The sequence below is a fragment of the Podarcis muralis genome, chromosome 2 (genome assembly GCF_964188315.1).
Source record: "Podarcis muralis chromosome 2, rPodMur119.hap1.1, whole genome shotgun sequence".
NCBI classification, from domain to species: domain Eukaryota; kingdom Metazoa; phylum Chordata; class Lepidosauria; order Squamata; family Lacertidae; genus Podarcis; species Podarcis muralis.
The window spans coordinates 122,655,531-122,777,426 of NC_135656.1; the positions used below are offsets into that span (position 1 = coordinate 122,655,531).

The 121,896-nt window shown below is 45.5% G+C and overlaps 7 protein-coding genes across 15 annotated transcripts; all 7 read left to right on the forward strand.

The window, feature by feature from the left end:
- Positions 1 to 4,534: 4,534 nt before the first annotated feature.
- LOC114592523 (uncharacterized) lies at positions 4,535 to 14,519 on the forward strand. Of its 3 annotated transcripts, none has more exons than XR_013391640.1 (3): positions 4,536 to 4,604; positions 8,903 to 9,113; positions 9,282 to 9,360. XR_013391640.1 is itself a non-coding variant. In XM_077923293.1 (3 exons), exons 2-3 carry the CDS (start codon positions 8,981 to 8,983, stop codon positions 12,343 to 12,345), a joined length of 1,662 nt encoding a protein of 553 aa, XP_077779419.1. In that variant the 5' UTR covers positions 4,536 to 4,604; positions 8,903 to 8,980; the 3' UTR covers positions 12,346 to 14,519. The 3 variants fall into 3 exon arrangements, 1 of the variants encoding a protein (XP_077779419.1); XM_077923293.1 differs by lacking the exon at positions 9,282 to 9,360 and adding an exon at positions 10,817 to 14,519; XR_013391639.1 differs by lacking the exons at positions 8,903 to 9,113; positions 9,282 to 9,360 and adding an exon at positions 6,414 to 6,767 and having other exon boundaries at positions 4,535 to 4,604.
- Positions 14,520 to 26,229: 11,710 nt separating this feature from the next.
- On the forward strand, positions 26,230 to 33,083 carry LOC114592556 (vomeronasal type-2 receptor 26-like). Its single transcript, XM_077923438.1, has 5 exons — positions 26,230 to 26,708; positions 26,964 to 27,770; positions 29,375 to 29,602; positions 30,042 to 30,168; positions 30,923 to 33,083. The coding sequence occupies exons 1-5, from the start codon at positions 26,394 to 26,396 to the stop codon at positions 31,831 to 31,833; spliced, it is 2,388 nt and encodes a 795-aa protein (XP_077779564.1). The 5' UTR covers positions 26,230 to 26,393; the 3' UTR covers positions 31,834 to 33,083.
- Positions 33,084 to 43,410: 10,327 nt separating this feature from the next.
- Positions 43,411 to 93,671, forward strand: LOC144326647 (uncharacterized). Of its 7 annotated transcripts, none has more exons than XM_077923284.1 (3): positions 43,411 to 43,498; positions 47,037 to 47,248; positions 52,552 to 62,068. In XM_077923284.1, exons 2-3 carry the CDS (start codon positions 47,116 to 47,118, stop codon positions 53,952 to 53,954), a joined length of 1,536 nt encoding a protein of 511 aa, XP_077779410.1. In that variant the 5' UTR covers positions 43,411 to 43,498; positions 47,037 to 47,115; the 3' UTR covers positions 53,955 to 62,068. The 7 variants fall into 7 exon arrangements, with proteins under 7 accessions (XP_077779410.1, XP_077779414.1, XP_077779411.1 ...); XM_077923285.1 differs by lacking the exons at positions 43,411 to 43,498; positions 52,552 to 62,068 and adding exons at positions 43,709 to 44,620; positions 90,050 to 93,671; XM_077923283.1 differs by lacking the exon at positions 43,411 to 43,498 and adding an exon at positions 44,263 to 44,620.
- LOC114592606 (vomeronasal type-2 receptor 26-like) lies at positions 69,383 to 75,599 on the forward strand. The gene is made up of 4 exons (XM_077923455.1): positions 69,383 to 70,411; positions 73,390 to 73,617; positions 74,056 to 74,182; positions 74,585 to 75,599. Exons 1-4 carry the CDS (start codon positions 69,668 to 69,670, stop codon positions 75,493 to 75,495), a joined length of 2,010 nt encoding a protein of 669 aa, XP_077779581.1. The 5' UTR covers positions 69,383 to 69,667; the 3' UTR covers positions 75,496 to 75,599.
- A 7,532-nt stretch (positions 93,672 to 101,203) lies between the features above and the next one.
- LOC144324917 (vomeronasal type-2 receptor 26-like) lies at positions 101,204 to 102,872 on the forward strand (the record flags this gene model as incomplete). The annotated part of the gene is made up of 2 exons (XM_077923668.1): positions 101,204 to 102,043; positions 102,786 to 102,872. Coding segments are annotated over 2 exons (927 nt in total), but the record flags the coding sequence as incomplete, so codon positions are not given.
- A 718-nt stretch (positions 102,873 to 103,590) lies between these two features.
- On the forward strand, positions 103,591 to 107,489 carry LOC114592557 (vomeronasal type-2 receptor 26-like). The gene is made up of 3 exons (XM_077923344.1): positions 103,591 to 103,815; positions 104,261 to 104,387; positions 105,244 to 107,489. The coding sequence occupies exons 1-3, from the start codon at positions 103,630 to 103,632 to the stop codon at positions 106,152 to 106,154; spliced, it is 1,224 nt and encodes a 407-aa protein (XP_077779470.1). The 5' UTR covers positions 103,591 to 103,629; the 3' UTR covers positions 106,155 to 107,489.
- Positions 107,490 to 118,144: 10,655 nt separating this feature from the next.
- Positions 118,145 to 121,645, forward strand: LOC144326669 (vomeronasal type-2 receptor 26-like). The gene is made up of 2 exons (XM_077923371.1): positions 118,145 to 118,344; positions 120,725 to 121,645. Exons 1-2 carry the CDS (start codon positions 118,185 to 118,187, stop codon positions 121,633 to 121,635), a joined length of 1,071 nt encoding a protein of 356 aa, XP_077779497.1. The 5' UTR covers positions 118,145 to 118,184; the 3' UTR covers positions 121,636 to 121,645.
- The last annotated feature ends 251 nt before the right edge of the window (positions 121,646 to 121,896 follow it).

A 121,896-nucleotide genomic window follows, 5' to 3' on the forward strand; every position in this document is an offset into this window, starting at 1 on the left:
TTGCCTTCTAATAAGTCTTTGTATTTTGACCAGACCGCGAAAATTGCTCTTCTGACAATATGGTTTTTGAAAAGCTTATGAATTTTTACCTTGTCGTACCATAGATATGCATGCCAACCAAAAGCATTGTCAAACCCTTCCAGATCCAGGACATCAGTGTTCTCAAGAAGTAGCCAGTCTTTCATCCAGCAGAAGGCTGCAGCTTCATAATACAACCTTAAATCTGGCAGGGCAAACCCCCCTCTTTCCTTTGAATCAGTTAATATTTTAAACTTTATTCGGGGCTTTTTGCCCTGCCACACAAACTTAGAAATATCCTTCTGCCACTTCCCAAAACACTCCACTCTGTCCACGATCTGTAGGGTCTGGAACAAAAATAACATTTTAGGCAATACATTCATTTTTATAGCTGCTATTCGACCCAACAAGGAAAGTTTCAATCTTGACCAAATTTCTAGATCTTTTTTGATTTCTGTCCAACATTTTTCATAGTTATCTTTAAATAAATTCAAATTTCTAGCAGACAAATGAACCCCTAGGTATTTCACTTTTTTAACCACACTTAATTCTGTCTCCTTCTGAAACCCATTTGTTTCTGATGCTGACAAATTTTTTGCCAGGACCTTGGTTTTTTGCTTGTTCATCTTAAATCCCGCCACCCGACCAAACTCATGAATCAATTCTAAAACTCTTTTTGTACTAGATTCTGGCTCCTGTAGTGTTAAGACCAGATCATCTGCAAAAGCTTTCAATTTATATTGTTTCACTCCGACCTGTATTCCCTGCACCAACCGGTCCTCCCTAATCATGTTCAGGAGCACCTCCAGAACTGAGATGAATAAAAGAGGGGATAGGGGGCACCCCTGACGTGTCCCTTTTTCAATTTTGAACTCATCTGTCACCACATTGTTCACTATCAGTTTTGCCTTTTGCTCTGAATAGATTGCTTCTATTCCATTTTCAAACCCCCGTCCCACTCCCATCCCTTCCAGGTTTTTCTTCATAAACATCCAAGAAATGTTGTCAAAGGCCTTCTCCGCGTCGATAAAAATTAACACTGCTCTAGTGTTGATATTTGCTTGTAAAAGTTCCAAAATATCAACAATGTTCCTAGTGTTATCAAACAAATGTCTACCTGGGAGAAAGCCTGCCTGGTCCTTGTGAATTACTTCATTAAGTACTTTTTTAAGTCTACTTGCCAAAATGTCTGCGAAGATTTTGTAATCCACATTTAGGAGTGAGATGGGACGGTAGTTCTTAAGTTGAGTCTTTTCAGTTTCCAATTTAGGAATCAATGTGATGAAAGCTTCTTTCCACGTTTCCGGTGCCTTCTTCCCCTCCATAATCTGATTACAAACCTCCATTAGTGGATGTATCAAGTAGTCTTTTAATGTCTTATAATATTTGGAGGTAAGTCCATCAGGGCCTGGGGATTTGCCCAGTTGCATATTCTGGATGGCACCCTCAATTTCCTGTTGTGTTATTTTACAATTCAGGATTGTTCTCTTCTCTTGAGTTAATTTTGATAGTCCATTAGTTTTTAAAAATTGGTCTATCTCAGTCTCTTCCTGTGGCCCCTGTGTATAAAGTTCTTTAAAATATCTCTGGAAACACTTTCTAATTTCATCCGGTTTCTGAACAATTCTCCCTTCAATCTCGAAATTTGTTACTGTATTTAATTTATGTCTCTTTTTCAACTGCCATGCTAGCAGTTTCCCACATTTATTCGCTGATTCAAATGATCTTTGCTTCATTTGTTTAATTTTCCATTCAATCTCTTGATTTATCAATTTCGAGTATTGTGCTTGATGGAATTTAATTTCTCTCAGCACCTCCTTCGACTTTGGTTTACTTCTCAATTTTTTCTCGCCGTCTCTTATTTTCTCTAAAATTTTATCCTTTTTTTCATTCCACTGTCTTTTCTTAATCGTGTTCTGTTGTATCAGAAACCCTCTCATAACTGCTTTACTTGCGTCCCAGATTGTTCTCTCACACATGCATATTGTATAAAGGTGCAAAGCCCTCCTTTCGCACCCTGCGAAACATAAATGCGCAGAGTTTTTTTTAAAAAAAACCTGGGCAACAGTGCACCACCCACCCGTGACTCCTGAGCCTTCCCTGCCCCATTCTCCCTTTATTTTGACAGATTAGGGGAGGCTCGCCCGTTGCCCAGGAGGGGACAGCCTGGTAGTGCAGTTGGCTCTGGCTGGCTTCAGGAGCTGCTCGCTGCTGTGGTGCAGGAAAAATGGTGGGCGCCATGGCAGTGAGCAACTCCTGAAGCCAGCCAGAGCCAACTGTGTTAACAGGCTGGCTCTGGGCTGCTGAGGCTGCCGCTGCCACGATTCCCAGGGACAGATTTGGAAATCTGGGGACATTCCGTGGACAGAATTTGTCCGGGGACAGATTTGGAAATCCGGGGGTGCCTGGCAACCCTGGAGTAGCAGGAATGTGACCTCTGTACAGAGTGAGGTACAGTGAATTGGAATGCAATTTACAGGCTCCAATGAAGACACAAGAGAAGGGGAGATATGAGGGGTGGAATTGCCCAGAAACAGGAGACTTTCGAAGCTAGCTGAGAAGAGGGGGGCTGGAAGGAGGAAAAGGTGTGGGATTTCTTGTTGGGGCAGGAAAGGGAGAAATTGCCATGTTTCGGCAACTGGATCATCTTTGGAGGATTGATAAAGCTTAGCTCTTACCAGAGCTCCGTGTAATGTAGTAATAAATCTGCATTAATTAATGTTGCGTTCTGAAGGCGAAGGAAAGGATTGGGCCCTGATTAATAAAATACACACGAGGCTTGGCCAGCAAGACTCTGGGAGGAAGTGCCAATAATATAATCTGCCACACCCTGGCCCAGGTCCCTTTTATTAAGAAAAGAACTCTTAACACAGCTATTGTAAGAACCAATCAGATTTCCTCTGAGCATTTCCAAAAATCCCCCACGTGGGACAAAGTCAGATCAGAGAAATCCTTTTAACTACAAAGAAACTATTTCCTACTTGAGCATGCATACGTGGTTAAGCTAAATAAACAGGAACCAAGGAGGAATGCATTTAGGAAACCCAGAGGTCATAGGAAAGAAAGATAGTATTCACCATCTCCTGACTGGGAGTGGCCGCCGGGACCATATAACACCGGTTCTGAGAGACCTGCATTGGCTCCCAGTACGTTTCCGAGCACGATTCAAAGTGTTGGTGCTGACCTTTAAAGCCCTAAACGGCCTCGGTCCTGTATACCTGAAGGAGCGTCTCCACCCCCATCATTCAGCCCGGACACTGAGATCCAGCGCCGAGGGCCTTCTGGCGGTTCCCTCATTGCGAGAAGTGAGGCTACAGGGAACCAGACAGAGGGCCTTCTCGGTAGTGGCGCCCGCCTTGTGGAACGCCCTCCCATTAGATGTCAAAGAGATAAATAATTACCTGATATTCAGAAGACATCTTAAGGCAGCCCTGTTCAGGGAAGTTTTTAATATGTAATGCTGTACTGTTTTTAACACTGATTGGGAGCCGCCCAGAGTGGCTGGGGAAACTCAGCCAGATGGGCGGGGTATAAATAATAAATTATTATTATTATTATTATTGTGAACTCTCTTCCTGGCCTTTAAGATCGACCTAAAGATTAACAAAATCTACATCAAAGCTACTTTCTGTCTTTATGTACTGAGGACGCCCGGTGAAGCAACTGGTCTGTGTTTTAGAATGCTATACATGACTGTCAGGCAGTGAGAAAATGGCAGAGGTGCAGAGGCTTGTGGGATTCGATCAGAATCATGTCAAATGGCTCAAGCCCAGTCAAAGCAATGCGTTCATTGCTGACACAATGGCTTGCTACATTTCCCATAATTCCTCATAGCAATCCCACCTGACCACCACAATTAACTGCTGGAGTCATGTTGTGTGGGGGAGAGACACCGCATCCTGACACTTTCATCAAGGTGCCTCCTGAGTAAGCTTAGTAGCCATGGAATAAGAGAAGAGGTCCTCTTGTGGATCAGGAATGGAAGTTGCAGGAAGCAGAAAATAGTATTAAGTGGATAGTTCCTCCAAATGGGGGGCTGTGGTGCCAGATGTTCTTGACCAAAAGCTCGCAAGAACAATCTGGCCACATCGTTTTGCACCAACGAGATTCTGGACCAGACCCAAGGGCAGCCCCAGAAAGAGTGCATTGCAGCAGTCCAGCTCCACGTTTTCCAGTGCTCCAGTGGTCAGGCTATTCCTGTTCACAAACAGCCCTAGAGGACACGTGGGTCTCTAGTGACAAAGGCGTATCCAAGAGTACCCCCAAACTATGCATTTGCTACATAGGCTTAGGATCCAAGGCCATTTCTGTTCTCATCCTGAAGCAAAATTCTTAACACGAGGTAATATTTCTGGGTTAGCGGCTCCTCCTGGGCGCCTGCCTTGGAGGAGGAGAGAGCGGGGCTCCGCTTGTGCTCGGCTTGCCAAGGGTTAAAAGGCACAGAGCTGGGTTTCTAGAGAGGAGAGGAAGTGGAAGCGTGAGGGGGGGCAAGGTCCTCCCGAGCAAAGCCCCTCCCTCGCCATTCCCGCCTGCAAGCGGAGGGGCTGCTTCCGCCTCCCTCTCTCTCTTGCAAGAGCTGCCTGGGGGTGAGTCTGGTGCAATGGGGAGAAGGGGCTGCGGGGGAGGATGCCTGGGGGGCTGGTCAGATCATGCCTGGGGGGCGCCAAATGGGGGGGGGTCGAGGGGGCCAGGGCCCCGTGGGGGAGGGGGTCTTGGAGGGGGGAGCCTGCAGAGAGAGCCCTGGAGTCTCGATCAAGGGCTGAGGAGGAGGAGGAGGAGGAGGAGGAGGAGGAGGAAGGGGGGTCTTCCTCTTGGCCAGCATCGCTACTGTGTCTTTTCTCCAAGCAGAAACTGCTACATTTTTAGCAGGGCGATTAGAGCGAGATCTCTTATTATTGGATCGCTTTTCTAACGTAGCTCAGCTTTTTTCTTTCTTTAATCAGTTTGCTCGTTTATACGGATGTCAGCTTCCAGGACGTACTTTGCATACCAAACTATATAGCAAACTATATCTGGTCTAGGGCAGTGTTTCCCAACCTTTTTTGGGCAAAGGCACACTTGTTTCATGAAAAAAATCTTGAGGCACACCACCATGCCAGATGGGGAAAGGTCACTTTTTACTTATGTAAAAAAAAATAAAAAAATAGTAACAGCATAGAAGGTAATGGTTAGGCTAGCATCCCTCTTCCAAATATGCTGGGTTTTTATTTGCAGGGACTGTTCTACATGGGAAAGCATTCAGCACTGTCATTCTCCCATCTGCCATCTGAATTGGTACTATTCTGGGTCAACTTACTCTGCTGCATGTGTAGATGAAAATGGCACCAAGTGTGGGGGAGGGGGCAGAACAGGTTTCAGATACAGGGTATTAAGCATACACGTACTTCAGATTGAACTGGTTGCTGGCTTTGCAAGTTTTCATTTCCCAAATGACTGCCTTGGCAAGCGCAATACCTACCAGGCTCAATGCCGGTCTCGCGCTGCCGCTTCCCGCGCTCTCAAGGACCCGGGAGGAGGAAGGCGTGAAGGGAATCCCGAAGGCACGAAAACCTTGCGCATGCGCAGGCCTTCCACCTGCGACAGCCCAGTAGGCCGGCCGAAGCGAGCGGCGATGGGATGTGGGAGGGAGGGAGCTCGCCGCCCCGCGTGTGCCTATGTGGGGCACGTTACAGCCCCGTGACGTCAGCGCCACGCAAGCAGCCAGGCAGGCAGACGGCGAGAGCCCCGCGCTGGGCGGCCTCTCCTCGCCGCCGCCGCCCCGCCTCTTGCCGCCTGACTCGCCCGCCTCCCTCCAGGCAACATCTCGCGGCACACCAGGCAACGTCTCGCGGCACACTAGTTGGGAAACACTGGTCTAGGGAACTATGCCCCACAAATAACCCAGAGATGCATTTTCAATAAAAGCACACATTCTGCTCATGTAAAAACACCAGGCAGGTTTCGAGTACATTGTCAGGAGCAGGGCTAGGCAAACTGAGGCCCGGGGGCTGGATGCGGCCCAATCACCTTCTAAATCCAGCTCGCGGACGGTCCAGGAATCAGCCTGGTTTTTCCATGAGTAGAATACAGTGGTACCTTGAGTTAAGTACTTAATTCGTTCCGGAGGTCCATTCTTAACCTGAAACTGTTCTTAATCTGAAGCACCACATTAGCTAAATAATAATAATGGGGCCTCCCGCTGCTGCCACATTGCCGGAGGACAATTTCTGTTCTCATCCTGAAGCAAAGTTCTTAACCTGAGGTACTATTTCTGGGTTAGCGGAGTCTGTAACCTGAAGCATTTGTAACCTGAAGCGTATGTAACCTGAGGTACCACTGTATGTCCTTTTATTTAAAATGCATCTCTGGGTTATTTGTGGGGCATAGGAATTTTTATTTCTTTCTTCAAAATATAGCCCGGCCCACCACATGGCCTGAGGAATGGTGGACCTGCCCATGGCTGGAAAAGGTTGCTGACCCCTGGTCTATAGCTCTCCTTCTGGAGCCAGAGAGGATAGCCACTTCCAAGAGCACCATTTAAGATGTAGAGGTTTAGCCTGAATGCTGTTTGAGCCAAGCAGATGCCTGCAAAGTTTGATTTCTGATCTTTGGAACAACGGGTGAGGAGGAATCCACTGGCTTCACGGTTGGGAGGAGACCATTTGTGCTGTGCATAAAGGGCATGATGATTAGGGCCCAATCTGGCATTGAGGTCCCCTCCGAAAACTACAGATGCCTTTGGGTTAAGCAAAATAAGGTCAGTGGTATAAATTTCCCTTACCAACACGGCCTGGTGGCTGAATTGTATCAACACTGCCCTAGCTTATGACATGAATGAGGGGAGAGGGCTTGAAATGGCACGTAGGGTAGTGGCGACTAAGACCCCCAGGCCCCCTTTCGCTCTTCCACGCTTTACCCCTAGATCTGCCCCAGTTGAGAATGAATGAAATCCATTGAGTAACAGCTCATCCGCTGTCCATGTTTTCAGGATCATTATGATGCAATGGTGGGAATGAAAATCTTTAAAACAAGGATTTCTGCTGGATGCAGACCACCCGGCCGCATTCCAGGATAAAAGCTAGGTCACTTGATTGTCATGCAGTTGCATTGTGGGTAATTTTTGCAGGAGCAAGAGCTTTGCATTGGTTTGAGATGGTTGTAACTGCGTCTCCTTCTGTGACGAGGGAGAAGGTGCTGTGCCATCATGTTCCTGCTCTTCTGTTCTAGCGAGGAGACTGGGAGAATCAGTGCAGCGTGGTCAGTAAAATGTGAATTCCAGGCAAGCAGGGCTGTCATCTCTTCAGCAGGGGAGACTTCCTTTCACTTGTCCGAGGAGAGGAGAGGGGAACTGTTTCTCCTGCGAATCCGGTTCCCTCAGGGCCAGGTGGGACTTCTGAGATGGGGAAGCACATGGGGCCCTATTTCCAGGTTGGGCTTCTTCAAGTGCTTGTCAGAGGTTTCTTTTGCTTGCAGGGCAGATTCTCTAGGGAATCGGCTACTTGGGGTTATAAAGATTCCTTGTATACTACTGGTATACACGGAATATTCAGAAGAGTCACACTCTGCATCACTTCCAATATTATTAGTAAAGTACCAGGGTGATCCTGCTGGGAGTACAAGATTCCCGATGGCTTCGCTCACAAGGGTCATAGGAACGTGCAAGCCCACTCACCACAACAAGGTGTTGATCCAGCGAGTGAGAAGTACATTTTTGCTAATTTAACCAGGGACAAATAGCACCTATACATTGTTTTCATGTAGTTCTCCTTCAGTAAAGTACATGCAGAAAATTTCAACTCTATGATAATAATAATAATTTATTATTTCTACCCTACCCATCTATCTGGGTTTCAAGACCAGTTTTATGTGGTCTTGGCGGCCTAACTTCCAAAGCCTTTCCCAGTCCGTCCTTAATTTATTATTTCCCACATCCTTTGTCCATTTTATCATAACGCATTTAACCTGGTCCTCTTTAGTGTCCCATTCCAAAAGCAGATGGTTCATTTTTGACAGCAGTTTTGTACTACCTTCTACTATTTCTCTCTGAAATCTTGACACTTGGTAACTAAATCCTTTCTTTTCATGATTTTTAAAAGTTTCATTTAGTTGTAAATATTGTAACCAGTCTATTACATTTTCTCTTACTTCTTCAAAGTCCTTTAATTTTAATTGGTTGTCAGTTTCTGTTCACAGCGCTTTATATGTTGGCCAATTTATCCTCAAATGTACTTTTTTCAAAAATATTGCTTCTAATGGGGAAAGTCACCATGCTGTTTTCTTTTCAAATAAATCTTTATATTTCCCCCCAAACTTTGAGAATTGAGTTTCTTATTATGACTATGAAAACTTTTATGAACTTTTGCCTTATGATACCATAGATAAGCATGCCTGGGGTTGCAGTCTTCAGGCTTGGGGACAAGATGGTGCCTGGTTTTTGCACCAAGTTCTATCCATAAGCCCCACTGAGTTCAATGGGATCTATTCTCAGGTCACTAGTGAGCAGATCATGCCGGCCTTACGAAGTGGGGAGAGGAGTAAACAGAGGAAATTGGAACCACTGGAAAGGTTTATAAATGGGGTTTGTGTTGGGAAGGGGCTGCCCAATTTGTGCTTTTCCAGGGGCAGGAGAATCCAGTGAGAGCCAGTGTGGAGTAGTGGTTAAGAGCGGTAGACTCGTAATCTGGTGAACCGGGTTCGCGTCTCCGCTCCTCCACATGCAGCTGCTGGGTGACCTTGGGCTAGTCACACTTCTCTGAAGTATCTCAGCCCCACTCACCTCACAGTGTGTTTGTTGTGGGGGAGGAAGGCAAGGAGAATGTTAGCCACTTTGAGACTCCTTCGGGTAGTGATAAAGCGGGATATCAAATCCAAACTCTTCTTTTTCTCTCATTCTTCTTCCCTGCAGGACCTTTGAGGCTCCCTTTCTTCTTCCTCTCTCCCAGGACCCTGCAGCTTGTTTTGGCTCCTTGACTCTTCAGGAAGGATGAAAGAGATGGATCCTGCAAAGCTAGCGAGGATGGAAGGGGGAAGATGGACAGTTGACCTGGTCAGGTTGTCTCCTGCATCCCTCCTCACAACCTCTGAGCGTTCCTCTCTAGGGCTCTCAGAGAGATCTGGTGAGTTCCAGGGGAGTGGAGATGGGGACATGGAGGGATGGAGCCAGAGAGGTATTGGGGCTTGCTCACCCTGGGGGTGGGGGGAGGCAGGCAGGCGGGTGGAGATTGAGAAGGTGGGCACCTTTTTGGGCTCCACCACCTGCCTGCCTGCGCCTTTGCCATCTGCAGGGAATTTGAGCTAGGAATACATCACAGCTCCCCGGCCACCACGATGTATTGGCAGCTCAAAGGTTCTAATACCGGTGCCGTGATCTGAATGCCCTGCCAATGTCAAAAAACTTACTGCTCCATCACACAGCAGTAGAAGCAACGACTCTTTAAAGTAATGTGATGCTGCTTTGCAGTTTTAATGCAGATGGGGCCTATGCTGTGTGTCGCCCTTTTCTTTTCTTTTTGGAATAACTTTTTATTTTTTTAAAAAAACAAGGAACATATGAATAATAAATGACACAAACATGTAGACCAGGTCGTCTCATGTCATTTGTATATCTCAAAACTAGCAGAATAAATTTGCAGGAATGGCTATAACATATGGTTCATCATTAATGGTCAGTGTATGAGTTCTGGGTTCATGAATTGGTTTAAACTGGAACACAAAAACGGGAAGCAGGAGAGAACAGAGAGCATTCAACACCAAATAGCTGGTTGACTATTCAGGAGCTCTTTGTGGTTGTTGTACTTAGATTAAGATTAAGGAGAGCCAGTGTGGCGCAGTGGTTAAGTGCGGTGGACTCGTAATCTGGTGAACCGGGTTCGCATGTCCGCTCCTCCACATGCAGCTGCTATTAATGTTAGTTTCTGAGGTAAAACGTGTCATTTTACAACTCTGCACCTGTCTTTCTGGATTATCCGTGGTTTTCTGGATTTTATGGGACCCAAACCCATTTTCTGTAGTATTTATATGTGTGGAGGTTGCCTTGGGTTGTTTGACCCTTGAGAAACATAGCTATTTTCTCATAGAAAAGACTCCACAAGATTCTCTGTTTAGAGTTTAAACAGAACACATTTAATTACTTGATATACTAAAAGATGTTTACATTTGCTTGTATCGAATATATCTATATTTATATCTATTCTTTATTGATTTAGATTATTTCTGCATTTATCCCATTTGTTATTCTAAATAATAAGCTACACTCAAAAAACCAAAATAATTCAACATCAAATAATACTGCTACATTAGGTATGAAGAGTGAATTACAAGTGCTTCTATATATATGGGACTTTACAAACTTTTTCTGAGGCCCATAGCAGCATAAAACAGGCAACAGGTGCTCTCACAAAAAAATCTCTCACTCGACAGTTGAGAACAGACCTAACTGAAAAAACGGCCTTCTGGAGTGACTGTCACCCTTTCCATAGCACCTTGGAGGCAACATTCACACACCGAGTTCCTAGGGAAGTTGAGGTAATTTCTGTCCGGTTTGGGTTTCTGTTTTAGCCTCTGTACGTTTTTTAAAGAGAAGACCAATGTTAGAGTTGGAGTGGATTTCATGATTGTGGCAACAAAAATCCATCCTAGAAAAGAGCCAGACTTTCTGAACCTCTGCTTCTCAAAAATACGTCTGTGAATGCTGGTCGACAAAGGCCATGACCTCTGTAGAAAGACCTCACATCTTCTGTTCTTCCTCTTTGACAAATGTTCCATGATTGGGGGCTCAGTTTCTTCCTGAGGATCTAATAAGTTTCTGTCTTTGTTGTAGGTGGTGATGAACTGGAAATGCAGAATGGGTTAGACCATGAGAAAATCCACACAGTGGAGAAGCCATATCAAAATTGGGAGTATGGAGTGAGCTCCAGTCAGAGTTCCTGTTCCCATCAAAGAACTCAAAGTGGGAAGAAATGCTATCAGTGCTTTGAATGTGGAAAGAGCTTCAGTAAGAGCAGCAATCTCACTTCGCATCAAAGGATTCATACTGGAGAGAAACCCTATCAGTGCTTGGAATGTGGAAAGAGATTTTCTCAGAGTGGGGATCTCACTTCCCACAAAAGAATTCATATTAGAGAGAAACCCTATCAGTGCATGGAATGTGGAAAGAACTTCAGTCACAGCACCCATCTCACTTCCCACAAAAGAATTCATACAGGGGAGAAACCCTATCAGTGCTTGGAATGTGGAAAGAGCTTCAGTCACAGCACCCATCTCACTTCCCACAAAAGAATTCATACAGGGGAGAAACCCTATCAGTGCTTGGAATGTGGAAAGAGCTTCAGTCACAGCCAGAATCTCACTTCCCATCAAAGAATTCATACAGGGGAGAAACCCTATCAGTGCTTGGAATGTGGAAAGAGCTTCAGTCACAGCCAGAATCTCACTTCCCATCAAAGAATTCATACAGGGGAGAAACCCTATCAGTGCTTGGAATGTGGAAAGAGCTTCAGTAAGAGCAGCAATCTCACTTCTCATCAAAGAATTCATACTGGAGAGAAACGCTATCAGTGCTTGGAATGTGGAAAGAGGTTTAGTCAGAGTGGGGATCTCACATCCCATCAAAGAATTCATACAGGGGAGAAACCCTATCAGTGCTTTGAATGTGGAAAAAGCTTCAGTCACAGCACCCAACTCACTTCCCACAAAAGAATCCATGCAGGGGAGAAACCCTATCAGTGCTTTGAATGTGGAAAGAGCTTCAGTAAGAGCAGCAATCTCACTTCTCATCAAAGAATTCATACTGGAGAGAAACGCTATCAGTGCTTGGAATGTGGAAAGAGCTTTTCTCAGAGTGGGGATCTCACTTCCCACAAAAGAATTCATACAGGGGAGAAACCCTATCAGTGCTTGGAATGTGGAAAGAGCTTCAGTCGGAGAACACATCTCAATTCCCATCACAGAATTCATACAGGGGAGAAACCCTATCAGTGCTTTGAATGTGGAAAGAGCTTCAGTAAGAGCGCCCATCTCACTTCCCATCACAGAATTCATACAGGGGAGAAACCCTATCAGTGCTCGGAATGTGAGAAGAACTTCAATCGGAAGGACAAACTCACTTTGCATCAAAGAATTCATACAGGGGAGAAACCCTATCAGTGCTTGGAATGTGGAAAGAGTTTCAGTCAGAGCACTCATCTCACATCCAATCAAAGAACCCATTCAGGGAAGAAACCCTATAACTGCTTGGAATGTGGGAAGAACTTCAGAAAGAGGGGTGGTCTCATCCACCATCAAAGAACTCATACAGTTGCAACTCAGGTTAAGAACTTAATTCGTTCTGGAGGTCCATTCTTAACCTGAAACTGTTCTTAACCTGAAGCACCACTTTAGCTAATGGGGCCTCCCGCTGCTGCCACGTTGTTGCCTCACGATTTCTTTTCTCACCCTGAAGCAAAGTTCTTAACCCGAGGTACTATTTCTGGGTTAGTGGAGTCTGTAACCTGAAGCGTCTGTAACCTGAGGTACCACTGTACAGGGCATGAAGCATATTAGAAATGTGGAAACAGCTTCTCTTCCAAGATGCTTCTAGCTTCCCTTGAAGAATTTCATGTGATTGAGCAGGTAGTTGCTGAAGAGCTCCAGGCATGCCTGGAGGATGGGGACCATTTGGATCCCTTCCAATCGGGAATCAGGCCTCATATTGGGACTGAAACTGCCTTGGTTGTGCTGGTCGATGATCTCCGGCACACTAGGGACAAAGGTGAAAGCTGTTTCCTGCTTCTGCTGGAGCTCTCAGTGGCCTTTGACACCATCGACCACAACATCCTTCTGAACCGTCTAGAGGAGCTGAGAGCTGAGGGTGATACAGTGGTTCCCCTTCTTCCTCCTGGGCCGTGTTCAGAAAGTGGTGGGGGGGGGATGAGTGTTCAGACCCCTGGGCTCTCACTTGTGGGGTGCCTCAGGGTTCCATCCTCTCCCTCATGGTTTTTAACATCTACATGAAGCTCCTGGGAGAGATCATCAGGGGGTTTGGGCTGGGTGTTCATCAGTATGTGGATGATACCCTGCTCTAACTCTCTTTTAAAACGTAACCAGTGAAAGCGGTGAAGGTCCTGTGTGAGTGTCTTGAGGCAGTTGGAGGATGGATGGCAGGTAATTGATTGTGATTGAATCCTGACAAGACAGAAGTGCTGTTCTTGGGTGACAGGGGGTGGGCTGGTGTTGAGGACTCGCTTGGTCTACTGCAACACTTTCTATGTGGGGCTACCTTTGAAGGGGACCTGGAAACTACATCTAATGTGGGACTGGACACATTCCAATTTGCTTATAAAATGAAAAGATCGACAGAGGACGCTGTGGCGATTGCCCTCCATGCCGTTCTTGCACATTTGGAGCAGCGGGGGGGGGGTTATGCCAGACTGCTTTTTTTAGATTTCAGCTCGGCATTTAATACCATTCTACCACAACGTCTGATGTCTAAACTGGAAGATCTGGGGCTTCCGTTATCACTTTGTGGGTGGATATTGGACTTTCTGTCAGACCGCCCCCAGAGGGTTCGGTTGGGCCCTTATACCTCTAATACGCTTAAGACTAACACAGGAACACCACAGGGATGCGTACTTAGTCCGCTCCTTTATATTCTCTACACGTATGGTTGTGTCGCTGCTCACCCTAGTAATAGGGTTGTCAAATTTGCAGATGACACAACCGTGATTGGGCTCATCTCTGAAAGGGAGGGTGAAACGGACTATAGAGATGAGGTGGAGCGGCTGACAGAGTGGTGCAGAGCTAACAACTTGCTCATAGATACAAGGAAGACAAAGGAGCTTTTGGTGGACTTCAGGAGACAGAAGAGCAATGTCCAGCCACTTTTGATTGATGGGGTCTGTGTGGAGAGGGTAACAACGTTCAGATTTTTGGGTATTGAATTACAAGAGGATCTGTCCTGGAGTGTCAACACAAGGGGGCTTGTGAAGAAGGCGCAGCAGAGACTGTACTTTTTGAGAATCCTAAGGAAAAACCATCTTCCACAGAAACTGCTGCTTGCCTTCTATCACTGTGCCATTGAGAGCGTGCTCACTTATGGCTTATGTGTGTGGTACGGAAGCTGTACTACCCAGGACGGGATGGGGTTGTGCAGAGTTGTTAAGGCAGCAGAGAGCATTGTTGGCTGCCCACTCTCCACCTTAGAGCAGATTTATGCCACAAGGTGCCATAGGAAGGCACTGGACATAGTAAAAGATCCATCGCATCCTGGTCACTGTCTCTTCGAGCTCCTGCCGTCGGGACGGAGATACAGGACGATGAAGACAAGAATGAGCCGTCTCAAGAACAGCTTCTTCTCCAGAGCGATCTCGGCCCTGAATGGGAAACCTGGACTTTGAAAGTCATCTAATCTTCCTTGCTGTATTGTTTTAGTGTTTTTATAGTTGTTCTGATTTTGAGTGGAGTGCCCTACCTGGGTGGATGGAGCAGCCAAGTAATTTCGTTGTCCCCGAGAGGGGGCAATGACAATAAAGATATTATTATTATTATTATTATTATTATTATTATTATTATTATTAATCCAGAATGCGGCAGCTAGACTGGTGACTGGGAGTAGCTGCCGAGTCCACATAACACCGGTCCTGAAAGACCTACATTGGCTCCCAGTACGTTTCTGGACACAATTCAAAGTGTTGGTGCTCACCTTTAAAGCCCTTAACAGCCTCGGCCCAGTATACCTGAATGAAGTGTCTCCACCCCCTTCCTTCTGTCTGGACACTGAGGTCCAACTCCCAGGGTCTTCTGCTGGTTCCCTCACTGCGGGAAGTGAAGTTACAGGGCCTTCTCAGTAGTGGCACCCGCCCTGTGGAATGCCCTCCTACCAGATGTCAAAGAAATAAACAACTGTCTGACTTTGAGAAGGCATCTCAAGGGAGCCCTGTTTAGGGAAGCTTTTAATATGTGATGAATTATTGTATTTTAATATTTTGCTGGAAACCACCCAGAGTGGCTGGAGAAACCCAGAAAAATTGTTTTAAGGACTTTCCTACGCAATATGGGAATCCACATCCATCTGAAGTTCAGGAACAGTTGGATAATCCCCAGATTCTGGGGATATACTTTTTTTTTTTTAATGATATTTATTCATTTTTACAAACAATTTTATACAGCCAATCTCATTTTATTACACATTCATTTTTTTTTACTTTCCTCAGTTTCTCTGCCGATCTTCCGTTTACATATGTAGTTTTAATACACTTCTACACTTAATATTGCCTTTAAATAACTCCTCCCCATCTTATTCTCTTAAGTCTCTTGAAAACCAACAAGCGTTATCTGTTCATTACTTATACTTTTCAGATAGTCTGTAAATCCTCTCCAGTCCTCGATGAACTTTTGGTCACGCTGGTATCGAATCTTCCCTGTTAGTTTATCCAGTTCTGCGTACTCAGTCAATTTCAGTCTCCATTCTTCCACCGTTGGAATTTCTTCCTGCTTCCATTTTTGGGCCAAGAGTGTCTCACTTTGTTCACCACTTCTATACCTGTTTGTTGTTGCATTACCTCTATTAATTCTTGACTCATATTTTTTGCAATAATTTTAGTTTTCTTTTTATTTATATAGAATCCTGCAACATGACCAAATCTTTCTATTTCTTCTAATATTCTTTTAACACCTTCCGATGGTTCCTCTACCGTTATTACCACATCGTCTGCAAACGCTTTAACTTTATATTCATTTTTACCTACAGATACCCCTTTTATTTCTTCATTTTTCCTTATTGATTTTAACAAGACTTCCAGACCAAGATGAATAATAATGGCGATAAAGGACAACCCTGCCTTGTACCTTTTGTTATTTTTATATCTTCCATCATTATATTGTTTACTATCAACTTAGCCTTCTGCTCCGTATATATTGCTTTTATTCCGTTAAAAAATTCCTTACCCACATCCATATATTCTAAATTTTTTAGCATAAAATCCCATGATATATTGTCAAAGGCCTTTTCAGCATCCACAAAAATTAACATAGCTTGTTTCTCGTTCCTAGCATTCAAATATTCTAAAATAAACAACTACCTGACATTGAGAAGACATCTTAAGGCAGCCCTGTTCAGGGAAGTTTTTAACGTGTGATTTTACTGTATTTTTGGTTTCTATGGAAGCCGCCCAGAGTGGCTGGGGAGGCCCAGCCAGATGGGCAGGGTATAAATAATAAATTATTATTATTATTATTATTATTATTATTATTATTATTATTATTATTATTATTATTATTATTATTAAAATATTAATTATATTTCTTATATTATCTTTCATTTGTCTGCCAGGAAGGAAGCCCGCCTGATCTTTATGTATGATTCCTTGCAATACCTTTTTCATTCTCTTGGCCAATATACTCGCAAAAATTTTATAATCAGTATTTAACAAAGAAATAGGCCTATAATTTTTCACTTGCATTAAATCTGAACCTTGTATTGGAATAAATGTAATAAAAGCCTCTTTCCATGTTTCCGGAATTTCTCTACTTCTCATGATATTGTTCATAACTTCTTTCATTGGTACAAGTAGGATATGTCTCATTTCCTTGTAATAACCAGCTGTAAATCCATCTGGTCCTGGAGCTTTTCCTTTCTTCAACTCTTTTATTGATTCTTTTATCTCTTCCAACTCAATTGGGGCACTCAAATTCTCTTTTTTTCCCATCGGGATCTTCTGCACCTCTTTTTCCTTTAGAAATCTTTCTATTTTCCTCATATTATTCTTTTCTTTACTTTTATACAAATGTCTATAAAAGTCCAAGAATCCTTTTCTAATCTCTTTCGGATTGTCTATTTCTGCACCTTCGATGATGATTTTATTCACTGTGTTCTGTTCCTTTCTTTTCTTTATCTGCCACGCCAGCCATTTTCCTGATTTATTGGCAAATTCAAAGTTCCTTTGTAGAAGGAAATATACAATTCCCTTCTACTTCCCTATTTATTATCATTCCAAATTGTGTTTGTAAAGTCTTTATATTCTGTCTTATTTTTGCATTGTTAGGTTTTTTTTAATCAATTTTTGTTCATTCTCCATTATTTGTCTCAGAATTTCCTTCTTTCCTTTCTCTCTATTTTTATTTCTCAAAGCATTTTGCTGAATAAAAAACCCTCTCATCACAGCTTTGCTGGTGTCCCATGCTGTATTCATTTTGGTCCCCTTGTTACAATTGTTTACAAAGTAATCTGACAGATGCTTTTCATAGAATAATAGAGTTGGAATAGACCACAAGGGCCAACAAGTCCAACCCCCTGCCAAGCAGGAAACACCATCAGAGCACTCCTGACATATGGTTGTCAAGCCTCTGCTTAAAGACCTCCAAAGACGGAGACTCCACCACACTCCTTGGCAGCAAATTCCACTGTCGAACAGCTCTTGCTGTCAGGAAGTTCTTCCTCATGTTTAGGTGGAATCTTCTTTCTTGTAGTTTGGAACCATTGCTCCGTGTCCGCTTCTCTGGAGCAGCAGAAAACAACCTTTCTCCCTCCTCTATGTGACATCCTTTTATATATTTGAACATGGCTATCATATCACCCCTTAAGCTCCTCTTCTCCAGGCTAAACATGCCCAGCTCCCTTAGCTGTTCCTCATAAGGCATTGTTTCCAGGCCTTTGACCATTCTGGTTGCCCTCCTCTGGACACGTTCCAGTTTGTCAGTGTCCTTCTTGAACTGTGGTGCCCAGAACTGGACACAGTACTCCAGGTGAGGTCTGACCAGAGCAGAATACAGTGGCACTATTACTTCCCTTGATCTAGATGCTATACTCCTATTGATGCAGCCCAGAATTGCATTGGCTTTTTTAGCTGCCGCGTCACACTGTTGGCTCATGTCAAGTTTGTGGTCAACCAAGACTCCTAGATCCTTTTCACATGTACTGCTCTCAAGCCAGGTGTCACCCATCATGTATTTGTGCCTCTCATTTTTTTTGCAATACTTTACATTTCTCCCTGTTAAAATTCATCTTGTTTGTTTGGGCCCAGTTCTCTAATCTGTCAAGGTCGTTTTGAAGTGTGATCCTGTCCTCTGGGGTGTTAGCCACCCCTCCCAGTTTGGTGTCATCTGCAAATTTGATCAGGATGCCCTTGAGTCCATCATCCAAGTCGTTGATAAAGATGTTGAATAAGACCAGGCCCAAGACAGAACCCTGTGGCACCCCACTAGTCACTCTTCTCCAGGATGAAGAGGAACCATTGATGAGCACCCTTTGGGTTCAGTCAGTCAGCCAGTTACAAATCCACTGAGTGGTAGCATAGTCAAGTCCGCATTTTACCAGCTTCTTTACAAGAATATCATGGGGCACCTTGTCAAATGCCTTGCTGAAATCAAGGTAGGCTACATCCACTGCGTTCCCTTCATCTACCGGGCTTGTAATTCTGTCAAAAAACGAGATCAGGTTAGTCTGACATGACTTATTTTTCAGAAATCCATGCTGACTATTGGTGATCACAGCATTCCTTTCTAGGTGCTCACAGACTGCTTAATGATCTGCTCCAGAATCTTCCCTGGTATTGATGTCAGACTGACTGGGCGGTAATTATTTGGGTCCTCTCTTTTCCCCTTTTTGAAAATAGAGACAACATTTGCCCTCCTCCAGTCTGCCGGGACTTCGCCTGTTCTCCAGGAATTCTCAAAGATGAATGCTAGTGGTTCTGAGATCACATCTGCCAGTTCTTTTAATACTCTTGGATGCAGTTCATCTGGCCCTGGAGACTTGAATACATCTAAACTAGCCAAGTATTCTTGTACTATCTCCTTAGTTATTCTGCACTGTGTTTCCTCTGCTGAATCATTTGCTCCAAATTCTTCAGGTCGGGCATTGTTTTCTTTATCGGAGAAGACTGAGGCAAAGAAGGCATTGAGGAGTTCAGCCCTTTCTGTGTCCCCTGTTTGCATTTCACCATCTTCTCCTCTGAGTGACCCCACTGTTTCTTTGTTCTTCCTTTTGCTACAAACATACCCATAAAAGCCTTTTTTGTTGCTTTTAACCTCTCTAGCAAGCCTAAGTTCATTCTGTGCTTTAGCTTTTCTGACTTTGTGTCTACACATGCTGGCTATTTGTTTGAATTCCTCTTGGGTGGTTTCCCCCCTTTTCCATTTTTTGTACACATCCTTTTTAAATCTTAACTCAGTTAAAAGTTCTTTAGATAGCCACCCTGGCTTCTTTAGGCATCTTCCATGTTTCCGTCTCATTGGTATTGCCTGAAGTTGTGCTTTTACTATCTCCCTCTTAACAAACATCCAGCCATCATGAACTCCCTTTCCTTTTAGTATTACTGTCCATGGGATCTCACCCAGTACTTCCCTAAGTTTTATGAAGTCGGCTTTCTTAAAGTCAAGAAATTGAGTCCTAGTATGCTTGGCTGCTCCTTTCCGCTGTATAGTAAACTTCAGAAGAGCATGATCACTCGCGCCTAATGATCCTTCCACTTCTACCCCACTAATCAGGTCATCAACATTGGTTAGGACCAGATCTAAAATGGCTGTTCCTCTTGTTGCTTCTCCCACTTTCTGGACAACAAAGTTGTCTGCAAGGCCAGTGAGGAATCTGTTTGACCTTATGCTCTTGGCTGAGTTTGACATCCAGCAAATATCCGGGTAATTGAAGTCCCCCATTACTACTATCTCCCTTCCTTTTGCATGCTTGGCCATCTGTTCCAGGAAGGCATCATCTATGTCCTCCGTTTGGCTTGGGGATCTATAGTAAACTCCCACAATGAGGTCCCTGTTATTCTTCTCTCCCTTAATTTTGACCCAAATGCTCTCACTTTGGCTTTGAGGTTCTAAATCTTGGATCTCTTCACAGGTATACACATCCCTGACATATAACCCCACTCCTCCTCCTTTCTTGTCTGGTCTGTTTCTCTGAAATAGATTGTATCCCTCCATTATTACATTCCAGTCGTGGGACTTATCCCACCAGGTTTCAGTGATGCCTATTATGTCATATTTAGTTTGCTGTACCAAGAGCTCAAGCTCATCTTGTTTATTTCCCATGCTTTGCGCATTAGTGTACAGACATTGAAGTCCATTAATCATCCCCCCATGTCTCTTATTTAAGGATTTTTTCCTCCCACCACTAGGTCTGGGTGCTGTTTGCTCCATTTGGTCTATGACATTTGGATGATCATCTTCATCAATTGATAGACTCCTACCTTCAGGAGCACTGTCTCCCTCCCCCACATTAGTCAGTTTAAAGCCCTCCTGATGAGGTTTCTGAGATTTTTGGCAAAAACATTCCTCCCAACCGTTGTGAGGTGCAGCTCATCGCTTGCCAGAAGTCCATCTTCAAGAAACTGCAGTCCGTGATCTAAGAATCCAAACCGTTCCTGTTTACACCATTTGCGAAGCCAGCTGTTCACTTCCACTATTTTTCCCTCTCTCCCTGGGCCACGTCGTTCAACTGGGAGGACAGATGAGATGACAATTTGTGCATTTAATTGCTTCAATTTCCTGCCCAGAGACTTCAATTTCCTGCCCAAAGACTTCAATATCCTGCCCAGAGCTTTTGTGCACTATCTAACACTTTTTGATCATCTAGAAGGTAGTCATTGATCCTCCATCTGAAAGTTTTTTCTTCGTAACCTTTTAATTCAAATTTTATTGCACTATGGTCCGAAATTATTCTTGGTTGAATTTCAATGTCCGAGATTCTTGGAGTTAATTCATTTGAGACCCATACTTGAACTATTCTTGACATGGATTGATTTGGCTCAGAATATAATGTAAATTGTTTTTCCAGCGGGTGTCTAAGTCTCCAAATATCAATCAAATTACAGTTCTTTATCATTGAAAAAATAGTCTTAGGTAGTTTTCCATCTTTACTCATCCCTGTTGTTCTCAATCTATCCATTTCCATTGACACCACTCCGTTCAGGTCTCCCATTATTATGATCTTCTGGTCCATATATTCAAATAATTTTTCTTCTAGATTTTTATAAATGTCTATCTTGTTGCCATTCGGTGCATAGATCCCGACGACTATTATTTTTTCTCCTTGCCACTTGATCTGGACTGTGATGACTCTGCCTTCTTCATCTTTAAAAATTTGCTGAGTTTCAATTTTTTTCCTGATGTACAAAACAACTCCTCTCATTTTAGTCTTGTCCGAGGATATAAATTCATTTCCTAATCTTTTGTTGATCAGAACTTTTTAATGTCTTCTTGCCACATGAGTTTCTTGTAAACAATGTCCAAATTTTTCTTTTTAAAATGTTGTTCAATTTTATTCCTTTTTTTGTCGTTAATCCCATTAATATTCCAAATCCATATTTTCAATGCCATTTTAGCCATATTGAAATTTTTATTACAAATTTTATAATCTTCTTCTTCCTCCTCCTCCTCCTCTTCTTCTCTTCTTCTTCTTCTGGGGATCTACTTTTGGGGCCATCTGGTAGAAAAAAGGGGATGAAGAGTCAGAACAGTGTATCCATAACTTGTCCAGGACGTAAAGGGAGAAGTGAGTGCTTTGCTGTGGTTCCAGGACAAATCTCAGACAGTTGACCAACTACAGTCCCACACACATGCACACAAAGAACAAGACAAAATGCTGTCCGTGTAGAATGGGAGGAGGTCTTCCAGGAATGCCTCCAGACTCTCAATATTTTGTGGGACTGAATCACATCCCAGAATATTAGACTAGGGACTCAGCTACATTACTCAAAAAACTGTGTTTTGAATGCATTATAAACAAGCAACGTGGTTTTTAAAAGCAGTGGTGGGGTGGCATAGGGCATCTGACACCAGTGTTGAGTGCTCCTGCTTTCCAGGTTCCATCCCACCCTCACCTTTGGGAGAGTCCAAAAAGGAAAGAATGAGAAGCCCATGGCAGAGGCACAATTCCGTCTTAACACCAAAGCAGCCATACCTGTGGGATTTTGTAGATGCTTGACACAGGTGACATATGTCTAGAAATATCAGCTTCAGCATCTTCAAGAACAGCAAACAGGTTATTTGTCTTCCCACAGTAATAGTTTGGAATGTCTGCGTGCCCAGTAGAGAGCAGGTCTAGCAGGGCATCAGAAGTCATCCTTGCATTAGAATAATGGTCATAGATGACATAGCCGAGGGTGAGGTTGGGTAAGAGCCTGGGGTCCTGATTGATTTCACAAATGGCAGCCAGGAAGGACAGGATATTCCAGAATTTCCCACGATAGCCACTGGGATGAAAAAGTACCCTACATTGAATGAAAACAACGTTTCTAATTCTTGCTGTATCTAAACTCTCAGCTGTTTCCAGCACAGAAAATAAAACGAGTCCAGCCTGAGATGCTTAAATACCTTCCATTAGCTACCTGTAGGAGAGAGGAAATGCCCATCAGCCTCACTGAAAGTGGACTGACACCATAGTGAAACTGACCACAACTTTCACCATCATGAACATTTCATGAGATTGCGTTTCAGCTGTATTTACAGCCAGCTGCATTATTTACCCCCTTGTAGGTTTGGATTTTTGGACTGACACCATTGTGAAACTGACCACAACAGATAAGAATTAACAAGCAGTTGATCTATTTATATTCCTTTTATTACAGCATCATGTTGCAAGCAGAAATACACAGCTCTCCGCAAGGAGGGCACTTGGCTGCTCTAAATCCTCCTTCCGACTTCCGTAGCATTTTAGGTGCCAATGGGAAGTTCCTCCCTCCCTCTGACTTCTTTGCTCTCTGAAATGTTCAGACCTCCAAGTCTGTGGTGAGGGGGGTTCCCTACACTCTCAAGTGACATCTCAACTAGCTGCCCCCTCCCTTCGGGTTCCCTTGTCATTATCTCGTACCTGGGCAACTCCTCCCTCAGCTGTTCAGTTTCTGTCTCTCTCTCTCTCTGCTTCTGAACATGCTATGGACAAGGTGAGGGTGACTTTTCCCCTCCATCTCTCCATCGGAGAGGAAACTGGTCTGCCATAGAATGCATTCCCCAGTCCTCGTCTTTAGATTATTCCCTGACATGTGATCATTTGGGTTGCCATTTTTGATGCCGTCAATCATGGTATCCTCCTGAACTGACTTAGTGAGATGGGTGTCAGAGGCACCATATTACAGTGGTTCTGTTCATATCTTCAATGTCACGTCCAGAAAATAGCACTCAATGACTGCTCCTCACCCCCACCCCGGCATTTGTGCTATGGTGTGCTGCAAGGTACTATTCTCTCCCCAGCGCTATTTAAGATCTATACGCTAAATAAAATCTATATGAAGTCATGGGGTGCGTTCCTGAGGAGTTTTGGAGCAAGGGGCCACCAGTATGCCGATAACACACAGCTCTAGGGACATGGGTGGCACTGTGACCTACTGAGCTTCTTGGGCTTGCTGGTTGGAAGGTTGGCGGTTTGAATCCATGTGACGGTGGCAATCTCCCATTGCTCTGTCCCAGCTCCTGCCAACCTAGCAGTTTGATGTTGTTTTTTTTTAATATATATACATATTATTTTAAAACATAAAGAAACATACAACAAAAAGCAATACAAGATTCAAATGCTGAAATTACGCTGAATCTCCTGACTCCCCCCCCCCCCATCCCTTCTATGGGTCCTAGTGGTAATATTTACACCTGCATATCAAAACTGTCCAAATTTTGTCTTTCCAAATTCTCCATACTTTCCATTAATTTACAAGTGTTGTTAAAATCCTGCTAATGTTTTAACCTGCTTACAATGTTCTTGCTTTCTGAGGTTCCCAGTTATTTTTGCCATTTCAGCATAGTCCATCAACTTGGTTTCCCATGTCCGCCCCTTCTTGGTTAAGGGTATCCTGTCAAAGGGATCTGTGAGGAGTTGCTTCTGTCTGGATGCCCAGGTGGGGGCTAGGGCCGTAGCACTCCTCTAACAGGGACCCCTTGGTGGTAACCCCTACTTGATGTAGGTCATGGGGGGCCGGTGTGGATTACCCTTAGATGCACCCCCAGCAGGTGGACTGGGGTGGAATAAATGGTTATACGCAATGCCGATGCCAAACCATTCACATCTGTAATCAATAGAGTTGTGGCTCATTTGGACCCAATGTTATGCTGTTGTCCTGTCTGGTTTTTCATCACTTAGGGAGTGACAGGAACACAGGAGCTTGGCACACAATTTGTAGGCTCTTTGGATGATTCCCACTTCTAAAGGAGCAAGTGCATCGTTTAGGGGTACTCTTGGATACACCTTTGTCACTAGAGACCCATGTGTCCTCTATGGCTGTTTGTGAACAGGAATAGCCTGACCACTGGAGTAATGGAAAACGTGGAGCTGGACTACCCCCCATTTGAAGGACTATCCACTTAAACCTATTTTCTGCTTCCTGCAACTTCCATTCCTGATCCACCAGAGGACCTCCTCTCTTATTCCATGACTACTAAGCTTACCCAGGAGGCACCTTGTTGAAAGCTTTTTTGCAATTCCAAGTGTTGGTTTGTCTGTTTCTTTATTAAATTTTTACACTGCCCTTCACCCAATGATCTCAGGGTGGTTCACAGCATAAAAATACAGGATAAGACCAAAAAGTATAAATAAAAACAAGAACAAAAACAAAACAAGAAACCTACAAAAAAATCTGAATCGCCTCTGTCTTTACGTGAAATTTCAGTTTCTTGTTCACCTCTCAAATTCATCAGAATAGCCCTATCCTGTGTTAGCATCACGGGGGGCGGGGCGGGCGGGCGGGGGATTCTGCCAGAGCTCACGTAGAATAGTTCAGGTAACTTCTAACTCTTAATCTTGGTATTTTTCACCAATCTTTGGCATTTGCATCTCACAGTTTGGAGGCAGATCTTGGAGTTTTCGCAAACATGTTTTTCTTCAGCCCCGCAGTTGCAGGTGGAGCTGAATAAAGTGTTTAGGAACTTGCAGAGGTGGTCCTATTTCTCCATATAATTATCAAAATGATAGTGTGTGTGGTTTTCTTGCTTTCAAAGATCACATTTGAGTCCACTAAGCGTGATGTTATGGATCTGAGGCAGAAAGGTCTGGCAGATATATGCCTCCTGAGCCACTCAAAACTTGGGGGGGGGGGGGCTGAGATTTAGGACAGATGATAACTGTACCAGAATGAGGTTGGCTTGACTTCTCTCCACTTCAGATGTGACCCCTCTGCAGGGCTCCGTTAGTGAGAAGAAAGTTACTGCATCTTGCAAGGACCACAACAAAAGACTTTTAATTCTTTGTAAGGGAGGTGCTCGTTCCTGGGAGGAAAAAGATGGTCCTCATTCTACTGCTTCTACTGCCTTATGGGGACTGTGGAAAACTGAAGACAATATGCCTCTTGTCTTTGGAAAGGGATGAGATAGATTCACCTAATTATTTCAGGCCAGGAGACCACCTCATCAGTGGGGTCCTCTCTGCCACAAACACTATGTTTCATCCTCATATCTTTAGCCAATGTCCTTCCACCAGCTTTTATTGGTAAGACGTTTTGTGGGGATGGATATTAAATATTAAAATATTTTTAAAATAAAATATTAAACTGCAGTGGTCTGTTAAACATTAAAAGCTTCCCTAAACAGGGCTGCCTTCAGCTGTCTTCTAAAAGTGTCGAAGTTGTTCTTCTCTTTGGCATCTGGTGGGAGGGTGTTCCACAGGGCGGGTGCCACTACCGAGAAAGCCCTCTGCCTTGTTCCCTGTAACTTGGCTTCTTAGAGTGAGGAAACCTCTAGAAGGCCCTCAGCGCTGCACCTCAGTGTCTGGGCTGAACGATGTGAGTGGAGACGCTTCTTCAGGCCGTTTAGGGCTTAAACGTCAGCACCAACACTTTGAATATATTATGTCCCACATTCTTCGCCCATTTTATAATAACGCAATTTACCTGGTCCTCTTTAGTGTCCCATTCCAAAAGCTTGTAAACAGACTGAGAACCAATGTAGATCTTTCAAGATTGGTGTTATGTGGTCTCGGCGGCCGCTCCCAGTCACCAGTCTAGCTGCCGCATTCTAGATTAGTTGTAGTTTCTGGGTCACCTTTAAAGGTAGTCCCACATAGAGCGCACTGCAGTAATCCAAGCAAGAGATAACTAGAGCGTGCACCACTCTGGCGAGACAGTCTGTGGGCAGGTAGGGTTTTAGCCTGTGTACCAGGTGGAGCTGGTAGACAGCTGCCCTGGACACAGTTAACCTGCACCTCCATGGACAGCTGTGAGTCCAAAATGACTCCCAGGCTGCGTACCTGGTCCTCCAGGGACACAGTTACCCCATTCAGGACCAGGGAGTCCTCCACGCCTGCCTGCCTCCTGTCCCCCCAAAACAGTACTTCTGTCTTGTCAGGATTCAGCCTCAATCTGTTAGCTGCCATCCATCCTCCAACCGCCTCCAGACACTCACACAGGACCTTCACTGCCTTCACTGGTTCTGATTTGAAAGAGAGGTGGAGCTGAATATTAGAGGTAGAACAGAAATATTACTTGGTCAGTACTGGCATGTATATAATTTCTCCCCCCAGGAAAGGACCCACAAAGTACTGGCAGCTCCTCTCCTTCTTGTATGCCATTCAAGCGATCAACCAGAATCAAAAGCTGTTACCCAACATCACCCTGGGCTACAGCATCCATGAGAACTTTTTTGATGGAAGGGTGACCTATGATGCTTTGCTAGACATGCTGTCCATTGGGCAGCTGAGCTTTCCAAACTACAGCTGTGGTAAACAGACTAACTTACTGGCTGCTCTCGAAGGGTCCGACTCTCAAAACTCCATCCAGATTTCAAACGTGTTGGGCATCTATAAAATCCCACAGGTAGGAATGGAGAGGGGTATAATAGCATTATGATATTGGCAGTCTTATTTTCAACTACCCTCCTGTTGATCCCTAGCATCAAATTTGCCTTCTTTACGGCTGCCACAACCTTCAAGGAAATCACTGTTCCCACCAAAGGGTCCTTGCACTAGACCTTCCTCCTTCCTAAGACCTTCCCAATCTCATGTTGGGCTTAGAAATATTTAGGCTTTGATCTGAAATCAAACAAGATCCAAATCTTCCTTCTCTTCCCAGGTCACTTATGCTTTTGTCTCTCATGTTCTGAATGATAAGAGGCATTTCCCCTTTTTCTACCGGATGGTCCCCAAAGAAGAAGCCCTGTACCCAGGGATTGTCAAGCTGCTCCAGCACTTCCGATGGACCTTGATTGGCCTCCTTGCACCAGACACTGACAATGGAGAGAGGTTCCTGAAGAGCTTGACACCCGTGCTCATCAAGAGCGGTGTCTGTGTTGTCATCTCACAAAGCATCCAAGGACTGAATACAAATGCAGTAGACATGCCTCGTCTTCCATTCCTCAAGTGGAGGCAAGTGCATGTATTTGTTTACTATGGGGAAATGACTTATTTCTTAGATGGACTACTCATTATACAACTGTTTTTTGACACAGTAATGAAATCCATTGTTGGGAAAATCTTCATCACAACAGTTTTGTGGGATGTCGGCCTGGAGCTGATGTATAATGACATATCTTTCCAACACATCCATGGTATATTTTCCTTCTTCACTGAGACAAGTAAAGGGGCAAAATACGGTGATTTTCTACCCTTTTTCTTTGATATTAAGAAGTTTTGGGAGGATGCTTTTAATTGTTTCTATTTAAAGCATGCATTCTCAGTGAAAGGCCGGACAAGATGCAGAGAGAGAGAGAAGCTGGAGAGGCTTCCCCAAGATGATCTGGAAAGAATCCTCTCTCTAGACAGCTACAGGATCTACAACACTCTGCAAGCTGTGGCTCGTGCCTTAAATGCTGCATATTCATCTAGATCTAAGCAGAGGGGAACTGAGAGAATGGGACTTCAAAGGCTACAGCCATGGCAGGTATTTTCTTTCCCTTCATAGACATCTCAACTGAGCATGACGATTGTAGTGTTGCAGATATTGAATATTGTGCAGTTTGAAATGATTTGAAGCATAAGAACTGGAAGCATTCGTTTCCTTTTGGAAATGAATTATTGTCCAGGTGCATAGAAATATTATTCACTCTTTACTCGCAGAACTCTTTATAACAGAATGAGAACATCATTCTGTGTCCAACACAGGCTCGGGATCTCTCTCTCTCTCCCACCCCTCATCTCTCTCTTTCTCCTGCCTTTCAGCCTCCAGGCTGTTTGCTTTACCTTCAGGAGAGCTTCCTTTACATATTGACTCTTTTGAGTTTTGGAGCCAAAGACAAAAAGACAACTCCCTTCAAAAAGGAGATATTGCAATCCAATACCTTCATCACATGATCTAAGGTTACAGCACTCATATGTTAGCTAGCAGAGAACAGCAACCAGTTAGTTAATCTTAATCTCAGCAAGAGCCCAGAGCCCTTTAGAAAAAAACTACTATGGAAAAAACCCAAAGTTTGCAAAACACATTACCCATTTTCCATTTTAAACCTTCCTTAATACATATACATTTCTCATTTCTGTTTGCTATTCTTATTCTTGCCTCATTGCACAGCCCCCCGAGCAACTGCTCCCATCATGTGCCCAATTCTCCTTTCCCCGCAAGTTGGAATTAATTTTGGCAGGGGAGATGACATTGACCAGGCTGTCTCTAGTCTCTATTCCTTTGACACCCGCTTGACTCTGCTCTGGCTCTCTGCTCCCTCCACCAAGCTCCTGCCTTTCCCTGCTGAAGCCCATATTGGAGATTTCATTCAGTTTGCCATGAAAGGAAAAACGAACCTAATTCACTCTTTCTGAAAGAATCCAAGGGGGGAGCATCCTTCAAAAAACATGCTTACTAGGAGAAAATGACACAGAAATGCTGAAGAATTCTGATGAGTTTCTATTATTATTATTTAAAAAATGCTTCAGAGATGTGGAGAACTGAATTTAAGATTGGGGTTTGTGTGTGAGAGAGAAAACAGTATGAACCAAAAGTGGCAAGATCCCTCCATTACTATTTGAGTTTGCAACCAGCCCTAAGCAAAGGGGAAGTGGATTGTCATTATGCTTCCATTATTATTATTATTATTATTATATAATTTTTATTAAATTTTAAATTAAACAATTCCAAATAAACATTTTACAAACTCTAAAATATCCGATGACTTCCCTTCTTCTCTTTCCTTGGTCCATTTTACATCTTATACATCCCTGTATATTTTACTATAACCATTCAAATCAGTTTTCTACTTTTACATCCATCAAACATTATTTACGTGGTTGAATTTATCTTAATGCTGCCACCGTTTTCAGCTGTATAGTGTTATTTTCCATATATTCAATAAATGCTTTCCACTCTTCTTTCAATGTATGTTCTTCTTGCTCTCTTATTCTGTATGTTAAATCTGCACGTTCTCCATATTCTGTCCACTTAAGCTGCCAATCCTCTTTAGCTGGGACCTCGCTCACTTTCCATTTCTGGGCCAGCAAAACAGGGGCCTATGCTTCCCTTTATTCTAAATGCTCTCATCTTTGCTTCTGTTCCAGCTCCACCCTTTCCTAGGAAACACCCAGTTCTACAATTCTTCCATGGACAGAGTGTATTTGGATGAGAACGGGGAGCTGGCAGCCGACTTGGACATTGTGAACTGGGTGGTGTTCCCCAATAAATCCGTCCTCAGAGTGAAGTTTGGGAGTATCGACAGACAGGGATCCCCAGACCTGAAGTGCACCATCGACCAGGAGGCCATTGTGTGGCCCAAGTGGCTCAATCAGGTGACGGGGACTGGGAATCATGCCTGTCATTTTGCTGTCTTTTCTATGAGCTCTAATGAGTGCTCCCTGTTCTGTGGGCTGCTGCCCTCACTTGCCTGTCAACTCCAGCACTGGGCTGTTGTTCAAGATAGTTCCTACAGCTCCTCTGCTCAGCTGGGTGCCAAAGGAGGCTTCCTGCTAAACTGTGTGAATGGGGAAAGGGGGGTTCCTTGCTTTTCTCTTGTTGCATGTATTTCTATCAGTAGTGAATGGCCCATATACAGAACTTTATTTAATGGAGGTCCTTTGTTTTTTTCTGAATTTAATCATGAATCATTCATGTAATGGACAGTGATGGGAAATGCTGAGTTTCAAGCTATAGTCTAGATGCTACAGCAGATGACAACATACTATGCCTCAAAGAACAATTCTCATGGACGCTCTTCGTCTTTGTGCCTAGACCCTTCCTACTTCCAGGTGTGTGGAAAGCTGTCGCCCTGGATCCGTCAAGGGGATTCAGGAAGGGAAGCCTCTTTGCTGTTATGAATGTCTTCCCTGTGCAGAAGGGACCATCTCCACTCAGGAAGGTGGGTGACTCCAAGGGAAAGGCTGGCCTTGGGGAAGAGAGAAGGGTTCCGTCAGGAATCTCTCAAAACCATTTCTGGGCAGGATCAGGCTGGTATGCTTCATGTGTGGGAGAGAACTGGGTGGTTCAAATCATCATCATCATCAATCTCTTTTTATGATTATAGTTTACGATATTGTTCTAAAATGTATCATCATCAATATATACCAGTGCAAGTAGATGGATAGGTGTCACTGCAGCGGGAAGGTAAAGGGTGTTTCCGTGCGCTCTGGCATTCGTCATGGTGCCCCTTTGCACCAGAAGCTGTTTAGTCATGCTGGCCACATGACCCAGAAAGCTGTCTGTGGACAAACACCAGCTCCCTTGGCCTGAAGCAAGATGAATGCTGCACCCCATAGTTCTCTTTGACTGGACTTAACTGTCCCGGGGTCCTTGAGGAGGGAGATTGTTTTGGACCTAGGGTAGATATTAGACTTCTGCACAGACCCCTGATCCTCCTTTTGGCCCTGGTATAGGGGCTCCGAGCAGCCCAACCTGCCAGAGGCCAAGCTGGGGATCTCTAGCCCTGGAATCTGTCCCAAATTTCTTCGGGGTAGAGCTAATGTTTAAAAAAACCTGATTAAATACCTGTAGTGATCTGTGGCTGTCTAAGACTGACTTCTTCTACAACTGAATCTCTCCCAAGAGGCTGGATATTGCTCAGGGCTTGGCCAAATCCAGCGTATTAGACATTACTTACTCTCTCTCTCTCGCAGATGCAGACCATTGCCAAAAATGCCCAGAAAATCAGCATCCAAACATGAACCGAGATCAATGTTTGTTCAAGCATATCACCTTCCTAGCCTACGAAGAATCTCTGGGGGTTGTCCTACTTTCCCTTGCCCTACTGGGGTCCTTAACCACAAGCTTTGTTTTAGGAATCTTTATGAAATACAACGAAACTCCCATAGTCAAAGCCAACAACCGGAACCTCTCCTACATCCTCCTGGTCTCCCTCCTGCTTTCCTTTTTGTCCTCCTTCCTGTTCATTGGGAGGCCAAGGAAAGGGACCTGCCTTCTCCAACAAACAGCCTTCAGCATCATCTTCTCTGTTGCTGTTTCTTCTGTCTTGGCAAAAACCATCACTGTGGTTCTGGCCTTCCTGGCCACCAAGCCAGGGAACTCAGTGAGGAGATGGCTGGGGAAGGGTCTGGCCAACTCCATTGTCATTTCCTGTTCCTGTGTCCAAGTTGTCATCTGCATGATCTGGCTGGGGATCTCGCCACCATTCCCAGACTCTGACATGCACTCCCAGCCTGGGGAGATCATCCTGCAATGCAACGAAGGGTCTGTGGCCATGTTTTATGGTGCTCTTGGCTACATGGGCTTCCTGGCTGCCATCTGCTTCACGGTGGCTTTCCTAGCCAGGAAGCTGCCTGGGGCCTTCAATGAAGCCAAGCTGATCACCTTCAGCATGCTGGTCTTCTGCAGTGTTTGGGTGTCCTTTGTGCCCACCTACCTGAGCACCAAGGGGAAATACATGGTAGCCGTTCAGGTTTTCTCCATCTTGGCCTCCAGTGCTGGGCTCCTGGGCTGCATCTTCCTTCCCAAATGCTACATTATTTTATTGAGACCTGATCTGAACACAAAGGAGCACCTGACAACAAAAACAAAAGATAGCATCTGATTCTTAAAATATTATTTTTCAGGAAGGTAGAGAAGTGATGTTCTTGAAAAGTAATGTTTCAATTTAAAAAATCATTACCCTCATTTGATCATGTAGAACAAACCAACTTAATGGAAATAGTTATGAAATTTGGCTGAAAATTTGTTAATACTTTGGAAGATATAGATCACATAGATCACAGGGAATTCACATTACCAAAATATTGTAATTATTCTTGGAACGGAACAAGGATGTCCACTGTCACTCCTGTTATTTCTCCAAGTGAATCTCCAGCCCCCGGCTCTCTCACTTCCTCATTCATCGTCACCTTCTCTGCGGGTGCTGCTAAGTACCCTCTGTCTTTGAGCTCTTTGCTCTCCTACTTTCAAGGCTCGCTGGGTTCTGGAAGATGGTGGGTCTAGAATGCTTTCTAATGACATGTCAGCCAGGTGTTGCTTTGGCTCTCCCATCATTTCCCAACTTTCCCCCTCATCTGCCTCTGAGCTGTGACTTCCCTCAAACCCCTGTTGTAAATCTATACTGTCTTCTTCCTCTTCCTCCTCCCTGGGAGGGTCAGGATGGAGAGGTGGTCTCCCCCATTCCTCCATGGCCCTTGGTAATCTTGGTCACCCTCCACCCCATGCCTGTCAACTCATCAATATCTTCCTTAATTTATGGTGCCCAGAACTGGACACAGTATTCCAGGTGTGGTCTGACAAAGGCAGAATAGAGTGGGACTATTACTTCCCTTGATCTGGAAGTATACTTCTGTTGAAGCAGACTAAGATTTCACTTTTATAAACTTTATAGAACTGTTTAGAACTTTTACAGCTGCCTGGAACTTCCGAAAACTGTATTGGGGAATCACGGGAGGCGGGAGCCATCCGTACTCCAGACACCAAGAAGCAATCAGGGTGCGTCGCGCAATCAAAGTGGTACGTGAACTTTATGGTCCTTGTGTTCAGGACTCTTGTGTGTCTGGGACCCATAGATGGCTGTGGGGACATGCAACAGACCACACTTATAGAGAGTTTGCATGAAACCCACAAAAATGTTTAGCTCCATTGGGCCCTTAACTTTAGAAAAGGGGGGAGTTTCATGGAGCATCGGGGGAAATCAAAACCCATTCCTCCTGATCAGAACTGATGAGTTGATGACCACTGTAAGCAGATGAAAACATTAGCAGGATTGCAATAACACTTGTAATGTAGCAATTGCTATGGAGAAGACAGAGTGATGTAAAATATGGACTATTGAACAGTATGCAGTTGAAAACCCATGGAGGGGAAGGTGAGAAGTCCAAAGATCTTGAGAGATCTTTAAATATAGATATGTATGGTTGTATTGTTATAATCTTGTAAAATCAAATAAAAACTATTTTTTAAGAAAAAGAATTGATGAGTTGGTTGTGTTGAGTGCTCACAGCCCATCCCAAGCAAAACGTTCAGGTTCATTGGGCCCTTAAACCAAAATGGGGGCTGAAGGGGCCACATAGGGCAGGGGGACTTGAAACCCATTCCTTGTGACCAAGAACAAGAGGAAATTCACATAGTGGGTTCAAGCAACCCACCCTGAAAACAATATTTAGCTTTATCCCTCTCTTATACCAAAATAGGATTTCAGGGGCCACCTGGAAGGTTGGGGCGCTCTAACACAACCCTTGGGATTGCAGGGGGATGAGATGGTTGTGCACAACCTGCCACCCTCAAAAATATGTTTGTGGTGACATTTAGAACTAGCCCGTTTGGGGTGTCCTAAAAGCACGAGGGAAAGAAGGAAGAACACAGCCACTTTTCATTTGTGATGTAGGCTTTTTGCTCTATCCCTCTCACCGTCTGCAGCTGTTTAGGGAATTGACAAGACAGGGGATATTTTATGCACCAGACTTTTCAGACTCCAGGCGAGAAATTATGAATCTCTGGAGAAATCCCTGGAGAAATCCCTGGGAAAAATAAGAATATTTATGAGGCGGGGAAGCATCGCCCTGGCAACCTTCTGGAGTCTCTCTGTGGCTTGAGGAGCAGATGCAGAGCTGAAGAAAACATGTTTGCAAGAACACAGAGAAGCAGCCGCCCTGTTTTGACATGGGCCAGCATAGGGTGGAAAGGTCAGCTTGGACTTTAAATAGCAATGCACCTTCGTTAGGGTCAGGACCAATATATTCTTTTAGGATGTATGCAAATATATACACGCTCTACATAGAGTACCAACATCTGAACACTGTGAACTCATGAAACCCACTCCCTTTGCAAGGATATGATGATAATGGTGATGATTTATTTATTTATTGAATTTATTTATTTAGAGGTCTCAGCGGAGTTCACAGAAAAGAGCACAACATATATAACCAGAATAAAAACAACAACCCAATAACACCCACCCCCCGAAAGGAGCCACATTTTAAAAGGGTATAGGATGCCAATCAGGTCAACCAAAGGCCTGGTTAAAGAGGAAGGTTTTTGCCCGGTGCCTAAAGGGGTATAACGAAGGCGCCAGGCAAACTTCCCTGGCAAGAGCATTCCACAGACAGGGAGCCACTGCTGGAAGCAGACAGAGGGCCTTCTCGGTAGTGGTGCCCGCCCTGTGGAACGCCCTCCCTTCAGATGTGAAGGAAATAAGTAGCTATCTTATCTTTAAAAGACATCTGAAGGCAGCCCTGTTTAGGGAAGTTTTTGATATTTAACGCTGTATTGTTTTTAACACTCGATTGGAAGCCGCCCAGAGTGGCTGGGTTAACTCAGCCAGATGGGCGGGGTATAAATAAATTATTATTATTATTGGTATTTTATTATTATTATTATTATTATTATTATTATTATTATTATTATTATTATTATTATTAATGATGTATAAGTAAGGCATATTTTCTATCTACACTGATGTCCCTATGATGAGTTTTCTATCTGAACAATCATTTTCTACGCTAACATCCTTCTGAAGATTTCTTCCTCTCTAGTAGGATTTCTGTTTATCACTGAAACTTTTTTCCATGGTTCGTGGACTACGTTCGTTCAGGCAATCGGGGAATCGTAGAGTTGGAAGGGCCAGGAGAGTAATCTAGTCCAAACCCTTGCAATGGGAGAATCTTAACTAAAGCATTCATGACAGGTGGCTGTCCCAACACTCCAAGGAAGGAGAGTCCACAATCTTCCAAGGTGAGGGAGTCCGTTCCACTGTCAAACATCTCTTACTGTTGGAAAGTTCTTTCTGACATTTAGTCAGAATCTCCTTCCTTGGAACTTGAATCCATTGGATCTGATCCTACCTTCCAGAGCAAGAGAAAACAAGCTTGCTCCATCTTCCATGGGACAGACTTTTAGATATTTGAAGGTGCTCTATCACATCTCCTCTCACTTTCCTCTTTTCCAGGCTACACATACCCAACTCCTTCAACCGTTCCTGAGACTTGTTTCCAGACCCTTCATCATCTTGGTCACCCTTCTCTGCACATACAATCTTCTTCAATTGTGGTGCCCAGAACTGGACACAGTATTCCATGTGTCTGCTGACCGAGGCTAAATAGAGCAGTACTATTCAGCCTTGGTCAGACCACACCTAGAATATTGTGTCCAGTTCTGGACACCACAATTTAAGAAAGCCTCTCCCCCTTACAGAGGGGAGGAGTTGTGAGCGGGAGCAGCAGCACTTCCCTTTCATTGCGCTGCTGGTTTTCACCCACCCACCCTCCCTTTAGTTCACTGCTTGGTTCTTGACCTTGCTATGGACCTGTGGTTGGTCGCCTTGGTTGCCCAAGGGGCCTGGTAGGAATTTTCATCCAACTGGCAAATTGGCACCAGCCACTTGGTTTTTCGCCTACCTCGTAGCAAATTGTCACAACTTTTTGGATATTGGCGGTTAGGCATTGGAATATGTTTGTGTATTGGAGGGCAGGGTGTGGCCATTGCCTACCTCTGCACTTTATGGGTATTCCGGTAAAGGTATCTGGCGGTTGTGGATCCTGTCTGACGCCCTTGTGGTGGCTAGGGCCATGGAATGATCCCCGGTGACATCAGGGGGAGCTTACAGTTGTATTTGCATCCACAGGCTCCTCCTACTGGTGGTTAACCCTTGTTAGACTCACCCCTTCCTGTTGTTTTATCCAATGCCTAAGCCAATACCTCTCACATGCTGTAATCAATAAAGTTGTGGCCCTTTTTTAGTCCATTAACCTAATAAGGTGAAGGAAAGGATTGGACCCTGATTAATTAAATACACACGAGGTTTGGCCAGCAAGACTCCGGGAGGAAATGCCAATAATATAATCTGCCACACCCTGGCCCAGGTCCCTTTTATTAACAAAAGAACTCTTAACACAGCGTTTGTAAGAACCAATCAGATTTCCTCTGAGCATTTCAAAAAATCTCCCACGTGGGACAAAGTCAGATCAGAGTAATCCTTTTAACTACAAAGAGACTATTTCCAGGGGCGCCGACTTATAAAAAATATTGGGGGGGGCCCATACCGGGGTCCTGGGCGAGGGAGAACGCGAGAAGCAGCGCGAGCCTCTGAGAGAACGCGAGACCCCGCGCAGCTGCTGCTCCTGCCTCAAGGCAGCGGGTTGGCCGGGTAGGCGTCGGTTCCTTGCTTGAGCAGGACCCCCGTGCCTGCCCGCCTCCCTCCAGGTAGACCGGGTAGGAACCTGTACCTTCGTTTAGAAGCGCCAGGCGGCCGCAGGCAGGCAGAAAGGCAGCAGGCCAGGGTGCGTGGACGTCCCATGCCTGCCTGCCTGCCTGCCTGCCTTCTTCCAGGTAGACCGGGTAAGAACCTGGACCTTGGTATAGAAGGCAGGCTTGCAGGCAGGCAGGCGGCTGCTGCTGCTGTTCGGTCGGCGGCTCCTTTGCTTTGCTTGCTGCCGCCCAGGCCCCGGGAGCCACAGAGCCAGCGCCGCCTGAGGAGGAATATCCAGCCCATTCAGAGACGCTGCTGCTTCTCTCTCTCTCTCTCGTTGTTGTTCCGTTCGGATTCCCCCTCCCACCCGGCGGCTCCTCTGGCGCGTCCTGGCAGCAGCGGCGGCGGCGGCAGCAGCTCCTCCTGCAAAACACTTTTCCCTCTCCCTCGGTGTGTTTGTATTTGCGTGTGCGTGCGCGCGGCGAGCGAGTGCACCTTCTGCCTCTCTCTCCCTCTCTCTCTCCCCCGCCGTGCAATCTCCTCGGGACTCTCCAGTCCTTTTGATGTCGCTGCGGCCGCAGCGCTGGCCCGCCAGACTTTACACGAAGGTTCGCGCACTAATAATTTTCTTAAATTATTGGGGGGGGCTCTGCCCCCCCAATCGAATTTTTGAGGGGGCTCGAGCCCCCTCAGGCCCCATGGAGTCGGCGCCTATGACTATTTTCATGGAACTTTGAAGTGTCAGGCATAGCCCTATTGGCTTTAGCCCAAACGTAGCAGAGTTTTCCTGCACAGCGAAGAAGCTAGTTGCGGCAGTAATGACTAGTCAGCTAGACTCAGAAGAACTATTTACAGGATTTATTAAAAGGAGAAAATAAAACCAGCAGAGTTTCTGCATACAAAATCAAAGCAAAATAAATCCTCTCTTTCTCTCTCTCTCAAAACCGTACACAGCACTTCTACTCCTAACAACACCTCAACTCAAACTGAGCTAGCAATCCCTTGATAACAGAGCAGAGTGCTGGTCGTTAACCAATCAGAGTAAGTAGTTTCTAGGTCAAGCAGACCTGGGCTTTCTGCCAAGAGTAAATTGACACCAGCCTGAGTTAATTGTGCGAAGCTAGAATCTGCAAGTTTCCCACGAGAACCAATTAACAGAAACTGAACACCCCCTCACAGATTCTGCTGAACAATTAACATCAAATACACCTATGTAGGAGATCATTTTTCCAGCAAACCTAAACCCTTGCACATTCGCTTGTTCTTTATCTTTGCCAATGGTTTAGTTAACACATCTGCTACATTTTCTTCACTTGATACATAAGTACAGGTGATTACATTGTCTTGTACACAGCAACGTACATTTTGGTATTTTACAGAGATATGTTTGGAACGCGATTTGAAACCCTCTGTTTTACTTAAGGTTATACAAGCTTGATTATCAATGTAAACTTGTACTGGTTCTCCACAATTTACATTTAAATCTGCTAACAAATGCTTGAAATAAATCACCTCGTTGCACAATTCACTCAATGCGGCGTACTCTGATTCCGTTGATGACACACTTACAACGTCTTGCTTGCGTGACCGCCAGCTGATTAAAGCTCCACCGACCATTATGACTAGTCCTGTGACAGATTTTCTATCCGGCAAATTTCCCCAGTCACTATCACAGTAGCAACTCAACATTTCATCCTCTGAAGAATTTAATTGTAACATATAGCCAATTGTCTGTTTGAGATATCTCAGAACTTGTTTTACCCCTTTCCAGGCATTTAGTGTGGGTTTTGAGACCAATCTACTTAATATGCCTACTGCATAACTAATATCAGATCTGGACCACTGTGCTAGATACAATAAACTTCCAATTACAGAATGATATACATCAGGATGTTCAAATTCAGGACTCTCATCTATATGAAGTGTTTTTATGAAACCTGGATCCATAGGCACCACTGCCCCTTTGCAATCCTGCATCCTGTATGTAGTCAGTAGTTGTTTAACTTTGTTCTGCTGACTAATTAGACAGATGCCATCTTGGGCCCAGCACACTTCCAACCCTAGATATGTCCTAACCGGGCCTAAGTCTCGTCATAATCTTTTCCAGGCCTCTGAGAGTATCCTTGAGCCACTAAACGAGCTTTGTATTTGTACTCTCCTGTCACCAGAGGTTTAAGTTTGTACACCCACCTGCAGCCTTCAATCTTTGCCCCCTCAGGCGCTGCTACTGGTGTAAAAACCTTGTGCTCATTCAGAGAGGACATCTCTTCCTCCATTGCCTGTTTCCAGCGCTCTGCCTCCTCTTTTGGTAACTTTAACACCTCCTGAAAACTCTTGGGTTCTGCAATTACACTAAACACATTTGCAGTATCTGGGGAAAAACGCACCGGAGGCACTCCTTTGTTTTGTCTTTTAGATCTTCTGGGAGAAAATTTTTCTTCTGACCCACTTTCCTCCTCAGAACTATGACCTCTCTTTTGTTGCTTAGCAACTGGTCTTTGGCTAACTTCACTTTCCTGAGAGCTCTTATCTGAACTTTCCTCCCCCTCAGACTCTGACTCTCTGTGTCTACTTTCAGAGTCATGAAGCTCCTGGGAAGGTTCAAACCAAACCTCAGTATTGGCATGTAGTCTCTCCCAGCCACTATGTTCACAAAAACTGGCATTCCTGGAGATCACAATGCCATTTGTCCCTTCAGCAAAACGGAAACCTTTTCCCAGCTCCTGGTAACCCACAAACACTAACTGTTTGGTCTTAGGATCTCCCTTCTTCCTCATTTGTTTTGGAATTAATACCCAGGCTTTTGATCCAAACACATGCAAATGGTCAATTTTGGGTTTTTTCTGAAACAATTTAAAGTACGGGGTTGTACCTATTGTTTGATGAAAGAGCCTGTTTTGGAGATAACACGCGGTGAGCATGCTCTCCCCCCAATAAGACATGGGTAAATCAGCATCATCAAGCATGGCAAACATCATATCTTGTAAAGATCTGTTTTTTCGTTCTGCCACGCCATTCTCCTCTGGGGAAAAAACGTTCGTTTTTCTATGCCCAATGCCACGCTTTTGTAACCAATCTTTAAAGGCATTTGACATAAATTCACCACCTCTGTCCGTCTGAATCCTTTTGAGTTTAATGGACAGAAATCTTTCCACAGATGCCACCCAGCCTTTAAACTTAGTGAACACGTCACCCTTATTCTTCATGGGAAAAACCCAGGAGTAACGTGTGGCGTCATCCACAATTGTTAATGAAAAGCGCGATCCACCCCTGCTTACAGTAAATGGACCAATTACGTCCATGTGAACCAGCTGTAGCGGTGACTCACTAACTCTGTCACTTCTGGGGTAAGAGACTCTGTGGGTTTTAACCTTTTTACAAACATTACAATCAAGGTACTTGTTACAACTCTTTAAATTACCCCCATCAGCCAATTCAGACATTTTTAGTACACTTTTCCAGCAAGCATGCCCCATTTTCCTATGCAATAAGTGCACACAGTTGTCATGTATAGCTTTGTTATTCACTGCAGGCTGAGATTTACTGACTACTGCTGCAACTTGAGATCCTGCTTTAAGCCAAAACAAGCCTCCCTCTGACTTAGCAGTGCCTAAAATCTCACCAGCCTTCTTAATAATGCAACTGTCTCCTTCAAAATACACTTTAAAACCAGCTTTTAGCAAACAATCTACAGACATCAGATTGCTCCTTAATGACGGCACACAAAGTACATTTTGCAGGCATTCACGAAGACAAGGAACAAAAACTGCACCCCCCGAAATCACTTCGGAAGTACTTCCGTCTGCTAGAGCCACCTGGCTGCGCTGTGCTGAGTTCTTGGAAACAAACAATTCATCTGAATTTACGATGTGGCGAGATGCTCCTGAATCGACCACCCAGACCGCTTGTTTCTCATCAGCAATCTTGACCTCGCCGGTCACCAGCTGAGCCGACTGTTTTCGTTTGAAGAATTTCTTTTTACGCTGCTGCTGCTGCTGATCTCGTCTCTGCTCCTGCACCGGCAACTGAGACTTGACCAACTCCGGACATTGTCGTTTTAGATGCGCTGAAGACCCACATCGGAAACAACGCCTAACAGCAAACGCTGACTTCTCACCGGAACGCTGCTCTTGCTTCACCTCTGGTACGGCATGAGAACTCCTTCCAAACCGCCCGCCTGTAGAAGCCTCTGCAGCCAACGACCTTTCTTGCCGCTTCTGCCATTCTTCAATCAAACGCCCAGTAACGTAACTGACTGATAAATCATGCTCCTGTATGCCTTCTAGAGACAAAACTAAATTATCCCAGCTTTCCGGGAGAGAACTCAAAATAATAGCCACCTTCTCCTGCTGGTCTAACGCACAGTCTCTTTCCTGTAGCGCTGCAAACTTTAACTGTAAACTGTGTAGGTGTTCCTGCATTGTAACCCCAGGCTGTAACATTGCCTTGTACAATGCCTTGCGAATGAACAGCTTGGAAACCGCTGTCTCACGCACATGGAGTTCTTTAAGTGCTTGCCACACACCTCTAGCTGTCTTGATTCCCCTCACATACGGCAACTGGGAATCTTCCAGCCCCAAGACAATTGTGGCCCTTGCTCTTTGGTCTTTATCGAGGTCTTCATCATCAGGCTTCACAGGAAACTTACTCACCACTTGCCAGAGACGATCCCTCTGCAGCACTGCCTGCATGCGTTCTGACCACAGCAAGTAATTGGAGTCATTCAGACGCTCAAAAGCCATCTGAACTGGTTGTGAGGTCATCTTGAGAGCGATGTCCCTGGAACCCGGAACCAGCTACTCACGACCACCGAGAGAGAAAACAGGAACCACAGCACCCAGCACTCACACGCTGCAGCTGTTGTCCTTGTGTCCGCTGCGTCACCAGCTCACCACAGTCAGGAACCAGCCAGAGTCCATCTGCTGCACCAGCAGGAACAACAACTTCTGGAACTACTGGAACCAACGCCGTTGATGCTGACACCACCGCAACTCAGGCTGGCAGCACAATGCCCATAACCTCATGGAACTTTGAAGTGTCAGGCATAGCCCTATTGGCTTTAGCCCAAACGTAGCAGAGTTTTCCTGCACAGCGAAGAAGCTAGTTGCGGCAGTAATGACTAGTCAGCTAGACTCAGAAGAACTATTTACAGGATTTATTAAAAGGAGAAAATAAAACCAGCAGAGTTTCTGCATACAAAATCAAAGCAAAATAAATCCTCTCTTTCTCTCTCTCTCAAAACCGTACACAGCACTTCTACTCCTAACAACACCTCAACTCAAACTGAGCTAGCAATCCCTTGATAACAGAGCAGAGTGCTGGTCGTTAACCAATCAGAGTAAGTAGTTTCTAGGTCAAGCAGACCTGGGCTTTCTGCCAAGAGTAAATTGACACCAGCCTGAGTTAATTGTGCGAAGCTAGAATCTGCAAGTTTCCCACGAGAACCAATTAACAGAAACTGAACATATTTCCTACTTGAGCATGCATAATGTGGTTAAGCTAAATAAACAGGAACCAAGGAGGAATGCATTTAGGAAACCCAGAGGTCATAAACCCATAGGAAAGAAAGACAGTATTTACCATCTCCTTGTGAACTCTCTTCCTGGCCTATAAGATCAACCTAAAGATTAACAAAATCTACATCAAAGCTACTTTCTGTCTTTATGTAGTGAGGACGCCCGGTGAAGCAACTGGTCTGTGTTTTAGAATGCTATACATGACTGTCAGGCAGTGAGAAAATGGCAGAGGTGCAGAGGCTTGTGGGATTCGATCAGAAATCATGTCAAATGGCTCAAACCCAGTCAAAGCAATGCGTTCATTGCTGACACAATGGCTTGCTACATTTCCCATAATTCCTCATAGCAATCCCACCTGACCACCATAATTAACTGCTGGAGTCATGTTGTGTGGGGGAAAGACACCGCATCCTGACACTTTCATCAAGGTGCCTCCTGGGAAAACTTAGTAGCCATGGAATAAGAGAAGAGGTCCTCTTGTGGATCAGGAATGGAAGTTGCAGGAAGCAGAAAATAGTATTAAGTGGATAGTTCCTCCAAATGGGGGGCTGTGGTGCCAGGTGTTCTTGGCCAAAAGCTCGCAAGAACAATCTGGCCACATCGTTTTGCACCAACAAGATTCTGGACCAGACCCAAGGGCAGCCCCAGAAAGAGTGCATTGCAGTAGTCCAGCTCCAAGTTTTCCAGTGCTCCAGTGGTCAGGCTATTCCTGTTCACAAAGAGCCCTAGAGGACAAGTGGATCTCCACTGACAAAGGCGTATCCAAGAGTACCCCCAAACTATGCATTTGCTACATAGGCTTAGAATCCAAGGCCATTATTGTTAAAATGAATTAATTGTAAGTAAAGAACCCTTTTTCTGTACCAGTCGGACTCCTGAGTATTTGATTTTACCTTTTTAGTCATGCTAATGTGTGAATGAGACCGATTTTGAGTGGTGCCATGGCTGGCACAACCAAAGAAGTTGTCCTGTGCCGTAGAACATATGAGTGGGCCTCCCTGCCTCCACCTAGCCACCAGGTAGGAGAAAAGCCAGAGTTGTCTGAGTGAGTGGAGCTGGAAGCAGGATGGAAGTTGGACGCACAAAGACATACATGCTCTGTGCTGGATTCAAAGCAGTGACTAATGCAGTGCTGATGCTCCATGGAGTATTAATGCGGTGAAGCCCTACTATCTATGCTCAGGTTGCATACGCAGTGGTACCTCGGGTTAAGAGCTTAATTCGTTCCGTTCTTCACCTGAAACTGTTCTTAACCTGAGACACCACTAATGGGGCCTCCCGCTGCTGCCGCCACGCGACTTCTGTTCTCATCCTGAAGCAAAGTTCTTAATACGAGGTAATATTTCTGGGCTCCTGCCTTGGAGGAGGAGAGAGCGGGGCTCCGCTTGTGCTCGGCTTGCCAAGGGTTAAAAGGCACAGAGCTGGGTTTCTAGAGAGGACAGGAAGTGGAGGCGTGGGGGGGGGCAAGGTCCTCCCGAGCAAAGCCCCTCCCTCGCCATTCCCGCCTGCAAGCGGAGGGGCTGCTTCCGCCTCCCTCTCTCTCTTGCAAGAGCTGCCTGGGGGTGAGTCTGGTGCAATGGGGAGAAGGGGCTGCGGGGGAGGATGCCTGGGGGGCTGGTCAGATCATGCATGGGGGGCGCCAAATGGGGGAGAGGGGGTCTGGGAGGGGGGAGCCTGCAGAGAGAGCCCTGGAGTCTCCAGAAAGAGCTGAGGAGGAGGGGGGGGGGTCTTCCTCTTGGCCAGCATCGCTACTGTGTCTTTTCTCCAAGCAGAAACCGCTACATTTGTAGCAGGGCGATGAGAGCCAGATCTCTTATGATTGGATCGCTTTTCTCACGTAGCTCAGCTTTTTTCTTTCTTTAATCAGTTTGGTCGTTTATACGGATGTCAGCCTCCAGGACGTACTTTGCATACCAAACTATATAGCAAACTAATATCTGGTATAGGGAATATGCCCCACAAATAACCCAGAGATGCATTTTCAATAAAAGCACACATTCTGCTCATGTAAAAACACCAGGCAGGTTTGGAGTACATTGTCAGGAGCAGGGCTAGGCAAACTGACGCCCGGGGGCTGGATGCGACCCAATCGCCTTCTAAATCCGGCCCGCGGACGGTCCAGGAATCAGCCTGGTTTTTCCATGAGTAGAATACAGTGGTACCTTGGGTTAAGTACTTAATCCGTTCCGGAGGTCCGTTCTTAACCTGAAACTGTTCTTAATCTGAAGGACCACATTAGCTAATAATAATAATGGGGCCTCCCGCTGCTGCCACATCGCCGGAGCATAATTTCTGTTCTCATCCTGAAGCAAAGTTCTTAACCTGAGGTACTATTTCTTGGTTAGCGGAGTCTGTAACCTGAAGCATATGTAGCCTGAAGCGTATGTAGCCTGAAGCGTATGTAACCCGAGGTACCACTGTGTGTCCTTTTATTTAAAATGCACCTCTGGGTTATTTGTGGGGCATAGGAATTTTTATTTCTTTCTTCAAAATAGAGTCCGGCCCACCACAAGGTCTGAGGGACGGTGGACCGGCCCACGGCTGAAAAAGGTTGCTGACCCCTGGTCTATAGCTCTCTATAGTCACTTTCCAGGGCACCTTTTAAGATGTAGAGGTTTAGCCTGAATGCTGTTTGAGCCAAGCAGATGCCTGCAAAGTTTGATTTCTGATCTTTGGAACAACGGGTGAGGAGGAATCCACTGGCTTCACGGTTGGGAGGAGAGCATTTGTGCTGTGCATAAAGGGCATGATCATTAGGGCCCAATCTGGCATTGAGGTCCCCTCCTAAAATTACAGATCCCTTTGGGTTAAGCAAAATAAGGTCAGTGGTATAAATTTCCCTTTCAATCCACAAGTTTCTGATCTGAGATTTCTGCCTCATTGGGGTCACATCAGTGTAAATTACCAACAGGGCCTGGTGGCTGAATTGGATTAACACTGCCCTGGCTTATGACTTAGAATCATAGAATCATAGAGTTGGAAGAGACCACAAGGGCCATCGAGTCCAACCCCCTGCCAAGCAGGAAACACCATCAGAGCACTCCTGACATATGGTTGTCAAGCCTCTGCTTAAAGACCTCCAAAGAAGGAGACTCCACCACACTCCTTGGCAGCAAATTCCACTGTCAAACAGCTCTTACTGTCAGGAAGTTCTTCCTAATGTTTAGGTGGAATCTTCTTTCTTGTAGTTTGGATCCATTGCTCCGTGTCCGCTTCTCTGGAGCAGCAGAAAACAACCTTTCTCCCTCCTCTATATGATATCCTTTTATATATTTGAACATGGCTATCATATCACCCCTTAACCTCCTCTTCTCCAGGCTAAACATGCCCAGCTCCCTTAGCCGTTCCTCATAAGGCATCGTTTCCAGGCCTTTGACCATTTTGGTTGCCCTCCTCTGGACACGTTCCAGTTTGTCAGTGTCCTTCTTGAACTGTGGTGCCCAGAACTGGACACAGTACTCCAGGTGAGGTCTGACCAGAGCAGAATACAGTGGCACTATTACTTCCCTTGATCTAGATGCTATACTCCTATTGATGCAGCCCAGAATTGCATTGGCTTTTTTAGCTGCCGCGTCACACTGTTGGCTCATGTCAAGTTTGTGATCAACCAAGACTCCTAGATCCTTTTCACATGTACTGCTCTCAAGCCAGGTGTCCCCCATCTTGTATTTGTGCCTCTCATTTTTTTTGCCCAAGTGCAATACTTTACATTTCTCCCTGTTAAAATTCATCTTTTTTGTTTCTGCTGCTCCTTCAGTAAAGTACATGCAGAAAATGTCAAATCAATAATAATAATAATAATAATTTATTATTTATACCCCGCTCATCTGGCTGGGTTTCCCCATCCACTCTGGGTGGCTTCTAACAGAATATTAAAATACAATGATCTATTCTGTAAACAGGGCTGCCTTCAAATGTCTTCTAAAAGTCTGGTAGTTGTTTTTCTCTTTGACATCTGGGCGGGTGCCACTACCGAGAAGGCCCTATGCCTGGTTCCCTGTAACTTGGCTTCTCGCAGGGAGGGAACCACCAGAAAGCCCTCGGCGCTGGACCTCAGTGTCTGGGCTGATCGATGGGGGTGGAGATGCTCCTTCAGGTATACTGGGCCGAGGCTGTTTAGGGCTTTAAAGGTCAGCACCAACACTTTGAATTGTTCTCGGAAACGTACTGGGAGCCAGTGTAGGTCTTTCAAGACCGGTGTTAGGTGGTCTCGGCGGCCAAACTTCCAAATCTAACTTCCAAAACCAGTCCGTCATTAATTTATTATGTCCCACTCATAACGCAATTTACCTGGTCCTCTTTAGTGTCCCATTCCAAAAGCAGATCGTTCATTTTTGACAGCAGTTTTCTACTACTTTCTACTATTTCTCTCTGAAATCTTGACACTTGATAACTAAATCCTTTCTTTTTATGATTTTTAAAAGTTTCATTTAGTTGTAAATATCGTAAGCAGTCTATTACATTTTCTCTTACTTCTTCAAAGTCCTTTAATTTTAATTGGTTGTCAGTTTCAGTTAACAGCTCTTTATGACTATGAAAACTTTTATGAACTTTTGCCTTATGATACCATAGATAAGCATGCCTGGTGTTGCAGTCTTCAGGCTTGGGGACAAGATGGTGACTGGTTTTTGCCCCAAGTTCTTTCCATAAGCCCCACTGAGTTCAATGGGATCTATTCTCAGGTCTCTACTGTGCAGACCATGCCGGTCTTACGAAGAGGGGAGAGGAGTAAACAGAGGAAATTGGAACCACTGGAAAGGTTTATAAATGGGGTTTCTGTTGGGAAGGGGCTGCCCCATTTGTGCTTTTCCAGGGGCAGGAGAATCCAGTGAGAGCCAGTGTGGCGCAGTGGTTAAAAGCGGTAGACTCGTAATCTGGTGAACCGGGTTCGCATCTCCGCTCCTCCACATGCAGCTGCTAGGTGACCTTGGGCTGCTCACACATCTCTGAAGTATCTCAGCCCCACTCACCTCACAGAGTGTTTGTTGTGGGGGAGGAAGGGAAAGGAGAATGTTGGCCACTTTGAGACTCCTTCGGGTAGTGATAAAGCGCGATATCAAATCCAAACTCTTCTTTTTCTCTCCTTCTTCTTCCCTGCAGGGTCTTTGAGGCTCCCTTTGCTTCTTCCTGTCTCCCAGGACCCTGCAGCTTGTTTTGGCTCCTTGACTCCTCAGGAAGGATGAAAGAGATGGATCCTGCAAAGCTAGTGAGGATGGAAGGGGGAAGATGGACGGTTGACCTGGTCAGGTTGTCTCCTGCATCCCTCCTCACAACCTCTGAGCGTTCCTCTCTAGGGCTCTCAGAGAGATCTGGTGAGTTCTAGGGGAGGGGAGATGGGGACATGGAGGGATGGAGCCAGAGAGGTATTGGGGCTTGCTCACCCTGGGGGTGGGTGGAGGCAGGCAGGCGGGTGGAGATTGAGAAGGTGAGCACCTCTTTGGGCTCCACCACCTGCCTGCCTTAGTCATCTGCAGGGAATTTGAGCTAGGAATACATCACAGCTCCCTGGCCACCACAATGTATTGGCAGCTCAAAATGTCTAATACCAGTGCCGTGACCTGAATGCCCTACCAGTGTCAAAAAACTTACTGCTCCATCACACAGCAGTAGAAGCAACGAACTCTGCATAAGGAAGTCAAGGAGGAGAATCGTGGGATCATGGACCCTCTTGGTAAAGCTCCCCGTTGGATCATAAGATCAGTTTTGAAATTCCGTACACACCTCTCTGTGATGAACCTCCACTATTTGGATGGAGACCAACAGCATCTGGGATTCTAACATCCCCACCATGAACCCTGAATAGAAGGAGATCAACTGTGAATGTTCTTTGTCTAGTCATGCCTTTTTAAACAATGACCAGGTTTCTCTGAACTGCCCAGTAACTTCAATGTGTTCCTCTGTTAATTCAGAGTGTTAAATGTGGATATGAAAACGTCAAATCCCCCCCCCCAAGAGATCCTACAATATAGCTCCCCTTCTGTTCTTCAGACATAGAATATTCTGCCAGCTTTAACTTTTCAATGATTGTTAAAATTCTGTCACATGACTCTGGCAATCTTTCTTTTCTTCATTTTTTAGACCAAAAAAGTTTCTTATTAAATTGCGATGACATCTTCTAAATTTATAAACTTTCTCTAAATTCTGAAGAATTTCTCTGGCAGTAAGACATCTGCCTTAATACATTGTCTCACTTCAAATCTGTAGAACACTGTTCTCATTCTCCTATTCCACTGTGTAAAATTTCCTCTATGCATCCTAAAAATTTCTTTCTACTTTTCAATCTGCCTTTAAAAATTGTTTCTGAGAGAATAATTAAGAGTACACTGGCAAAGTGGTCAAAATGTTAATGTCAGTTTCTGAGGTAAAACGTGTCACTTTACAACACTGCACCTGTCTTTCTGGAATATTCGTGGTTTTCTGGATTTTATGGGCCCTAAACCCATTTTCTGTGGTATTTATATGAGTGGAGGTTGCCCTGGGTTGTTTGACCCTTGAAAAACGTAGCTTTTTTTGCCCAAAAAACTTTGAAGGATTATTTTGAAATAAATCTGAACACTACGGTGGAAAGGAGAATAATCTGGGATGCAAGTAAAGCAGTTATGAGGGGGTTTCTGATACAACAGAACACGATAAAGAAAAGACTCTGGAATGGGAAAAAAGATAAGATCTTAGAGAAGATAAGAGATGGAGAGAAAAAATTGAGATCAAAACCAAAATCGAAGGAGATCTTGAGAGAAATTAAATTCTACCAAGCACAATATGCGAAATTGATAAATCAAGAAGTTGAGTGGAAAATTAAACAAATGAAACAAAGATCATTTGAATCAGCAAATAAGTGTGGGAAACTGCTAGCATGGCAGTTGAAAAAGAGACAAAAAATGAATACAGTTACTAACTTAGATATCGAAGGGAGAGATATCCAGAAACCCGAAGAAATTAGAAAGTGCTTCCAGAGATATTTCAAAAAGCTTTACACTCAAGGGCCGCAAGAAGAGACTGAGATAGACCAATTTTTGAAAGTCAATGGATTACCAAAACTTGTCCAGGAAAAGAGAACAATCCTGAACCATAAAATAACACAACAAGAAATTGAGGGTGCTATTCAGAACATGCAACTAGGCAAATCTCCAGGCCCAGATGGGCTTACCTCCAAGTATTATAAGATATTGAAAGACTCTTTGACACAACCATTAATGGAGGTATGCAATCAGATTTTGGAGGGGAAGAAGGCACCGGAATCGTGGAAAGAAGCTTTCATCACATTGATCCCTAAAGTGGAAACTGAAAAGACTCAACTTAAGAACTACCGTCCCATCTCGCTCCTAAATGTGGATTATAAATTTTTTGCAGATATTTTGGCAAGTAGACTTAAAAAAGTACTAAATGAAGTAATTCACAAGGATCAGGCAGGCTTTCTCCCAGGAAGACATTTGTTTGATAACACTAGGAATATTATTGACATTTTGGAGCTTTTGCAAACTAATATCAATACAAAAGCAGTGTTAATTTTTATAGATGCGGAGAAGGCCTTTGACAACATTTCTTGGATGTTTATGAAGAAAAACTTGGAAGGGATGGGAGTGGGACGGGGGTTTGAAAATGGAATAGAGGCAATTTATTCAGAGCAAAAAGCTAAACTGATAGTTAACAATGTGGTGACAGAAGAGTTCAAAATTGAAAAAGGAACACGACAAGGTTGCCCTCTATCCCCTCTGTTATTTATTTCTGTCCTGGAGGTGCTTTTGAACATGATTAGGGAAGACCGGTTGGTACAAGGAATACAGGTCAGAGTGAAACAATTTAAACTGAAAGCTTTTGCAGATGATTTGGTTTTAACATTACAGGAGCCAGAATCTAGTACGAAGAGAGTGTTAGAATTAATCTATGAATTTGGTCGTGTGGCGGGATTTAAATTGAATAAGCAAAAAACTAAGGTTCTGGAGAAAAATCTGACACCCTTGGAAATAGAGGGTTTTCAGAAAGAGACAGAACTAAATGTGGTTAAAAAGGTGAAATACCTAGGGGTAAATTTGTCTGCTAAAAATTTGAATTTATTTAAAGATAATTATGAAAAATGTTGGTCAGAAATTAAAAAAGATTTAGAGATTTGGTCAAGATTGAAACTTTCCTTGTTGGGTCGAATTGCAGCTATAAAAATGAATGTATTGCCGAAGATGTTATTTTTGTTTCAGACCCTACAGATCGCGGACAGAGTGGAATGTTTTGGAAAGTGGCAGAAGGATATTTCTAGGTTTGTCTGGCAGGGCAAAACCCCCCGAATAAAATTTAAAATACTAACTGATGCAAAAGAAAGAGGGGGGTTTGCCCTGCCAGATTTAAGGTTATATTATGAAGCTGCGGCTTTCTGCTGGATGAAAGATTGGTTACTCCTTGAGAACACTGATGTCCTAGATCTGGAAGGGTTTAATAATGCATTTGGATGGCATGCATACTTGTGGTACGACAAGGTAAAGGTTCATAAAATGTTCAAAAACCATATTGTCAGGAAAGCAATATTCATGGTCTGGACAAAATATAAAGACTTACTAGAAGGTAAGACCCCGAGGTGGTTATCACCAGCGGAGGCCAAGGTTCGAAAAAGACCCAATATGGAGGCCGGCTGGCCGAAATATTGGGAAATAATAGAAAAAATTGGAGACAACTGGAGGCTGCAGAGCTTTGAAAAATTAAAGAATAAGGTGCAAGATTGGTTTCATTATGCTCAAATCCAAGAGGTTTTTAAATTGGATAAAAAAATAGGATTCCAGGTGGAAAAATCGAAACTAGAGACAGAACTGTTAGAACCTAAGACTAAGGTACTTTCGAGAATGTATAACTTGCTACTTAAATGGAACACTCAGGATGAGACAGTTAAATCAGCCATGATAAAATGGGCTCAGGATATTGGGCACAACATTATGTTTGAAGACTGGGAAAGGTTATGGACCACTGGAATGAAATTCACGGCATGTAATGCCCTGAAGGAAAATATTATGAAAATGCTATATAGGTGGTACATGACCCCAGTCAAGCTTGCAAAAATATATCACTTGTCTGATAATAAATGTTGGAAATGTAATGGGGCTGAAGGGACATTCTTTCACCTTTGGTGGACTTGTCCAAAAGTGAAGGCCTTCTGGGAAATGATTTATAATGAGTTAAAAAAGGTGTTTAAGTACACCTTTCCTAAGAAACCAGAGGCCTTCCTCTTGGGCATTGTTGACCAAAAGGTGTTAAAGAAGGACAGAACCTTTTTCATGTATGCAACTACAGCAGCAAGAATACTCATTGCAAAATACTGGAAGATACAAGATCTTCCCACACTGGAAGAGTGGCAGACGCAACTGATGGACTATATGGAACTGTCTGAAATGACGGGCAGAATCCGGGATTTGGGAGAAGAAACAATGGAAGAGGACTGGAAAAAGTTTAAGGACTATTTACAAAAACATTATAAGTTGTATGAATGTTAAGAATCTGCATGATTTGGAAATTCTAGCTTCGGCAACTAGATTTGGTGAACAGGAAATTAAGTTACAAAAACTATATTATGTTTATTTTAAGGTATAAGTAATAGATAAAAAGTATTTTAAATCTAGAAGTATAATATTTGAAAGATACAAGTAAGGTATGAAACAAGGTAATAATTTGCTGATATGTTTATTGTTAAGAACGCAGGGTGTGGGAGATGTGGGGAAGTCCAGTTGATAATGTAAAAACGTTTTTGAAAGTTGGATTGTTTCTTTTTTCTTTCTTTGTTTCTTTTTTCTCTTTTATGTTTCTTATATTTCTGACTTTGTAACTGAAATTGCAATAAAATTTTTTATAAAAAAAGAAAGAAAAACGTAGCTTTTTTTTCTCCTAGAAAAGACTCCACAAGATTCTCTGTTTAGAGTTTATACAGAACACATTACATTACTTGATATACTAAAACACGTTTACATGTGCTTATATCTAATAGATCTATATATATTCTTTATTGATTTAGATTATTTCTACATTTATCCCATTCGTTATTCAAGACAATAAGCTACACTCAAAAAACCAAAATAATTCAACATCAAATAATACTGCTACATTAGGTATGAAGAGGGAATTACAAGTGCTTCTATCTATATGAGACTTTACAGACTTTTTCTGAGGCACATAGCAGCATAAAACAGGCAGCAGGTGCTCTCACAGAAAACCTCTCTCTCACTCGACAGTTGAGAACAGACCTAACTGAAAAAACGGCCTTCTGGAGTGACAGTCACCCTTTCCATAGCAACTTGGAGGCAACATTCACACACACAGTTGCTAGGGAAGTTGAGGTAATTTCTGTCAGGTTTGGGTTTCTGTTTTAGCCTCTGCCCATTTTTTAAAGAGAAGACCAATGTTAGAGTTGCAGTGGATTTCATGATTGTGGCAACAAAAATCCGTCCTAGAAAAGAGCCAGACTTTCTGAACCTCTGGTTCTCAAAAATACTGTGAATGCTGGTCGACAAAGGCCATGACCTCTGTAGAAAGACCTCAGACCTTCTGTTCTTCCTCTTTCACAAATATTCATTAGCATTGTTCCATGATTGGGGGCTCCGTTTCTTCCTGAGGATCTAATTAGTTTCTGTCTTTGTTGTAGGTGGTGATGAATTGGAAATGAAGAATGGGGGAGACCATGAGAAAATCCACACAGTGGAGAAGCCATATCAAAATTGGGAGTATGGAGAGAGCTCCAGTCAGAGTTCCCGTTCCCACCAAAGAACTCACAGTGAGAAGAAAGGCTATCAGTGCTCAGAATGTGGGAAGAGCTTCAGTCAGAGCAGCAATCTCACTTCTCATCACAGAATTCATACAGGAGAGAAACCCTATCAGTGCTTGGAATGTGGAAAGAGGTTTCGTCAGAGTGGGGCTCTCACTTCCCACAAAAGAATTCATACTGGAGAGAAACCCTATCAGTGCTTGGAATGTGGAAAGAGCTTCAGTCACAGCCAAAATCTCACTTCCCATCAAAGAATTCATACAGGAGAGAAACCCTATCAGTGCTTTGAATGTGGGAAGAGCTTCAGTCAGAGCATCCATCTCATATCCCATCAAATAATTCATACAGGGGAGAAACCCTATCAGTGCTTGGAATGTGGAAAGAGCTTTTGTCAGAGTGGGCTTCTCACTTCCCACAAAAGAATTCATACTGGAGAGAAACCCTATCAGTGCGTGGAATGTGGGAAGAGCTTCAGTCGGAAGGACAGTCTCGCTTCCCATCAAAGAATTCATACAGGGGTGAAACCCTATCACTGCTTGGACTGTGGAAAGCACTTCAGTCACAGACATCATCTCGCTTCCCATCAAAGAATTCATACAGGGGTGAAACCCTACCAGTGCTTGGAATGTGGAAATAGCTTCAGTCAGAGAACCCATCTCATTTCCCATCAAATAATTTGTACAGGTGTGAAACCCTATCAGTGCTTAGAATGTGGAAAGAACTTCAGTCGGAGCAGCAGTCTCGCTTCCCATCAAATAATTCATACAGGGGTGAAACCCTATCAGTGCTTGGAATGTGGAAAGAGCTTCAGTCACAGGCAGAGTCTCACTTCCCATCAAATAATTCATACAGGGGTGAAACCCCATCAGTGCTTAGAATGTGGAAAGAACTTCAGTTGGAAGGACAATCTCGCTTCCCATCAAAGAATCCATACAGGGGAGAAACCCTATCAATGCTTGGAATGTGGAAAGAGTTTTCGTGTGAGTGGAGATCTCACTTCCCATCAAAGAATTCATACAGGGGAGAAACCCTATCACTGCTTGGAATGTGGAAAGAGTTTTCGTGTGAGTGGGGATCTCACTTCCCATCAAAGAATTCATACAGGGGAGAAACCCTATCACTGCTTGGAATGTGGGAAGAGCTTCAGTCAGAGGAGCAGTCTCGTTTCCCATCAAAGAATTCATACAGGGGTGAAACCCTACCAGTGCTTGGAATGTGGGAAGAGCTTCAGAAAGAGGGCAGGTCTCACCCGCCGTCATAGAACTCATACAGTGGTACCTTAGGTTAAGAACTTAATTAGTTCTGGAGGTCGATTCTTAACCTGAAACTTTTTTTTTCTTTCAAAAATTTTATTAGTTTTTACAATATCAACGACAAACAAAAACATAAAACAAACAAAACATAACAAACATAAATCATAACCTTATTGAAAATAACAGTTATTTACTTTGTAAAACGACTTCCTTGTTTCCCCTTAGTTGAATTTCATTGCATATCCTTATAACGGTTTTCCAAATCCCAATTTTAATACCCTTTAAATTAAACATTAACATCTTTAAATCTTCTCCTTCTTGTATTAAACATATTATTTTATCAGTTAACATAAATACAATCCTAAGCCCATTAAGTATCTGGACGCTATTTCCAGTTATTTTAGCTTAACAAATTTAGCTAAATAATCATTAAATTTCTTCCATTCTTCGTGGTGTTCTTCCTCCTTCTGGTTGCGGACGGCTAGCTCGATAAAATCCATCATCTTCATCTGCCATTCTTCTACTATTGGTAATTCTTGAGTTTTCCACTTTTTAGCTAACAAAATACAAGCCGCAGTTGTGACATACAAAAATAGATTAACATCTTTCTTGGTCAATTCCAACCTGAAACTCTTCTTAACCTGAAGCACCACTTTAGCTAATGGTGCCTCCCGCTGCTGCCACGCTGCTCCCTCACAATTTCTGTTCTCACCCTGAAGCAAAGTTCTTAACTCGAGGTACTATTTCTGGGTTAGCGGAGTCTGTAACCTGAAGCGTCTTCAACCTGAGGTACCACTGTACAGGGCATGAAGCATATTAGAAATGTGGAAACAGCTTCTCTTCCAAGATGCTTCTAGCTTCCCATGAAGAATTTCATGTGATTGAGCAGGTGGTTGCTGAAGAACTCCAGGGATGCCTGGAGGATGGGGACCATTTGGATCCCTTCCTTTTTTTTTTATTATTGCCTCGTTTTTTGTTTGTTTTTTCCATGTAACATTTTTACAAATCCATTTCATTTGTTGAGGCATTAGGGGGAGAAGAAAGAAGAAAGAGAGAAGAAAAGGGGGGTGGAGAGAGGGAAGATGGATGGGGGTGGGGTCGGGTGGCAGTGTTTCTATTATGTTTAATGTGTGTAGAGTTTGGTGTCAGCGTTGTTTGTGTTGTTCACTTGTGTTCCTTTGGTGGTGAGAGAGGTTGGGGTTGGCCTAGGGTGTGATTGTTTGCTTGTGATTGGCTGTGGTGATCTTTGTTTTCGTGTGTGAGTGAGGTGGGTGGGTGTTTTGGATCAGGTTAGCCATATTGATTTGTATGCTGTTGGTGGATTATTGTCATTGTCCTGTTGGGCTGTGTGTGTGATAAAGGGGAGCCATACCGGGGTGAAGGTGTCTTCTTCTGTTTGTCCCCGTGTCAGTTTCAGTTTATTAGTTAATTTTTCTAGTAGGGCTGTTTCCCATACTATTTGGTACCATTGGTCCATGCTTACTCCTGACAGGTCTCTCCAGTGTCTGGTTATGGTATTTCTGGCTGCTGAAAGCAGGTGGGTTATGAGTTCTTTGTGGTGTAAATGGGCATTGTTGTCTTGGAAGATGTTTAGTAGGGCCAATTCTGGGGTTATGTCTATTACTTGCTTTAGTTATTGTACATATTTCTTGTATGGCTGTCGTCCAGAATAGTTGGATTTTGGGACACTCCCACCACATGTGGAAGTATGTGCCTGTGGAGGTGCACCCTCTCCAGCATTTTGGTGAGGTTCCTGGGTGTATTAGCGCTAGTTTCCTTGGTGTTAGGTACCACCTGTAGGTGAGTTTCAGTGTGAGTTCTTTTCTTTTTGTTGATATGGATTTAAAGGGGGGTTTAGACCACATTCTGGTCCATTGAGTGGGGTTAATCTCATAGCCTATGTCATTCTCCCATTGTTTTTTGATTGCGTCTAGGGGATTTGCGGGATTTTGGAGTAGTATTTTGTATATTGCAGATACTGTCCCTTTACCGTTTCCCTTTGTTGTTAGGAGGAGGTTTTCGAAAGTTGTCAGGGGCCTAGTTGCTGCTGATTTTACTGTTGGGTTGTTTAAGAGGGCGTGTAGTTGGTGTTGTGTTAACCAGGGCATTTGGGTGTCTTCTAGTTTGTCTTGTATTTCTTGTGTTGACAGGGGTTTGTTATTTTTATAAAAGTCTATTAGGCGATATAAGCCTTTGGCTCGCCAGGTTTTTATCTGGAGGTTTTGTGCTGCATGGTGGAATAATGGGTGGTACGCCAGGGGGGTTAGTGGGGATGGGGTTGGGGATAGTTTGCCTATTTGTGTTTTCCATGCTTTGAGCATGGTCTGTGTGTACCTGTTAAGTGTTGTGGGAATTTTCTTTAGTTTGTTTGGGAGGAGTGGGTATGTTGTGGTGCAGGTGTTTTCAATTGTGTCCCTCTCTAGGTGTACCCATTGTTTTGTCTCATCTTCTAGTATGTATGGGATTATATGGCGTATTTGGTTGGCAGTGTAATATGCTTCTATGTTGGGGATTCCCCATCCTCCTTCTGAGGTGGGGAGGTGCAGGTATTTGGAGCTTATTCTTGGTTTTTTATGTGAGAAGATGAAAGAGTGTAGTTTTCTCTGCCAACTGCGAAGTTGGGTTGAGGGGATCCAGATTGGGAGGGTTTGGAATAGGTAGGTTAGTTTTGGGAGTGTGATCATTTTGATCATGGCTATTTTGTCTGAGAGAGTGAAATTCATGTTATTCCATCTCTTTAGGTCTTTGTTAATTTGTCGCCACAGGGGCTTGTAGTTGTGGAGGTACAATTTATTGAGGTTTCTGGTTATTTGTACCCCTAGGTATCTGAACTTGGTGTGGCAAAGTTTTATTTTGGTGACCTTCGTGAGTTCTTTTTGGGTGTGAGGAGGGGAGGTTGCTGTGCTTATGGGGTCTGGTGTTGTGACCATTAGGTCATCTGCAAAGAGCCCTAATTTATAGGTTCTGCCTTTTATTTCCACTCCCTTGATGTCTGTGGCTGCTCGGATGCGGATTGCTAGGGGTTCCAGAGCCAGGATAAATAAGAAGGGAGACAGTGGGCATCCTTGTTTCGTGCCTCTTTGGATAGCTATAGTGTTAGAATCCATATTGTTAGTTCTGCATTTTGCTGAGGCTTGGGAATATATTTGTTTGAGGATTTGTAGGAAGTTGGGGCCAAATTTCATGTTAGTTAGTACTGCTAATATGTATTTCCACTCTAAGCAATCAAAGGCTATGAGGATGTCTAGGGACATAATTGTCAATGGGAGTTTGGTTGCCTTGCTGTGTTCGATCAGGTTCAGTAGTTTCCTGATGGGGTCTGTTATATTGCGGCCAGGGACAAAGCCAGTCTGGTCTGGGGCTATTAACTTGTGTAGAAAGATTTTTAGGCGGTTGGCCAAGATTGATGTGAATATCTTGTAGTCTTGGTTTATTAATGAGATTGGGCGGTATGATTCTACTTTGAGGCTGTCTTTTAGTGGTTTTGGGATGGAGACTATTTTGGAGTGGGTCCAGGTTTTGGGGATGGGGCCCCCTTTTATGATGTTGTTGAATAGGCGGGTCATGTAGGGCATCAAGGGTTCTTTAAATTTCTTATAGAATTCTGCTGTGAAGCCGTCTGGGCCTGGGGCTTTATGTGGTTTCAGTTTTTTGAGGACTGCATCTATTTCCTCTGGGGTGATAGGGCTGTCCATGAATTCATTTGGATCCCTTCCAATCGGGAATCAGGCCTCATATTGGGACTGAAACTGCTTTGGTTGTGCTAGTCGATGATCTCCGGCATGCTAGGGACAAAGGTGAAAGCCGTTTCCTGGTTCTGCTGGAGCTCTCAGTGGCCTTTGACACCATCGACCACGACATCCTTCTGGACCGTCTAGAGGAGCTGGGAGCTGAGGGTTATACAGTGGTTCCACTCCTTCCTCCTGGGCCGTGTTCAGAAAGTGGTGGTGGGGGAATGAGTGTTCAGACCCCTGGGCTCTCACTTGTGGGGTGCCTCAGGGTTCCATCCTCTCCCTCATGGTTTTTAACATCTACATGAAGCTCCTGGGAGAGATCATCAGGGGGTTTGGGCTGGGTGTTCATCAGTATGTGGATGATACCCTGCTCCAACTCTCTTTTAAATCGGAACCAGTGAAAGCGGTGAAGGTCATGTGTGAGTGTCTGGAGGCATTTGGAGGATAGATGGCAGTAATTGATTGTGGTTGAATCCTGACAAGACAGAAGTGCTATTCTGGGGTGACAGGGGGCGGACAGGTGTTGAGGACTCGCTTGGGCTACTGCAACACATTCTATGTGGGGCTACCTTTGAAGGTGACCTGGAAACTACAACTAATCCAGAATGCGGCAGCTAGACTGGTGACAGGGGGTAGCTGCCGAGACCACATAACACCCGTCCTGAAAGACCTACATTGGCTCCCTGTACGTTTCTGGACACAATTCAAAGTGTTGGTGCTCATCTTTAAAGCCCTTAACCGCCTTGGCCCAGTATACCTGAAGGAGTGTCTCCACCCCCATCCTCCTGTCTGCACACTGAGGTCCAACTCCCAGGGTCTTCTGCTGGCTCCCTCACTGCGAGAAGTGAAGTTACAGGGCCTTCTCAGTAGTGGCACCCGCCCTGTGGAATGCCCTCCTACCAGATGTCAAAGAAATAAACAACTGTCTGACTTTGAAAAGACATCTCAAGGGAGCCCTGTTTAGGGAAGCTTTTAATATGTGATGAATTATTGTATTTTAATATTTTGCTGGAAGCCACCAAGAGTGGTTGGAGAAAACCAGCCAGATGGACGGGGTATAAATAAATCATTGTTATTGTTTTAAGGTCTTTCCCACGCAATATGGGAATCCACATCCATCTGAAGTTCAGGAGCAGTTGGACAATCCCCAGATTCTGGGGGTCTACTTTTGGGGCCATCTGGTAGAAAAAAGGGGAACTGGGTTTTATCTTGAAGAGTAGGAACAGTGTATCCATAACTTGCCCAGGACGCAAAGGAAGAGGTGAGTGCTTTGCTGTGGTTCCAGGACAAATCTCAGACAGTTGACCAACTACAGTCCCACAGACAAAGAACAAGACAAAATGCTGACCGTGTAGAACGGGAGGAGGTCTTCCAGGAATGCCTCAAGACTCTCAATATTTTGTGGGACTGATTCACATCCCAGAATATTAGACTAGGGACTCGGCTACGTTACTCAAAAAACTGTGTTTTGAATGCATTGTAAACAAGCAACATGGTTTTTAAAAGCAGTGGTGGGGTGGCATAGGGCATCTGACACCAGTGTTGAGTGCTCCTGCTTCCAGGTTCCATCCCACCCCCACCTTTGGGAGAGTCCAAAAAGGAAAGAATGAAAAGCCCATGACAGAGACACAACTCCGTCTTAACACCAAACCAGCCATACCTGTGGGATTTTGTAGATGCTTGACACAGGTGACATATGACTAGAAATATCAGGTTCAGCATCTTCAAGAACAGCCAACAGGTTATTCCTCTTCCCACATAGTTTGGAATGTCTGCGTGCCCAGTAGAGAGCAGGTCTAGCAGGGCGTCAGAAGTCATCCTTGCATTAGCATAATGGTCATAGATGACATAGCCGAGGGTGACGTTGGGTAAGAGCCTGGGGTCCTGATTGATTTCAGGCAGCCAGGAAGGACAGGACATTCCAGAATTTTCCACGATAGCCACTGGAATGAAAAAGTGCCCTACATTGAATGAAAACGTTTCTAATTCTTTCTGCATCTAAACTCTCAGCTGTTTCCAGCACAGAAAATAAAACGAGTCCACCCTGAGATGCTTAGATACCTTCCATTAGCGGCCTGTGGGAGAGAGGAAAGGCCCATCAGCCTCACTGAAGGTGGACTGACACCGTAGTGAAACTGTGACCACAACTTTCACCATCATGAACATTTCATAGAATCATAGAATTATAGAATCATAGGGTTGGAAGAGACCACAAGGGCCATCGAGTCCAACCCCCTGCCAAGCAGGAAACACCATCAGAGCACTCCTGACATATGGTTGTCAAGCCTCTGCTCAAAGACCTCCAAAGAAGGAGACTCCACCACACTCCTTGGCAGCAAATTCCACTGTCGAACAGCTCTTACTGTCAGGAAGTTCTTCCTAATGTTTAGGTGGAACCTTCTTTCTTGTAGTTTGAATCCATTGCTCCGTGTCCGCTTCTCTGGAGCAGCAGAAAACAACCTTTCTCCCTCCTCTATGTGACATCCTTTTATATATTTGAACATGGCTATCATATCACCCCTTAACCTCCTCTTCTCCAGGCTAAACATGCCCAGCTGAAACGCAATCTCAGTGTAGTGGTGATAGGGGATTCCCTACTGAGGGGAACAGAAGCAGTGATCTGTGGGCCTGACAAGATGTCTCGGGAAGTGTGCTGTCTCCCTGGGGCTAAGCTGTGTTTACAGTCAGCTGCATTATTTACCCCCTTGTAGGTTTGGATTTTTAAATGCCACTTTCCACAATAATAACTGTCAGGGGCTCAGGAGCAGAGGCGCAGGGGAGAGAGGAAATGGAGAGCGAAGGGGAAGAATCTGAGGGCAGCGGAGGGCAGAATGACAGTGACCCGAGAGATTCCATAAGCCTCTCCAGTGAATCAGAAGATTCCCAGAAGGGGGCGCCGATGGCCAGGGCAAGGGGGGTCCCAGGGGGGACACACCAGAAGCAGGGGGCCAGCGGAGACTCCCAAAGCAGTAGCTGGAAATCAGGACCAGTTTCCCCACCAGAGCGTAGTGGGGGGGAAGAGCCCCATAGGTCAGAGTCAGCGTCTCCTCCGGCAAGCAGGGAGGAGGAGTCAAACCCAGCTAGCGTCCCCGAAGAGGGAAGCAGCGACAGGAGCAGTATAACGGTCAGAAGGAAGGTGGCAGGCTGGGCGCGCGCGCCAAGTTCAAATGTACAGGCGCGCGGGACAGCAGAAAACCCGGATTGGGAACCAGGTCCTAAAGCTCGCCGGAGGGAGGGGGAAGACTCAGGGGACTCAGCGTCAGAAGAGTCTAGGAAGGGCAAGACCTCGGCGGACAAGCGGACCCAGAGGAGGAGGGAGCAGAGGAAGAGGTGGAGCAAGGCTAGGGTCTTAAACTGGTGTCTGGGGGGAGGAGACTCAGACGGAGCTCCGGCGGTCTAGGGTTTAAGACGTAGAGCTGCGCGCCGTGGCTGTAAAAGAGAAACTGAACTTCAATAAAGACTATTTTATATAACAACGGACTGGCGTTGGTCCTCTGTGAGCTGGGACCTGAGGCAGCTCTGACAATAACATTCTCAATTGCAGCATACTCATTTTCAGTCAGGACTTCAGCATCAGCTGCTGCTGCACCTTCAACTGAGAAGCACCTAAGTTCATGGTCCTGGCATATGGGGGCAACTGGAACCTATGAAATCAGAGTGTGCCTCCAGACAGTCAATATTTTGCAGGAAGGATTCAAGAAGTTGGTCCCTTACCATTCCCGCCCCGCCCTGGCCACAGTGATCCATGCGACGGCCAACTCCAGGCTTGACTACAGTAATTTGTTCTACTCGGGGCTGCCCTTGAAGCTGTTCCAGAAACTCCAGCGGCTGCAGAATGCTTCAGTGAGGCTCCTCACGGGGTCTCTGCCATGGGAGCATATTCACCCAGTGCTTTTCCAGCTGCAGTGGTGCCTAGTGGAGTACAGGGTCAGATTTAAGGTGCTGGTTTTGACCTTTAAAGCCCTTCACAGCCTAGGACCCTCGTACCTACAGGACCGCCTCTGTATGGCCCACGGAGGACCTTAAGGTCCATAAATAGCAACACCCTAGAGGTCCTTGGCCCTAAGGAAGTTAGATTAGCTTCAACCAGAGCCAGGGCCTTTTCAACTCTATTTTCAGCTCCTGGTGGAACGCTCTGCCTCATGAGACCAGGGCCCTGCAGGATCTGATTTCTTTCCACAGGGCGTGTAAGACAGAGTTGTTCTGCCTGGCCTTTGGCTTGGAGTCAATTTGATTCCCTCCCCCTCTTTCTTTTTCCTTTCTCCTCCTGTGATGAGGCTGCATTTTAAGGTTTTAAGGTTTAAATGTAGTATTTTAATCTTGTTTTTAAGTTGTATTCATTCAACTTGTTTTTATTATTGCATTGGCTGGGGAGGGCGTGGTATAAATAAATTATTATTATTATTATTATTATTATTATTATTATTATTATTATTATTATTATTATTGAGCACCACATAATCAAGTAAATCAGGATGAATGCTGAATCAGCAGGGTTTCTGGAGAAGCCTTGAATCAGGTGGAGAGCTTTTTTTTATTTGGCTGACTGATTCATTGACTGAATCAGAAGCAGGATGTCACCTCACGTTCCTCTCAAAAATGGGGTCCATTTTAGTGGACTCAAAGGAGAACTTTGGACAAATCCCTTGAGTTTTCATGAGAAGTAAAAGGAAGGGGAAGTGGGAAGAGTGATGTTGTGTCAGGCGTGGAGAGTTCTCTCCCTTTGGTAACATCACAGACAATAAGTCCTTTTATTACAGCATCATGTTGCAAGCAGAAATACACAGCTCTCCGCAAGGGGGGCAGTTGGCTGCTCTAAATCCTCCTTCCGACTTCCGTAGCATTTTAGGTGCCAATGGGAAGTTCCTCCCTCCCACTGACTTCTTTGCTCTCTGATATATTCAGACCTCCGAGTCTGTGGTGAGGGGGGTTCCCCACTCTCAAGTGACATCTCAACTAGCTGCCTCCTCCCTTCGGGTTCCCTTGTCATTGTCTCGTACCTGGGCAACTCCTCCCTCAGCTGTTCATCTCCTGTCTCTCTCTCTCTGCTTCTGAACACGCTGTGGACTGTCGGACTTGCATTCGACCAAGCAACTCTTCCGGTCGAGCCTGTGATTAACGACCTGAGCCTTTGATGAGGCTCCAAGCACGTTCCCCCATTACGCAGAGTATCCAGCTCGCAGGGAAGGAGCTGAGATTGTATGAGCTACATTGCAAAGAGCGTTTTATTTCAAACTACGCAGACAGAAAAGAAATATACATGCTCTCTCTGTGAAAGCAGAGAGCAACTGAACAGCAAAGGAACAGGAAACCAGTAAACATGACATCCGTCTCCCATCTTCCGTGAGACTTCCAACAGTATGGAATCTCTGGGATGCAAAACAGAGTCTTGTGACTCCAAGCACTGCACAGTGGCAACAAGCAGAAACTAACATGGACCAGGTTGGGGGGGGTGACTTTTCCCCTCCATCTCTCCATCGGAGAGGAAACTAGTCTGCCATAGAATGCATTCCCCAGTCCTCGTCTTTAGACTATTCCCTGACATGTTGCGATCATTTGGGTTTCACTTTTTTAAATTTTGATGCCGTCAATCATGGTATCCTCCTTAGTGAGATGGGTGTCAGAGGCACCATATTACAGTGGTTCTGTTCATATCTTCAATGTCACGTCCAGAAAATAGCACTCAATGACTGCTCCTCACCCCCACCCCGGCATTTGTGCTATGGGGTGCTGGAAGGTACTGTTCTCTCCCCAGCGCTATATAAGATCTATATGCTATTTAAAATCTATATGAAGTCATGGGGTGCGGTCCTGAGGAGTTTTGGAGCAAGGGGCCACCAGTATGCCGATAACACACAGCTCTAGGGACATGGGTGGCTCTGTGACCCACTGAGCTTCTTGGGCTTGCTGGTTGGAAGGTTGGCGGTTTGAATCCATGTGACAGTAGCCAGCTCCCATTGCTCTGTCCCAGCTCCTGCCAACCTAGCAGTTTGATTTTGTTTTTTAAATTTTTTTATTTGATTAAAATAAATAAAGAAACATACAACAAAAAGCAATACAAGATTCAAATGCCGAAATTACGCTGAATCTCCTGACTTCCCCCCATCCCTTCTATGGGTCCTAGTGCTAATATTTACACCTGCATATCAAAACTGTCCAAATTTTGTCCTTCCAAATTGTCCATATTTTCCATTAATTTACAAGTGTGGTTAAAATCCTGCTAATGTTTTAACCTGCTTACAATGGTCTTGCTTTCTGAGCTTCCCAGTTATTTTTGCCATTTCAGCATAGTCCATCAACTTGGTCTGCCATTCTTCTCTGCTCAGAGTTGTTCCTTCCTTCCATCTCTGGGCTAGTAGCATCCGTGCAGCTGTTGTTGCATACATAAACAATCTTTTCTGCTCCTTTGGTATGTCGGTACTTGTAATTCCTAATAAGAAGGCTTCTGGTTTTTTAAACAAAAGTTATTTTAAACATTTTTTCCAATTCATTATATATCATCTCCCATAAATTTTTAGTTACTTTATAGCCAAGTGGGGGGAGAATGTGGGAATTTTCCAATGTTATCCTGATGACAGTGAAGAGACTGAGGATAAACAACAGCAAAGGCCCACACCCACTGTAATGGTTCTAGGGGGTTGCTCGTGCGTAAGTTGCCGCCACTCCTGGCTAGGTTGCCTGGTTGAACCCTTTCTCTCTGGACAGCCTTTCACCCGTGGCTGTCTCAGTCGCTGGCAGAATCCGTCAGTGGGCGTTTCTTGAACTTCTTCCAGCAAAGAAGTTCTTTGACGCCAAGTCTCCTCCTACTCTCCCTGTGCGGAAGTCTTCTGCGCAGGGAGGGTGTGGGCAGCGGAGTACCCGTGCTCTCCCCACTGGTCTCCGGTGAAGAGTCCTGGAGCCTCCTCTCCGATTCCCCCATCTGCCCCCCTTCACCACTGGTGTTACGCTGATTTCCTTCCCCAGCAGATGGACGGCCTCTCTCCCTGCTGGGACCCTCTCCGGCATCGCTCTGGAGCCTTCCCTCCGCCTCTGGCTCCGATGGCAGTTCCCTGACACCCACTAATGAAGATTCTGAATCTGAATCTGAAACTGAATCGGATGATTCAGAGGATTTCAAGAGTGCTACGGCCTCTATGCGACCCTCTGAAGGCTCTGATCGAGAATTGGAGGAACCACTGTTCACTATAGGCCACTTTTCTCCTAAGAAAGAAGAGGAGAGTGTTGAAGACTTATGACTAATTCGCAGGTCTGAAAGAGCCACGAAATCTCCAAAGAGATTTGCTGATGGATTTACACATCCACCACATATGAGAAAAGGTACCTTCTTTTTCTTTACATTTCCAGCAGGTATTTGAACTCGTTCTATTTGGAGCCAAATACAACCAGTACATCATTTTCATATAATTTTATGTCAGTGAACAAGGTGCCATAAATTTCAAATCTGTTTTCCATAACCTCTCCCAATCTGCTATTTGTATATTGTGTCCCAAGTCCCAAGCTCTGGCTTCCATCACGGTGTCCCATTGTGCCAGAAGCGGTTTAGTCATGCTGGCCACATGACCCGGAAAGTTGTCTGTGGATAAACACCCGATCCCTCAGCCTGATAGCGAGATGAGCGCCACTCCCCATAGTCGCATTTGGCGAGACTGAACCATCCAGGGGTCTTTACACCTTTACATTCACACACAGCTCTCCTTCTCCATAACAGGAGAGTCTGTGAAGGCTTGTGACCAGTGTCTGGATGCAGCAGTGGACTCCATAAGGTCCAATAAACTGTGTTCAAATCCTGGAAAGTCCACTTACCTTTAATGGTCAGGCGGTGTTGCGCCCAACCAAGTCCACGCCCGCAATTTGGTGCCCTGCTGGGGAGGGTTGCTGCCTGCCTGCGGATTGACCAATTGTGCCAGGCTTAGGTGCAGGCATTCCGCAGGGGGAGGGCCCAAACAGCCAATAGGCATTGCTTGGCCCCGCTCCCTGGGGGGATAACTTGGGGCCTGCCCAGGCCTCCTCCCCACTTTGTTGTTGGATCTCCCACCCTCCGCCCCCTTTTTCATATGTCTTATTTTCATACTAAGACTTTCCTATGAACACTGTCAGCAGCCATATTTGGGGCCTGGTGTCAGAACTCGGCACAACCGAGCTACTCCTCCTCGGACATTCTCCGTCATCTCCTCTGTCCACCACTCCTTGGTTAAGGGTATCCTGTTAAAGGGATCTGTGAGGAGTTGCTTCTGTCCGGATGCCCAGGCAGGGACTAGGGCCATAGCACTCCTCCAACAGGGGCCCCTTGGTGGTTACCCCTACTTGATGTAGGTCATGGGGGGCAGGTGTGGATTACCCTTAGATGCACCCCTAGCAGATGGACTGGGGTGGAATAAATGGCTATACGCAATGCCGATGCCAAACCATTCACATCTGTAAACAATAGAGTTGTGGCTTATTTGGACCCAATGTTATGCTCTTGTCTTGTCTGGTTTTTCATCACCTGGGAGTGACAGGAACACAGGAGCTTGACACACAATTTGTAGGCTCTTTGGATGATTCCCACTTCTAGGTGGAGTTGCACTTCCTCTAAAGGAGCAAGTGCATAGTTTGGGGGTACTATTGGATACACCTTTGTCACTAGAGACCCACATGTCCTCTATGGCTGTTTGTGACCACTGGAGTAATGGAAAACTTGGAGATGGACTACTGCAATGCACTCTTTCTGGGGCTGCCCTTGGGTCTGGTGCAGAATCTCTAGTTGGTGCAACATGATGTGGCCAGATTGTCCTTGCGAGATTTTGGTCAAGAACATCTGGCACCACACCCCCCCCATTTGGAGGAACTATCCACTTTAACCTATTTTCTACTTCCTGCAATTTCCATTCCTGATCCACCAGAGGACCTCTTCTCTTATTCCATGACTACTAAGCTTACCCAGGAGGTACCTTGTTGAAAGCTTTTTTTGGAAGTCCAAGTGTTGGTTTGTCTGTTTCTTTATTAAATTTGTACACCACCCTTCACCCAATGATCTCAGGGTGGTTCACAGCATAAAAATACAGGATAAGACCAAAAAGTATATAATAAAAACAAGAACAAAAACAAAACAAAAAACCTACAAAAAAATCTGCTGAATCGCCTCTGTCTTTACGTGAAATTTCAGTTCCCCTTTTCACCTCTCAAATTCATCAGAATAGCCCTATCCTGTGTTAGCATCAGTGGGGGGGGGGGGGGGGAATCTGCCAGGGCTCACGTAGAATAGTTCACAGTTTGGGGGGCAGATCTTGGAGTTTTCGCAAACATGTTTTTCTTCAGCCCTGCAGTTGCAGGTGGAGCTGCATAAAGTCTTTAGGAACTTGCAGAGGTGGTACTTCTTCTCCATATAATTATCAAAATGATAGTGTGCATGGTTTTTTTGCTTCCAAAGATCACATTTGAGTCCACTAAACGAGATGTTATGGATCTGAGGCAGAAAGGTCTGGCAGATATATGCTTCCTGAGCCACCCAAAACTTGGGTGGGCTGAGATTTAGGACAGATGATAACTGCACCAGAATGAGGTTGGCTTGACTTCTCTCCACTTCAGATGTGACCCGTCTGCAGAGCTCCGTTAGTAAGAAGAAAGTTACTGCATCTTGCAAGCACCACAACAAAAGACTTCTAATTCTTTGTTAGGGAGCAGTCATAAAGGAGGTGCTCGTTCCTGGGAGGAAAAAGATGGTCCTCGTTCTGCTGCTTCTACTGCCTTATGGGGACTGTGGGAAACTGAAGACAAAATGCCTCTTGTCTTTGGAAAGGGATAAGATAGATTCACCTAATTATTTCAGGCCAGGAGACCACCTCATCAGTGGGGTCATCTCTGCCACAAACACTATGTTTCATCCTCAAATCTTTAGCCAATGTCCTTCCACCAGCTTTTATTGGTAAGACCTTTTGTGGGGATGGAGTTCCTGGTGTTCCACTTGCTACCATTTCCATGAGATCCAACTCATCTCCAGTTACTTTCTGGGGCTTTTCTCATTGTCTGGTACCTGCCTTTAAGAACATAAGAAGATCCCAATGGCAGATAAATTTGGGGGTGATTAGGCTCTCAGCGGCTACCAGTCACAATGGCTATGTTCTCTATTCACTGTCACAGGCACTATGCCTCTGGGTACCAGTAACTGAGAATCCCAAGTAGGGGAAGAGTTCTTGTGCTTCTCAGTTTTGCATGTGCATCTGGTTGGCTGCCTTGAGAATGCTGGAACAGATGAGTCTTGGGGCTGATTCTGCAGGATTTTTCTGAAAAATGATGGTAGGAGAAGGGTGTCTTTTTGCCTTAGGTTTAATATACAAGGGCGAATTAGCTACTTTCTCAAAGCGGAATTATGGTAGTGCTTTCTGGATCTTGTAATCACTGTCTTAGATATAATAATAATAATAATAATAATAATAATAATAATAATAATAATAATAAATTTATACCCCACCCATCTGGCTGGCTTTCCCCAGCCACTCTGGGCAGCTTCCAACAAAATATTAAAATACAGTGGTCTGTTAAACATTAAAAGCTTCCCTAAACAGTGCTGCCTTCAGATGTCTTCTAAAAATCTGGTAGTTGTTCTTCTCTTTGACATCTGGTGGGAGGGTGTTCCACAGGGCGGGTGCCACTACCGAGAAGGCCCTGTGCCTTGTTCCCTGTAACTTGGCTTCTTGGAGTGAGGGAACCGCCAGAAGGCCCTCGGCACTGGACCTCAGTGTCCAGGCTGAACGATGGGGGTGGAGACGTTCTTTCAGGTATACTGGACCAAGGCCGTTTAGGGCTTTAAACGTCACCACCAACACTTTGAATTGAGCTTGGAAAAGTACTGGGAGCCAATGTAGAGCTTTCAAACCGGTGTTATGTGGTCTCGGAGACCACTCCCAGTCACCAGTCTAGCTGCCGCATTCTGGATTAGTTGGAGTTTCCGGGTCACCTTCAAAGGTAGCCCCACACAGAGCGCATTGCAAACGAGAGATAACTAGAGAATGCACCACTTTGGCAAGACAGTCTGCGGGTAGGTAGGGTCTCAGCCTGCGTATGAGAAGGAGCTGGTAAACAGCTGCCTTGGACACAGAATTGACCTGCGCCTCCATAGATAGCTGTGAGTCCAAAATGACTCCCAGGCTGCACATCTGGTCCTTCAGGGGCACAGTTACCCCATTCAGGACCAGGGAGTCCTCCACACCTGCCTGCCTCCTGTCCCCCCAAAACAGTACTTCAGCATTCAGCCTCAATCTGTTAGCCGCCATCCAACCTCCATCCACCTCCAGACTCTCACACAGGACCTTCACTGCCTTCACTGGTTCTGATTTGAAAGAGAGGTAGAGCTGAATATTAGAGGTAGAACAGAAATATCACTTGGACAGTGTTGGCATGTATATAATTTCTCCCCCCAGGAAAGGATCCACAAATTACTGGCAGCTCCTTTCCTTCTTGTATGCCATTCAAGCGATCAACCAGAATCAAAAGCTGTTACCCAACATCACCCTGGGCTACAGCATCCATGAGAACTTTTTTAATGGAAGGGTGACCTATGATGCTTTGCTAGACATGCTGTCAATTGGGCAGCTGAGCTTTCCAAACTACAGCTGTGGTAAACAGACGAACTTACTGGCTGTTCTCGAAGGGTCCGACTCTCAAAACTCCATCCAGATTTCAAACGTGTTGGGCATCTATAAAATCCCACAGGTAGGAATGGAGAGAGGTATAATAGCATTATGATATCGGCTGTTTTATTTTCAACTACCCTCCTGTTGATCCCTAGCATCAAATTTGCCTTCTTTACGGCTGCCACAACCTTCAAGGAAATCACTGTTCCCACCAAAGGGTCCTTCCAATAGACCTTCCTCCTTCCTAAGACCTTCCCAATCTCATGTTGGGCTTAGAAATATTTAGGCTTTGATCTGAAATCAAACAAGATACAAATCTTCCTTCTCTTCCCAGGTCACTTATGCTTTTGTCTCTCATGTTCTGAATGATAAGAGGCATTTCCCTTTTTTCTACCGGATGGTCCCCAAAGAAGAAGCCCTGTACCCAGGGATTGTCAAGCTGCTCCAGCACTTCCGATGGACCTTGATTGGCCTCCTTGCACCAGACACCGACAATGGAGAGAGGTTCCTGAAGAGCTTGACACCCGTGCTCATCAAGAGCGGTGTCTGTGTTGTCATCTCACAAAGCATCCCAGGACTGACTAGAAATGCAGTATACATGCCTCGTCTTCCATTCCGCAAGTGGAGGCAAGTGCATGTATTTGTTTACTACGGGGAAATGACTTATTTCTTAGATGGGCTATTCATTATACAACAGATTTTTGACAAAGTGATGAAATCCATTGTTGGGAAAATCTTCATCACAACAGTTTTGTGGGATGTCGGCCTGGAACTGATGTATAATGAGGTATCTTTCCAATACATCCATGGTATATTTTCCTTCTTCACTGAGACAAGTAAAGGGGCAAAATATGGTGATTTTCTACCCTTTTTCTTTGGTATTAAGAAGTTTTGGGAGGATGCTTTTAATTGTTTTTATTTAAAGCATGCATTCTCAGTGAAAGGCCGGACAAGATGCAGAGAGAGAGGGAAACTGGAGAGGCTTCCCCAAGATGATCTGGAAAGAATCCTCTCTCTAGACAGCTACAGGATCTACAACACTCTGCAAGCTGTGGCTCGTGCCTTAAATGCTGCATATTCATCTAGATCTAAGCAGAGGGGAACTGAGAGAATGGGACTTCAAAGGCTACAGCCATGGCAGGTATTTTGTTTCCCTTCATAGACATCTCAACTGAGCATGACAATCGATTGTAGTGTTGCAGATATTGAATATTGTGCAGTTTGAAACGATTGGAAGCATAAGAACTGGAAGCATTCATTTCCTTTTATATATATATATATATAATATGTATTGCAAATTTTAAACAAAAAAGAAGCCAACAAACATGTACAATACCATCACCATACAACAAAACAAAAAAAAGACAAAAGAAGTTTAGAAAGTGAACATAGAATAGGAGGAAAGAAAAAAGTACATAAAAATCAATTTATCCACAAATCATATTTCCATAATCTTTGGACTTCCTCACATCACCCTTCCCTGCGTTCTCAGTCATATAGTTATAAACAGCAATTTATTACCTTATTTCAAATCTTATTGATAGTTCTCGAATATTATGTCCCCAATTTTCAATATTTTTATCATATATTAAACTGGATAGCTTAAGCATAATATTACCTCAGATTTCATCATTTTCTTAAACATCACTTACTCATACATCTTATAGCTAAATTACTGATGCCATGTATTTTTCTATCATGCATTCTCTTAGCATTCATACAGCTTATAATATTTTTGTAGATAGTCTTTAAATTTTTTCCAGTCCTCTTCCACCGTCTCTTCTCCCAGGTCTCGAATTCTGCCAGTGGAAGCATTCATTTCCTTTTGGAAATGAATTATTGTCCAGGCGCATAGAAATATTATTCACTCTTTACTCGCAGAACACTTTATAACAGAATGAGAACATCATTCTGTCCAGCACAGGCTCGGGATTTCTCTCTCTCTCTCTCTCTCTCTCTCTCTCTCTCTCTCTCTCTCTCCATCTCTCTCTTTCTCCTGCCTTTCAGCCTCCAGGCTGTTTGCTTTACCTTCTGGAGAGCTTCCTTTACAAAACTCTTTTGAGTTTTGGAGCCAAAGACAAAAAGGCAACTCCCTTCAAAAAGGAGATATTGCAATCCAATACCTTCATCACATGATCTAAGGTTACAACACTCACATGTTAAACCAGTTAGTTAATCTTAATCTCAGCAAGAGCCCAGACCGCTTTAGAAAAAAAACTACTATGGAAAAAAACCCAAAGTTTGCAAAACACATTACCCATTTTCCATTTTAAACCTTCCTTAATACATATACATTTCTCATTTCTGTTTGCTATTCTTATTCTTGCCTCATTGCACAGCCCCCCGAGCAACTGCTCCCATCATGTGCCCAATTCTCCTTTCCTCGCAAGTTGGAATTGTTTTTGTTTTTTTAAAAAATATTTTTATTAAGTTTTCTTTCGCATAGTCAGAAATATACAGAATAAAGAAAAAAGAAAAGAACAAAGAGAAAAAGAAATATATAAAAAAACCAACTTTCCAAAGTATTTTTACCAATCCAACTGGACTTCCCCACATCTTCCGAACCCTGCGTTCTTTGCAATAAAAACATCAGCAATTTGTTACCTTGTTTCATGTCTTACTGTATCTTTCAAATATTATGTTTCTAAATTCAAAATACTGTATCTCAATTGCTTATACCTTAAAATAAACATAATAAAGTTATTTCATGTTTCCACCTCATCTTTCTTATACCTTAATTTTCAATTCACCAAATCAAGTTGCTGAAGCTAAAGTTTCCAAATCATGCACATTCTTAACATTCATACAGCTTATAGTGTTTTTGCAAATAGTCCTTAAATTTTTTCCAGTCCTCTTCCATTGTTTCCTCTCCCAAATCTCGGATTCTGCCAGTCATTTCAGCCAGTTCCATGTAGTCCATCAATTGCGTCTGCCACTCCTCCAGTGTGGGTAAATCTTGTGTCTTCCAATACTTTGCGATAAGAATTCTTGCTGCTGTAGTAGCGTACATAAACAAAGTTCTATCCTTCTTTAACACTTTCTGGTCTACAATGCCCAGAAGGAAGGCCTCTGGTTTCTTGGGAAAGGTATACCTAAATACCTTTTTTAACTCATTGTAAATCACTTCCCAGAAGGCCTTCACTTTTGGGCAGGTCCACCAGAGGTGAAAGAATGTCCCTTCAGCCTCCTTACATTTCCAGCAAGTTGGAATTGTTTTTGGCAGGGGAGATGACATTGATCAGACTGTCTCTAATCTCTATTCCTTTGACACCCGCTTGACTCTGCTCTGGCTCTCTGCTCCCTCCACCAAGCTCCTGCCTTTCCCTGCTGAAGCCCATATAGGAGATTTCATTCAGGCTGCCTTGAAAGGAAAAACAAACCTAATTCACTCTTTCTGAAAGAATCCAAGGGGGCAGCTTCCTTCAAAAACATGCTTACTAGGAGAAAATGACACAGAAATGCTGAAGAATTCTGATGAGTTTCTATTATTATTATTATTTTAAAAATGCTTCAGAGATGTGGAGAACTGAATTTAAGATTGGGGTTTGTGTGAGAGAGAAAACAGTATGAACCAAAAGTGACAAGATCCCTCCATTACTATTTGAGTCTGCAACCAGCCCTAAGCAAAGGGGAAGTGGATTGTCAGTATGCTTCCATTATTATTATTATTATTAGATAATTTTTATTAAATTTTCAATCTAACAATTCTAAATAAACATTTTACAAATATCCAATGACTTCCCTTCTTTTCTTTCCATGGTCCATTTTACATCTTATACACCCCTGCATATTTTACTATAACCATTCAAATCAGTTTTCTACTTTTACATCCATCAAACATTATTTATGTGGTTGAATTTATCTTAATGCTGCCACCGTTTTCAGCTGTATACAGTTATTTTCCATATATTCAATAAATGCTTTCCACTCCTCTTTCAATGTATCTTCTTCTTGCTCTCTTATTCTGTATGTTAAATCTGCAATTTCTGCATATTCTGTCCACTTAAGTTGCCAATCCTCTTTAGCTGGGACCTTGCTCACTTTCCATTTCTGGGCTAGCAAAACAGGGGCCTATGCTTCCCTTTATTTTAAATGCTCTCATCTTTGCTTCTGTTCCAGCTCCACCCTTTCCTAGGAAACACCCAGTTCTACAATTCTTCCATGGACAGAGTGTATTTGGATGAGAACGGGGAGCTGGCAGCCGACTTGGACATTGTGAACTGGGTGGTGTTCCCCAATAAATCCGTCCTCAGAGTGAAGTTTGGGAGTATCGACAGACAGGGATCCCCAGACCTGAAGTGCACCATCGACCAGGAGGCCATTGTGTGGCCCAAGTGGCTCAATCAGGTGACGGGGAGTGGGAATGATGCCTGTCATTTTGCTGTCTTTTCTATGAGCTCTAATAAGTGCTCCCTGTTCTGTGGGCTGCTGCCCTCACTTGCCTGTCAACTCCAGCACTGGGCTGTTGTTCCAGATAGTTCCTACAGATCCTCTGCTCAGCTGGGTGCCAAAGGAGGCTTCCTGCTAAACTGTGTGTATGGGGAAAGGGGGGTTCCTTGCTTTTCTCTTGTTGCATGTATTTTATTAGTAGTGAATAGCTCATGGCCCATATACATAACTTTATTTAATGGAGGTCCTTTGTTTTTTTCCTGAATTTAATCATGAATAATTCATGTAATGGACAGTGATGGGAAATGCTTAGTTTCAAGCTATAGTGTAGATGCTACAGCAGATACTATCCCTCAAAGAACAATTCTCATTGACGCTCTTCGTCTTTGTGCCTAGACCCTTCCTACTTCCAGGTGTGTGGAAAGCTGTCGCCCTGGATCCGTCAAGGTGATTCAGGAAGGGAAGCCTCTTTGCTGTTATGAATGTCTTCCCTGTGCAGAAGGGACCATCTCCACTCAGGAAGGTGGGTGACTCCAAGGGAAAGGCTGGCCTTGGGGAAGAGAGAAGGGTTCAGTATGGACCTAGGGTAGATATTAGACTTCTGCACAGACCCCTGATCCTCCTTTTGGCCCTGGTATAGGGGGCTCCAAGCAGCCCAACCTGCCAGAGGCCAAGCTGGGGATCTCCAGCCCTGGAATCTGTCCCAAATTTCTTTGGGGTAGAGCTAATGTTTAGAAAAACCTAATTAAATACCTGTAGTGATCTGTGGCTGTCCCAGACTGACTTGGTCTACAACTGAATCTCTCCCAAGAGGCTGGATATTGCTCAGGGCTTGGCTGAATCCAGAGTAGTACACATTTCTCTCCCTCTCCCTCCCTCTCTCCCTCTCTCTCTCTCTCTCTCTCTCTCTCTCTCTCTCTCGCAGATGCAGACCATTGCAATAAATGCCCAGAAAATCAGCATCCAAACAAGGACCGAGATCAATGTGTGTTCAAGCATGTCACCTTCCTAGCCTATGAAGAATCTCTGGGGGTTGTCCTACTTTCCCTTGCCCTACTGGGGTCCTTAACCACAAGCTTTAATTTAGGAATCTTTATTAAATACAACGAAACTCCCATAGTCAAAGCCAACAACCGGGACCTCTCCTACATCCTCCTCGTCTCCCTCCTGCTTTCCTTTTTGTCCTCCTTCCTGCTCATTGGGAGGCCAAGGAAAGGGACCTGCCTTCTCCGACAAACAGCCTTCAGCATCATCTTCTCTGTTGCTGTTTCTTCTGTCTTGGCAAAAACCATCACTGTGGTGCTGGCCTTCCTGGCCACCAAGCCAGGGAACTCAGTGAGGAGATGGCTGGGGAAGAGTCTGGCCAACTCCATTGTCATTTCCTGTTCCTGTGTCCAAGTTGTCATCTGCATGATCTGGCTGGGGATCTCGCCACCATTCCCAGACTCTGACATGCACTCCCAGCCTGGGGAGATCATCCTGCAATGCAACGAAGGGTCTGTGGCCATGTTCTATGGTTCCCTCAGCTACATGGGCTTCTTGGCGGCCATCTGCTTCACGGTGGCTTTCCTAGCCAGGAAGCTGCCTGGGGCCTTCAATGAAGCCAAGCTGATCACCTTCAGCATGCTGGTCTTCTGCAGTGTTTGGGTGTCCTTTGTGCCCACCTACCTGAGCACCAAAGGGAAATACATGGTAGCCGTGCAGGTTTTTTCCATCTTGGCCTCCAGTGCTGGGCTCCTGGGTTGCATCTTCCTTCCCAAATGCTATATTATTATACTGAGGCCTGATCTGAATATGAAGGAGCACCTGACAGCAAAAACTAAAAATAGCATCTGATTATTAAAATATTATTTTTCAAGAAGGAAGGGAAGTGAGATTCTTGAAAAATGATGTTTCAGTTTAAAAAATCGTTACCCTCATTTGATCATGTAGAACCAACCAACTTACCGTATTTTTCGCACCATAGGACGCACTTTTTCCCTCCTAAAAAGCAAGGGAAAATGTGTGTGCGTCCTATGGAGCGAATGCAGGCTTTCGCTGAAGCCTGGAGAGCGAGAGGGGTCGGTGCGCACCGACCCCTCTCGCTCTCCAGGCTTCAGGAAGCTATCCGCTAGCAGTGGGAGACCCAGCTCTCCCACCGCTAGCGGAGCGCTGCATTAATCCCGAAGCTTGGGGCGTGCGGAGCTCAGCGCGCCCCAAGCTTCTGGGTGCCGGCAAGGTCTCCGCTAGCCCTGGGAGAGCCCCGCGACGTCGCGCGGCTCTCCCAGGGCTAGCGGACCACTGCGCTAATCCCGAAGCTTGGGGCGTGCGGAGCTCAGCGCGCCCCAAGCTTCTGGGTGCCGGCAAGGTCTCCGCTAGACGGCTAACGGAGACCTTGCCGGCGCCCAGAAGCTTGGGGCGCGCTGAGCTCCGCACGCCCCAAGCTTCGGGATTAGCGCTCTGCTAGCCGTGTCTAGGCTGCGGATAGCAGCCTGCTTCCCGGAGCGTCGGGCGCCCTGAAAGCAGAGCTCCCGGCGCTTCGGGAACACATCCGCAGTGTGGGGACCCTTGCAGGAGTTCCCCGCAAGGCTCCCCACGCTGCGGATAGCAGCCTGCCGCCCGGCGGGTGGGGCGCCCTGAAGCAGAGCGCCCCTCGCGCCAGGCATACACCCGCAGCTTGGGGAGCCCTGCAGCAGTTCCCCGCAAGGCTCCCCAAGCTGCGGATAGCAGCCTGCTTCCCGGAGCGTTGGGCGCCCTGAAAGCAGAGCGCCCGGCGCTTCGGGAACACATCCGCTGCGTGGAGAGCCTTGCAGGAGTTCCCCGCAAGGCTCCCCACGCTGCGGATAGCAGCCTGCCGCCCGGCGCGAGGGGCGCCCTGAAGCAGAGCGCCCCTCGCGCCAGGCATACACCCGCAGCTTGGGGAGCCCTGCAGCAGTTCCCCGCAAGGCTCCCCAAGCTGCGGATAGCAGCCTGCTTCCCGGAGCGTCGGGCGCCCTGAAAGCAGAGCGCCCGGCGCTTCGGGAACACATCCGCTGCGTGGAGAGCCTTGCAGGAGTTCCCCGCAAGGCTCCCCACGCTGCGGATAGCAGCCTGCCGCCCGGCGCGAGGGGCGCCCTGAAGCAGAGCGCCCCTCGCGCCAGGCATACACCCGCAGCGTGGAGAGCCCTGCAGCAGTTCCCCGCAAGGCTCCCCAAGCTGCGGATAGCAACCTGCTTCCCGGAGCGTCGGGCGCCCTGAAAGCAGAGCGCCCGGCGCTTCGGGAACACATCCGCTGCCTGGAGAGCCTTGCAGGAGTTCCCCGCAAGGCTCCCCACGCTGCGGATAGCAGCCTGCCACCCGGCGCGAGGGGCGCCCTGAAGCAGAGCGCCCCTCGCGCCAGGCATACACCCGCAGCTTGGGGAGCCCTGCAGCAGTTCCCCGCAAGGCTCCCCACGCTGCGGATAGCAGCCTGCCGCCCGGCGCGAGGGGCGCCCTGAAGCAGAGCGCCCCTCGCGCCAGGCATACACCCGCAGCGTGGAGAGCCCTGCAGCAGTTCCCCGCAAGGCTCCCCAAGCTGCGGGTAGCAGCCTGCTTCCCGGAGCGTCGGGCGCCCTGAAAGCAGAGCGCCTGGCGCTTCGGGAACACATCCGCTGCCTGGAGAGCCTTGCAGGAGTTCCCCGCAAGGCTCCCCACGCTGCGGATAGCAGCCTGCCGCCCGGCGCGAGGGGCGCCCTGAAGCAGAGCGCCCTGCGCGCTAGGCAGACATCAGCCAGCCCCACAAGCTCGGGGGACAGCAGGGAGGCGCAGCGCCACTATCCCGCTGTTCCTCGACCTGGTTCGGTTTCCCTGACCTGCTTTTGGTGCGTCCTATGGTCCGGTGCGTCCAATCGTGCGAAAAATACGGTAATGGAAGTAGTTATGAAATTTGGATTTGGTTGAAAATTTGTTAATCCTTTGGAAGATATAGATCACATAGATCACAGGGAATTCACATTACCAAAATTTTGTAATTAGTCGTGGAACGGAACAAGGATGTCCACTGTCACTCCTGTTATTTCTCCAAGTGAATCTCCAGCCCCCGGCTCTCTCACTTCCTCATTCATCGTCACCTCCTCTACGGGTGCTGCTAAGTGCCCTCTGTCTTTGAGCTCCTTGCTCTCCTACTTTTAAGGCTTGCCGGGTTCTGGGACATGGTGGGTCTAGAATGGTTTCTAATGACGTGTCAGCCAGATGTTGCTCTGGCTCTCTCATGATTTCCGAACTTTTATCCTCATCTGCCTCTGAACTGTGACTTCCCTTTATACTTTCTTCCTCTTCCTCCTCCCTGGGAGGGTCAGGATGGAGGGGTGGTCTCCCCCATTCCTCCCTGGCCCTTGGTCATCTTGGTCACCCTTCACCCCATACCTGCCAACTCATCAATATCTTCCTTAATTTATGGTGCCCAGAACTGTACACCGTATTCCAGGTGTGGTCTGACCAAGGCAGAATAGAGTGGGACTATTACGTCCCTTGATCTGGACACTATACTTCTGTTGAAGCAGACTAAGATTTCACTTTTATAAACTTTATGGAACTGTTTAGAACTTTTACAGCTGCCTGGAACTTCCAAAAACTGTATTGGAGAATCACGGGAGCTTGAGCCATCCGTACTCCAGACACCAAGAAGCAATCAGGGTGCGTCGCGCAATCAAAGTGGTGTGGGAACTTTATGGTCCTTGTGTTCAGGACCCTTGTGTTTCTGGGACCCATAGATGGCTGTGAGGACATGCAACAGACCACGCTTATAGAGAGCATTAAACCCACAAAAATGGTTACCTCCATTGGGCCCTTAATTTTAAATAGGGGGGAGTTTCAGGGAGCATGTGGAAGATTGGGGGAAATCAAAACCCATTCCTCCTGATCAGAACTGATGAGTTGATGACCACTGTAAGCAGATGAAAACATTAGCAGGATTGCAATAAGACTTGTAATGTAGCAATTGCTATGGAGAAGACAGAGTGATGTAAAATATGGACTATTGAACAGTATGCAGTTGAAAACCCATGGAGGGGAAGGTGAGAAGTCCAAAGATCTGGAGAGATCTTTAAATATAGATATGTATGGCTGTATTGTTATAATCTTATACTTGCAAAATCAAATAAAAACTATTAAAAGAAAAGAATTGATGAGTTGGTTGTGTTGAGTGCTCACAGCCCATCCCAAGCAAAACATTCAGGTTCATTGGGCCCTTAATCCAAAATGGGGGCTGAAGGGGCCAGATAGGTCAGGGGGACTTGAAACCCATTCCTTGTGACCAAGAACAACAGGAAATTCACATAGGGGGTTCAAGCAACCCACCCTGAAAACAATATGAGGTTCATCCCTCTCTTAAACCAAAATAGGATTTCAGGGGCCACCTGGAAGGTTGGGGCGCTCTAACACAACCCTTGGGATTGCAGGGGGATGAGATGGTTGTGCACAACCTGCCACCCTTAAAAATATGTTTGTGGTAACATTTAAAAATAGCCCGTTTGGGGTGTCCTAAAAGCGCGAGGGAAAGAAGGAAGAGCACTAGCCACTTTTCATTTGTGATGTAGGCTTTTTGCTCTATCCCTCTCACCATCTGCAGCTGTTTAGGGAATTGACAAGACAGGGGATATTTTATGCACCAAACTTTTCAGACTCCGGGCGAGAAATTATGAATCTCTGGAGAAATCCCTGGGAAAAATAAGAATATTTATGAGGTGGGGAAGCATCGCCCTGGCAACCTTCTGGAGTCTCTCTGTGGCTTGAGGAGCAGATGCAGAGCTGGAGAAAACATGTTTGCAAGAACAGAGAGAAGCAGCTGCCCTGTTTTGACATGGGCCAGCATAGGGTGGAAAGGTCAGCTTGGACTTTAAATAGCAATGCACCTTCGTTGGGGTCAGGACCAATATATTCTTTTAGGATGTATGCAAATATATACACGCTCTACATAGAGTACCTACATCTGAACACTGTGAGCTCATGAAACAGATGAAACCCACTCCCTTTACAAGGATATGATGATAATGGTGATGATTTATTTATTGAATTTATTTATTTAGAGGTATCAGCGGAGTTCACAGAAAAGATCACAACATATATAACCAGAATAAAAACAGCAACCCAATAACACCCACCCCCCGAAAGGAGCCACATTTTAAAAGGGTATAGGATGTCAGTCAGGTCAACCAAAGGCCTGGTTAAAGAGGAAGGTTTTTGCCCGGTGCCTAAAGGGGTATAATGAAGGCGCCAGGCAAACTTCCGTGGCAAGAGCATTCCACAGACAGGGAGCCACTGCTGGAAGCAGACAGAGGGCCTTCTCGGTAGTGGTGCCCGCCCTGTGGAACGCCCTCCCTTCAGATGTGAAGGAAATAAGTAGCTATCTTTAAAAGACATCTGAAGGCAGCCCTGTTTAGGGAAGTTTTTGATATTTAACGCTGTATTGTTTTTAACACTTGATTGGAAGCCGCCCAGAGTGGCTGGGGAAACTCAGCCAGATGGGCGGGGTATAAATAAATTATTATTATTATTGGTATTTATTATTATTATTATTATTATTATTATTATTATTATTATTATTATTATTAATGATGATGATGTATAAGTAAGGCATATTTTCTATCTACACTGATGTCCCTATGATGAGTTTTCTATCTGAACAATCATTTTCTACGCTAACATCCTTCTGAAGATTTTCTTCTTCTCCAGTAGGATTTCTGTTTATCACTGAAACTTTTTTCCATCCTTCGTGGGCTTAGTTCGTTCAGGGAATCATAGAGTCGGAAGGGCCTGCATGGTAATCTAGTCCAAACCCCTGCAATGGAAGAATCTAAAGCATTCATGTTAGGTGGCTGTCCAACACTCCAAGGAAGGAGAGTCCACAATCTTCCGAGGTGAGGGAGTCCGTTCCACTGTCAAACATCTCTTACTGTTGGAAAGTTCTTCCTGACATTTAGTCAGAATCTCCTTCCTTGGAACTTGAATCCATTGGACCTGATCCTACCTTCCAGAGCAGGAGAAAACAAGCTTGCTCCATCTTCCATGGGACAGACTTTTAGATATTTGAAGGTGCTCTATCACATCTCCTCTCAGTTTCCTCTTTTCCAGGCTAAACATACCCAACTCCTTCAACCGTTCCTGAGACTTGTTTCCAGACCCTTCATCATCTTGGTCACCCTTCTCTGCACATACAATCTTCTACAATTGTGGTGCCCAGAACTGGACACAGTATTCCATGTGTCTGCTGACCGAGGCTAAATAGAGCAGTACTATTCAGCCTTGGTCAGACCACACCTAGAATATTGTGTCCAGTTCTGGGCACCACAATTTAAGAAAGCCTCTCCTCCTTACAGAGGGGAGGAGTTGTGAGCGGGAGCTGTTTCCCGTGTCGGCAGGGGGCGTTCCGGCACCTGCCCACCTGGCCCGGCTGCCACATCGTGCCCCCAGGTAGTCAACCAGTGGAGGCTTGGGGCGGGGTTTAGCCGCTCAAATGCGGCCGCGGCAGTGCTTCCCTTTCATTGCGCTGCTGGTTTGCATCAGATCACCCACCCACCCTCCCTTTAGTTCACTGCTTGGTTCTTGACCTTGCTATGGACCTGTGGTTGCTGAACTGGCTAATTGGCACCAGCCACTTGGTTTTTCACCTACCTCGTAGCAAATCGTCACAACTTTTTGGATATTGGCGGTTAGGCATTGGAGTATGTTTGCGTATTGGAGGGCAGGGTTTGGCCATCGCCTACCTCTGCACTTTATGGGTATTCCGGTAAAGGAATCTGGCGGTCGTGGATCCTGTCTGACGCCCTTGTGGTGGCTAGGGCCATGGCTAGGGCAGGGGGAGCTTACAGTTGTATTTGCATCCACAGGCTCCTCCTACTGGTGGTTAACCCTTGTTAGACTCACCCCTTCCTGTTGTTTTATCCAGTGCCTAAGCCAATACCTCTCACATGCTGTAATCAATAAAGTTGTGGCCTTTTTTAGTCCATTAACCTAATAAGGTGAAGGAAAGGCTTGGACCCTGATTAATAAAATACACACGAGGCTTGGCCAGCAAGACTCCGGGAGGAAATGGCAATAATAATCTGCCACACCCTGGCCCAGGTCCCTTTTATTAGCAAAAGAACTCTTAACACAGCTATTGTAAGAACCAATCAGATTTCCTCTGAGCATTTCCAAAAATCCCCCACGTGGGACAAAGTCAGATCAGAGAAATCCTTTTAACTACAAATAAACTATTTCCTACTTGAGCATGCATACGTGGTTAAGCTAAACAAACAGGAACCAAGGAGGAATGCATTTAGGAAACCCAGAGGTCATAAACCCATCGGAAAGAAAGATAGTATTTACCATCTCCTTGTGAACTCAGTGGCGTAGCGTGGGGGGTGCAGGGGGGGCCGGCCGCACCGGGCGCAACATCTGGGGTTAGGGCAAATCCACGGGTTAGGGGGCGCAAATTACTTGCCTTGCCCCGGGTGCTGACAACCCACGCTACGCCGCTGTGTGAACTCTCTTCCTGGCCCTTAAGATCGACCTAAAGATTAACAAAATCTACATCAAAGCTACTTTCTGTCTTTATGTACTGAGGATGCCCGGTGAAGCAACTGGTCTGTGTTTTAGAATGCTATACATGACTGTCAGGCAGTGAGAAAATGGCAGAGGTGCAGAGGCTTGTGGGATTCGATCAGAAACCATGTCAAATGGCTCAAGCCCAGTCAAAGCAATGCGTTCATTGCTGACACAATGGCTTGCTACATTTCCCATAATTCCTCATAGCAATCCCACCTGACCACCACAATTAACTGCTGGAGTCATGTTGTGTGGGGGAGAGACACCGCATCCTGACACTTTCATCAAGGTGCCTCCTGGGTAAGCTTAGTCGCCATGAAATAAGAGAAGAGGTCCTCTTGTGGATCAGGAATGGAAGTTGCAGGAAGCAGAAAATAGTATTAAGTGGATAGTTCCTTCAAATGGGGGGCTGTGGTGCCAGATGTTCTTGACCAAAAGCTCGCAAGAACAATCTGGCCACATCGTTTTGCACCCACAAGATTCTGGACCAGACCCAAGGGCAGCCCCAGAAAGAGTGCATTGCAGCAGTCCAGCTCCAAGTTTTCCAGTGCTCCAGTGGTCAGGCTATTCCTGTTCACAAACAGCCATAGAGGACACATGGGTCTCTAGTGACAAAGTATTTTATTTTACCTTTTTAGTTATGCTAATGTGTGAATGAGACTGATTTTGAGTGGTGCCATGGCTGGCACAACCAAAGAAGTTGCCCTGTGCCATAGAACATATGAGTAGGCCTCCCTGCCTCCACCATGCTGCCAGGTAGGAGAACAAAAGCCAGAGTTGTCTGAGTGGGTGGAGCTGGAAGCAGGATGGAAGTTGGACGCACAAAGACATACATGCTCTGTGCTGGATTCAAAGCAGTGACTAATGCAGTGCTAATGCTCCGTGGAGTATTAATGCGGTGAAGCCCTGCTACCTATGCTCAGGTTGCATATACAGTGGGACCTCGGGTTAAGAGCTTAATTCGTTCCGGAGGTCCGTTCTTCACCTGAAACTGTTCTTAACCTGAGACACCTGAGACACCACTAATGGAACCAGTATGGTGTTAAGAGCGATAGACTCGTACTCTGGTGAACCGGGTTCGCGTCTCCGCTCCTCCACATGCAGCTGCTGGGTGACCTTGGGCTAGTCACACTTCTCTGAAGTCTCTCAGCCCCACTCACCTCACAGAGTGTTTGTTGTGGGGGAGGGAGGGAAAGGAGAATGTTAGCCGCTTTGAGACTCCTTAGGGTAGTGATAAAGCGGGATATCAAACCCAAACTCTTCTTCTTCTTCTTCTCCCACTGCTGCCGCCACCGTGTTGTTGGTGTTTAGTCGTTTAGGACTCTTCTTGACCCCATGGACCAGAGCATGCCAGGCACTCCTGTTTTCCACTGCCTCCTGCAGTTTGGTCAAACTCATGCTGGTAGCTTCGAGGCCATTTGGTCCTCTGTTGTCCCCTTCTCCTTGTGCCCTCCATCTTTCCCAGCATCAGGGTCTTTTCCAGGGAGTCTTCTCTTCTCATGAGGTGGCCAAAGTATTGGAGCCTCAACTTCAGGATCTGTCCTTCCAGTGAGCGCTCAGGGCTGATTTCCCTAAGAATGGATAGGTTTGATCTTCTTGCAGTCCATGGGACTCTCAAGAGTCTTCTCCAGCACCATAATTCAAAAGCATCAATTCTTCGGCAATCAGCCTTCTTTATGGTCCAGCTCTCAGTTCCAAAAATCACTACTGGGAAAACCAGAGCTTTACCTATACGGACCTTTGATGGCAAGGTGATGTCTCTGCTTTTTAAGATGCTGTCTAGGTTTGTCATTGCTGCCGTCGTACCACCAGGCCATTTCTGTTCTCATCCTGAAGCAAAGTTCTTAACACGAGGTAATATTTCTGGGTTAGCGGCTCCTCCTGCTTCTGGCCTGGGGGGGGGGGCGCAGCTCAAGGGGGTCTCCCAAATGAGGCAGGGGGGGGGGCTCCTGCCTTGGAGGAGGAGAGAGCGGTGCTCCGCTTGTGCTCGGATTGCCAAGGGTTAAAATGCACAGAGCTGGGTTTCTAGAGAGGACAGGAAGTGGAGGCGTGGGGGGGGGGGCAAGGTCCTCCAGAGCAAAAGCCCCTCCCTCGCCATTCCCGCCTGCAAGCGGAGGGGCTGCTTCCGTCTCCCTCTCTCTCTTGCAAGAGCTGCCTGGGGGTGAGTCTCGCCTCCCTCTCGCTCCGGGTGCAATGGGGAGAAGGGGCTGCAGGGGAGGATGCCTGGGGGGCTGGTCAGATAGTGCATGGGGGGCGCCAAGTCGGGGGGGGGCGAGGGGGCCAGGGCTCTGCCCCGCTCTTCTTGCTTGGCCCCGGGGGGGAGGGGGAGGGGGTCTTGGAGGGGGGAGCCTGCAGAGAGAGCCCTGGAGTCTCGATCAAGAGCGGAGTAGGAGGAGGAGGAGGAAGGGTCTTCTTCCTCTTGGCCAGCATCGCTACTGTGTCTTTTCTCCAAGCAGAAACCGCTACATTTGTAGCAGGGCGATGAGAGCGAGATCTCTTATGATTGGATCGCTTTTCTAACGTAGCTCAGCTTTTTTCGTTCTTTAATCAGTTTGGTCATTTATACTGATGTACTTTGTATACCAAACTATATAATAAACTATATCTGGTCTAGGGAACAAATAACCCAGAGATGCATTTTCAATAAAAGCACACATTCTGCTCATGTAAAAACACCAGGCAGGTTTGGAGTACATTGTCAGGAGCAGGGCTACAGTACTTAATTTGTTCCAGAGGTCCGTTCTTAACCTGAAACTGTTCTTAATCTGAAGGACCACATTAGCTAATAATAATAATAATAATGGGGCCTCCCGCTGCTGCTGTGCCGCCGGAGCACAATTTCTGTTCTCATCCTGAAGCAAAATTCTTAACCTGAGGTACTATTTCAGGGGTAGTGGAGTCTGTAACCTGAAGCGTATGCAACCCGAGGTACCACTGTATGTCCTTTTATTTAAAATGAATCTCTGGGTTATTTGTGGGGCATAGGAATTCGTTCATTTTTCTTTCTTTCTTCAAAATATAGTCCGGCCCACCACATAGCCTGAGGGACAGTGGACCGGCCCATGGCTGGAAAAGGTTGCTGACCCCTGGTCTATAGCTCTCTATAGTCACTTTCCAGGGCACCTTTTAAGATGTAGAGGTTTAGCCTGAATGCTGTTTGAGCTAAGCAGATGCCTGCAAAGTTTGATTTCTGATCTTTGGAACTACGGGTGAGGAGGAATCCACTGGATTCACGGTAGGGAGGAGAGCATTTGTGCTGTGCATAAAGGGCATGATGATTAGGGCCCAATCTGGCATTGAGGTCCCCTCCTAAAATTACAGATGCCTTTGGGTTCAGCAAAATAATTTCAGGTGTATAAATTTCCCTTTCAACCCACAAGTTTCTGATCTGAGATTTCTGCCTCATTGGGGTCACATCAGCGTAAATTACCAACAGGGCCTGGTGGCTGAATTGGATTAACACTGCCCTGGCTTATGACTTGAATGAGGGGAGAGGGCTTGAAATGGCACGTAGGGTAGTGGAGACTAAGACCCCCAGGGCACCTTTCTCTCTTCCACGCTTTACCCCTAGATCTGCCCCAGTTGAGAATGAATGAAATCCATTGAGTAACAGCTCATCCGCTGTCCATGTTTCCAGGATCATTATGACGCAATGGTGGGAGACAAAGTCTTTAAAACAAGGATCTCTGCCGGATGCGGACCACCCGGCCACATTCCAGGAGAAAAGATAGGTCACTTGATTGTCACACAGTTGCATTGTGGGTAATTTTTGCTGGAGCAAGAGCTTCGCATTGGTTTGAGATGGTTGTAACTGCGTCTCCTTCTGTGATGAGGGAGAAGGTGCTGTGCCACCATGTTCCTGCTCCTCTGTTATAGCGAGGAGACTGGGAGAATCAGTGCAGCGTGGTCAGCAATATGTGAATTCCAGGCAAGCAGGGATGCCATCTCTTCAGCAGGGGAGACTTCCTTTCACTTGTCCGAGGAGAGGAGAGGGGAACTGTTTCTCCTGCGAATCAGGTTCCCTCAGGGCCAGGTGGGACTTCTGAGATGGGGAAACACATGGGGCCCTATTTCCAGGTTGGGCTTCTTCAAGTGCTTGTCAGAGGTTTCTTTTGCTTGCAGGGCAGATTCTTTGGGGAATCAGCTACTTGGGGTTGTGAAGATTCCTTGTATACTACTGGGAGTACAAGATTCCCGATGGCTTCGCTCACAAGGGTCATAGGAACGTGCAAGCCCACTCACCACAACAAGGTGTTGATCCAGCGAGTGAGAAGTACAGTTTTGCTAATTTAACTGGGGACAAATACCATCAAAACACCAGAAAATTTAAAACCAATAATAATAATAATAATAATAATAATAATAATTTATTATTTATACCCCGCCCATCTGGCTGGGTTTCCCCATCCACTCTGGGCGGCTTCTAACAGAATATTAAAATACAATAATCTATTAAACATTAAAAGCTTCCCTAAACAGGGCTGCCTTCAGATGTCTTCTAAAAGTCTGGTAGTTGTTTCTCTCTTTGACATCTGGTGGGAGAGCATTCCACAGGGCAGGAGCCACTACCGAGAAGGCCCTATGCCTGGTTCCCTGTAACTTGGCTTCTCACAGGGAGGGAACTGCCAGAAGGACACTGGACCTCAGTGTCTGGGCAGAACGATGGGGGTGGAGACGCTCCTTCAGGTATACTGGACCAAGGCTGTTTAGGGCTTTAAAAGTCAGCATCGACACTTTGAATTGTGCTTGGAAACGTACTGTGAGCCAGTGTAGGTCTTTCAAGACCGGTGTTATGTGGTCTCGACAGCCTAACTTCCAAATCTAACTTCCAAAGCCTTTCCCAGTCCGTCATTAATATATTATGTCCCACATCCTTCGCCCATTTTGTCATAACGCAATTTACCTGGTCCTATTTAGTGTCCCATTCCAAAAGCAGATTGTTCATTTTTGACAGCCGTTTTGTATTACCTTCTACTATTTCTCTCTGAAATCTTGACACTTGATAACTAAATCCTTTCTTTTCATGATTTTTAAAAGTTTCATTTAGTTGTAAATATTGTAACCAGTCTATTACATTTTCACTTACTTCTTCAAAGTCCTTTAATTTTAATTGGTTGTCAGTTTCTGTTAACAGCTCTTTATGACTATGAAAACTTTTATGAACTTTTGCCTTATGATACCATAGATAAGTATGCCTGGCGTTGCAGTCTTCAGGCTTGGGGACAAGATGGTGCCTGTTTTTTGCCCCAAGTTCTGTCCATAAGCCCCATTTAGTTCGATGGGATCTATTCTCAGGTCTCTACTGTGCAGACCATGCCGGTCTTACGAAGTGGGGAGAGGAGTAAACAGAGGAAATTGGAACCACTGGAAATGTTTATAAATGGGGTTTCTGTTGGGAAGGGGCTGCCCCATTTGTGCTGTTCCAGGGGCAGGAGAATCCAGTGAGAGCCAGTGTGGCGCAGTGGTTAAGAGCGGTAGTTTCGTAATCTGGTGAACCGGGTTCGCGTCTCCGCTCCTCCACATGCAGCTGCTGGGTGACCTTGGGGCAGTCACACTTCTCTGAAGTATCTCAGCCCCACTCACCTCACAGAGTGTTTGTTGTGGGGGAGGAAGGCAAGGAGAATGTTGGCCACTTTGAGACTCCTTCGGGTAGTGATAAAGCGGGATATCAAATCCAAACTCTTCTTTTTCTCTCCTTCTTTCCTGCAGGGCCTCTGAGGCTCCCTTTGCTTCTTCCTGTCTCCCAGGACCCTGCAGCTTGTTTTGGCTCCTTGACTCCTCAGGAAGGATGAAAGAGATGGATCCTGCAAAGCTAGCGAGGATGGAAGGCGGAAGATGGACGGTTGACCTGGTCAGGTTGTCTCCTGCATCCCTCATCACAACCTCTGAGCGTTCCTCTCTAGGGCTCTCAGAGAGATCTGGTGAGTTCTAGGGGAGGGGAGATGGGGACATGGAGGGATGGAGCCAGAGAGGTATTGGGGCTTGCTCACCCTGGGGGTGGGGGGAGGCAGGCAGGCGGGTGTAGATTGAGAAGGTGAGCACCTCTTTGGGCTCCACCACCTGCCTGCCTGCGCCTTTGCCATCTGCAGGCAATTTGAGCTAGGAATACATCACAGCTCCCCGGCCACCACGATGTATTGGCAGCTCAAAATGTCTAATACCAGTGCCGTGACCTGAATGCCCTACCAGTGTCAAAAAACTTACTGCTCCATCGCACAGCAGTTGAAGCAACGAACTCTGCATAAGGAAGTCAAGGAGGAGAATCGTGGGATCATGGACCCGCTTGGTAAAGCTCCCCGTTGGATCATAAGATCAGTTTTGAAATTCCATACATACCTCTATGTGCTGAACCTCCACTATTTTGATGGAGACCAACAGCATCTGGGATTCTAACATCCCCACCATGAACCCTGAATAGAAGGAGATCAACTGTGAATGTTCTTTGTCTAGTCATGCCTTTTTAAACAATGACCAGGTTTCTCTGAACTGCCCAGTAACTTCAATGTGTTCCTCTGTTAATTCAGAGTGTTAAATGTGGATATGAAAACGTCAAATCCCCCCCCCCAGAGATCCTACAATATAGCTCCCCTTCTGTTCTTCAGACATAGAATATTCTGCCAGCTTTAACTTTTCAATGATTGTTAAAATTCTGTCACATGACTCTGGCAATCTTTATTTTCTTCATTTTTTAGACCAAAAAAGTTTCTTATTAAATTGCAATGACATCTTCTAAATTTATAAACTTTCTCTAAATTGTGAAGAATTTCTCTGGCAGTAAGACATCTGCCTTAATACATTGTATCACTTCAAATCTGTATAACACTGTTCTCATTCTCCTATTCCACTGTGTAAAATTTCCTCTATGCATCCTAAAAATTTCTTTCTACTTTTCAATCTGCCTTTAAAAATTGTTTCTGAGAGAATAATTAAGAGTACACTGGCAAAGTGGTCAAAATGTTAATGTCAGTTTCTGAGGTAAAACGTGACACTCGGCACCTGTCTTTCTGGATTATTCGTGGTTTTCTGGATTTTGTGGGACCCAAACCCATTTTCTGTGGTATTTATATGTGTGGAGGTTGTCCCGGGTGGTTTGACCCTTGAAAAACATAGCTTTTTTTTCTTCTAGAAAAGGATCTGTTTAGAGTTTATATAGAACACATTACATTACTCGATATACTAAAACACGTTTACATGTGCTTATATCTAATAGATCTATATATATTCTTTATTGATTTAGATTATTTCTACATTTATCCCATTCGTTATTCAAAACAATAAGCTACACTCAAAAAACCAAAATAATTCAACATCAAATAATACTGCTACATGAGGTATGAAGAGTGAATTACAAGTGCTTCTATCTATATGAGACTTTACAGACTTTTTCTGAGGCAGATAGCAGCATAAAACAGGCAGCAGGTGCTCTCACAGAAAACCTCTCTCTCACTCGACAGTTGAGAACAGACCTAACTGAAAAAATGGCCTTCTGGAGTGACAGTCACCCTTTTCATAGCACCTTGGAGGCAACATTCACACACAGAGTTGTTAGGGAAGTTGAGGTAATTTCTGTCTGGTTTGGGTTTCTGTTTTAGCCTCTGCCCGTTTTTTAAAGAGAAAACCAATGTTAGAGTTGCAGTGGATTTCATGATTGTGGCAACAAAAAACCGTCCTAGAAAAGAGCCAGACTTTCTGAACCTCTGCTTCTCAAAAATATGTCTGTGAATGCTGGTTGACAAAGGCCATGACCTCTGTAGAAAGACCTCACATCTTCTGTTCTTCCTCTTTCACAAATGTTCATTAGCATTGTTCCATAGCTGGGGGCTCCATTTCTTGCTGAGGATCTAATTAGTTTCTTTCTTTGTTGTAGGTGGTGATGAATTGGAAATGAAGAATGGGGATCAAAATGGGGAGTATGGAGAGAGCTCCAGTCAGAGTTCCCGTTCCCACCAAAGATCTCAAAGTGAGAAGAAAGGCTATCAGTGCTCAGAATGTGGGAAGAGCTTCACTCGGAAGGACAATCTCACTACCCATCAAAGAATTCATACAGGAGAGAAACCCTATCAGTGCTCAGAATGTGGGAAGAGTTTCAGTCACAGCACTGATCTCGCTTCCCATCAAAGAATTCATACAGGGGAGAAACCCTATCAGTGCTTTGAATGTGGAAAGAGCTTCAGTCAGAGGAGCAGTCTCGCTTCCCATCAAAGAATTCATACAGGGGAGAAACCCTATCAGTGCTTCGAATGTGGAAAGAGCTTCAGTCACAGCACCGATCTCACTTCCCATCAAAGAATTCATACAGGGGAGAAACCCTATCAGTGCTTCGAATGTGGAGAGAGCTTCAGTAAGAACAGCACTCTCACTTCCCATCAAAGAATTCATACAGGGGAGAAACCCTATCAGTGCTTGGAATGTGGAAAGAGTTTCAGTCACAGCAACAATCTCACTTCCCACCAAAGAATTCATACAGGGGAGAAGCCCTATCAGTGCTTGGAATGTGGAAAAAACTTCAGTCAGCGCACCCATCTCACTTCCCATCAAAGAATTCATACAGGGGAGAAACCCTTTCAGTGCTTTGAATGTGGAAAGAGCTTCAGTCAGCGCACCCATCTCACTTCCCATCAAAGAATTCATACAGGGGAGAAACCCTTTCAGTGCTTTGAATGTGGAAAGAGCTTCAGTCAGCGCACCCATCTCACTTCCCATCAAAGAATTCATACAGGGGAGAAACCCTATCACTGCTTGGAATGTGGAAAAAACTTCAGTCAGAGAAACCATCTCACTACCCATCAAATCATTCATACAGGGGAGAAACCCTATCACTGCTTTGAATGTGGAAAGAGCTTCAGTCACAGCACCGATCTCACTTCCCATCAAAGAATTCATACAGGGGTGAAACCCTATCAGTGCTTGGAATGTGGAAAGAACTTCAGTCAGAGCCACAGTCTTGCTTCCCACCAAAGAATTCATACAGGGGAGAAACCCTATCACTGTTTGGAATGTGGGAAGAGCTTCAGAAAGAGGGCAGGTCTCATCTGCCATCAAAGAACTCATACAGGGACACCTCAGGTTAAGAACTTAATTCGTTCTGGAGGTCCATTCTTAACCTGAAACTGTTCTTAACCTGAAGCACCACTTTAGCTAATGGGGCCTCCCACTGCTGCCATGCTGCTGCCTCGCGATTTCTGTTCTCACCCTGAAGCAAAGTTCTTAACCCGAGGTACTATTTCTGGGTTAGTGGAGTCTGTAACCTGAAGTGTCTGTAACCTGAGGTACCACTGTACAGGGCATGAAGCGTATTAGAAATGTGGAAACAGCTTCTCTTCCAAGAGGCGTCTAGCTTCCCATGAAGAAATTCATGTGATTGAGCAGGTGGTTGCTAAAGAACTCCAGGCATGACTGGAGGATGGGGACCATTTGGATCCCTTCCAATCGGGAATCAGGCCTCATATTGGGACTGAAACTGCCTTGCTTGTGCTGGTCCATGATCTCCGGCGCACTAGGGACAAAGGTGAAAGCTGTTTCTTGGTTCTCCTGGAGCTCTCAGTGGCCTTTGATACCATTGACCATGACAGCCTTCTGGACCATCTAGAGGAGCTGGGAGCTGAGGGAACTGTTATACAGTGGTTCCACTCATTCCTCCGGTTGGAGGATAGAGAGCAGGTAACTGATTGAGGTTGAATCCTGACAAGACAGAAGTGCTATTCTTGGGTGACAGGGGGCGGGCTGGTGTTGAGGACTCGCTTGGACTACAGCAATGCATTCTATGTGGGGTTACATTTGAAGGTGACCTGGAAACTACAACTAATCCAGAATGTGGTAGCTAGACTGGTGACTGGGAGTAGCTGCCGAGACCACATAACACCGGTCCTGAAAGAACTACATTGGCTCCCAGTACGTTTCTGGACACAATTCAAGGTGTTGGTGCTCACCTTTAAAGCCCTTAACAGCCTTGGCCCAGTATACCTGAAGGAGTGTCTCCACCCCCATCCTTCTGTCTGGACACTGAGGTCCAACTCCCAGGGTCTTCTGCTGCTTCCCTCACTGCGAGAAGTGAAGTTACAGGGCCTTCTCAGTAGTGGCACCCGCCCTGTGTAATGCCCTCCTACCAGATGACAAAGAAATAAACAATTGTCTGACTTTGAGAAGACATCTTAAGGGAGCCCTGTTTAGGGAAGCTTTTAATATGTGATGAATTATTGTATTTTAATATTTTGCTGGAAGCCACCCAGCGTGGTTGGAGAAAACCAGCCAGATGGACGGGGTATAAATAAATCATTGTTATTGTTATTGTTTTAAGGTCTTTCCCACGCAATATGGGAATCCACATCCATCTGAACTTCAGGAGCAGTTGGACAATCCCCAGATTCTGGGGATCTACATTTGGGGCCATCTGGTAGAAAAAAGGGGAACTGGGTTTTATCTTGAAGAGTAGGAACAGTGTATCCATAACTTGCCCAGGAAGCAAAGGGAGAGGTGAGTGCTTTGCTGTGGTTCCAGGACAAATCTTAGACAGTTGACCAACTACAGTCCCACACACAAAGAACACAAAGAACAAGACAAAATGCTGACCGTGTAGAACGGGAGGAGGTCTTCTAGGAATGCCTCCAGACTCTCAATATTTTGTGGGACTGAATCACATCCCAGAACATTAGACTAGGGACTCAGCTACATTACTAAAAAAAAACACCTGTGTTTTGAATGCATTATAAACAAGCAACATGGTTTTTAAAAGCAGTGGTGGGGTGGCATAGGGCATTTGACACCAGTGTTGAGTGCTCCTGCTTCCAGGTTCCATCCCACCCTCACCTTTGGGAGAGTCCAAAAAGGAAAGAATGAAAAGCCCATGGCAGAGGCACAATTCCGTCTTAACACCAAACCAGCCATACCTGTGGGATTTTGTAGATGCTTGACACAGGTAACATATGTCTAGAAATATCAGCTTCAGCATCTTCAAGAACAGCCAACAGGTTATCCCTCTTCCCACAGCTGCACTGGCTCCCGGTGGAGTACAGGGTCAGATTTAAGGTGCTGGTTTTGACCTTTAAAGCCCTTCACGGCCTAGGACCCTCGTACCTACAGGACCGCCTCTGTATGGCCCACGGAGGACCTTAAGGTCCATAAATAGCAGCACCCTAGAGGTTCTTGGCCCTAAGGAAGTTAGATTAGCTTCAACCAGAGCCAGGGCCTTTTCAACTTTATTTTCAGCTCCTGGTGGAACGCTCTGCCTCATGAGACCAGGGCCCTGCAGGATCTGATTTCTTTCCACAGGGCGTGTAAGACAGTTGTTCTGCCTGGCCATTGGCTTGGAGTCAATTTGATTCCCTCCCCCTCTTTCTTTTTCCTTTCTCCTCCTGTGATGAGGCTGCATTTTAAGGTTTTAAGGTTTTAATGTTGTATTTTAATCTTGTTTTTAAGTTGTATTCATTCAACTTGTTTTTATTATTGCATTGGCTGGGGAGGGCGTGGTATAAATAAATAAATTATTATTATTGTTGTTGTTGTTGTTGTTGTTGTTATAGTGCACAACATAATCAAGTAAATCAGGATGAATGGTGAATCAGTAGGGTGTCTGGAGAAGCCTTGAATCAGAGGGAGAGCATATTTTTTTGGTTGACTGATTCATTGACTGAATCAGAAGCAGGATGTCACCTCACGTTCCTCTCAAAAATGGGGTCCATTTTAGTGGACCCAAAGGAGAACTTTGGACAAATCCCTTGAGTTTTCATGAGAAGTAACGGAAAGGGGAAGGGGGAAGAGTGATGTTATGCCAGGAGCGGAGATTCTCCTCTTCCTTTGGTAACATCACAGACAATAAGTCCTTTTATTACAGCATCATGTTGCAAGCAGAAATACACAGCTCTCTGCAAGGAGGGCAGTTGGCTGCTCTAAATCCTCCTTCCTCCTTCCGTAGCATTTTAGGTGCCAATGGGAAGTTCCTCCCTCCCTCTGACTTCTTTGCTCTCTGATATGTTCAGTCCTCCCGAGTCTGTGGTGAGGGGGGTTCCCCACACTCTCAAGTGACATCTCAACTAGCTGCCTCCTCCCTTCGGGTTCCCTTGTCATTGTCTCGTACCTGGGCAACTCCTCCCTCAGCTGTTCATCTCCTGTCTCTCTCTCTCTGCTTCTGAACACGCTGTGGACTGTCGGACTTGCATTTGACCAAGCAACTCTTCTGGTCGAGCCTGTGATTAACGACCTGAGCCTTTGATGAGGCTCCAAGCACGTTCCCCCATTACGCAGAGTATCCAGCTCGCAGGGAAGGAGCTGAGATTGTATGAGCTACATTGCAAAGAGCGTTTTATTTCAAACTACGCAGACAGAAAAGAAATATACATGCTCTCTCTGTGAAAGCAGAGAGCAACTGAACAGCAAAGGAACAGGAAACCAGTAAACATGACATCCGTCTCCCATCTTCCGTGAGACTTCCAACAGTATGGAATCTCTGGGATGCAAAACAGAGTCTTGTGACTCCAAGCACTGCACAGTGGCAACAAGCAGAAACTAACATGGACCAGGTTGGGGGGGGTGTGACTTTTCCCCTCCATCTCTCCATCGGAGAGGAAACTAGTCTGCCATAGAATGCATTCCCCAGTCCTCGTCTTTAGACTATTCCCTGACATGTTGCGATCATTTGGGTTTCCCTTTTTTAAATTTTGATGCCGTCAATCATGGTATCCTCCTGAACTGACTTAGTGAGATGGGTGTCAGAGGCACCATATTACAGTGGTTCTGTTCATATCTTCAATGTCACGTCCAGAAAATAGCACTCAATGACTGCTCCTCACCCCCACCCCGGCATTTGTGCTATGGGGTGCTGGAAGGTACTGTTCTCTCCCCAGCGCTATATAAGATCTATACGCTATTTAAAATCTATATGAAGTCATGGGGTGCGGTCCTGAGGAGTTTTGGAGCAAGGGGCCACCAGTATGCCGATAACACACAGCTCTAGGGACATGGGTGGCTCTGTGACCCACTGAGCTTCTTGGGCTTGCTGGTTGGAAGGTTGGCGGTTTGAATCCATGTGACAGTAGCCAGCTCCCATTGCTCTGTCCCAGCTCCTGCCAACCTAGCAGTTTGATTTTGTTTTTTAAATTTTTTTATTTGATTAAAATAAATAAAGAAACATACAACAAAAAGCAATACAAGATTCAAATGCCAAAATTACGCTGAGTCTCCTGACTTCCCCCCATCCCTTCTATGGGTCCTAGTGCTAATATTTACACCTGCATATCAAAACTGTCCAAATTTTGTCCTTCCAAATTGTCCATACTTTCCATTAATTTACAAGTGTGGTTAAAATCCTGCTAATGTTTTAACCTGCTTACAATGGTCTTGCTTTCTGAGCTTTCTAGTTATTTTTGCCATTTCAGCATAGTCCATCAACTTGGTCTGCCATTCTTCTCTGCTCAGAGTTGTTTCTTCCTTCCATCTCTGGGCTAGTAGCATCCGTGCAGCTGCTGTTGCATACATAAGCAATCTTTTCTGGTCCTTTGGTATGTCGGTACTTGTAATTCCTAATAAGAAGGCTTCTGGTTTTTTAAACAAAAGTTATTTTAAACATTTTTTCCAATTCATTATATATCATCTCCCATAAATTTTTAGTTACTTTATAGCCAAGTGGGGGGAGAATGTGGGAATTTTCCAATGTTATCCTGATGACAGTGAAGAGACTGAGGATAAACAACAGCAAAGGCCCACACCCACTGTAATGGTTCTAGGGGGTTGCTCGTGCGTAAGTTGCCGCCACTCCTGGCTAGGTTGCCTGGTTGAACCCTTTCTCTCTGGACAGCCTTTCACCCGTGGCTGTCTCAGTTGCTGGCAGAATCCGTCAGTGGGCGTTTCTTGAACTTCTTCCAGCAAAGAAGTTCTTTGACGCCAAGTCTCCTCCTACTCTCCCTGCGCGGAAGTCTTCTGCGCAGGGAGGGTGTGGGCAGCGGAGGACCCGTGCTCTCCCTGCTGGTCTCCGGTGAAGAGTCCTGAAGCCTCCTCTCCGATTCCCCCATCTGCCCCCCTTCACCACTGGTGTTACGCTGATTTCCTTCCCCAGCAGATGGGCTGCCTCTCTCCCTGCTGGGACCCTCTCTGGCATTGCTCTGGAGCCTTCCCTCCGCCTCTGGCTCCGATGGCAGTTCCCTGACACCCACTAATGAAGATTCTGAATCTGAATCTGAAACTGAATCGGATGATTCAGAGGATTTCAAGAGTGCTACGGCCTCTATGCGACCCTCTGAAGGCTCTGATCGAGAATTGGGGGAACCACTGTTCACTATAGGCCACTTTTCTCCTAAGAAAGAAGAGGAGAGTGTTGAAGACTTATGACTAATTAGCAGGTCTGAAAGAGCCACGAAATCTCCAAAGAGATTTGCTGATGGATTTACACATCCACCACATATGAGAAAAGGTACCTTCTTTTTCTTTACATTTCCAGCAGGTATTTGAACTCGTTCTATTTGGAGCCAGATACCACCAGTACATCATTTTCATATAATTTTATGTCAGTGAACAAGGTGCCATAAATTTCAAATCTGTTTTCCATAACCTCTCCCAATCTGCTATTTGTATATTGTGTCCCAAGTCCCAAGCTCTGGCTTCCATCACAGTGTCCCGTTGTGCCAGAAGCGGTTTAGTCATGCTGGCCACATGACCCGGAAAGTTGTCTGTGGATAAACACCCGATCCCTCGGCATGATAGTGAGATGAGCACCACTCCCCATAGTCGCATTTGGCGAGACTGAACCATCCAGGGGTCTTTACACCTTTACATTCACACACAGCTCTATTTCTCCATAACAGGAGAGTCTCTGAAGGCTTGTGACCAGTGTCTGGATGCAGCAGTGGACTCAATAAGGTCCAATAAACTCTGTTCAAATCCTGGAAAGTCCACTTACCTTTAATGGTCAGGCGGTGTTGCGGCCAACCAAGTCCACGCCCGCAATTTGGTGCCCTGCTGGGGAGGGTTGCTGCCTGCCTGCAGATTGACCAATTGTGTCAGGCTTAGGTGCAGGCATTCCGAAGGGGGTGGGCCCAAGCAGCCGATAGGCATTGCTTGGCCCCGCTCCCTGGGGGGATAACTTGGGGCCTGCCCAGGCCTCCTCCCCACTTTGTCGTTGGATCTCCCACCCTCCGCCCCCTTTTTCATATGTCTTATTTTCATACTAAGACCTTCCTATGAACATTGTCAGCCGCCATATTTGGGGCCTGGTGTCGGAACTCTGCAATACCGAGCTACTCCTCCTCGGACGTTCTTCCTCATCTCCAACGGTGATTAACAACCTAAGACTTTGATGAGGCTCTAAGAATGTTCTCATTCCGCAGAGTATACAAACATCAGCAGAAGGACGAGAAATATATGAGCTACATTCCTACGTTTTATTTCTATCTACGTAGGACAGAAAAGAATATTCATCTGCTGTCTGTGAAGGCAGAGAACCAACTGGAACAAAGAAACAGGAAACCAGTAATAACAACATTCGTCTCCCGTGAAACTTCCAACAGTCTGGAATGTAAACAGTCTTGTGACTCCAAAATCTGCACAGTGGCACAAACAGAAATCTAACAACTGGCAGGAATTTTTCCATTTGTCAACTTGGCCCTGGCCATTTGATTTTTTCCTTCCTCATAGCAATTCTCACAACTTTGTGATGTTAGGCACTGGGTAAGCCTTAGTCTTGGCTGGAGGGGAGGTTACAGCCTCTGTCCGCCCCTTCTTGGTTAAGGGTATCCTGTTAAAGGGATCTGTGAGGAGTTGCTTCTGTCCGGATGCCCAGGTGGGGGCTAGGGCCATAGCACTCCTCCAACAGGGACCCCTCGGTGGTTACCCCTACTTGATGTAGGTCATGGGGGGCGGGTGTGGATTACCCTTAGAATCACCCCCAGCAGGTGGACTGGGGTGGAATAAATGGCTATACGCAATGCCAATGCCAAACCATTCACATCTGTAATCAATAGAGTTGTGGCTCATTTGGACCCAATGTTATGCTGTTGTCTTGTCTGGTTTTTCATCACTTAGGGAGTGACAGGAACACAGGAGCTTGACACACAATTTGTAGGCTCTTTGGATGATTCCCACTTATAAAGGAGCAAGTGCATAGTTTAGGGGTACTCTTGGATACACCTTTGTCACTAGAGACCCACATGTCTTCTATGGCTGTTTGTGAACAGGAATAGCCTGACCACTGGAGCATTGGAAAACTTGGAGCTGGACTACTGCAATGCACTCTTTCTGGGGCTGCCCTGGGGTCTGGTGCAGAATCTCTAGTTGGTGCCAAATGATGTGGCCAGATTGTCCTTGCGAGCTTTTGGTCAAGAACATCTGGCACCACACACCCCCATTTGAAGGACTATCCACTTAAACCTATTTTCTGCTTCCTGCAACTTCCATTCCTGATCCACCAGAGGACCTCCTCTCTTATTCCATGACTACTAAGCTTACCCAGAAGCCACATTGTTGGAAGCTTTTTTGGAAGTCCAAGTGTTGTTTGTCTGTTTCTTTATTAAATTTCTACACCGCCCTTCACCCGATGATCTTAGGGTGGTTCACAGCATAAAAATACAGGATAAGACCAAAAAGTATATAATAAAAACAAGAACAAAAACAAAACAAGAAACCTACAAAAAAATCTGCTGAATCGCCTCAGTCTTTACGTGAAATTTCCGTCCTTGTTCACCTCTCAAATTCATCAGAATAGCCCTATCCTGTGTTAGCATCAGTGCGGGGGGGGGGGGGGGATTATGCCAGGGCTCACATACAATAGTTCAGGTAACTTCTAACTCTTAATCTTGGTATTTTCCACCAATCTTTGGCATTTGCATCTCACAGTTTGGAGGCAGATCTTGGAGTTTTCGCAAACATGTTTTTCTTCAGCCCTGCAGTTGCATGTGGAGCTGCATAAAGAGTTTAGGAACTTGCAGAGGTGGTACTACCTCTCCATATAATTATCAAAATGATAGTGTGTGTTGTTTTTTTGCTTCCAAAGATCACATTTGAGTCCACTAAGCGTGATGTTATGGATCTGAGGCAGAAAGGTCTGGCAGATATATGCTTCCTGAGCCACCCAAAACTTGGGGGGGCTAAGATTTAGGACAGATGATAACTGTACCAGAATGAGGTTGGCTTGACTTCTCTCCACTTCACATGTGACCCCTCTGTAGGGCTCTGTTAGTAAGAAGAAAGTTACTGCATCTTGCAAGGACCACAACAAAAGACTTCTAATTCTTTGTAAGGTAGCAGTCATAAAGGAGGTGCTCGTTCCTGTGAGGAAAAAAGATGGTCCTCATTCTACTGCTTCTACTGCCTTATGGGGACTGTGGGAAACTGAAGACAAAATGCCTCTTGTCTTTGGAAAGGGATGAGATAGATTCACCTAATTATTTCAGGCCAGGAGACCACCTCATCAGTGGGGTCCTCTCTGCCACAAACGCTGTGTTTTATCCTCATATCTTTAGCCAATGTCCTTCCACCAGCTCTTATTGGTAAGACGTTTTGTGGGGATGGATATTAAATATTAAAATATTATTAAAATAAAATATTAAGCTACAGCGGTGTGTTAAACATTAAAAGCTTCTCTAAACAGGGCTGCCTTCAGATGTCTTCTAAAAGTCTAGAAGTTGTTCTTCTCTTTGGCATCTGGTGGGAGGGTGTTCCACAGGGCAGGTGCCACTACCAAGAAGGCCCTCTGCCTGGTTCCCTTTAACTTGGCTTCTTGGAGTGAGGGAACCGCCAGAAGGCCCTCAGCGCTGGACTTCAGTGTCCAGGCTGAACGATGGGGGTGGAGACGCTCTTTCAAGTATACTGTACCGAGGCAGTTTAGGGCTTAAACGTCAGCACCAACACTTTGAATATATTGAGTCCCACATCCTTCGCCCATTTTATCATAACGCAATTTACCTGGTCCTCTTTAGTGTCCCATTCCAAAAGCTTGTAAACGTACTGAGAACCAATGTAGATCTTTCAAGATTGGTGTTATGTGGTCTCAGCGGCCGCTCCCAGTCACCAGTCTAGCTGCCGCATTCTAGATTAGTTGTAGTTTCTGGGTCACCTTTAAAGGTAGTCCCACATAGAGCGCACTGCAGTAATCCAAGTGAGAGATAACTAGAGCGTGCACCACTCTGGCGAGACAGTCTGTGGGCAGGTAGGGTCTCAGCCTGCATACCAGGTGGAGCTGGTAGACAGCTGCCCTGGACACAGAATTGACCTGCGCCTTCACGGACATCTGTGAGTCCAAAATGACTCCCAGGCTGTGCACCTGGTCCTCCAGGGACACAGTTACCCCATTCAGGACCAGGGAGTCCTCCACACCTGCCTGCCTCCTGTCCCCCCAAAACAGTACTTCTGTCTTGTCAGGATTCAGCCTCAATCTGTTACCCGCCATCCGCCTCCAGACACTCACACAGGAACTTCACTGCCTTCACTGGTTCTGATTTGAAAGAGAGGTAGAGCTGAATATTAGAGGTAGAACAGAAATATCGCTTGGACAGTGCTGGCATGTATATCATTTCTTCCCCCCAGGAAAGGACCCACAAAGTACAGGCAGCTCCTCTCCTTCTTGTATGCCATTCAAGCGATCAACCAGAATCAAAAACTGTTACCCAACATCACCCTGGGCTACAGCATCCATGAGAACTTTTTTGATGGAAGGGTGACCTATGATGCTTTGCTAGACATGTTGTCAATTGGGCAGCTAAGCTTTCCAAACTACAGCTGTGGTAAACAGACTAACTTACTGGCTGTTCTCGAAGGGTCCGACTCTCAAAACTCCATCCAGATTTCAAACGTGTTGGGCATCTATAAAATCCCACAGGTAGGAATGGAGAGAGGTATAATAGCATTATGATATTGGCAGTCTTATTTTCAACTACCCTCCTGTTGATCCCTAGCATCAAATTTGCCTTCTTTACAGCTGCCACAACCTTCAAGGAAATCACTGTTCCCACCAAAGGGTCCTTGCAATAGACCTTCCTCCTTCCTAAGACCTTCCCAATCTCATGTTGGGCTTAGAAATATTTAGGCTTTGATCTGAAATCAAACAAGATACAAATCTTCCTTCTCTTCCCAGGTCACTTATGCTTTTGTCTCTCATGTTCTGAATGATAAGAGGCATTTCCCTTTTTTCTACCGGATGGTCCCCAAAGAAGAAGCCCTGTACCCAGGGATTGTCAAGCTGCTCCAGCACTTCCGATGGACCTTGATTGGCCTCCTTGCACCAGACACCGACAACGGAGAGAGGTTCCTGAAGAGCTTGACACCCGTGCTCATCAAGAGCGGTGTCTGTGTTGTCATCTCACAAAGCATCCCAGGACCGAATACAAAAGGAGTACACATTCCTCGTCTTCCATTCCGCAAGTGGAGGCAAGTGCATGTATTTGTTTACTATGGGGAAATGTCTTTTTTCTTAAATGGACTACAATTTATACAACTGTTTTTTGACATATTGATGAAATCCATTGCTGGGAAAATCTTCATCACAACAGTTTTGTGGGATGTCGCCCTGGAGCTGATGTATAATGACATATCTTTCCAATACATCCATGGTATATTTTCCTTCTTCACTGAGACAAGTAAAGGGGCAAAATACGGTGATTTTCTACCCTTTTTCTTTGGTATTAAGAAGTTTTGGGAGGATGCTTTTAATTGCTCCTATTCAAAGCATGCATTCTCAGTGAAAGGCCGGACAAGATGCAGAGAGAGAGAGAAGCTGGAGAGGCTTCCCCAAGATGATCTGGAAAGAATCCTCTCTCTAGACAGCTACAGGATCTACAACACTCTGCAAGCTGTGGCTCGTGCCTTAAATGCTGCATATTCATCTAGATCTAAGCAGAGGGGAACTGAGAGAATGGGACTTCAAAGGCTACAGCCATGGCAGGTATTTTATTTCCTGTCATTGACATCTCAACTGAGCATGACAATCAATTGTAGTGTTGCAGATATTGAATATTGTGCAGTTTGAAATGATTTGAAGCATAAGAACTGGAAGCATTCGTTTCCTTTTGGAAATGAATTATCATCCAGGCCCATAGAAATATTATTCACTCTTTACTGGCAGAACTCTTTATAACAGAATGAGAACATCATTCTGTCCAGCACAGGCTCGGGATCTCTCTCTCTCTCTCTCTTTAATCTTCAGAAGAGCTTCCTTTCCATTTTGACTCTATTGAGTTTTGGAGCCAAAGACAAAAAGGCAACTCCCTTCAAAAAGGAGATATTGCAATCCAATACCTTCATTACATGATCTAAGGTTACAACACTCACATGTTAGCTAGCAGAGAACAGCAACCAGTTAGTTAATCTTAATCTCAGCAAGAGCCCAGAGCCCTTTAGAAAAAAAAATACTATGGAAAAAACCCAAAGTTTGCAAAACACATTACCCATTTTCCATTTTAAACCTTCCTTAATACATATACATTTTTCATTTGTGTTTGCTATTCTTATTCTTGCCTCATTGCACAGCCCCCCGAGCAACTGCTCCCATCATGTGCCCAATTCTCCTTTCCTCGCAAGTTGGAATTATTTTTGGCAGGGGAGATGACATTGACCAGGCTGTCTCTAGTCTCTATTCCTTCGACACCCGCTTGACTCTGCTCTGGCTCTCTGCTCCCTCCACCAAGCTCCTGCCTTTCCCTGCTGAAGCCCATATTGGAGATTTCCTTCAGGCTGCCTTGAAAGGAAAAGTGAACCTAATTCACTCTTTCTGAAAGAATCCAAGGGGGCAGCTTCCTTCAAAAACATGCTTACTAGGAGAAAATGACACAGAAATGCTGAAGAATTCTGATGAGTTTCTATTATTATTATTTTAAAAATGCTTCAGAGATGTGGAGAACTGAATTTAAGATTGGGGTTTGTGTGAGAGAGAAAACAGTATCAACCAAAAGTGACAAGATCTCTCCATTACTATTTGAGTCTGCAACCAGCCAGGGGAAGTGGATTGTCGTTATGCTTCCATTATTATTATTATTATTATTATTAGATAATTTTTTATTAAATTTTCAATCTAACAATTCCAAATAAACATTTTACAAACTCTGAAATATCCGATGACTTCCCTTCTTCTCTTTCCATGGTTCATTTTACATCCCTGTATATTTTGCTATAACCATTCAAATCAGTTTTCTACTTTTACATCCATCAAACATTATTTATGTGGTTGAGTTTATCTTAATGCTGCCACCATTTTCAGCTGTATACTGCTTTTTCCATATATTCAATAAATGCTTTCCACTCCTCTTTCAATGTATGTTCTTCTTGCTCTCTTATTCTGCATGTTAAATCTGCAAGTTCTGCGTATTCTGTCCACTTAAGCTGCCAATCCTCTTTAGCTGGGACCTCGCTGACTTTCCATTTCTGGGCCAGCAAAACAGGGGCCTATGCTTCCCTTTATTCTAAATGCTCTCATCTTTGCTTCTGTTCCAGCTCCACCCTTTCCTAGGAAGCACCCAGTTCTACAATTCTTCCATGGACAGAGTGTATTTGGATGAGAACGGGGAGCTGGCAGCCGACTTGGACATTGTGAACTGGGTGGTGTTCCCCAATAAATCCGTCCTCAGAGTGAAGTTTGGGAGTATTGACAGACAGGGATCCCCAGACCTGAAGTGCACCATCGACCAGGAGGCCATTGTGTGGCCCAAGTGGCTCAATCAGGTGACGGGGAGTGGGAATGATGCCTGTCATTTTGCTGTCTTTTCTATGAGCTCTAATAAGTGCTCCCTGTTCTGTGGGCTGCTGCCCTCACTTGCCTGTCAACTCCAGCACTGGGCTGTTGTTCCAGATAGTTCCTACAGCTCCTCTGCTCAGCTGGGTGCCAAAGGAGGCTTCCTGCTAAACTGTGTGAATGGGGAAAGGGGGGTTCCTTGCTTTTCGGTTGCTACATGAATTTTATCAGTAGTGAATAGCTCATGGCCCATATACAGAACTTTATTTAATGGAGGTCCCTTGTTTTTTTCTGAATTTAATCATGAATCATTCATGTAATGGACAGTGATGGGAAATGCTGAGTTTCAAGCTATAGTCTAGATGCTACAGCAGATGACAACATACTATGCCTCAAAGAACAATTCTCATTGACGCTCTTCGTCTTTGTGCCTAGACCCTTCCTACTTCCAGGTGTGTGGAAAGCTGTCGCCCTGGATCCGTCAAGGTGATTCAGGAAGGGAAGCCTCTTTGCTGTTATGAATGTCTTCCCTGTGCAGAAGGGACCATCTCCACTCAGGAAGGTGGGTGACTCCAAGGGAAAGGCTGGCCTTGGGGAAGAGAGAAGCGGTCAGTCAGGAATCTCTCAAAACCATTTCTGGGCAGGACAAGGCTGGTATGCTTCATGTGTGGGAGAGAACTGGGTGGTTCAAATCATCATCAACAACAACATCATATATATATAAATGTGATCAAATGTGAAGGAGGGAGGTCTAAACCACGGAGCCTCTTGGTCTTGCTGATCGGAAGGGCAGCAGTTTGAAACTACGCGAGGGGCTGAGGTCCCATTTCTCTCTGAGCTTCTTCCATCCTAGCAGTTCGAAAGCACACCAGTGCAAGTAGATGGATAGGTGTCACTGCAGCGGGAAGGTAAACGGTGTTTCCGTGCACTCTGGCATTCGTCATGCTGCCCCTTCGCACCAGAAGCGGTTTAGTCATGCTGGCCACATGACCCAGAAAGCTGTCTGTGGACAAACACCAGCTCCCTCGGCCTGAAGCAAGATGAACGCTGCACCCCATAGTTGTCTTTGACTAGACTTAACTGTCCCGGGGTCCTTGAGGAGGGAGATTGTTATGGACCTAGGGTAGATATTAGACTTCTGCACAGACCCCTGATCCTCCTTTTGGCCCTGGTATAGGGGGCTCCAAGCAGCCCAATCTGCCAGAGGCCAAGCTGGGGATCTCCAGCCCTGGAATCTGTCCCAAATTTCTTCGGGGTAGAGCTAATGTTTAGAAAAACCTGATTAAATACCTGTAGTGATCTGTGGCTGTCTAAGACTGACTTCTTCTACAACTGAATCTCTCCCAAGAGGCTAGATACTGCTCAGGGCTTGGCCAAATCCAGCATATTAGACATTACTTACTCTCTCTCTCTCGCAGATGCAGACCATTGCCAAAAATGCCCAGAAAATCAGCATCCAAACATGAACCGAGATCAATGTGTGTTCAAGCATATCACCTTCCTAGCCTATGAAGAATCTCTGGGGGTTGTCCTACTTTCCCTTGCCCTACTGGGGTCCTTAGCCACAAGCTTTAATTTAGGAATCTTTATTAAATACAACGAAACTCCCATAGTCAAAGCCAACAACCGGGACCTCTCCTACATCCTCCTCATTTCCCTCCTGCTTTCCTTTTTGTCCTCCTTCCTGTTCATTGGGAGGCCAAGGAAAGGGACCTGCCTTCTCCGTCAAACGGCCTTCAGCATCATCTTCTCTGTTGCTGTTTCTTCTGTGTTGGCAAAAACCATCACTGTGGTTCTGGCCTTCCTGGCCACCAGGCCAGGGAACTCAGTGAGGAGATGGCTGGGGAAGAGTCTGGCCAACTCCATTGTCATTTCTTGTTCCTGTGTCCAAGTTGTCATCTGCATGATCTGGCTGGGGATCTCACCACCATTCCCAGACTCTGACATGCACTCCCAGGCTGGGGAGATCATCCTGCAATGCAACGAAGGGTCTGTGGCCATGTTCTATGGTGCCCTTGGCTACATGGGCTTCCTGGCGGCCATCTGCTTCACGGTGGCTTTCCTAGCCAGGAAGCTGCCTGGGGCCTTCAATGAAGCCAAGCTGATCACCTTCAGCATGCTGGTCTTCTGCAGTGTTTGGGTGTCCTTTGTGCCCACCTACCTGAGCACCAAAGGGAAATACATGGTAGCCGTTCAGGTTTTCTCCATCTTGGCCTCCAGTGCTGGGCTCCTGGGCTGCATCTTCATTCCCAAGTGCTACATTGTTTTGTTGAGACCTGATCTGAACACAAAGGAGCACCTGACAACAAAAACAAAAGATAGCATCTGATTCTTAAAATATTATTTTTCAGGAAGGTAGAGAAGTGATGTTCTTGAAAAGTAATGTTTCAATTTAAAAAATCATTACCCTCATTTGATCATGTAGAACAAACCAACTTAATGGAAATAGTTATGAAATTTGGCTGAAAATTTGTTAATACTTTGGAAGATATAGATCACATAGATCACAGGGAATTCACATTACCAAAATTTTGTAATTATTCTTGGAACGGAACAAGGATGTCCACTGTCACTCCTGTTATTTCTCCAAGTGAATCTCCAGCCCCCCGGCTCTCTCACTTCCTCATTCATTGTCACATTCTCTGCGGGTGCTGCTAAGTACCCTCTGTCTTTGAGCTCTTTGCTCTCCTACTTTCAAGGCTCGCTGGGTTCTGGAAGATGGTGGGTCTAGAATGGTTTCTAATGACATGTCAGCCAGGTGTTGCTCTGACTCTCCCATGATTTCCCAACTTTCCCCCTCATCTGCCTCTGAGCTGTGACTTCCCTCAAACCCCTGTTGTAAATCTATACTGTCTTCCTCTTCCTCCTCCCTGGGCGGGTCAGGATGGAGAGGTGGTCTCCCCCATTCCTCCATGGCCCTTGGTCATCTTGGTCACCCTCCACCCCATACCTGTCAACTCATCAATATCTTCCTTAATTTATGGTGCCCAGAACTGGACACAGTATTCCAGGTGTGGTCTGACAAAGGCAGAATAGAGTGGGACTATTACTTCCCTTGATCTGGACACTATACTTCTGTTGAAGCAGACTAAGATTTCACTTTTATAAACTTTATAGAACTGTTTAGAACTTTTACAGCTGCCTGGAACTTCCAAAACTGTATTGGAGAATCACGGGAGGCGGGAGCCATCCGTACTCCAGACACCAGGAAGCAATCAGGGTGCGTCGCGCAATCAAAGTGGTGCGGGAACTTTATGGTTCTTGTGTTCAGGACTCTTGTGTGTCTGGGACCCATAAATGGCTGTGGGGACATGCAACAGACCACGCTTATAGAGAGTTTGCATGAAACCCACAAAAATGGTTAGCTCCATTGGGCCCTTAATTTTAGAAAAGGGGGGAGTTTCATGGAGCATGTGGAAGATTGGGGGAAATCAAAACCCATTCCTCCTGATCAGAACTGATGAGTTGATGACCACTGTAAGCAGATGAAAACATTAGCAGGATTGCAATAACACTTGTAATGTAGCAGTTGCTATGGAGAAAACGGAGTGATGTACAATATTGACTATTGAACAGTATGCAGTTGAAAACCCATGGAGGGGAAGGTGAGAAGTCCAAAAATTTGGAGAGATCTTTAAATATAGATATGTATGGTTGTATTGTTATAATCTTGTAAAATCAAATAAAAACTGTTTTTTAAGAAATAGAATTGATGAGTTGGTTGTGTTGAGTGCTCACAGCCCATCCCAAGCAAAACATTCAGGTTCATTGGGCCCTTAAACCAAAATGAGGGCTGAAGGGGCCACATAGGTCAGGGGGACTTGAAACCCATTCCTTGTGACCAAGAACAAGAGGAAATTCACATAGGGGGTTCAAGGAACCCACCCTGAAAACAATACTTAGCTTTATCCCTCTCTTTCCTACCAAAATAGGATTTCAGGGGCCACCTGGAAGGTTGGGGCGCTCTAACACAACCCTTGGGATTGCAGGGGGATGAGATGGTTGTGCACAACCTGCCACCCTCAAAAATATGTTTGTGGTGACATTTAGAACTAGCCCGTTTGGGGTGTCCTAAAAGCACGAGGGAAAGAAGGAAAAGCACTAGCCACTTTTCATTTGTGATGTAGGCTTTTTGCTCTATCCCTCTCACCGTCTGCAGCTGTTTAGGGAATTGACAAGACAGGGGATATTTTATGCACCAAACTTTTCAGACTCAGAGCGAGAAATTATGAATCTCTGGAGAAATCCCTGGGAAAAATAAGAATATTTATGAGTCGGGGAAGCATCGCCCTGGCAACCTTCTGGAGTCTCTCTGTGGCTTGAGGAGCAGATGCAGAGCTGGAGAAAACATGTTTGCAAGAACACAGAGAAGCAGCTGCCCTGTTTTGACATGGGCCAGCATAGGGTGGAAAGGTCAGCTTGGACTTTAAATAGCAATGCACCTTCGTTGGGGTCAGGACCAATATATTCTTTTAGCAAGTATGCAAATATATACACGCTCTACATAGAGTACCTACATCTGAACACTGTGAACTCATGAAACCCACTCCCTTTACAAGGAGTGATTGATTGATTGATTGATTGATTGATTGATTGATTGATTGAGTTTATTTACCATTGTATACATAGAGGTCTCAGCGGAGTTCATAGAAAAGATCACAACATATATAACCAGAATAAAAACAACAACCCAATAACACCCACCCTCTGAAAGGAGCCACAGTTTAAAAGGGTATAGGATGCCAATCAGGTCAACCAAAGGCCTGGTTAAAGAGGAAGGTTTTTGCCCGGTGCCTAAAGGGGTATAATGAAGGTGCCAGGCAAACGTCCCTGGCAAGAGCATTCCACAGAGAGGAGGCCCCGTTCTCGTGTTGCTGCCCTACGGACCTCTTGAGGAGGAGGCACACGAAGGAGGGCCTCAGAAGATGATCTCAGGGTCCGGGTAGGTTTATATGGGAAGAGGCGGTCCTTGAGGTATTGCAGTCCTGAGATCACGCTGACATGCCTGGATCTCCACATCCCCAAGGCCATCTTCCCCCTTACCAGACAAAAGCTTTGTCTCCTTGTGCATTCTCTGAGGTTTACAAAGAACTCCAAGCATTTATTATTATTGTTTGTTTGTTTGTTTGTTTGTTTGTTTATACCCCACCCATCAGGCTGAGTTTCCCCAGCCACTCTGGGTGGCTTCCAGTCGAATGTTAAAAACAATACAGCATTATATATTAAAAACTTCAGATGTCTTTTAAAGATAAGATAGCTACTTATTTCCTTCACAAATGAAGGGAGGGCGTTCCACAGGGCAGGCACAACAACTGAGAAGGCCCTCTGTCTGGTTCCCTGTAAACTCACTTCTCGCAATGAGGGAACCGCCAGAAGGCCCTCGGCGCTGGATCTCAGTGTCCGGGCTGAACGATGGGGGTGGAGACGCTCCTGCAGGTATACAGGACCGAGGCCATTTAGGGTTTTCAAGGTCAGCACCAACACTTTGAATTGTGCTCGGAAACGTACTGGGAGCCAATGCAGATCTCTCAGGACTGGTGTTATGTTGTCCTGGCGGCCACTCCCAGTCACTAGTCTAGCTGCCACATTCTGGATTAATCGCAGTTTCTGGGTCACCTTCAAAGGTAGCCCCACGTAGAACGCAGTCATCCCCATCAAAAAGAACTTTATTTCTGCAATACAACACAACTTTAATACAGGCAACTTGCTGTTTGCACGGGGGTTGCATTCTGGGTCATCGCACAGCAGCAGTTGCACAAAAGCCCATTTCACGCGCCCCCGTCTTCTAGGGCCGAAAACGACGTGTGGGTTGCACACGCACATCAATCTATCGCTCGCAAGATGTTCCCCACCTGCATAAGAAAAAATGCTTACTAAAATACCGAATTTCATAACATAAGTTATGTCCTGCTTATCTCCCATACAGCGGTAACATATAATGCATCTCTAACAGCAACAGCTTGGAAGGAAAAGGAGGGGGACGGGAATCAATGACGAAGTATTTAAAGTACATCTTTTAAAAAGCAGTGTATAAGTAAGGCATATTTTCTATCTACACTGATGTCCCTATGATGAGCTTTCTACCTGAACAATCATTTTCTACGCTAACATCCTGCTGAAGATTTCTTCTTCTCTAGTAGGATTTCTGTTTATCACTGAAACTTTTTTCCATGCTTCGTGGACTTTGTTCGTTCAGGCAATCGGGGAATCATAGAGTTGGAAGGGCCAGGAGAGTAATCTAGTCCAAACCCTTGCAATGGGAGAATCTTAACTCATTCATGACAGGTGGCTGTCCAACACTCCAAGGAAGGAGAGTCCACAATCTTCCAAGGTGAGGGAGTCCATTCCACTGTCAAACATCTCTTACTGTCGGAAAGTTCTTCCTGACATTTAGTCAGAATCTCCTTCCTTGGAACTTGAATCCATTGGATCTGATCCTATGTTCCAGAGCAAGAGAAAACAAGCTTGCTCCATCTCCCATGGGACAGACTTTTAGATATTTGAAGGTGCTCTATCACATCTCCTCTCAGTTTCCTCTTTTCCAGGCTAAACGCACCCAACTCCTTCAACTGTTCCTCATAAGGCTTGGTTTCCAGACCCTTCATCATCTTGGTCCCCCTTCTCTGGACATACGATCTTCTTAAATTGTGGTGCCCACAGTATTCCATGTGTCTGCTGACAGAGGCTAAATAGAGCGGTACTATTCAGCCTTGGTCAGACCACACCTAGAATGTTGTGTCCAGTTCTCGACACCACAATTTAAGAAGATTATATTTGCAGAAGAGGGCGACCAAGAGCGGTACCAGCACTTTTTCTCTAGAAAAAAGGGTACCAGAACTGATCCCTCATTGCCCCTTCACCGTTGCCCCCCCCCCCCCGTTCTGTGAGTACTTCTGTGACAGGCTGTTGTGCTCACAGCATTCAATTTCTAATCACGGCAGGTTCAACTAAGACCGCTAGATCCTTTTCACAAGTACTACTGGCTAGCTAAGTGTCTTATACACTTATACACATCTTATACATGTGGAGCTGGTTATTCCTGCCTGAGCTTACATTTGTCCCTACTGAAATTCATTTCATGATTCTAAGCTCACATCCTTCTGGGAGTTTCTCTATTTATCACCGAAACTTTAATCCACGCTTCATGTGCTGGGTTCTTTCGTGCTCCATAAATTCTGCGAATGAGCCAACTCATGGCTTCTTCAATGTGAAGACAGTTGGGTTCATGGAGGCTCTTTCCACACACTTATATGGATGGTTCTGTGTGGCTTCTTTGGTGCACTTTAAGGTTTCCGCCTACAGGGAAGAATTTCCCACAAACTTTGCATTCATACGGTTTCTCCCCTGTGTGGATGCGCCGTTGAACCTTAAGATGCGATGACAAACAGAAACTCTTTCCACATTCTTCACATGTAAACGGCTTCTCCCCCGTGGGAGTTCTCAGATGAAAACTGAGACCATGGGCCTCCACAAAGCCCTTTCCACATTCCATACACTTGTATGGCTTCTCCCGTGTGGATTCTCTGATATTTAGTAAAGGTCCCATAATTGCTGAAGCTCTTTCCGCACTCCAGGCATCAGGTGTGGGTCCTTTTGGATCCCCCACCCGTCATTTGCTGCAACCACCCCTTGCTTTCCCCAACAGGAGCCAACTCCTAGGGGCTGAGGGATCTCTGCCCTCCTCCAATAAAAAATTTGAGGGGACCACCTCACCACCCTCACCCTGAAGTTGATGGGCATTGCCATTCAAACGGTGTGCATGCATGGGGTTGATTATGCGGGTCAGGGCTGGTGTGCCCCCCTACCTTCCCTTCTCTCTGCACCTCCCAGCTTTTGCTTTTGCTATACCTGAAGAAGCGTCTCCACCCTCATCATTCAGCCCCGACACTGAGGTCCAGCGCCGAGGGCCTTCTGGCAGTTCCCTCCCTGCGAGAAGCCAAGTTACAGGGAACCAGGCAGAGGGCCTTCTCGGTGGTGGCACCCGCCCTGTGGAACGCCATCCCATCAGATGTCAAAGAGAACAAGAACTACCAGACTTTTAAAAGACATCTGAAGGCAGCCCTGTTTAGGGAAGCTTCTAATGTTTAACAGGTTATTGTATTTTAATATTCTGTTGGAAGCCTCCGAGAGTGGCTGGGGGAAACCCAGCCAGAAGGGTGGGGTATAAATAATAAATTAAATTAATCTGTCATGGATGCTTAAGCTGAGGTCCCTGCATTGCACGGGGGGGGGGGGGCAGTTTGGACTAGAAGTTCCATGGGGTCCCTTCCAACTCTTATGATTCAGCCCTGTTTAGGAAAGTTTTTAATGTCTGATGTTTTAATTAATTAATTAATTAATTAATTAATTAATTAATTTTATTATTATCACTATCAGTTCTGTGTGGTTTGGCGCAAACATGTTTCTCTCCACTTGTGCCACCTGCAGTTGGAGCCACAGAGTCCAGGTTGTCGCAGAGGTGCTGGCGGTGATTCTCTCCCCCCTTGTAATTATCAAAATCACTGTGATTTATTCTCTCGCTCTCTGCAACACTCCATGGTTGTTTCCCTGCCTTCGAGTCCAACAGCAACGAAAAGCAGAATCAAGTCACATCTCGAACAGAGCCCCAGGGAAATTGGTGCAAAGTTGGTGCATAAAGGGGTCGTTTGCCACTGAGAGCCTGGGTGGAGGTTTAGGGTAGTTGCAGGGCAGCAGACTCTGTTGGAGCGAGAAGAGAGCTGCAGCTCAGAGGTAGAGCATCTGCTTTGCATGCAGAAGGTCGCAGGTTCAATCCCTGGCATTTCCAGGTACCTCTGGGGAGAGACCCTCTGCCTGAAAGCCTGTAGAGCTGACTGCCAGTCAGAATAGGCAATAGTGATGTAAATGAACAGATTTGATATAAGGCATTTTCCCATGTTCCTACCATCATACACTTGGGCTCTGAATTTCTAGCTGGGCTCCTGGCTGAGTGAAGACCCTGCAGTTGAGGGCAGTCTCAGGGGAGGTAGCAGGCAGAGCCAACATGATCATCCGCATTCTGCTGCTCCTGCTAATGCCCTGCGACGTCTATGGGGCAGCAAAGGCAAAATGCCCCTTGAATCTGATCCCAGATGAAAACGAAGCTGTGAATTACTACATGCCAGGAGACCACCTCATTGGCGGAGTCCTGTCTCCAAAAAGGGGTTTCTTTGAACCATTCCTGTTTTCCAAACCTCCATCGTCTAAGACTATAGCGTGAGTCCCGGAATGAATGTTTTGAATAAATTCTTTTATGCAACTGACAGATGGAAAAATATTTTTTCCCCTTTCTTTTCTTCTTTTCCCCTCCTTTTTAAGCTTTGCCTTCAACTTCAGTGTCCTCTGCTCTGGGCCATTGTTGGGGTCCAAGGGTCACACACACATTAGGGGGCTGAGGGATTGATGGAAGGACCCTGAGCGAGAGGCAGGGAAGATCTCCCAGGGTGAGAAACTGGGAGAAGAAGGAAAGCTCCCAACTGAGAACTGGGAGGGGCCACCACTTTCTGTTAATGACAAGGGTTAAGAGCTACCTTTGAGAGAGGTCTTTGTAAGATCTCTTTCTTTCTCTGTTTTTGTTTTAATTTAGATTTGTTTCTGTATGCTTGCTGAACCAGAGAGCCAGTGTGGTGTAGTGGTTAAGAGTGGTGGACTCGTAATCTGGTGAACCAGGTTCGCGTCTCTGCTCCTCCACATGCAGCTGCTGGGTGACCTTAGGCTAGTCACACTTCTCTGAAGTCTCTCAGCCCCACTCTCCTCACAGAGTGTTTGTTGTGGGGGAGGAAGGGAAAGGAGAATGTTAGCCGCTTTGAGACTCCATCGGGTAGTCTCAAACTCTTCTCTCCTTCTGAACACCATTTGCCACTTTAATGCTCATTTGTCCAGTTTGGGTGAATCATTTGCAGGGTGTCTGTTACGAGGTACTGGCATGTCTTCTCCTTCCTGATCGCCATTTGTGAGGTCAACCAGAACCCCAAGCTCTTACCCAACGTGACTCTGGGATACAGCTTCTATGAGAACCTTTTTAATGAGAGAATCACTTCCGATGCCATGATAGACATCCTTGCGGGTGGCGAAAGCAGCAATATCCCAAACTACCAGTGTGGGAAACGGAACAACCTGCTGGCTGTTCTTGAAGGGGCCAATTCGGACATCTCCAGACAGATTTCAACCATGTTGAGCGTGTACAAAACCCCACAGGTATCAACTCTCTGAGTAAATCAAGAACGAGCCTTTTCTTGAAGCCCATTCGCGAGAGGGTGCCCCCCAAAACAAGAGTTTGGGGGTGGCTGAAATCTCCCTTTATAGAGATAAAATAGTAAAGATGCAAACTTGAAACTTGAGATGTATATTTTCAGGATGATTGTATTTTTTGAAATTTTTAAAACTGCATTTTAAATCATTGTAATCTGGGAAGTGAAGGGTGAAGGGTAGGTGAATCACCATAAACATAATACAATAAAACCATCTCCGTACACACACACACACCATAATGTTGCTGTTGTCACCCATCTGTCTTGAGAGACAGTGGACTGTTATCATGATGACACCTGTCTTTTCCTCTTTCCTCATTAGCTCAGCTATGGCTTTGCTCTTGATGACAAAACCCAGTTCCCTTTTGTCTACCGGATGGTCCAAAACGAAGAAGCCCAGTGCCTGGGGATTGTCAAACTGCTCCTGCATTTCGGGTGGATGTGGGTCGGCCTCTTTACCCCAGACAATGAGAACGGAGAAAGGTTCAGGAGGGCTTTGACATCTCAGCTCATCAGGAACAACATCTGCGTTGCCTTCTCCAAAAGGCCGTATGAAACATGGTTCCAGAGTGACTCTCCAGACATGTGGAGACGAGTCAATGTATTTGTTTGCTATGCGGACTCTGGCTTTGCTTTTGGTCCTGTTGTCACGGTGCAACAAATCCTGGAAGAGAAGCTGACAGCAGCTGCGGGGAAAGTCTGGATCACCACAGCTGTGCAGGACATCAACATAATCTTGTATTATGATTTTGCCTTGTTCCGGCACATTCTCGGCTCGTTCTCATTCACGAAGACAAGCAAGCAGGTGAAACACGACTTCTACGAACCATATTCCTCCTTTCTCGAGTCACTATGGAAGAGCGCATTTGACTGTCCCAAGCACGAGTTGTCTGTGAAAGGCTGGACAAGATGCACAGTGCATGAGAAAATGGATCTCCTGCCACAACGTGAGCGTGAAAGGATCCTGTCCCAGGACAGCTACAGGAACTACGACATTGTCCAGGTCCTGGCCCATGCTTTGAATGCTGTTTATTCACAGAGATCCAAGCACAAGGTCACAGGGGATGGCGCTAGGTTGGAACTTCAAAGGCTGCATCCATGGCAGGTAGGGATGGAAATGTCCATTTCAGTTTCTTCCCTCTACCACAACCCTGAATTCATTCCTACGGATTTCTGAGCAATTTCTGAGTTATTTTTGTTTGTTTTTTTAAAACCCTCACAAAAATTCTTCTGCACTTGAGTGCAAATTTATGCATGCATCTTTGACCCATGTACACATCTTTGCAAACCATTTCTCCTAACAAAAAAGAATGCAGCATAAATCCTCTTTTAAAGACATCCAAGTTGTTGGACATCACTGTGGGAGAGAGTTCCACAGGTTAACTATGCACTGCATGAATAAGTACTTCGTTTTATCTATCCTCAGCCTTTAGCGAAGGATGCGTAAGAAGCCTTATAAATGCAATAAATAAATATATAACAACTCCAGTCATCCCCAGAAAGAGGTGATTCATGCATTGGGAGTGGGGTGGAGTGTTAACCCCGGTAAGGTGAACTCCAGTAGTAGGAATACGACATATGTCCTCTTTTTGCAGGGCACGCCCTCTTTTTCATGGATAGAGTCATCATAGAAATCCATAGTTAAAAGCAGAAGTTGTCAAATGTGTCCTCTTTTTTTGTCCTTCAAAATATGGCAGCCCTGGAGCTCACAGGGAACAGGGCTGAGATATTGTGTTGAACCAAAGGTGAGCTGTTCCTGAAGGTCTCATTGCAAATGCCATCTTGGTAGTCAAGACGACCCCACAATTAATTGGTAGTTGTAGCAGTGAGCTGCTTTATGCTTGCTTTAATATAAGCTAACTGGCTTGGTTTGATAAAAAAAAATTCCTTCCAGTAGCACCTTAAAGACCAACTAAGTTAGTTCTTGGTATGAGCTTTCGTGTGCATGCACACTTCTTCAGATACACAGTGTGTGTATCTGAAGAAGTGTGCATGCACACGAAAGCTCATACCAAGAACTAACTTAGTTGGTCTTTAAGGTGCTACTGGAAGGAATTTTTTTTGTTTTGACTATGGCAGACCAACACGGCTACCTATCTGTAACTGGCTTGGTTTGATGTGATCCTTACCTGTGGGCTTGGGGTGCTGGGCTCTGAGCCCAGAAAGGGGAACTATCAGCAAGATGTGGGTATTTGCCACCTGTGCCCTCATCTGGTCAGGCGAAGTGATGGGAAGTCCTGGGGAAAGTGACCTTTGCCACTTTGTGGATAGTCAATGTTTGCTTGGGCTCCGACAAGCCATCTCTTTGCGGTTATGTACATGATAAGTCTATAAAGGTTGAGAGACCCGACTGGCTGATTTGCTGCAAGTCTATACTCCCAGGACCCCTCCTTTGGGCCTGATCTTCGGGAGAGACATCTAACACTGTTTCTGAATATTTTCCAAATGCTGGCATTTCCTCTATCGTTCTAGTTTATCGCTTACTTAAGAGAAGCCCACCTTGCTAATAATACTTCTGTCGATGGGAAGGAGGAACCGGCAGCTGACTTTGACATCATAAATTGGGTGCGGTTTCCCAACAAGTCTCACGGGAGAGTGAAAGTTGGGAGCGTCGGAGGACAGCATTCCCAACAATTCACCATCAACCCAGGCGCTGTGGAGTGGCCCTTGCCGTTTAACAAGGTAGAGGAAATAGCTTGTTTCTATTTCGTCCATTTGCTGTCTCTAACACACACTCACATCTGTTAAGTTAAAGCCCTTTCCGCACAGCCAAATATACGGAGCCTGTGGTCGGACCACCATGAAAGTGGCAGCTAGATTGTGAAAGGGCCCTGGGCGAGAGGCGAGGAACTGGAGAGTCCACAGTGACTGGGAGAGGAAAGCAAATCTCCCAGGTGAGATCTGGGAGGGCCAGTTATTTTCTGTGGGGGTGGTAGGATTGAGAACTAGTTTTTGTCAGTACGCCTTTCAACCGATGTCATCGACTGGGCTCAATAACTGGTTCTGCCCCGACTGGGCTAGGCGACTGGAGCACTTTCAGAGACCTTCCAACCCTGGAAAACAGGTCCCAGTGCACTTGCTGCAAAGCATAACTCCTTTTATTTCTAATAAGGTAAAGGTGAAGGGACCCCTGACCACCAGGTCTAGTCGTGGCCGACTCTGGGGTTGCGGCGCTCATCTCGCTTTATTTCCCGATGGAGCCGGCATACAGCTTCTGGGTCATGTGGCCAGCATGACTAAGCCACTTCTGGCGAACCAGAGCAGCGCATGGAAATGCCGTTTACCTTCCCACCGGAGCGGTACCTATTTATCTACTTGCACTCTGACGTGCTTTCGAACTGCTTGGTTGGCAGGAGCAGGGACCGAGCAACGGGAGCTCACCCCGTCACAGGGATTCGAACCACCGACCTTCTGATCGGCAAGTCCTAGGCTCTGTGGTTTAACCCACAGCACCACCCGTGTCCCTTTATTTCTAATAGCTACTACAAACTAATGAACTACTGGCTTGCCTAAGTGTTACATCTCCCACTCAGCCATCTGGTCACTCCGTAGATAAGACTCTCTCCACACACAGAGTCAGGCAGTCAGTCAGGAGCGGAAGAGGAGAAGAGCAGTTCCCGCCCCCTCCTTTCTCAAAACATCAGATCAGGAGATTCTAGCAATGGGAGGGGTGAAAATATCAACAGTTTTGTACATGCACTTTGTACACTGTTTCTGCGCTTTACATACAATGCCGCTGGTTTCCCCCCTCCCTTAATTTTCAGAGAGCTGTTGTTACCGGGAAGCCATTATGCAATAGAGTTGCCCCTGAGACAATAATATGGCCCATCAGCTTCAGTACCCTGTGCTCCCAATGGCCAGCCACAATGTGGGAAGCCTGTGGGCAGGGCCTGAGCATAACAGCGCTCTGGCCCCCTGCAATTCCCAACAACTGCCGTGAGTCAGAGGCACATTGCCTCAGACAGGGGAGGCAGAACATAGCATTGTACTCCGTCCAAGTTGATGACCATCACTGTTTCCTGTGGGGGAGAGTTCCAAAGTTTAACTATGCCTAGAAAAGCCAGTTATGGGTTTCACAGCCATGCGATTATAATGTATATTCTACAAAAAAAATGTTTTTTCTCTTGATGCTTCCTTTCTTTCAGACTGTACCCCGTTCCAGGTGCGCCAATAGCTGTCGCCCCGGATACGCCAAAGAGATCCAGGAAGGGCAGCCGGTTTGCTGCTACTCTTGTGCTCCTTGTGCAGAAGGGACCATCTCCGCTCAGGAAGGTGAGCGACTCTGAAGGAAAGATGTTCTTGGGTTTGGACACTTTCAATTCCCATTGTCAATTTCATGAAGCTCTGGTGGGGCACCTACCGTATTTATTGCTCCATAGGACACACTTTTCCCCTCTTAAAATCTAAGGGGAAATGTCTGTGCATCTTATGGAGCGAATGTGTGGTCCCTGGGGCTGGGGGGGGATAACCTGGGCTTCCCTTGCCAGCCGCACAAGCGGGGAGCAGCGGAAAGGCTGGCGGTGAGGGAAGCTCGGCTTTCCCCACTGCCAGTCCCACAAGCTGCGAGGAGCAGCGGAAAGCTTCAGCGAGGCCCCTGTTCCTGGAAGCTGGAGGAGGAACAGAAGGGTCTCCTTCTGTTCCTTCTCCAGCATCACTTAAAGGGGCGCTGCGCAGTTCTCCCTCTCTGCGCAGCACCTCTCCTGCGAAGGTTAATTAGGCTCACCAATTTTCCCCATTGGAACGACCTTTCTGGTGAAGTCATGCTACATCTAAAGCTTTGTATTTTTCTCTTCATAAAATTTATTAAAAATAAAAAAGATAAAAAAGATAATGTTTGTTTATAGAAAGTGGCTTTGTTGGGTGTTATATTAGATTGAACAAAGTGAATATTGTTATTCATAGCAAACAGATGAAGAATCGGAAGTTCTTTATTTTCTGGATATTTTTTTCCATCTTTCTCTTTTAACCTCACTCTTTTTTCTTTCTCTATCCCCCCCCCCTTTTGTGTGTGTGTGTGTGTGTGTGTGTGTGTGTGTGTGTGTATTGCATCTAGGTAAAAGTCTTGGTTTGGTTTAACAAAAGGGGGAGTGATATTAAGTTTTGCATTGTTCTTTATAAACCTTCAAAAAAATTTTTTTTAAAATAAAAATCATGCCCACTTGCAAAGGTTAATGGGCCAGGTCAAAAGAGTCTTCTGAAGACCTGTAGATCAGCTGATGAGGAAGAGCTGCACGTGCCTCTGAGCTGCTGAATAGTGAGACTTCCAATCCTTCTTGCAGAGGACACTTTGCATGCTCTTTGTGAAAAGCTCAGCAAGGCGCTTTGAAGCCCCAAATATCAAAGCGCAGCATCAGCCAATGTCACTAAGTCATCCTGTGATTGTCAAGTTGATCACCCCTCCCATTTGTAAAAACCGGCCCACGGGGAGTAAAGGAGAAAAAGGCCATGGGGGAAGGGCTTAATTAATTAATAATAATAATAGAATCATAGAATCATAGAGTTGGAAGAGACCACAAGGGCCATCGAGTCCAACCCCCTGCCAAGCAGGAAACACCATCAGAGCACTCCTGACATATGGTTGTCAAGCCTCTGCTTAAAGACCTCCAAAGAAGGAGACTCCACCACACTCCTTGGCAGCAAATTCCACTGTCGAACAGCTCTTACTGTCAGGAAGTTCTTCCTAATGTTTAGGTGGAATCTTCTTTCTTGTAGTTTGGATCCATTGCTCCGTGTCCGCTTCTCTGGAGCAGCAGAAAACAACCTTTCTCCCTCCTCTATATGACATCCTTTTATATATTTGAACATGGCTATCATATCACCCCTTAACCTCCTCTTCTCCAGGCTAAACATGCCCAGCTCCCTTAGCCGTTCCTCATAAGGCATCGTTTCCAGGCCTTTGACCATTTTGGTTGCCCTCCTCTGGACACGTTCCAGTTTGTCAGTGTCCTTCTTGAACTGTGGTGCCCAGAACTGGACACAGTACTCCAGGTGAGGTCTGACCAGAGCAGAATACAGTGGCATTATTACTTCCCTCGATCTAGATGCTATACTCCTATTGATGCAGCCCAGAATTCCATTGGCTTTTTTAGCTGCCACGTCACACTGTTGGCTCATGTCAAGTTTGTGGTCAACCAAGACTCCTAGATCCTTTTCACATGTACTACTCTCAAGCCAGGTGTCCCCCATCTTGTATTTGTGCCTCTCATTTTTTTTGCCCAAGTGCAATACTTTACATTTCTCCCTGTTAAAGTTCATCTTGTTTGTTTGTTTTAATAATAATAATAATAATAATAATAATAATAATAATATATGTACCCAGCCCAGTGACTGGGTTGCCCCAGCCATTCTGGGTGGCTTCCGGCATATATAAAAACATTAAACCTTAAAAAGCTTCCCTATACTGGGCTGCCTTCATCAGGTTTCTCTACAGAAGGCTCCACGTTCAGTCTCTGCCATCTCCACTTAGGGATGTGCAATACCCTTGTCTGAAATCCTGGAAAGCCACAGTCGGGCAAGAATGGACAATACAGGGAGGACTGTATTGCCTAGCAACGGTGATGATGTCACAATGGACAATGGCAACCCCTCCATGCTGCTGGTTCTGTTCTAAGCATTGGTGCTGGTGGTAGAAAAATCCCTTTTTATTTTTCAGATGCAGACCATTGCAAGAAATGCCCAGAAAATCAGCACCCAAACAAGGACCGAAGTCAATGTGTGCCCAAGATTATCACCTTCCTGGCCTATGTAGAATCCTTGGGGATCCTCCTGACTTCCTTTGCTCTCTTATTGTCCTTGACCACAGGGATTGTGTTAGGAATCTTCATCAAATACCTTGACACTCCCCTAGTCAAAGCCAACAACAGGGACCTCTCCTACATCCTCCTGGTCTCCCTCCTGCTCTCCTTCTTGTCCTCCTTCCTCTTCATTGGCCAGCCAAGAAAAGCGACCTGCATTCTCCAACAAACAGTCTTCAGCATCATCTTCTCAGTTGCTATCTCTTCTGTCTTGGCAAAAACCATCACTGTGGTGCTGGCCTTCCTGGCCACCAAGCCAGGGAACAGGGTGAGGAGATGGCTGGGGAAGAGTCTGGCCAACTCCATCGTCATTTCCAGTTCCTGTGTCCAAGTTGTCATCTCCAGTCTCTGGCTGGGAGTGTCTCCCCCTTTCCCAGAATCTGACATGCACTCCCAGCCTGGAGAGATCACCCTGCAGTGCAATGAAGGGTCTGTTGCCATGTTTTACATTGCCCTCGGCTACATGGGCTTCCTGGCTTCCATCTGCTTCACAGTGGCTTTCCTAGCCAGGAAGCTGCCTGGGGCCTTCAATGAAGCTAAGCTGATCACCTTCAGCATGCTGGTTTTCTGCAGTGTTTGGGTGTCCTTTGTGCCCACCTACCTGAGCACCAAGGGGAAATACATGGTAGCCGTGCAGGTCTTCTCTATGTTGGCCTCCAGTGCTGGGCTTCTGGGCTGCATCTTCATTCCCAAGTGCTACATTATTGTACTGAAGCCTCATCTGAACACAAAGGAGCATCTCACAATGAAGACAAAAGCTTCTATCTGATCTTTCCACTAGCGTTAGGGAAATAAGGTCCATAAGCAACTTACAGCGAATGTGAGGATAGCCATTTAAGAAAACCATGCTCGAGGTTATGTGTAATCATATTCCTCTAAGCTGCTACAGCCTCGGGAGAGGCCAGTCATCATACTCTGTCTATAGAAGTCCACTGTAGCATTGATGTATTTGAACCCGCAGCCACATAACACCCATCCCACATTTTTAAGAATTCAATATTTTAGTGTGGAGCAGCTACATTTCAGAACT

Bases quoted from the DNA above. Each gene is read 5' to 3' on its own strand.
- LOC114592523 (XM_077923293.1), top strand. From the start codon at position 8,981: ATGAAAGAGATGGATCCTGCAAAGCTAGCGAGGATGGAAGGGGGAAGA. The intron at 9,114-10,816 runs GTGAGTTCCAGG...TCTTTGTTGTAG, and splicing joins AGGGCTCTCAGAGAGATCTG to GTGGTGATGAACTGGAAATG.
- LOC114592556 (XM_077923438.1), top strand. From the start codon at position 26,394: ATGTATATAATTTCTCCCCCCAGGAAAGGACCCACAAAGTACTGGCAG. The intron at 26,709-26,963 runs GTAGGAATGGAG...TTCTCTTCCCAG, and splicing joins GCATCTATAAAATCCCACAG to GTCACTTATGCTTTTGTCTC. The intron at 29,603-30,041 runs GTGACGGGGACT...CTTTGTGCCTAG, and splicing joins GGCCCAAGTGGCTCAATCAG to ACCCTTCCTACTTCCAGGTG.
- LOC144326647 (XM_077923283.1), top strand. From the start codon at position 44,562: ATGCTGTTTGAGCCAAGCAGATGCCTGCAAAGTTTGATTTCTGATCTT. The intron at 44,621-47,036 runs GTGAGGAGGAAT...TCTTCCCTGCAG, and splicing joins TCTGATCTTTGGAACAACGG to GGTCTTTGAGGCTCCCTTTG. The intron at 47,249-52,551 runs GTGAGTTCTAGG...TCTTTGTTGTAG, and splicing joins AGGGCTCTCAGAGAGATCTG to GTGGTGATGAATTGGAAATG.
- LOC114592606 (XM_077923455.1), top strand. From the start codon at position 69,668: ATGGTCCCCAAAGAAGAAGCCCTGTACCCAGGGATTGTCAAGCTGCTC. The intron at 70,412-73,389 runs GTATTTTGTTTC...CTTCTGTTCCAG, and splicing joins AAAGGCTACAGCCATGGCAG to CTCCACCCTTTCCTAGGAAA. The intron at 73,618-74,055 runs GTGACGGGGAGT...CTTTGTGCCTAG, and splicing joins GGCCCAAGTGGCTCAATCAG to ACCCTTCCTACTTCCAGGTG.
- LOC114592557 (XM_077923344.1), top strand. From the start codon at position 103,630: ATGGACAGAGTGTATTTGGATGAGAACGGGGAGCTGGCAGCCGACTTG. The intron at 103,816-104,260 runs GTGACGGGGAGT...CTTTGTGCCTAG, and splicing joins GGCCCAAGTGGCTCAATCAG to ACCCTTCCTACTTCCAGGTG. The intron at 104,388-105,243 runs GTGGGTGACTCC...TCTCTCTCGCAG, and splicing joins GACCATCTCCACTCAGGAAG to ATGCAGACCATTGCCAAAAA.
- LOC144326669 (XM_077923371.1), top strand. From the start codon at position 118,185: ATGTTTTTTCTCTTGATGCTTCCTTTCTTTCAGACTGTACCCCGTTCC. The intron at 118,345-120,724 runs GTGAGCGACTCT...TTTATTTTTCAG, and splicing joins GACCATCTCCGCTCAGGAAG to ATGCAGACCATTGCAAGAAA.